The following is a 144,179-nucleotide window of genomic DNA, read 5'->3' as shown; positions in this document are numbered from 1 at the left end:
ATTGTTGGAAAAAAAAAAAAAGTTGAACCCTAATAATAAAATTTGTCCCACCAAATCACCTGATGCAAGTAACCCTCTAAACCATTTCAATATTATATATAGATGTTTATTTTGTTGAAAAATCTAAACCACTCTTCTGTAGGGCTAAACACAAGTATATACAGGTGGTAAGAATGTATTACAACACCTAATATTATTCCAAACTGCTTTCTGGATTACCGGGTTGTTTTTATCAAACACGACTAAAAAAAAAAAAAAGATGTATTTATTAAAAAATAAAAAAAGGAATGCAAGGCTTCTAATCACGAACATCCATCTGTAGACAAAAGGGCCTGAAGGGGGGGAGTTCAGTTATGAATCCATGTCTGTCTGTCAAAAAGCTCACTAATGACTTACTGGTCTGTCACAGAACCAGCTCTATTAGCTTCACCAAAGAATATTTCATACCCCTGGCCATGCTAATAGAATCTATGCAAAGTACTCACATTAACTATATCAAATAATAGATAACCCTACACCATCAAATCTGTTAACCTAACATGTAATTCTGTTTGTAATGTAAAGTGTTGCATACAATATAAAAGGTGTGCCATTGCAGTCATTCTCTCACACCAGCTTAAGGCTCATTCTAAATGAATGTGCTCTCAGTAGAGGTGTCACACTGCTATTGGTATTAGGTGCTAGGGAAATACATATTGTACTAATATACTGCCTTTCATTTTAAGAGGCATAGGGGATCCATTGCTAAATAAATGTGCTGTTACCATTGGCAGACTTGATAACGCTAAATAAAAACTAAGAATGAAGAAAAATGCTCCTGGAGACAATGGTCGCTCCCATCGAGAGGTATCGCGATCTGAGCGATTTCGGGGGGGGGGGGGGGGGGGGGGGGGGGGGGGGGGGGGGGGGGGGGGGGGGGGGGGGGGGGGGGAGCAATGCAATGGAGCATGGTTCTGTACTAAGGGGCAACAATATGAGAGGTAACATTTGCAGAGGTAACATAATAATTATTTCATCATTATTAGTAGTTTTTTTTTTTTTTTTTTTTTTTAATAGTATTGGTTTTTGTATTACTATCAATCAATCAATCAATCAATCAATCTTTATTTTATATAGCGCTTTTCACAGTGGACCACCATCACAAAGTGCTTTACAAGATACAGTAAAAAAACAATGCATAATACATTAAATACAGTCAAAAGTAATGCATAATACATTAAATACAAGGCTAGGATGTGAAAATTCTAAAACATTGTGGATACCTATGTCATATCAAATTATGAGTATTTGATACAGTAAAAAAAAAATGTTAGAAGTAACAAAGACACAACAGCTAATAACAGATATCAGGCTTAAAGAGCACAGAAAGCAAGAGAGAACAAGTGGGTCTTGAGAGTTGATTTAAAGCGCGCGACAGTGGGAGCATCACACACCAAAGCTGGGAGAGAGTTCCAGAGAGTTGGAGGCATGAAGCTAAATGAGAGCTCTCCAAGTGTGGTGCACTTTTGCTTGGGGATAACAAGCAGTCCAGAGGACCTCAGCTTGCAGGCAGGGACATAGTGGGTCAGCAGGTTGAAGAGGTACTCAGAACCTATGTAATGAAGGGCACTGGAGGTGAGCAGGAGAATTATGAAAGGAATCCAGAACTTTACAAGTAGCTAGTGCAGCTGGGTACCATTGATTGATTTACAGTATGACATTTACAATGGGATATAGAGTACAATACACACTGGTAATAAATTACAGTATTGATACCACTAAGGTTGTAATGTGTAGAATAAACTACAACACAAATGCATTAGGATAGGTCCTCTACTTTACAATATATCTATTATTCAGAAATGCAGGCTGCATGCGTGTTGTAGATAGTTTAGAGTTCAAATGCAGTTTGTATAATGGCAAGGGGTTTTCATTAAATAAAATCAGCAGATTCCTTTAAAAGAGGTTATAAACAAATAAACTACAGAAACTGCATGCTTGCAATCAAACTGTTTTCTAATAATTGTTAGAGATTAAGCACTTGTTATCTGCACTTCAAATGGTGAGCATCTTGCTCATGGTAAAGAGTGGGAAACTGCAATGCATTTCTGGACATTAGTTTGGCGAGGTGAATTGGCAGATAGCGGACAGCGAGTGTGGACATATAACGGGACAATGGCATTTAAACTGGCTCACATTGGTTTAGAAGCACAGTCTAGTGGATTGCGAGGGTGGCACTATGAGGACCAGTGGGGGTATAATTAGGGAGGACTGCAATGGGAGATTAAACAGGTACGCATTTATACATGATGAAAGTATAGATTGTACCCCTTTAAAGGTAAAACACTATAATGAATGGCTATTGAAATGGCAACATTATATTTTGTGGTACCACTGGATATAGTGTGTTCAGTTACTCTGCAGTTTGTCTTCGGGAGAAAATAAAGTGCACGTGGTAGAGTGGCATTGCAGGTGCTTAGAATGATTATTGTTCAGCTTTGTTTTCTAACTTATCGGAACTCTTTGATGAGATATGTTTTGCCTGCTTCAGTGATCTGGGCTCTCTGTGTGGGATTATGTTTCTTTTGAAGTGTTGAAATGCTTGAGCGTCTTCCAGCTCTAACAGCTAGAAAAACAAAAATCAAGGTAAATCAAAAACAAAATGAAAATAATCAACACCCAAATGGATTTACTGAACAAAGCCTACTGTACACACTCACATATTTATACACGCGAGTATTTGAGGGGATTTTTTTCTTCTTTTCTCTGGCTCATCAGATCACACAATGAGCTCTATTCACGTACTGAATACCATCATCAATGAAATCATCTATGAAACGTGACCCTTCCTGAGACTTAATTCCTGTTTTTACTGACAGAAATACACTAAATAGACAAATATGCACTGTTGGATGACCTTGAATTAATTATTTAAACAGTGGTTGTATTTACCGTATATCAGCCAACTTTTATATCAATTGAATAGTCCCTGGTATCACATGGGTATATTAATACAGTAGGCTCATTATCTCAAACCACACTATTATTATTATTATTATTATTATTATTATTATTATTATTATTATTATTATTATTATTATTCAGATGCCTTTATCTAAACAATGATAGACTGAGCCTGGATTAAACCCATTCTATTTATATACTTTTTCCCCAAAAAACTTTAACAAGTACATTTAAACTGTCCTTACCCATTAGTACAATAAATCTTAACAAGATTAAAATACAATTTATGGTTGGGAATGAGGCTGAAAACAGTCTTCAAAACACCGCTAAGAATACAAATTAATTTTGCTTTTCTTGAGTGGAACAAACTGTGTTAAACACTAAAATATATTTACATTCAGGAGGATCAAGGAAAGAAAGGCTATTTCAGCTGGCTATTTCCATGTTTATCAATAGTGTATTCTAAAATACCTAGTGGAACGAGGTGATCTAAGTATGGCAACACGCAATCAGGGGTGAAATTCTGCCGATACTCACTGGTACTGGGTATTTTACTGACTTATTTTGATGCCGGTACACAATGTTTACACCCGGCTGTGCATGAGTGCCTGCACTTGTTTGTTGAGAATTTCACCCCGGCATGTAATGAATATGAAGTGCACTAGCCCCCTCTGGTGGTAGAATGTCAGTATTACTGCTGTTTTAATTGATAATGTTAGTAATAAAAAAAAGTAATGTTTTCTTTTCTTACCTTAAGAGAACAAAAAAATAACAGGACACTGACTAAAATACAACTCTCACTTATCAGCATCAATTTTGAAAAATGTTGGGTTGCTCTTTCTTAAATTGAGAGCATGTTCCCACAATATACTTACAGTTTTGTATGTCCCAAACAGAACTACCTTTTTTACATTTTTAATCTTATCCTAGTTATTATTATTATTATTATTATTATTATTATTATTATTATTATTATTATTATTATTATTATTTTCAATATAAAATTGTTGAAGTGATGAGCAAAAATGCAGACTAACCTTTCCTTTTAAATGAATGTAATTATTAGGTTTTATTCAATACAGCTTCCTAACCTTTTAGATGGCATTATGGAGTAAATAAGTTTTAGAATTAAATAGCATGTTTTCAATCAGATAGTGTCTTTAAGCTTAAGGTTAAGTTAAGATTTGGGGCCAAAACTGAGGTTTAAGGGAAAGATTTGGTTTATGTGTACATGCCTGGAAGAGTAGATGACCCTGGCGCATTTGCCTCCCAGACCATGCCATAAAGGCACAGTAAAAATAACAAAGCAGTGACCATTTCAAAGGCTTTTTATTGTTTTAGTTATTTTTTTTCCAACAGAAAAAGTTTATTCATACTTGTCGTGCATTTCAACTTAAAAGCACCTAATACAAAAAAGAAGTAAACCCTATTCCAATAGGCTGAAATAATTGTGCCTAAGGAATGTTTAATTCTTAAGGGCAGTGCAGTAGTGTTCTGAAGAAAAGAGCAAGCAAGCAGATGAATCAGACCTCAAAGTCATATCAAAGTTACCGGCAAGCACTTAAACAACAATGCTGTAAATAAAAATAGCTGCAATGAGTTATCAACAGGGAATGGTAGGAATGAAAGATACCCAAAGCCATCAGGCTTGACAGGCTTTCTGGATATACTGCATATCAAAGCAAACAACCCCAAGAAATATAAAATAAGGTTGTGTATACAGTATATACACCTCAGAATGTGAATATAATACTGTTTGATGTAGTTTACTTGTAGACACAGACATGTTTGTATATGTACAGCTTGTGTTTCCTTTGTTATTGTTTGTTTGACTTTTCTGTGCCTGAAATGTGAGTTGTCGTGTTCGTTCTGGGGTTTCCACTATATTTACTCTTCTGGAGTTATGAGGCATCCAGCACAAGGGGAGTGTTTCATTTCAAAACCGTGACAAATATTTAAGTTATGCAAATCAAATTAACAAATTATGAACAGATATTTGCTTTTCAAGTCTAGTTTTCAAATAAGGTCACAAGAACAGTGCATTATACATAGGTTTTCTGAGTTTAATTGTGAAGGGATTAACATCAATAAAGCACGGCCAGTGTTTATAGAGATACCACTTGTTTGGTGTTCACTTGATTTTGATAAGATGCCTCAAAATATCAAAACTCCAGCAATATCACTGCTGGGCAACAACAGAAATATATGGTTAATTAACTTTTTAGCCTGTGTAAAAATACATGTTCCAATAAACACAAATGTTTGACTATCTACAAAAAGCCAGAAAATGGTTAAAATATTCAAAAGGAATAAACAGAAAAATAAACTCCTTAATTATGCAAAATTGAATAGTACAATCTAAATATAATATACATATATACAGTATAATGTATTCTCTAGAGTCAAGACAGAATGGGGAACTGCACAATTCAAATCTAGGATTTTACTTAGTTTGGCAATAGGTTAGTAACCAAATACATTTATGATGTCTCATTAATGACGATGGGAAAAAAAATAGAAATGTGTAATATTGAGATCACAAAATAAATCATCTTAGGGTCTTGATGTAAGCCACCGTATATATTAAAACCAGCAGCGTTTTAAATGGTAGTATATCTGGACTGCATTTTAAACGTACTGTAACCAGAGAGGTTGCTAGCTGTAGTTCTTCAGATCGTAAAAAGAGAATTGCAAGTAGCTATATGTTTACAAATAGTACATTGTATATAGTTTGTCTTTAAATGTTCAAACTATATTAGACTATACCAGAGAAATGTTCCTTATCGATATGGAAATAGAACTGTCTCCTACAAGTTGAGTCTGTCTCCAGTAAGTTTCCCAATGTGCCCTCTGATCCTGATCTCTGTTATGAGTACAGTAGTAAGTAGAATTAACTATAATGAACCTCCTTTAAGATTTGTGAAGTCAATGAAGTCTCCCATACCCGTCTGTGTTCCAGGCTAAATATGGTCAACTTCTCAAGCTGGTCTCAATACCTTAGCCCTGGAATTAGTCTAGTTGCTCTTCTCTGGACTCTGGAAGCTGCAATTCAATTTTTTTCAATGCAGAGACCAAAACTGGACACAATATTCCAGGTGCAGGCTCACCAGCGCATTGTACAACCTCAATGTGATTTGTACGTTACACACTTGACTATTCTGTTAGCCTTTTGAATTGCCATTGTTTGGTTCGTGCTTTCATCCTGGAATGTGTGGTGGTTATGTGATGTGGCTGTGTTAAGACCACCAAAGTAATGTTCAAACTCTACCCTCCAAAGTGAAGAAACACGCTGCACCACCTCTCCCCTTATTTCAACTCATGTGAAAGGTAGTTGACTTGGAAACTTGGGAGGACAGCGCAGCTCTAGGCAGCTTACAGGCAAGCCTGCAAGCCCCCGGCTAGACTACAGGGGTCGCTGGTGCGCAGTGAGTCGAGGATACCTTGGCAGGATCTAAGCCCTCCCCCTCTGGGTGGCACTTAGACAATTGTGCGCCTCCCCCTGGGAATTGCCATCCACGGTTGGCAGCGGAATAGCCTGGACTCGAACCAGCGATGTCCAGGCTACAGAGCTCATCCTGTAATCCACACTGAACGCCTTTACCAGAAGCACCATTTGGGAGCCCCAAAATGTGTTTTTCTATTATTTTTGTATTTTTTTATGTAATCTGTCTACTTTGATATATTCTTATTTCTCTCTGCAAAACAAACACAAAAACCTTACTGGCAAGAATACGGATTTGTCACACCCTTTTAAGCTAAGCTGAAAGCCTTTGATTCTCTAGTCTCTTTCCATTGCTCATGATTTTACCCATCTAAGGCATTATTCCAGTTCAGAGGGCAGAAGTGCACAAAGCCTTTGACTTACCTAACCATGCTTGGCAATGTCACACTGTGATCAGCCAGTAAGAGGGAAACCTTGGGCAATGAGCCGACATCCACTTTCAAGCATGAAGTGAGACCATACAGCCTTGTCTTAGAAAGATGACAAACCTCCTAACATTTATAGGAAGCAAGCAATGCCTAGAGCTGTAACCAACCAAGGATAAGAATCAAGTCCATGAGCTACGTAATGAAACAAAACAACTAAAGGGAAAAGGTTTTTAAACTAGAGGCGCAGTGGTCCAGCAGGATAATTCACTTGTCTTTGGCTGTGCATCTGGAGGTCTGGGTTTGAATCTGGCTCAAGTCACAGTTGAAATTAGTTGGTGTCAAATGAACCACATCATAAAGCCTAACCCGATATTCTAAATATTCCGATTTGGGTAAACTCTGTGGAAAGGACGCATCATTTCAATCCATAAAATAAAACACTACAGTTAGTGTAGTGGGCTGGATCAGCCCATTGTCACATTTGGGTATATTTTCAAAGCAATTACTCCAATTATTACATGACTTTTACAAAACTAGACCAAAGAAGTAATATAACTCAAGGTCTATTGAGCATTTTGCGTCTCATTTAGTACCATTAATGATTTTTTTTCAAGTAATATAAATTAATTAAAGACAGCCTTAAGAACACTACCCCTGCAGCTGGGCGTAGCCTCACCCTACTTCCCAAATGAATCCTACAAACACTCATGGTGACCATCACATGTACTCTTAACCCACTGCCCTTGAGCTGCCCCAAAGAGCCAGGGAGGCATTACTGCCTGTTATCTGGCTATGGACGCCCCCTTAGCCAGCACACTTTGGATAGTTGACCTGGTCCGTCCCCAGCTGGTTTAATGTAGGTATACTATCAAGGGATGGATTTGTAAGTATGGATGTGCAACAGTCTAATTAATTTGTCTTTTATGCCTTTCAGCTCAGGACATATTTTAATCTTTGATTTGTTTGAACGCATCTCAATTTGGCATATTTCACATTATCTGCTTGTTAACAATATAACAAAAATAATTCCGCACAGCTTACCAGAAACAGTCCTGCAGTGAATCACTATTGTATAGATTTACGAGTAAATGAAACTTGTTTGTTTTACAAAATCTGAACCTGTTCCAAAAAAAAACACACACACACAAAAAAAAAAACAAATCGGATTTTATCCAAATATGGTAATATTTGTTGCTAATCCCAATAAAAGATGGGTTTGGGCTGAGCCCTATAATTTAGCAAATAGACATCAAGGAGTTATAATTGAACATGTTGGTGGGACAGCTAAAAGCTTCTATCAAAAAACAGATCATTCACCAAGATGACATTTAACAACTTCAATCATCCTTAAATATGTGCATCAAACAGTAGCAGCCTCCATTATACTGTATGTTTAGAAATACCCATACACCAAGGTTAAACCACGGTGTCACTAGCCACCACTAAAATAAGATGAAATCAAATCCCAAGTGACAGATTAGCTGTGTAAAGCAGTGTTGCTGTGATATTACCAAAATGCTTTAATCAAAAAAACAGTAAAATGCATTCAGTATAAAGGTTCTGTTTAACAGGCTAATCCAGCTTTGCAATGCTCGCATCACCCACATGCTCCGATGAACTCTTTGTGTCCCTTCAGATAAAATTACATGGCTGTATAAACTCAATCACTGGCACAGAAGCTGGTAAAGAAAGTCCGCATTTTTGCGAGCGCAGCTCAATGCAGCGCTTACCCTGAGAGTCACAGTCCTATTACTGGAGAGCCGGGCGAGATGCATCTGGCCCTTTTGAACAGATGTCGTTTTATCTTTAGAGACCCACAGCAATTACAGAAGATGGAATGTCTGCTCAAATTGGTATGTGGTAGACATATAAACACACAGGAGGCTGGCAATGCTAATCCAGTCAGAAAACTCTTTAGAGATTTTTCAGGAGCTATGTACCTCAGTATCATACCACAACTGTTGGTTTAGTATAGTGGAGAAGCCCCAGGAGGATAGCCCCATATAGAATTATGTGACTGATTTTAGGGGTGAGTGTAAACAAACGAAAGCCACAGCGAAGATGTCAAACACTTCTTAATTTATTTCATTGGTATCCAGGGCAAGTGAATGTAGTTGGAAATATTCATTAATTGAAGCACATAATTAGTGCTTACCTGGACAGGCCATCCATAGTTCATGTTTCCTTCAGCTGAAACAACAGAATACTGGCCTTCCAGGTGTACCGTCTAAATAACCCCAAAGGTAAAAGTGAGGTGGGTGACTTTTTAAACCATGTAAATACTTAATTTACAAATAGACACCTTTAGATTGGCATGTACTTTACTGTAATAAATTTAGAATGAGGATTGTCCAGGCACTGACCAGTGTGTAGGAGAGAAACAAAAACAAACCAAAAAATGTCACGGTGGCCAAATTTGGCCAGGGTGTAATAAGGCACATAAGGAAATGCTTCACAAAGAAGCTAAACCACGTTACATTTCATATGATTAAACGTGTTGTACTGTATCTAGCATTGAGCAGATAGTTAAACCTGTTGGCTGTAAAAGGTAATCAAAGACTTGCATACCTTTAAAGGCCTGGGCAGACAAGCAACTTTTATTGATGGCCACAAGGTGGAGACTTCTGTTGTCTTATAGTGGTCATGCAAGAGACAAACCCATAGTCAACAAACTGGAAAGATTTTGGCTACAGAAGAATGAACAAATGTTAATAGAATGCCCAATTCAGTTCTGTAATACTTCTATTCAAAGGCAGAAATTAAATTAAATTACAGCTCCCCTATATCCCTAAATCCTGGATCCATTATTCTGATATGTAAGTGTCACAAAGACGGCCAAGTAGGCGGCGTCAGAACCAGAAAGGAATGAAATATACGAAGACGATGATGTGAAATGAAATGATGAAGACGCCTGTTGGCGCCGGTTTATTACAAAATAAAAGGTTTAAACAAACACGAAAACACAGGACACGGCACTCTACGCCAAAATAAATAGACAAACAAAAACAGACTAAACTTAACAAAACGGTGCACGGATTGCAATTGTATAATAAGCAACACAGACACACTGACAAACACGGTGAGTTTTAAATAAACAAGTATCGTGCTGGTCCCACCAGCACGCAATAGCAATTGATATATTTAAGTTTCTCCTTCTCTCGCTCCAGTTCTCCACTCCCGAACACCCACCGCAAGTATGTGACAACGAGCATCTATATATACTATTGTGCTGGGATTCAATTACCAATTAATTATTCACTTGAATCCCAGCACGTGAATTAATAAAGTGCAATTCCCCGTGCTCACATATTACTACATTTTACTTGCAAGTGAAGTGCTGTGCAATCCTCGTGCCTAAATACACATATACATTTTTAAACACTCGTGTTACACAGACCCGTTTATATCCCGTGTACCAATGTCTATACACCAACATTTAAACACACCACACGCAACACATAACAGATAATATACACAGGGGTGGGAACTTTGTCACAGTAAGGTATTAACTTAAATGTCTTAAACAACCCTTTAAGACCCTGGGTGTATTCGACTGATCTAAACGTAGTCTGATTTTAATTCTCACACCACTTAGATTATTTATTGTATTTCATTCTGTTACAACAAAAACAAAGCTTTAGGGAGCAGGTTTTGAATGGATTTGAACATCTAAAAATGTGATATTTAGATCATCACTATTTAGATCTGTTGAAAAGACAGCAAGGTGTGAGCAGTCAAAGGTGACAGGTGAATCACAGTGAAAGAAAAGGATTGTGACACCTGTAATATGCACAATAAAGCAGGAGCGTGGTCAAATTATTAGGAAAACATATTGTAGTACTGTATCAATTCTATTAATATCTGCAGTATTTGACTTGAATTATGTTTACTTGCTGCACTGAATATCCTTTAAAAAACCTATTTTTCTTTAATCAGAATCTATCTGGGAATTACATTCTGATTTTACCCTGGGGATAACACAAAACTGTGTACAAATTTGACTTTGAAAGAATTATTGTTGGTGGCTTAAGTATCCAAACACCTGTCAATGGTTATTGAACTGTTCGGATACTCTCCTCACACACAATCCAGTGCTTTGTTTAATAAACTAAGAAGGGGTGTAATCATCTAAAAGCATGCTCATGATGTCAGGTTTATTATGGACAATATCTTATTTTTACAGTGATGTACTCGGTGGAGCCTGTATGTTTAAGATTTATAACATAAGGACAGCAGCTCTTTTATCAAACATTATCTTTATACGTATGTGGCTTCTGAAAAATAACCTGTCCACCCACATGTTTTAAAATAAAGACATTGCATTTGTCCTTTCATATCTTATCACTGTTATATCATGATCTTTTATTGCAAGTCACGGGGAAATCAATAAAATATCAAATACGTCATGCAGCTGTATTGATATAGCAGGCACATGCGTGTATGTGAATATATATCATCTAGATAAAGACAGGTATAATAATGCGTTTATTTTGAAATTTTACAGACAGGCCTTTCAAAAAACAGGTCTGTGTGAGTTTCATCATGCCCTTTAAAAATAAAGATGTAAGCCTTGTGGCATTGAGAACATTGTCATAAATTCCATTTCTGTATTGTTTATGAAAAGTAGTTGTATGTATGCTGAAAAACAATGATGTTCCCCATCGCTGATATAATAATCTTTGTATAGCGCCTTTCATAGTGACCACCATCACAAAGCACTGTACAAGAACATAAGAACATAAGAAAGTTTACAAACGAGAGGAGGCCATTCGGCCCATCTTGCTCGTTTGGTTGTTAGTAGATTATTGATCCCAGAATCTCATCAAGCAGCTTCTTGAAGGATCCCAGGGTGTCAGCTTCAACAACATTACTGGGGAGTTGATTCCAGACCCTCACAATTCTCTATGTAAAAAAGTGCCTCCTATTTTCTATTCTGATTGCCCCTTTGTCTAATCTTCATTTGTGACTCCTGGTTCTTGTTTCTTTTTTCAGGCTGAAAAAGTCCCTTGGGTCGACACTGTCAATACCTTTTAGAATTTTGAATGCTTGAATTAGGTCGCCACGTAGTCTTCTTTGTTCAAGAATGAACAGATTCAATTCTTTTAGCCTGTCTGCATATGACATGCCTTTTAAGCCCGGAATAATTCTGGTCGCTCTTCTTTGCACTCTTTCTAGAGCAGCAATATCTTTTTTATAGCGAGGTGACCAGAACTGCACACAATATTCAAGATGAGGTCTTACTAGTGCATTGTACAGTTTTAACATTACTTCCCTTGAATTTAATTCAACACTTTTCACAATGTATCCGAGCATCTTGTTAGCCTTTTTTATAGCTTCCCCACATTGTCTAGATGAAGACATTTCTGAGTCAACAAAAACTCTTAGGTCTTTTTCATAGATTCCTTATCCGATTTCAGTATCTCCCATATGATATTTATAATGTACATTTTTATTTCCTGCGTGCAGTACCTTACACTTTTCTCTATTAAATGTAATTTGCCATGTGTCTGCCCAGTTCTGAATCTTGTCTAGATCATTTTGAATGACCTTTGCTGCTACAACAGTGTTTGCCACTCCTCCTACTTTTGTGTCGTCTGCAAATTTAACAAGTTTGCTTACTATACCAGAATCTAAATCATTAATGTAGATTAGGAATAGCAGAGGACCTAATACTGATCCCTGTGGTAAACCACTGGTTACCACACTCCATTCTGAGGTTTCTCCTCTAATCAGTACTTTCTGTTTTCTACATGTTAACCACTCCCTAATCCATGTACATGTGTTTCCTTGAATCCTAACTGCGTTCAGTTTGAGAATTAATCTTTTGTGTGGGACTTTGTCAAAAGCTTTGTGGAAATCTAAATAAACCATGTCATATGCTTTGCAGTTATCCATTATCGATGTTGCATCCTCAAAAAAATCAAGCAAGTTAGTTAGACATGATCTCCCTTTCCTAAAACCATGTTGACTGTCTCCCAGGACCCTGTTACCATATAGGTAAAAGATAGATACAAGACTAGGGTGCTTGAACTATGCATCAGCTGCAGAGTCACTTACAATAACATATCACCTGAGAAACAGAGCACAAAGAGATTAAGTGATCAGGATCACACAGTGAGTTAATGTTGGAGGTGGAATTTGAACCAGGGACCTCTTGGTTACAAGGTTGTTTCTTTAACCACTGGACCATACCTTGCTAATTGTTTAAGTTAGCTGCTTAGCCATCTTTAGTGGCATAGATGTATCAGTTCAGAATATAAAACGTAAAACACATTGACATATAGCAGTCATTGGTTGGTTGTTATAAGAATTTTGTTGTACCTCTGGCTCATTAACTCACTAGAACCATCCCTTACCATATGGGGAGAACTCCAAATGGGCTGTAACCATGCTGTATTGGACTGTTTGCAGCTGTAGTTCAGATGTGCAGTAGAACTGTAATGGTGGTATTGAGATTGAAGTTAATTTTCAGACAAAGGATGTTGCATATGGAAGCTGTCTGCATTTAGGTAAATCCTCTACAGTTCATTATTACAATATAACTGATGTGTGCTGGTTACAGGTGGTTTGCATTTGAAAATGTTTTTTACTGTTTCAAGTATTTTGTGGTTAACCCTTCAATGCCTGAGGAGAGGTCTCTGCCAACTACAGTAGCATGATCATATTTAAAAACTAGGCGTTGGGTCTAAAATCTGTTATTCATAATAGAATAAGTGTGGACTGCAGAAAATCCAAACAGTATTGCAGAGTACACCATGATTTCTCTGTGCGAAGCATCAGAAATCCTAAGATTTACACTCAACCATCCAATAAAAACAAGAGAACAGTAACTCTCTGTCTCACCGTTATTTCCATAAGCATAAAAGGAGTGATGAAGGCACTTGTCCACTTGACTTAGTTTCTTATAAGTTTCACCTCGTGAATAGACACAAAGCCAGCAACATCTGTCTTTTTCTTTCTTGCTCTTTTAGTCACCAGTGCATTCTAAGTGATGCGGTCAATTTAAACCTTTAAAACTAGCCTGTGTTTTGATCACAGGGCCCTGCAACCCCAGGCTGTAATGTCAAAGGCAGAACTAGGCACATAAACCACCTTTCTCTAAATTGAACACAATATTCTTTATTTATTTATGTATTTATTTGTTTATTAACGCTGGTGTTATAACTATGGTAGCACATTAAGGGCGGGAGAAAAATGTAATATAAATGTATTATGTCGAGATCACAAGATAAACGTTCTGAATATCTCTATATTTTAACCCTTGATTGTGAAATGTAAAACACAATTTTAAATGTCAAGATCCTAGGATAATTCATCTTCTGATCTTGAAATGACACTTTTTTATTTTTTATTATGTCCTCAGTAAGACACCATATAATACAGAGCTCAATACATGCTTTTTAAATTACAATTTATGATAAACTCTTGTCTTCATCTCTTTAATCTTATTGAAAAATTCACTGGGATCAAAGAGGCAAGATGAAATACTTTATTAACGTATTTATATGGTGCATGTGTGCACCATACACAAGAGGGCGCTGTGCTTCAACTGAAACACTAGCAAATGAGGTCCCATCTGCCCTGCACATTTGAAACATTCCATGGCCTTCCTGGAACAAGAGTAGGAGCAGTGACCCCTAATCCCAGGTCAAATTCCTCTCAGTCCACTCCCCACCTCTGGTCTGCATGTGCATAGGGCCCCTCTTGAAACTGAGCTTGTGTGCTCCAACGGTGGTCTTGTATAAACATCGACCAAATAAATAAATAAAACTGGGTAGGTCCGGGACACGTGGAATCAGTACTAATAGCTGGCCCTTGATAAACCGTTAAGGAGGACAGTATGGGTAATCCTCTATTTTGAGAAAGTTAGGTAACTTTTTATGGGCATAATTAAATACAGGAGGTTTTGAAATGCAGTATTGACTGCCTTTTCTCTCTGGATAAGAGGGCTGTCTGTTTAACTGTATTTTGCCTGGAACATGTATTTCCATTACAGAACATTTGAGTGTTTCCTAGCTACAAGGGAGCAATATTTCTTTTGTCCACAAGGTGGAGTAAGAAGATATCCTTAAGCCTTGCTTGCTACATCTTGAGGCGCTTCATCACTAAAATAAATGTGGGGTGACCCAAGCTATGCAAAACAAATGACAAATACTAATTATATTTTTTAATAAGGATCTATTCAGTAGACATGCAAAATGGTTGCATCATTAGACACACATAGCAATCTTGTGCTTATACAGTGTCAAGTATATTGGTAGCTTCCTGCTCTAACAAATATTTAAGTGATTTCTTAAGAAACATAACAACCCAAACCATAACATCACAACCCAATCATTTATATCAAAACACTGACTGTAAATAAAAAAAAAAGAAAGAAAAAAGTGTGGGCCATACAGCCAGCAGTAATTTAAAATAGAAACAATGAAATGCCAGTGACAGTATAAACAAGCACATCCTACTGGGTTTGGTGTCTAGTCTGTCATTTTTTAACAGGCCTGATGGGTTTGGTTTGGCTTGTTTTGCTGGGTGGGAGCAGGCACATGTGCACCCTCACCTACTCTCAATCAAAAGGCACCATGTTTACCTAGGACACACCTTAGTTGGCCAACTATTTGATATCATTGATTGGGAATTTCTGGTGAAAGTCTGCAGGGTTGTTTCTTTCCATTCTGTCAGCTGGAATGCCTCACAGACATGGGTTTGTTCTTCTTGTCACAGTATGTATTTATTTGGGAGTTGTTCTGTAATGGATTTAGTGTATTTCAAAATCCAACCAGAGTTTTAAACTCTAAAACAATTAATTCTAAGGTCAAACTTACAAAGGCTGTCTGAAGATGTTATTATAATTTAGATGTTTGTCCACCAGACTTACTCCTTTCTTTATTTAGCTAATTTGTTTTAAAGAGAAAAACACCTGGGAGTATATTTAGATGATGTAAATGGTAGCTATTTTAAACACAGTGATGTTGTTTAAATGTTAAATATGGTCCTTCTCTAAATACCATTAAATATAAAAATCCACTGCAGTGGATTCACATGAGCTGTTGGAGATGTTGTTCTTCATTGCCTAAATACACAAAGATCTGCATTTGAATTAATTCAATGGCAGCGATATTTAGTTCCACTGCATCAAATCAAAGAGGGGCTGAGATTTAACATTTCAGAGCATCTCTAGAGGTTTTCAATGCACTTAGAGTTTGTGAACCAGTTAGAATAATGCAGTATGTTACATCCATAACAAACTGTGATAAAACAATGAAAACATTGTAAAACATGGGAAAGCCTGTTAAAATGTACAGAATATGATTAACTCAAAAATGATAGTGAAAATATACCATCTCATACCATGCAGAAATGTTTGTATCATTGGAATACAGCATTACCAGAAGCAACTCTAAATGAAATATTGCACAGTGGTCATGATTTGGTTGCAGATTGATACAATATGGTACTATGGAACTGATTGGATTGCCTTATATATTGGCTGCTATATTGCCACTGTATACCACTCAACTAATGGCACATACCATAGCACCACAAGCCCTTAGATGCAGCCATTTCGTTGTTATTGTAGTGCCACTGCATTGCCACTGATGATCATTAGCTAAGTATGGTAACCTTTAAAAGTAAAAGCGATTCTCCACCCCCTGGCTAAACAAACGCTCCACCTTTAGCAGCATAGATCACTACCACATGTGTGCAATGTGAAAGAGTTAGTGTGCTACTGGTGCGTGCAGAATGCAAGTTTGAAGTAAAGGTGTTGGAGCCAAACCCTGAGCTGAGCCTTGGCTTTGAATAGCAGGGAACACCCACAGTCTCAGCAATATAAATCTTGAAAACGTCAAGAAGTATTTTGGGTTTGTGAACCATTTTACTGCAGTACATTTTCATATGGGGAAGGTTGGGGGAGAGGGGAGAACTTACACCCACTCCAGAAAGTGACAAATCTTTTAAAGGGTAAATAGCTTCAAACTTCTTGCATGTTTGCTTTATCTGTATCTTTACCTTATCCTTTTATAAATGTGGACAGTCCTACAGAGAGGTTCTGTTCTGCTTTATTTCAGCTTAAAAAATCCTACCTGGATATTATCTTTGTTTCCTGATTCCAGAAAACATGTGTGAGGCAATGACCTTTCTGCTCTAATGGACACGCCTGCTCTTTATGGTATAGTAAAGAAGGACATTAAATCTTGCTGAGTTGAAATCTGTTTCCATATACTTCAGCTACAGTACTCACTGCTTGTTGAGTTCTTAACTCTAATCTCCTTTCCTCTGCCTAAATCTTAAAGGCATGATATTTATATGTAGATATATTTGGAGTCGTGGATGTTCTTTTTCAGTAGATGAAACGATAACTTACTACACAAACACTAATACATAAACAACCCTAATGTATTGTAAGCGAACTTCAATAAATGGGTCATTGTATATAAATGAAATACCTATTTGTGAGTATATATATATATATATATATATATATATATATATATATATATATATATATATATATATATATATATATATATATATACACACACACACACACACACACACACAGTACATATTTTGAGTTTTGCTTGAAAAATACTGTGGGAACCATACCAAAAAAACCACAACTTCCTTGATGCAACTACCCTGAATGTTGAACCTTAATAAAACAGCAGTGTGAGAAGACCATGACATAATGTCTCTTTCAGTCTTATAACAACTACGGTTCTGAGTAAATACCTATTTTAAATATGAAAGAGGAAGTTTTGTTTTGCTTCTCTTGGCTTTGCAAGAGGCTAAAACAACAGGCCACGAAACCAGTCATTTCACGATACGCGTTCCACCCCTTTAAGACAAGGAAGGCGACGGTGTAATTGCTAGCTTCACTCTGTGTAAATTAGTATTTGTTTATTTGTTAAATCTGGAAAAAAAATAACTGCTGCAAGTTGAAAGACATTTGCGAAATGAAAAAAAAAAGTTTCAAAATGTTGCTACAGTAGCATGCATAACATCAGCTTAGAAACAGCTTGTGTGTGATGTGAACTGGATACCACTTTGCCGTTTGGATATTTATAGAATCCCTTTCAAAGTGTTAAAGTGGTTGTAGCTAATGAAATAATCCCATAAATGTTACTTCTCATGTGCTTCCATTTGCTATATAAAGTAGGTCTCAGGTGTGCAGTTATGAAAGAAACCCGTAAAGGCGGTCCTGTTTCACAAGGATCTTGATTTGATTTTCACAATAGAAAAGTTATATTTACATTATAGTTGTACAGTTATAATTTATAATATTGTGATGTTTTGTTAACTATTGTAGAATTGTGTGTGTGTGTGTATATATATATACACACACACACACACAAACAAAATAACTTACTTTTTCATTGAAAATGTGTATGATAGTTTAACTGGAAAATGACCATTTAAGGTTTTAACGTTGAATCTATTAAACACAGATTTACAGCCTTCTATTCAAGGATGGGACACAGATGCTACAGTACATCTTATAGTACAACCCAAGGGCAAAAATAGGATCCCTCCCTGCTCCTGTTAAACTGTACACTTACTGTTATGTTCAGAGCAGCAGTCATTTTAACCAGCCTCCAAATCTGTTGAGTGCTGAAGTAGTTTGAGTCAAGGTTCAGTGACTTTTGTAATCGGAAAGAGTAAAAAACTGCAAACTTAAATATTTGAAGAACAAGATTATTAGTGGTGGTCTCCAGTCATTTCTGTGCTTGTGTTTAAAACTTTTAAAATGCCATAGGCCTATACTTTACTTGTATCTGATTAATCTTCTTAACCCTGTATTTTTTTTTATTTTTTTTTTTTTTTTCAGAGCAGTGGAGGATTCAATGTTTAACCGATCTTACAATATATAGTTTTTACTAGGCTTTTCCAGCAAAGTCCATAATCCATAGCAACAAAACGAAATCCAGTCCCTGTTACAAGAAATGATTCATAATCAATTAAAACCTTAATGATTAAACTGTGTGCAGCAGGGTAACAGAGAATGGAAATAAAATTGTGGAGGGAGAAGGAAGTAGTCTATTTTTAACTGTGAAATTTCTAAACCTGAACTGTAGTGTTTTTTTTTTCCTTTTTCCCTTTTACTAAGTACATCATTATACTAAAACAAAATAGACACTTGACAAATCTACAAGAGACACAGGCACCATATTTTCAAAGCATTTCCTCCACTCTTTAATTAAATCCTCTTTTTTGAAAGGAGAAAGAAATCGTGTTAATCTTACGAAATGGATAGCTGAAACACGTTAAGAGTGCTTGTTTGGTTCTGGTTTTGTAAAATCAACAGGTGTTTACCTCTTTCAAAAAAATAGGAGTTAATTAAGGACCGGCGTAAAGCCTGAAAGTATGGCCCGTGTTGGTTTATTCAATTGATCTAAACAGCAGTCGATTTTAATACAGTCCACTTTTCAATCATTAACATATAAACTGGAGTGGCATAACCATGTGGTGTACAGGGTGAGTCACACAGTCGGGGGAGTGCAGGTTTGTATCCTGACTGAACCAAGTTGACTATCTTTGCTGGGGATTCCACAGGGGTTAAGGATGCAAAATCAACAGGGGCCGAGTAGTGCACCACACAATACAGGACCCTATTTGCCAGGAACCTGATGAGCTCAAACTGACATCAGGAAGGCTGACCTTGGTCCACTAGGGGCAGATAGCTCCCACTTTTGAGCTCCACTGTGTAAAGAGACAATTAACTTGGTGGTGGGATTGGGAAAAAAAAGAAAACTAACAGATTGAAGGTACAGGGTTAACCATCCAGGGTAGTGCAATTGTCACTCTCCCTTGATACCTAGTATGAAACCAGCCTATGGATGTAGGGCCCAATTTAACAAACTTTATAAGAAAGGGTTTTTTTTTTGGTGGGTGGGGTGTAAGCTCCTGCAATTAACAGAGCAAATGTGATGCCCTATTGCTTGGTTTAGTGCATGAATTAATAATTTATATCTACAAAGCTACTAAATTGGATTCTGATGGTCATAGTCAAGCTTCTGACTGGGTTGATATTAACACCCCTGTGATTCATGTAATTTGTAGAATTTGCCCCTGTTTACAGCTCAACGTGGGATGTTGGAGTGTGTAATAGCAGCCGTGTTTGCCTACTGCAGTTACTGTATCTTGTTTTGACATTTACCGATACTAAAAATGTTTTAATGTATTTCAGTGCATGAATCATTATATAACACACACACAGACACACAAACACACTCACACACATACACACACACACACACGCACACACACACACACACACACACACCTCCCTGTTTCAGAAAGCCTCTGTGACATGATGATTTCTCACTCTTAATGAATCAACAAATTAAAGGGTTTGTATGTGGGAGGAGACCTCTTCCACGGTCGATGCAATTTTAAAAGCAATGGCAGCACAAAAATAAGTGAAACAAGCCTACATCATGTTACTTTGTGTTGTTTTATCCCATGACGCATCATCCCTTGCCTTATAAGCCTGCATGTCTGATCAACAGGTTTTTGTCCTAAGTACCAGAAGTGCAACCAAGCCTTCAGCATATTCTCATTTCATATTTGAACAGGCTTGTATAATTTAAAAGAGGTATGCTTGATTTATACAGGAAACATATTTGAAGGGTTTACACTGTAGGTCTCTTTTGCTCCCATAGTAATAGCAGAAAAATATCAGATGTGCAATATAAAAATACAGATACTGTTCAAAAAGTGTTTTCGACAGTCACCTTAACAAAGAGGCCAACTGCTCTTATCAGCCAGTAATAGCAAGAACTGTTTATTTTCAATACAAGTGAATGACAGAGGCACTGTGAATAGCAGCCACCTGTTTTTTACAGCTACAAGTGTCCAGTGCCAAGAGTAGTTATTTTAGGTTTCACCAGGTCCAATATGATAAAGTCCAATTGTGTACTCTCATCACAGCAATCCCCACAACAGCTCAGGAGAACTGAAGGACTGTCCTTAGATCTCATGATCAAGCCAGGTGCCTCTTTACATCCAGGAGCTCCCACAGCAGAGTTACCGACCCCTGGAGGGCAAAGGTCAGCCCTGCTTGAACAAACTGTGTGCCTGGCTAGTAGGGTCTGCTGTAGTAAGGTGAGGAGAAACAGCGCCTGCTTATTTTGACTCCCCAACAAAGATTGGTGACTTCCCACGCAAATCTTGCTGCCCTGAAAGTATGACTCCTCTTGCTCCATTGTCTTACCAGGTAAGCACTTCAAGGACCCTGCCCAATTGTTTATAAAAGGATAAAAAGAAAATTATGTTAATATTACAACTTAAGTGCAGATATGAGCAGGGAAATAACATTTAGTATCGTAGGTAGTTGTAAATTTAAAGCGTAAATAGCACCAAGTCATTTTAAACAGGGATACTTAGTATCACCACTTCTTTGTAGATAATAACGCATTTCCTAATCTGTTTCTTCTGCTAGTCTGATTTTGGCTGCCCTTGTGGCAAGGGCTTGTCGGAAGTCAAAGCATGCGTACCTGAACCTTCCCTTTCCTTCCTTAATAAATGTAGTTCTGTCTTTAAAAAAAAAAAAAAAAAAAACATCCTTTGGCTTCTTACAGACTAGTGATGTTATTATCTACATTCCATAGGCTCCATTCATCAGCCAACTTGTTACCTTTAATTCTATTTCAAGCACATTCCTTACATTGTAAAATAGCTTTGCAAGGTTATTGCAGTGGTGTAGTCGAGGGTATACGCAGGTAAACTGCGTTTACCCACTTTTAATTTGGGCAATATAGCGGTTACCCACTTCTCATATAAGGGATACAGTTTAGTCATTTCTACTTTCCTGTGATATGCAAATCCTTGGTTAAAGACATTTTAATGGTGGGCATCTGTGTTGCATTGCTGATTGCAACACTGACATCTTACTCAGTCAGAACTGCAGTGCGAGCAGGGGGGCGTGGCCACTGGACTGTTCTGTTTGTGTGTGTGAGTGAGTGTTCTGTGATTGGTTGTTTATGTTCTGTTGTTAGGCACCTTCATCCTAGCTCACAGAACTGTTCACGTGAAGCTCATGGCAATTAGACTGGTTTGTTGCAACACTCCCATATTCTCCATAATGTTGTATGTGAGAGTTCCTTTTCTATTACTTGAAGTTCACAGACTAGTTTTTATCCATAATGTATCAGGTTTTGAATCTGTTGTTAAAAGGATATGTATATCTTCTCTGATCAAGCAAAGTCTTAAAAAACAAACAGTAACAGACATTTACACAAGGAAAAGAAGTCCAAAGGAAATGATTTTATGGACATGGTGTTCTGTACACCGTTTCACACATTACTCATATATCGCTAAAAATAGCTTCTCTGTTCAAACGGAATTCACATCTATAAAAACAACAGACACAAATATGTCTCTAAGCAATGGAAGCACTGTTCTGAGGAAGGATATAACACCAAACAATTAAGGGAAATTCAGTGACAGAGATGTGTGTATTACTGTAAGTCAAATAAATCCCCAAATCTTGCATTTAAATAATGTGTCAATGTGTCAGAGGATGGTTATAAGCAAGTATACCATGCCTGTTGCCTGCAAACTTAATATACCCATCTCTTAATATCCCTATAATATTTGGAGCAGTGTATTTTTATAGACTATATTTTGACATTTTCTTCCATTGATTTATGTAAAACATGCTGATCATTTTAATCCAACTGATACCAAAATCTGGTTTGTGGTCTAATCTTCATTACAGATGTATCCATGGCAATACTCCACACAACATCTTAGCCCTTACGACACAAAAATAGCATTGTGATAAAAGTATTCTTCCATATTGTGTACTGGAGGAATTTTGGCCTCTAAAATGGAATGTGTTGGAAATGTGTTCGTACAGCATTTGAAGTGCTATTTGTGTGAGTAGTCCATTGGTCTTGTTGGGACAGTTTGATAAGTCTCTCGATACCTCCATTGTGTGGATAACACAAGTTACAAGACACAGGATACAAGTTTCTTCGTTTCTTTCTTGGAAGCTCATTTTGATTCTCTCCTCATGCAGGCACAGTTGTATCTGCAGGGCCTGTAAAATGTAAAAAACTGCAGCCCCGAGAACAAAGACGCTATTCAGAGTGAAGAGCAGCTTCCCTTCTGCACCACTCCGCGACCACAAAACAGTCTGCTGGTACTTGCTATCTGACAGACTTGGGATTCGATAGTAGGGCAAGCCCCACAAAGGAATCAGTCTCATTATTTTATATAAGCTTGGCTGTAGCAAAGCAGCTGTTTTGGTTAGATATGTGTGTACATGTGCAAGTAGTGGATGCGTACTTAGGCCTCAGTGCCTTTGTCGTTTGAGTTGAGCTAAAGCCTATTAAAAATATAATTTGCTTGTTAGACCCCCTTCACTAATGTGTGGATGGTACATTCCAGTGTTGCCGAAGTTGTAAGAAGACATTGTTTCTAATCCCTCTTCGCAGGGGTCATTTCCTGACTTTTGTGTCCCTTTTCTCCAGTCTAGTAATTTCTCATCCTCAGTGACTTGCTATAGTGAGTTTGAACGGCAGTCCTTTCCTCGTGCAGTAAGTCAAAACATCTCAAAACAATCTTTGAACAATGGTCAAAAGCCAGAAGATTAAGCTCTGGTCGATTCTGAGGTTAAATAAGTGAATTACATTATTTTCTTAGTGTTTTAGATATGGGAACATGTTGCTGTTGGGTTGTTTTTTGACACCACGTGTTGAAACCTGCCACTTTTGTTAATAAAATCTGTCACAGATATTTGCATGATATGGAGGTACAGCTTAAGTTACTTCAGGTCAAAAGGAAATGTGTCCTATGGATTGGAGTGAAAAGACAGTTAAAATTAAAAATACATTATTTATATATATATATATATATATATTAGATATATAGATATATATCTGTGAGAATATAAATATGATATATATATATATATATATTAAAGTCTCAGACAAAACTACACTGAAGCGCGCACTTACATTTCAAATCAGTGGGGATAGAACCTTAATCATACCAAGTTTATTTATTTATTTATTTATTTTAACATATAGCAGCAAACTACTTATTGCAAATGCTATTATTTGAAGTTGGGACAAGAACATTACACAGCCAAGCAACAGCAACGTGAAGATCGGTTAGCATGGTTGTTTAAAACCTAAGAACATTTTTTGGTAGGCCATTTCCTTCTCTTTTTTTAATGACTAACTGGTTTTGAATTTGCTAAACTAATACTATGTATATACGCCTTGATTACTCTTGTGCCTCTTGGTTGAAGTCATGTTTAATAAACTATAATGTTACTAAACTGAAAGCAACTTTTGAGAGCTCTTAAGAAACCACAGATTATATTTGTTGTTTGGTGCTGGTTTTAAAAAGTACCAGGGTTTTTTTTTTTTTTTTTTTTTTTTTCCTTGTCTCAAAACATTAGTCATTTGGAGAAGGTAATTCCATATTGGGTGTTAACTTTATACCTGTTCTCCTTGAAGTCCCCTGATGAACATTTCTTTTAAAAACAGTCCCTAAGGTTAAATAGATCCCCCATCTCCATCATCCTGTTTGGAAGAATGAAACATCTGGTATGTTCTAAATGTAAATGACACCTCCATACCTTACTACTGATGCGTAACAGATTAGTAAGTGACCCATCCTTGTTAATTCAGAGTTTATATATATATATATATATATATATATATATATATATATATATATATATATATATATATATATATATATATATATATATATATATATATATATATTCTAGTATTTCTCTGTTTTTCACAAAGCCCAGATGGGGAGTTAATCTGTAACTTCCACCCCCCCTTGCTCTGTAGATACTTGTTCCTGCATCTTTCATGAACATCACAAGTCGTGTCTTTGTTACTAATGAAATACTGTGGTTTGCGGTTTCTTAGCTGCAGGGTTAAAATCAAGAAATATCATTAGATATTGACAGTTTATATTTTCCATAATTTTTTTTCGGTATTTTATTGAATGTTCCGTAAAGCTTTAACATAGCTGAAATCTTAATGAAAGCACTTCCCCATCTTGTTAGTATTATATGTGTTGGCACCACCTTGTTCTAAGTCAAATGCTGTGTTTCGTACGCAATATTGGCATGATATATAAAAACTGACTGCACAAATCGTTCAAATGAAGAAATTGTCAGAAAGCACATATGAGCATTGATACTTGCAGTGCCAGTATCAAATAGTTTCACAGGTGCACATGTTTAATGCATGTTTCTGTAATTAATAACAAATGAATTAAAGTATGGGGTAAATTATGATTTTTAGGTTATGGTGAGTGAACTTAACCGGTACTAAAAATAATGTTTCACAACACAGAGTGCCATTGCTTGCTAGACTTTGTAACTGCAGTTTCTTTTATCGGGATTGCATTAACTGTTTAATTATGAGCTGGATTTTGGAAACAAAACATTTTACTGTTTTACTGATTTTACTGTTATCTAGTTGTAGACGAAGCATTGCAGATCGTTTTGCACAGTATTCAGATGTCGTTTTATTTCACAAACATTTACATCTTTTGGGCAGAAACACAGATTGAAACAAATCTGATTCTGTTCAGTTGATTAATCATCTAAATTTAAGGACTCGTGTGTGCTGAATTTATTATAAAGGTCAAAACTTTTCAATTAAAGTACCTCAATTTAAAATTGATGCTATGTATCAGACTGTACGTCTTTAAAAATGATTCAACACAGCTTTGTTACATCCATTATCTGGGAATATTGGTCCTATTTCCACACTAAGAAACAGAAGTCTGGGGTACAAATGAGCAAGGCTATTATCACCGAGCAGTTCTGCCATGTGGTCAGCGCCAAAACCCAGACCTTGTATTGTTGATGTGGTTATAGGGAAAGTGAAAACCCACACATTAGTGGAAACAAGGTGTGAGCAGTATTCAAACAAGTTGAAAAAATGTGCATTTGCCAAAGTAGAAACTCAGTATTTGGGATTTATTATGAGAAATGGGTGGGTGAAACCCATTATCATCAAAGTCCACGCTTTGATGAACGCAGCAGTCCCCAAAATCAAGTCCCAGACGAGGTCTCTATTGGGGTTGGCGGGTTATTCCTGAAGATTAATCTCCGAGTATGCCACAGTGGTCAGTCCCTTAGTAAACCTCACTAGAAAGTGCACTCTAAATTTGATTAAGTTGTCAGGAGAATGTCAGGGGGCATTTGACACTATCAAGCAGAGTCTTTGCCAGGCCCCCACCCTCTAAACACAAAAGATTCATCCTCCACACCGACACTTCAGATATTGGTCTGGGGGCGGTCTTGTCCCAAAAGGTAGACAGAGTAGAACACACCATCATGTACCTCAGTAAAAAGTGAATTTACCTGCTGGGAAATTCATTCCATCTTTTTACAGACCACACCTCACTCAAGTGGTTAAGCACAGCAATGCCCAGATAACTTGTGGTATTTGGCATTGCAGGATTATTTTTCCTGAGAGTTGGGTGTAATGTAAAAAGTAGATTTAGCTGAGTGTTCCTTCAGCTCCACTCTGAGAGGTGGGATATGTGACAGAGAAAGAATTAATCTTGATTATAAATCTCCCTCCAGACCTGTGAGGACCTTGGGTAAAGGGAACAGTGTGCCCCGGATTGGATCGTCTGACAATTAATTCCCAGGAAAGGTGGAAGTCGGCCATCTAGAAGAGGGGGAATGCCACGATACACCAAGTCATTGACCCAGACGGGAAGTGATGTGGCAACCATGGATTGGAAGAAAAACAGTTGCACTCGCTAACCAAGGGGGCGTGACTCATGATTTAAAAGGGGACGTCACTAAGTGATCTGTTCCTTTGTTATGGTTGAGAGAGAACAGCTCAAGGAAAATAAAAAGTAACTGTGAGTGTTTAGTGTTTTCTCATTTCTAATTGTACTTGTTTGTTCTTATTAGATGGCTAACACATTACCAGGAGCTGTTGCTTAAGGCCAGCACCAACCCAGACAACACTTCACCACTGTGCACTAATAAATTGTATTTCACCACTTGCATGTTAGCACTCACTCTGGACTTGTGATCATGTTTGTGTCTTTGTGTGTGTTTATACTGTGTTTATTATTTCAGGACTGTAACCCGTGGTTTAAAACTGTGCAGAATATCATTACAGATTATTATTTCCAATTTCCCTTATTAAATTGTGTTGAACACCGGTACGTATTTAGGTTACAAAACAAATAATATGAAGTTAAAGTTATTTTGGAGTTTACTAAATAAAATAAGTCACGTCTTATCATCCCAGCAGAGTGGAAAATAGACCCAATGGCTGATACGCGGTGCACTTTTAAAAATGTTCACTTTTTTCATTTCAACCAACAGTAAACCAACAACAAAATGCTGCCTCTTGCAGAAGCATGTCATATTCTGATGAGCACACAGCATTCAATTGGGGAAGTGCTATAGCTAGGAAATAACAAATAAAGCATGTTGAAATGTACCATCAATCACAAGATTTTTTTTTATTATTATTCTTGTGTATTTTTACTGTAGTATATAGTATGCTAGAAACACACCAACAGAAACACTTGCAGCATTTGTTGAAAAGGAATTCACCTGTCTCCAATATTTCCCTTCAAACAACTTTTTTTTTTTTTTTTTTAAAGCCTGAGGTAATACAGCCACCTCTTTTATACGTAGCGTTGGATACTCATTAGGCAAATTCCTTGGTCATGGAGAGTTGGCAAAATCAATTTCCTTGCTCTCAATCTCATGCCAATGGAACTGGACTGATTTCAAGTCGAATTGTAATTAGAGGTATTTACAGTTTGCATGGTAGTTAAAAACCTAATAATTATTTTTTTCCTTTTCCTTTTTTTTTTTTTCAAAAGACTGACTGGTTTTGAAGTATTTACGCAGAAAATGCAAAAATATATGTTTTCTTGTAGTGTTTGCCTTGCAGATAAGAACATCATTATTATTTCAGGTATGAAATGTATTTTGTGGATACAGTAACTCAAAAGAAGAAAGCCATTGCCACAAACCTGATTCCTTTCATTGCATTTCCTTAGGCGAGGGTGAAGCTTGTTTAGCACGCATACGACAGGATGTTTAAATTAGGTTCTTCAGACCACATAGTTCTTAAATCGACATATTCTTGTCGTGAAGCTGAGAGTACTCTACTGGAATTCCACCTACAAACAACGATAATGAAGGTTTCGGAGGTTTTAGATGTTAACTGATAAACACTGATAAAAAACCCCCACAAAGCAAAGAAAAAAGAATCTTGTGTTTTTCATGTGCACATCAAAAGAACACCAGAGAATACTGCTTATGCTGTGTTCACTTTCTGCCATTCACAATGCAGTTTATTTAGTTTTGATTGCCATAGACATACAGCATACACTGTGATCCCATATTTGAGTTGCTTAAGTAATATAATGAATTCAAAGCTTGATTCTGAAACCAACCTTAAAAATGCAGTATATAGAAGTAGGATTTTGTATATCTAAGCTGAAATTTGATTGGCAAAGTTTGTGTTTTTGTTTTTTAGGATATCCTTAGCAGAAAAGTTGAACTAGCCACACTAGTATAATGACAATGTATAACCCTGAAGAAACTCTAGTTGAACTATCAACACACCACATAATACATATGAGAATATTGTTGTGCTGATATAGTAATGCAGAGGTGCTGATATGGTACTGTTAATTTATAAAACTATGCTATGTGCAAATGTTTTAATAAATTGTACATTTGGTACAACGCTGCCAAAGTCATACCATGTAGCAGTATCCTTGTGCTATCATTGGTCTTAAGTACAGCATTGTAGATCCTGACCATTGAAAATCATTTTCAGCCTGGCATGATATCAAAGTATATAACATTATTTCAACCAACCACTAAGGTTTTCAACAAGACAGAAGGGCTAGGGTTTTTGGGAGATTTCCTGTATACTGCGTGTAAAATCCATTAGCCCCATAAGGATTCTTCTTTTCAGCAACCCTCATAAAATACATTTCTCATAATAATCTATTACATTTAGAAGAATTTCTGTATACAGGAGCAAAGGAAGATTTTCTTAATTCTCAAGTGCAAATTTCCCAAAGATACCAAAGAAATATAAAACAGGAAGAAGGATTTACAGGCTGTGACTCAGACACGAAGGAAATGCATTATTCATACATCTGCTAAAGATATTATTATACAGCACAGCTAGGGGTGAAATTCTCAACAAACAAGTGCAGGACAGCTGGGTGTAAACATTCAAAAAATGGAGACAATTTGAGTGCCAATGAATAAAAACTTTAAAAATATACATATTGGTACACGATACATTTATGCATACAAAATAAGCCTTAACAGATCAACTGAAAGCATTTTGTCCTCTGCATGTATCATTCAGTCATCTACTGTAAAATAACACTTAAGTTAAAGCTTAAATGACATGCATTAAGAAATGTTATACTATGCAGTAACTGCTGTAGAGAGGGGGTTTTGTTTCAAGATATCATAAAAAAGGGATGATATTATAAAAAAACGGTATTGAAAAAAACAACTGCGCTATGATAAAATTATACAAAAGGTCTAAGTCAAAAAATGCACAATAGGTGCTAAAATAATATTACTTATCCTACAATAATATATTCTGTATGTTTCTCTGTTGTGTTTCTGCGTAGATTAATTACCATTACCTATTCCATAAAAAAAGGCAGACAGAATCAGTATAAAAATAGACTAAACAAATGTATCCCTGGTATTATGGTTTCTGCACAATAAACAAAGTGGCAAAAAAAAACACATTTTCATAAAGTAATATCATTACTGTGGTTTTCTTATGCCTTTTAAGATGTACATGCATGTGAAAACTCATGTTTTACTTTAATAAAGTCTTCAAAATGTTGTAGGAAAGGGGGCATTATACAAAGAAAAAGCACCACACCGTTTTGGTTTTCATTTATTACAGTCCTCATAACAGAAAATACTAGGATCACAACAAAACAAAATGTTGATCGCTATACTTAACATGTATCTTGCAAGTTGAGCCCGTGTTTGAAAGGTGTGAGCTAGTGGAATGTGTGAGTGGATGGAATGCATCAGCGTTGGATGAAAAGCAGATTAAATAAGCCCCGGTACCCAGTACCTGCATCTAAATAAGTCCCGGTACTGAGTACCAGTGAGTACTGGTAGAATTTCACTCCTGAGTATAGCACAGCAATATTGTACTTTTCATAGATCAGTTAAGAGCCAGAATAATGTCACAAGCAACCCTATTTACAGTTTACTTTTTTTTCACATGCACAGCTTTTCTTTAAATGTTCGGATTATACTTCCTTAAAATTATTCAAACTGAAATACATCGACCTTTTCTCCAGTAAAGAAACTTCCTTAAAAAGTTACATTTCATTTTAGAAATTGCACTTTAAGTATTATGCAACTACAAAGATAATAGTCATAATACTCATATATCTTCTATTTATGTGTTCTCTATATATAACAGGGATTTTACAGGATCCTTTTAAAAGTAACACCACCTTCAGTCATTATTGTAGGTTTATCCACAGATAAAGTTTTTGGTTTTTCTAAATATGTCTTCCGGGATCCAAATCTCAATGGGTTCTCATCCATGTTAAAAAAAGAAAGAAAATAATTGAAGGTCAAGCGCATACTAGTACAAAACTACAATATTAAATGTGACCCATATTCAAGGTGTTATTCATCAGTGAAAATATTACCAGCATCAAAGAAAGCATTGATGAAAATCTTAACAGATTAGAAATGCAGAGGATGAACACAGGCCAAATGCATATATCTTGGTATATTAAAAACAAAACAAACAAACAAAAAAAAAGCTTAAGAAATAAATCAATCTAATAATCAAAGAGTACTACCAATGGTCATTGAAAATATCAAATGTCGGTTTTTCATATTTGTTGTTTATTTTTGGAAATTTGGTTTTGGTATTATCAAGTAAATAATCTGATCACTCTCTTCCTTAGTTGTGGTCTCCTGTGAGTTCTTTAGATCCATATCTAGATGTGATTATCTTCTCTGATGCATGACATTCAAGATATATGACACAGAGGTCTGATTTCCTGGGACATACCATAACGAAGCACCCTTTCAGATGTCACTCTTTAAGAGTCACTTAACTGAATGCCTGTTTAAGTGAGCGATGACCCCAAAGGTTTTTTGGGAGCTGTAAAGTTGGCAGATAATTGGCATGAACCAAGAAAGTTGACCTGACCCTGAATACGTTTCTATTTTGCAAATAAAGGATTTAATTTTGAAACTGCTATATATTTATGAGAGGCTGTTTATTGAGCTGTCTGGACAGGCAAGGGCTGACCCCAGAAAACTCTTACAATACCCAGTATATGAATATTGTGGAGGTGTGCATATGTATGTTACTCTGCATATATCTTAAGAACTGTGCTTATTTAATTGAGATTAAACTTGTTCTAGAAACCTTGATAAAGAATTGGAAAGTCTTCAGATTTCAAAATCTGCCAAGTAGCCCACTAAATACAAATAAAGTTTGTTAGGCAGCTCTACAATGGATTTAATATCCAGGTCCCAAGAATTGGCAAGGAATACAGTAGCCAAATGGCTTGTCCTTGAGCTTTTTTCGGCGGGACTGGAGTTAAGTGTGATACAGCTATCATGTCTGGGAGGGGACAAGATAAGATCACAGAAATTCTAACATCAACTAGAAGAAAGATATTCTGTTTTGTTGTATAATCTCAGTCTCCTGCACAAGAAATTATATCTCCAGGATGAACAGAGGTATCTTATCAGGCTTGAAGTTCAGATAGCTTAATTGAGGAGCCCCATCATGATTCTACTAGTGGGCTACTGCCTTTTTAATTTATTTCTTAACAAATAGTAGGTGATTTATAATAAGAAAGAAGGTGGTAACTATTTACATATTTATTTAAATCCCACAAGGCATAACCATTAGAACAACCACTGGAGTGATTTTAGCCCTTTGGAGCAATTTCATGTACAGTGTCCCAGGAACCCTGCTCACAGAAGTCCAAGGCAAGTGTCAGTGAGAACATGAGTTTGAGACTAGGATGTCTTTCCTCTCAATTCTAACCACTACTTCCCCTACTGGCTGCTACATCTGATTCAGTTCAGATAGGCCTGCTGTAAACTAATTTGGTCGTTCTGGGATAGCCCAATGGAACAACAACCTCTGGAAACAGCCTCTTCGGAAACAAAACATGTGTAACTTCCCTTACCAACTCAATAAATACTTTGAACCACAAACAATTAATCAATTACCCATATCCACTAAAGTGAGAAACTATTTCCAATGTCATTCAGTTTTAAAATCCTTTGTTATTGTGCATACATCACCCATAAAATAATTACCTTTTTCCCCACTGTTTGTTACATTCTTCCTTATACTTGTTTATTACCTCAATATAATACATTTTTGTTTTTAAATTTTAATAAAAAATATGTGTTTTTAAAAAGGAAATAGAGATGATAGATGACCATGATAGAGAATGTATTAAAACTGGGAAAACTTCTTACCAAACACACTGCTATCACAATGACAACCAAAAAGAATCACTTCCTCTGATCTTTCAATTCTGCCTCCACTGACATGCAACACTTACGTAATACTGATCATTACTATAGATATCTAGAACATTCACATTTAATGTTTTAATGGGAAGGGGATAGTCATTGTGACTGTTTGAGCTGTCAGGTGACATGTTTTATTTTGTACAGTACTAAAAAGATGACTATGGTTTAATCGTCATATAATTCTTGAGAGTGAGCAATCTTTTTTCTTTATAACTCACGACAGTGTACACGTCCTGTTTACGGTTAATTTCAAGGCTGTTTTGATGTTAGCTGTGTTAAAAATATCGTTATGGGAGTGAGATGTAAGAATACGGGCAAAGTGATTTGCGAGTGCAAAACCCCCATAATGCTGCTGTAAATCATGTTTAGCAGCTGTAAAGTTTGATTTTACTGGTCGTTAAAAATGTGGTGTATGTAAAGAATGGTGTTCCCATGCCATTCTGCACCCACTATCAAATGTGCACTTTGCCATAATTAATCCATTAAAATGATATTGAAATGCATTCAAATAAAAGCATGGAATTGGATGGGCTCTGGATACTAAGCGGGTGCAAACATTATAATGTGATGTAAGGATTTTTCCTTGCACTTAGGCAATTGCTCACCCCCAAAAAACTTTACACCTTGTCTTACAAGGTTCAAACCATTATAGAAGCGAGTAACTAAGAGCTGTATAAAAGCACACACCTGCAGACCTGTCACTGGCTTCAGGATGACTGCTGTGGTACACTTCATGATGTGGTGACACTTGGCTCTTGTTGAGGAGAGAAAACGTTTGAAGGAAAAGGGCAAGATGAAGAAGACCCCGCATATTCAATCCTAGGGTCACTTTATTTGGGATGCCGGAGGATGCAGTGCTAAAGCATTATCGTCTCAGGTCATCCTTGACCTCATAGCTGAATTGAGGGAAGTGCTAGAACCCAGTGTCAATCTAGGGACCGGTTTGTATTTTCATGCTCCACAAATGTTATACAGTGACCACTGCTCTGTGTACTCCTAACTCTGCAAGTGCAGATGTTAAATAGACTGATGCACTCATTGAGACCCTTATTATCATAATTGAGGCTCATTATTTGTGCATGTTGAGCAATTTACATTGCTCTTAAGCTTACATAGGGCACAGTGCAAAATAATTGCATCCGCAGTGCAAAATAAAATAAATGCATCTGCAATTATTTGCATTGCGCCTATACTTACATCACCCCTATATGCCTTTACCAATATTGTAGCTGTGCAGTTTAAAATGGTTGGCATAGCAACAAATGCAGAGGCAACATATTTGAACTTCTTTTCATTTGAATCTAAGTGGTCTTTTTTTCTTTTTCTACTTGATTTTGCTTGGAAGTAATGTATAACTCTAGAGCAAAGATGTTCCAATCCTGACCTTCTGACTTACAATAATATGCAGACTAAATTTAACTGTGATTAGATTTATATCACTGTTAGAATGGGCCTTAACGGCAAAGCTGTTTTTGACTTCTTAAATAACAGTCTAGAAACTTTACATGAATATCACATTTTAAAAGGCTTTAAAAAAATACTCATAAGTCAAAACTTTGTGAACAGGGCCCAATAGTCACAAATGAAGACACTATAAAATGGTTAGTAAATGACTGAAAGTATTCAGCTAAAAACTGCGTGGAAATGTTTAGGTTACTAAGAGGTATGTAGGCTGCCACTCTGATGAAAACTATTATTAAATCACAAGCCACATGATCATGCGCATAATTAAAAGTATAATTTCAGTCAAGATTTCTGAATTAGTCACTCCAAAATGTGCAGCGATTAGCACGCACGCACGCACGCACGCACGCACACACACACACACACACACATATATATATATATATATATATATATATATATATATATATATATATATATATATATATATATATATATATATATATGTTCTATATATTTTATATAGTAGTAATAAAGAATATATATATATCATTATTATCATCTTCAGTCTTTTTCAGTCCACTGCTGGATGAAGGCCTCCCCAAGATTCTTCCACAAAAGCCTGTCTGCTGCGTCTGTCATCCATGTTGCTCCGGCATGTTTCCTAATTTCATCTTGCCATCTTCCTGGAGGTCTTCTTCTTGGTTGCTTTATATCTCTTGGGATCCAGTCTACTATCTCCCTGGTCCAGCGATTATAAGTTGTGGGAAATGCCTTACACGCATAAATCAGTGTTATATTAACTAGCTATAGTGACTCTATGTACAATTGTGTTACGTCACTTTTTATTTTTTGTCTATATCGTGTACATACTATTTAAAAAGAATGGAGATACCATTGTAATGTTTAACGCCATGCATTGAATTTATGGAATCTTGTAAACCATCTCTTTGAAAATGCCATCATTTAATTATTATGTTTTAAACTTAGAAACTGTTTACAATTGTTGATCAGATGTTATTCAAGGTGTTGTAAGTAAATAAACTAGCAAAACCCCAGGTTAAAATGTTTAATATCAATTAGTAATATTTATTAACAAAATGTGTTTTATTTTAAAGTGAAAGCATAGGAAGACTCCTATGTATCCTAATTTGCACGCACCTCTTGTTTTTCAATTTAAAGTTGTTTTTTTTTGTTTGTTTGTTTTTTTCCCCCGTTATCATCATTTCTGCTTATACTGCTATTTTAGGTGTGTGCAGTTCATGAGAACATTTAATTTGCTGCCCCTTTGGTTTGTACTGCAACAGGCTGATTGGTTTTGCTCTGGTTTTGCACGGTTCACTGCACTTGATTTTTCAGGCACCTGTAGTGATAGCAAAATATTGAGGGGACGTTTTACTTGGAAATATGGAGCGACTGTGTCAGAAATAATATTCTACATGTGTAAATATTCAGCCATCTGAATTTAAGAGTCTAAAATGTAGCTATTTTTTATTTGCGATGTATACAATGTTAAAAGGCATACATTGTATCTATTTTTTTTTTAAAAAACATACACTTAATTTGCTTTTCAACACACCTTTCATCTAGACATTTTTTTTTTTTTTTTTGTCTGCGAGGCTTTTATTTCAGATGTTTCTGAACATTTTTGGACCGCTGAACACGACTTAATTTATGGTACTTATAATGGACCAATTTCTTATATTAATCGACCGATTTATTTATTTATTTAGTTTGCACAACAATTATGTATACCCATTCAGTGTAAACGTGCCAATGTTGCTCCACAAAATGCGTATTAATTTAAAAATGATGCAGCAGCAGCCAAACTGTAACTGGGCTATGCAAATTATAATGCAATGCATTGCTACGCTGCGCACAACCTTTTACATCCAGCTAGCTAGGCTTTTGCGTTCTATCACACTCAGGCTCTTCCCTTTTCTACATAACTGCACGCCTGTATGTAAGAGGCAACTTCTTTTGGGAAGTGCTCGAACTACTTTATTTAAAACAAACCAAAAAAAAAAAAAAACTTAGAAAAAACACACAGGATTCACATAATATGCAGTATGCTTATCACATCGTTACACACAGTGGATTGTATTAGAAACTATTATGCAAAGGTACTGATACTCATAAATGCGTGTATTATTATGTTTTGCTAAACTGGCGCGGAAGGATCCAGACCGAGCGCTGAGGTCAACGCTTCCGCCCAGTTTTCCTCTGTAGTGTGTCGACTTGAAAATGGAGTTTGAGGAAGGCAGATGTGTTGCAAGTTCTCATTGAATTTTAATGGTGTTTTTGCATCAAACTTTTTCAACTCTGAAGATTGGACATTTATCCCCAGAGGACGATACTGTAACTTTTCACCATACCGTCAACCGAGGTTGCCTTAAGAATTGCTGCGTTTAATGTGCCAAATGTCGTGTGTTTGGTGGTTTTATTAAGCGCTGGAGTTTAGTTGATTGTTGCTGAGGGTGAGGGTGAGGGTGATGGTGATGGTGAGGATGTTGATGTTGTGGTGGTTGTTAGATTGTGATGCAGGAAAAGAAATAACGACCTCCAGATTGCGTTTCACGTTTTTAATTTAGATGCCATTCCCTGTTTTTAGAAAGAAAGTGGCGATGCATTTTTAAAGATTTTATATATTTTTTAGACTTTATATAAACCAGTTTTTTTTTTCTGGAATAAAATGGTGATATTTGCGGTTAATTTCCCCGCCGTGGCTCCCTCGTCGGTGTTACTGCTAGGATTTGGATCCCGGTGAGAAAAGATGAGCGAAGAATCGGGAAATCCAAACAACGAGTAAGTTTGCTTGTTTTTAATTATATTATTGCATATATAGAGTATATACTGTTTTAACAACATTACACAATATTATCATGGGGCTTGCTTAAAGAATTGGACCTCAGACAATTAAGTGTACGTGTAACAGTAACGTTGAGGAACATATACATATTATACAAAAATGTGTCTGCTTGTATATGCAAAGGCTAAGAAAGAACGTGTACCTCGGAATGCCACACGTCGGTACATTCGTATGACACTTAGGGAGTCATTTAATAGCCAGAGGTTACATGTCAAATAAGTGTGTGACTCTAATATTTCAGACACGAGTATGCAATCAGTTTAAAAACATAATAATAATAATAATAATAATAATAATAATAAATAATAATAATACACGTTTGCCCATCACGCTTAAAAAAAAAAAAGAAAAGCCATGTTGTGTCTAGTATTTCAGTTAATTTTATTTTCTGCGTCCTCTGTCAAATTGGCATTTCATTAAGATTATTATTTGATCTCAAAATACATATTTATATGCCATTTGTTTTACAAAAAAGACCATACCTCATTGGAACTAAGCGCATCGTTTACAACATGGCAGTTCAAAATTATTTAATTGTGTAAAATGTACACTGATGTCTTAAACAACTATCACTGTTTAATTAGATTGAATTTATATTATTGGATTTATATATTTTCATGATGAGTAACACAAGTGGGCGTTTTTATTTGCGGAAAGCCTTAAATTACCATTCATAACAATTGAACTCATTTTGTGATACTTTTTTAATCATTTATTTTTGTGACCAAATGACTTTATTACAGTAGAGAAACACGATTTTTATCCTTAAGTAATTTTTAATTTGAAAGTGGTTGACTGCTGCAATGTCAGCCAGTGACTCAAAGAGCTAAAAGAAAGACGCCATCTTTTCTTTTTTTTTTCAATCACGCTCATTTGCATACCACAGTCTTCATTCATAAAAAATGTAAAAAGAAACCCAACAGCACGAAAAAACCTAAGGGGCTTTTGTCCAAAAACACTGGCAGTCTACTTCTAAACATATGTTGATTTACCTTTTACATTATTGGCCTCTTTCGTATTGAAAAACTGGCGTGTATAAATGGGCTGATCTCTGCATGCGCTTGTTGACAGAGTCAATGAGAAATATCAGCTCAGGGAGGTGCTGACATCACATGATCTCCATTCATAAAGTACCTGGTTTCCCATTCACAGTACAGTGTCTCGACATTGCATCGGCAACCACACATTAGACCTGCATTGAGAAAGAAAAAGGGGCTTTTTCAGGAGCTGGGGGGAGGGATATGCGATCAAGAGACACTCCTTGCAAAGAAATATATTCCACAATATATTCTTGTGAAGCATTAATTTCCATTTGGTAATAGAAAATGTGTCTTATGGATGAGTGTGTGTGTGTGTGTGTATATATATATATATATATATATATATATATATATATATATATATAGATATATAATCATATTTTTATATTGTTTATGTGGTTTAATTGTATTGCAAGCATGTCTAAATTTCACCAAAGATTCAGATCTGAAAATATATTTGCATGGTTTCTTGTTTGTCATAATTGTACAGTGAGATGAAGTGTTTTATTTTGGGTGTAAAACTGTCAGTAGCATAGTGGTGTAGTTTTGACACCAGTTAAGGCCTACAGTATGTGAAAGCCTTTAATATATTTATCATTTATAATATACTTTTTAGATATACTTTTTGATTTAATGTACTTAGTTGTGGAAATTGATTGTGAATAAAAGCTGGATCATAAATGTTATCAATATGAGGGCTAGTGATTTTTTTCTATTCTAAATTAGAAAACAGAAAGCAATGACAAGATCAGTTTTATTAATATATAAATTCTGTTAAATAAGCAGAACATACCGGTGTGTTCTATATTATCACAAGTGCCACACATACATCTCTATTCATGTAGACAGATGGATGCATAACGAAGCTGAATGTATGAGTGGTGGTGTGGATGCCATTTTGATTTGAAATCAACATTAAGGTACTTTGAATTGATGGCTATTTTTAATCCGATTTAACACCAGTATGTTTTTTGATTTGTTGCATGCTGCTGCAAAAAAATACACCCATTTAAATGTGACCAACCCCCTTTTTTTGTGTGTGTGTAAAGAAACAATTACATCACCAAACTTAGTCTACAGCCTTTTTGTTTGCTTAAAATAAAATAATTACTGGCCAATCAGCAATGAGATCTGCAGACAGTTGTTTTTTTTTTTTTTTTTTTTTTTTTTTTGGAGTCTTGCACAAACAACTCTCGGTAGATACAAAGGTGTGGATTATTACTGCTCTGTTTAATCTTTATTTTATTTATTGCTTTATTTTTTGTACCTGTATTGTTAAGCCTGTGGATTTACGTTTTGGGTCAGCCATTTATGTGTTTGAGGGGAAACCTTTTTGCTCTGATCATTTTTTCTACATGTCGATCGCTCCACCCCAATCATATCTGCAAACTGTCATATCTAGCACTTCACTTTATTCACAAGGTTGGGTTAAAGTTATTTACATTTAAACAAACCTCTTCCCTGCTATGGCCAGTCTCACTTCCTCTGAGTATTTTTGGTGCCCACTGTAAAATGTATTTAAATGTTTACTATTGGAGAATCATTTTGTTAAAAGCAATTCAAGTACTTATTGTAATGTTTGATGCATAGCTTTTTAGATTAACTTTTACGCAAGGACGTTTTCAAATTAGATCTCAACTATTGGTTTCCATTATATAGAATTTGTGTTTGCTTAAACTTATGCAATGTTTTCTTTTTTTACCTTCAGTATAAGCTAACTAGGTTTATCGGAAATCCTTACAGTAAGGATTAATAGCTATCACATCAAATTGACAGAAAGAACCTTAATGCGATGTAATTCCTTGTGTGATGTGCTAAGTAATAAGGTTGATGTCTATCATGTTAATATATGCAGATGTCTACAAAGTGACCTTATGAGTAAGGCCTTTTGAAAATCGCAATTTTACGGGCTGCATGGAAATCGTGAAATTAGCCCAATACCGCGATTTTTACAATATTCTTAAGAAATAAAACAAATTTCATAATTTTGTATTTCATACAACAAAAAAATCACATTAGTGAAACTATACAGCTCTACTATGTGCCTGCGTGTAGTATTCGCCATGCTAACAGTGCTGTGCAGTGATTGTCATGTCGCTACAGTGGGTTGCGAAAGTATTGACCCCCCCTTGGCATTTTTCCTATTTTGTTGCCTTACAACCTGGAATTAAAATGGATTTTTGTTTGGATTTCATGTAATGGACATACACAAAATAGTCCAAATTGGTGAAGTGAAATGAAAAAAATAACTTGTTTCAAAAAATTCTAAAAAATAAATAACGGAAAAGTGGTGCGTGCATGTGTATTCACCCCCTTTGCTACTAAGCCTCTAAATAAGATCTGGTGCAACCAATTACCTTCAGAAGTCACATAATTAGTTAAATAAAGTCCACCTGTGTGCAATCTAAGTGTCACATGATCTGTCACATGATCTCAGTATATATACACCTGTTCTGAAAGGCCCCAGAGTCTGCAACACCACTAAGCAAGGGGCACCACCAAGCAAGCGGCACCATGAAGACCAAGGAGCTCTCCAAACAGGTCAGGGACAAAGTTGTGGAGAAGTACAGATCAGGGTTGGGTTATAAAAAAATATCCGAAACTTTGAACATCCCACGGAGCACCATTAAAGCCATTATTAAAAAATGGAAAGAATATGGCACCACAACAAACCTGGCAAGAGAGGGCCGCCCACCAAAACTCACGGACCAGGCAAGGAGGGCATTAATCAGAGAGGCAACAAAGAGACCAAAGATAACCCTGAAGGAGCAGCAAAGCTCCACAGCGGAGATTGTAGTATATGTCCTTAGGACCACTTTAAGCCTTACACTCCACAGAGCTGGGCTTTACGGAAGAGTGGCCAGAAAAAAATAAGCAAACATGTTTGGTGTTCGCCAAAAGGCATGTGGGAGACTCCCCAAACATATGGAAGAAGGTACTCTGGTCAGATGAGACTAAAATTGAGCTTTTTGGCCATCAAGGAAAACGCTATGTCTGGCGCAAACCCAACACCTCTCATCACCCCGAGAACACCATCACCACAGTGAAGCATGGTGGTGGCAGCATCATGCTGTGGGGATGTTTTTCATCGGCAGGGACTGGGAAACTGGTCAGAATTGAAGGAATGATGGATGGCGCTAAATACAGGGAAATTCTTGAGGGAAACCTGTTTCAGTCTTCCAGAGATTTGAGACTGGGACGGAGGTTCACCTTCCAGCAGGACAATGACCCTAAGCATACTGCTAAAGCAACACTCGGGTGGTTTAAGGGGAAACATTTAAATGTCTTGGAATGGCCTAGTCAAAGCCCAGACCTCAATCCAATTGAGAATCTGTGGTATGACTTAAAGATTGCTGTACACCAGCGGAACCCATCCAACTTGAAGGAGCTGGAGCAGTTTTGCCTTGAAGAATGGGCAAAAATCCCAGTGGCTAGGTGTGCCAAGCTTATAGATACATATCCCAAGAGACTTGCAGCTGTAATTGCTGCAAAAGGTGGCTTTGCAAAGTATTGACTTTGGGGGTGGTGGTGAATACTTATGCACGCTCAAGTTTTCTGTTTTTTTTGTCTTATTTCTTGTTTGTTTCACAATAAAAAATATTTTGCATCTTCAAAGTGGTAGGCATGTTGTGTAAATCAAATGATACAAACCCCCCAAAAATCAATTTTAATTCCAGCTTGTAAGGCAACAAAATAGGAAAAATGCCAAGGGGGGTCAATACTTTCGCAAGCCACTGTATGTGCAATCTAAGCGGGAAATTAAAATACTACCCACGGTAAACAGGAAAATGGATCTCTCTAAAAAGGCTGTGTGTCTGCAGCAGATCACGTAAAGCAGCATCCAGCAGTAGTTTGCACAACGATGGGGGTAAGCTCTTCTGTATGACCTGCAACGTTACTTTAGATCACTACGGAAACTCGTTTGTTGACAAACATTTGATTTAGATTCAAGTATTCACTGAAGGAGAAAGGCGGAAATCCAGAGCAGTACTGTGACTGCTTTCTTTCTTTACTTGCAAAGAAACAAAAATTGGTGACTACCATATTCCAAAAGTCTACTTATTAAATTCTGACCTGACAAGCAGGGTTTTTTTTTTTTTTTTTTTTTTTTTTTTTTTTGAGCAAATATCCCTTTTGAATAAATGGACGACCAAAAGTTCCGGAAGTTCCTTAAACAGTGTAGCAAATGGTGGAGTGATCAGCCCAGCTGAGACGTGAATACTTACCTAAAGTTGCAGAGTATCATAAGCAGGAGATTATGGAATTGGTAAAACACTGATGCACAAGATCAGTATGGCTTACACATTTTATTTGTTTTGCAAGACCTAAATGGTGAACGTGCACGTGATGTAGTAGAACTGAAATCTGTCCTGCAGATACCCTTTACCTACATGCTTGAATAATTTTGATGTCACTGCATTTATATGTGTATTTGCTGTTTTTAAAAATAATAATAATAATAATAATAATAATCTGTACACTTAATTTATAACATTTCCGTGCACATTCCGTGAAATAGGATACTTTACCCGTGACACTGCTGTGAATACATTTGGAATAGGAAACATACCTATTCTGAACTCTATACATCCACAATGAGTGAAAATTCATTAATTGTGTACCTATAACAATCTGGATGGCCATCAGGCCACTCCTTTTGTTCACTTGGCTAATCTGCTGGTTCATACTATCCTATCCACAATAACATTGATCATTGCTTATTTTTTATGATATGTACATTTTGATTTTTGTGTACTCGAATGTTCAACGAACTGTTGTTGACCTTCAGGTGTGAGATTTATGGTTCAGATATTTTCCACTACTTCCTTTCAGTGCAGTTTGTTTAGGGTTTAGAGAACTGAAACAGTACTGAAATGGCTTCCAGTTCTGCTGAAATAGATCCCACTTCTGCTGACATGACTTGTGCTTTTAATTCAGATTTGACTGTATACAATTCACCCTATTTCAAGGTTGTGTTTTTATTTTAATAAAAAAAGTTTAATGAATTCTTATTAGAATTGTCTTTTTGCAGTTTGCTCAATTGCTGTAAACGCACTGATTCCATCTTAGAGCTTAAATACATTTTTGTTTTTATATTGTACAATGTCTAGTTCTTTTATGAAATGAAGAAAAGAACATCTCCAAGAAAATGACTGAATTAAAAACATTGATTCCTATTTTTGCTGAACTACATTAGTGACTCACAGTCATGTTCAGTGTTACACCCGAACTATCAGCCATTTAATGCCAGTGCAGAATGTCTGGGTGCGATATTTTACTGCTCACATTTTACAGGAAATCCCTACAGAGAAACACAGGCTGAGAACTAGCATGTCTGTTTAGGTTTTTGCGCATCAGAGTGTGTTCTGATGATCATAAAAATTACTAGGAAAATGAGTGACGGTCAACTGGCTGAATAATATTTGCAGAGCTGCTAGGGCCCTTCATAAACTGATGTAAATAAACACTACACTACAGTTTATAAAATATAAAAACTGCAGGACACCGTTTTATACGGAGTTAGTTTGTGGTTAAAATGGAAATCCCATATTAAATAAATAAAATTAAAAGAAAAAAAAGCACTGAAGAGAAACTCTTCAGCAGATATTACAAGTGCAATTAGGCCTACTTAACATACATAAAATAACTACTGTGAAGGATTCCCAAAGTATTTTGTTGGTATTATGACTGCTTAGCTGCTCAACTGTAAATAATTAACTGTAGTTACAGTAGTACAAAGAAAAAGTGATTGTTATTTTACAGTCCACAAATGCAGTTTCATTTTGCATGTCACTGTATACTGGTACGGGAATATTCTACAAACAATTTGATAATAGTAATGACGGAACCCGTACCATACAAAGTAATAGATGCTTGTGATCTAAACAGTAAACAGCCTTCCCAGTACCACTGTGGCTGAGCTGTACTGTGAAAACGAGGTATGAGCGGAGCTCAGATAAATGATGCTTTTAAAAGTAAGAAATTAAGTATGATGACACTGCAGAATGGAAATACAGGAAACATTTGGCTCTGATGCTCTTACTTTTCCTAACTTCTCTGTCAGAAGTTTTGTTCAGTTTAAATCAAAACGTGTTCGTCATAAAGTTTGGTAATTAAGTCGAGTCTTTTTTTTTTTTTTTTTTTTTTTTACATCAAAGCAGGCTGAAACTACACTGCAGTCCAAATTTGCGGTCCCCTTTTTCTGTACTCGCAGCTCAAGTTTTTAATTTGCCAAATGCTTGTGGTTCAAATTAAGCTCAATTTTAATGTGTGGTGTGATTGTTTCAGAATAGTTTGCTTTTGATATACATATGGGATACTTCAATTTATATTTCAACTACAGCATAGAAGATGGGAACAACGTATTATCTGTAGTTTCCAGATTTTAAATAAATAAATAAATAAATAATGAAAACTTGGTGTAATGTTGTACGATCCGTTAAATCTGTTTTAATTGCTAATTGACTAGCAATTAAATATACCACAAAATCCTGTACATTTACATCATTCTGACTGTTTGGGTTTGTACAATGCTGCTCTTATTCAATCAAAACTTTTTGATAACACTATGTAACACAACTTTTGTTCCTGGGTAGTAAGTGTTATTTCTTAATTGCTTATGCCTCAAAAGTATAGAAAATAACAATTATTCCCCACAAACTTTGCTTTTGTGACCAGGACAGTGATATTTTGAAATTTACCTATTTCCAATGAGAAAACGGTCTTTTCGTTCACATAGTCAGAAAAAAACAACATATGAATCCAAATTAACATGTATTTGTACTAAAGTAATACAAAAATGACTACAAAAGATTTAGAAGTGAGTAGTTTTTCGGGATTTACGATTATACTGTAAATCACTTTCACGAATCAGCCCCCAGATGTAGTCTCCCATCATGTTCTCGTTATACTGTCCTTGGTAGCGGCATTCAAAGTCCAGTATATCCTGGTGGAAGCGCTTGCCTTGCTCCTCCGAGTACGCTCCCATGTTCTCCTTGAATTTATCAAGATGAGCATCAAGGATATGGCCGTAGTTCTTCACCAGAGAAGAAGCCCTGAACTACTGCGACAAAGCTGTTCCAAGCCGCTTTCTCCTTACTAGTGAGCTTCTTGGAATTCATTGCACTCCAGGATCTTCTTTATCTGTGGTCCGACGAAGACATTGGCTTTGACCTTTGCCTCAGACAGCTTAGGGAAGAAGTCTTGAAGGTACTTGAAGGCTGTCGACTCCTTATCTAGAGCTCTGACAAATTGTTTCATAAGGCCCAATTTGATGTGCAGTGGTGGCATCAGCACCTTCCGGGGTCCACCAATGGCTCCCACTTGACGTTGTTCCTCCCCACAGAGAACTCGGTCCGCTGTGGCCAGTCCCGCCTGTGGTAGTGCGCCTTGGTGTCCCTGCTGTCCCAAAGGCAAAGGTAGCAGGGAAACTTGGTAAAACCGCCTTGGAGACCCATCAGGAATGCCACCATTGCAGCCTCTTGATGCCATCTCAGGAAAATGCAGATATATATCCACTTAGACAGCTGGAACTAAACTGAACTGGTGGGCTTAAGGCCCCTGTATTTATACTACTATTTATATTACTGGAAAGTTCTAGAAGTTACTCCAAGTTTACTCAGCACTGAATCTATCTGGAATGTTCTGGAAAATAGGTAAATTTCAAAATATCACTGTCCTGGTCACAAAAGCAAAGTTTGTGGGGAATAATAGCCATTTTCTATACTTTTGAGGCATAAGCAATTAGGAAATAACACTTACTACCCAGGAACACAAAAAAAAAAAAAAAAATTGTTACACTGTGTAAGTTAGAGCTTTGTGAATATTGAATGGGGTCCAGTATCGTTGAGGTGAGTGGGTTTGTTTTTTGTTTTTTTTTTGCTTATCTTGGAGCTGAAGGAAGCAGGTGGCAGCTCATTAAGATACACTGTTCAAATAGTTTAAGTGATGCCTATCCATGTGATCTGCTGTACACGTTTGGCAGATGCTGCTTGTGATGCCTGCCTTTTTTAAAAATATATATTTAATATATAATCATGAATTTCAGTCATGGATTAATCTAATATCATTAATACAGTAGTTAGATAAAACTATTAGTCAAAGTTGCTAGAGCTAAGAACTTATAGCTACAAAACACTGTTCAATAAAAATATGGCTACTGTTCCTTTTTTTTGCATTTATATATTTCTTTCCCACCTTTTAGGAGATATTCATTTTAAGAATCTATTTTTTAAAAAATGTATATACATTAAGTTATCCTATTGTATCTCCAGAAGTAGAAAATAACACAAAAGCAGTAGCAATTTGGTCTGAATTGTTAAATTGTAAACCTTATATATTTTGTATCTCAAGTTCCCAAATGTTGAAGAAAATATTGCTGCCCTTATGAATTAAAATGGCAAAATTACTTGATTTCAGACCCATGGATTTATTTCCTAATGGTGCAAGAGTGTTGAATGTACTGGTAAAAGATAACAATGTACGGTAGTGGAAATGTATATTTACTTTTACAAAACATTGCTTGCACCTGCTAATGTGAAAATGTGCCTGTTCACAGTTTAACACAAAAATAAGAAGTTGCCAGCTTTAATTTAGATGTTATATGAACCATAGTTTAACTCAAATTCCTGCAGTGTACAGTACTTTTGAGAACTGTGTTGATGTATTTAAGGGGAGTGAATTTATCACTGGTAAATCAAATGGTATGTGACATGTTTACTGAACCTGAAAATATTTCTGTGCATTGATGGGTATTATTACTAAATTGGTATTCAGATTTCACACTGCACTTCAGAAACCTGCATCTTATGAACACACAAAATCTGCATTTTAAAGCTTAAAATCTGCTTTTTACAAATTGTACTTCAGTATTAATATTGCATTTCTGTTTAGCAAACATAACATATAATGTAATTGATTATGAAAAACTACTGGTAATACAAATCGACAAGGTTACATTGAAAATCTTTATTTTAAAATATTAAGTATGTAAATATTCTACAGTAGGACTGAGCTCAAAGAAATGGTAAATAATAATGTGCAGTAAACATACTTGCTTCGGTCACAAACAGGAAACACATAACTTGTTAACTATTCTCAATTTCTTCCCAGTCATTATGTAATTTTTTCTGAAAACTGACATTAATGTAAAAGCCTGTTGGAAAACTGTTATACTGCATTTCTGTAGACCTATTTTTTATGGGGGAGTTGATATACCTGTGTTGTGGTTTAAGTACATTTTGGTATTGGTATAGTTCCTATAATGCTACACTGCATGTATCGTAATTGACAAAATGAAGGAAAAGATCATTTTCATAGGAACGCCTTTTTATTCAACATCCTGTAGAAAACAAGTCTCGGTACTACTCTGCTTTCTCACCCGTCTTTGCACTGGAACATTCCATCCACTTCTACCATGCTGGCAATCCCGGTCATCACTGCTGTTATTCAGTTGCATTTTTCTACTGCAAGCATGGTTCTCAACCAATTGATGACACTTGCAGCCTTAGCATCGTGACTGAGGAAGATTTTTTTTTTTTGTGAACTTTTTTTTTTTTTTTTTTTTTTTTTTTATTTAGTGACCAAATATTTATTTTCCCCCAATTTGAAATGACCAATTATGTTTTTTTTTTTTCTTCACGACCACATTTCCCCACATAGCACAGACTTTCTGAGGGCGTATGAGCGTCCTCCAATCTCACAAGCCTAAAGCCAGAATCGCTTTTATGCCGAGCAATCCAGAGCAAAAGTGGGCAGGCTACCAATCCCGGAAGACAGAGATCAGCTGTGAGGTATTTTGCTTTATTACAGCAGCTTAGATTTACTTGTGTACCAGTTCTCTGGGCATGGAAACCATATTTTCACAAAAGTTCACTAGTAATATTCAAAAAACAACATAAGTACTTTACGCATAGCGAATTTACATATCAACCCCCACCTTTCCCATTCATTTGCATGACGTCGGGTGAAAAGCCTGGTTTGCACAAGTAAAATTTGAGCGAATGGAAACCCAAAAAAGTATTTTATATTAGACATTTCTCGTGTAAATGTCTTGTTTTTAAAAAAAAAAAAAAAAAACTTGGATGGAAAACCAATGAATGTGACTTGGTTTCCGGTTGATATTGGTTTTGTACTCTATTCAACGCTGTATTAACTGATTTTTCTAGATCATGGATGCCATTTTGAGGGGAGTTCTAATCTTGGCATTTTAAAAGAGAATTCAATTAAATTCACTAGTTAAGCATGATGTATTACTAAATAACATAATATATTAAAATTCACATTCACACAAGCTTTAAATGAAATTAGTAAAAGTTGGGCTGTGCTTGAAGGTTCGTTCCCTAGCCAGGAATTCAAAGGCAGTTTAACCCTTCGAAGGTTAGTCAGGCAGCATTCACACTTCTTTTTTTTTTTTTTTTTTTCTTTTCTCTAACAGAAACCGTTGGACAGAGTGTGACTACTATAAATCGCACATTAAATGTCACTTGCATGCAAAATTTGATCGTTTGATTTATATTATGCATGTTACTAAAACAAAACTTATATTAAAATCCATTACCAAATCCTCATAAGTAGCAACTCTGTGGTGCCGCTGCCATGCATTAGAACAGGGTACATTATGCCAAAGTACTAGGGGGCGTACCTATAGCGATTGTATTGCTTCCTTAAAATATGTACAGAATATCTAACAAGAGAAGTGCTATGGTAGTAGAAGTATGAAACGCTAATAATTTTAATTAAAACCGCACCGTCTCCATCTAACCCCCCCCCCAGAGGCAGAACTTAATTTCTTCATTCGCCATCACCACAGCAAAGCATTGTATAACGTAAACTGTATTGTGAAAAAAATGTCTGACACCTTCTGCTGTTTGGGATTTTTTTCTTAAATGTCCATACGACCACAAAAAGTTGAATGCAAACTGCAAGCAACTGTTGATGTATTGTAGCAGCACAACAAAATTACAAAAATGTATATATTTAAAAAAAAAAAAAAAAAAATGGTGAAATCTGTCACATGACCGGTTATACGTCCTAGCGTATGGTTGATCAATACTTTAAAGAGTTTAAAATGCCCATCCCTATTAGCTACGAGGTGTAAGGAATCTTATTAGATGTAGGCTAAGTATCAAAAACCAGTAGGGCATGATTTATTAATTCTGGTTTGTTGTACTACAGTTAAAAAAAAAAAAAAAAAAAAAAAAAAAAGAGATGTGAACTACAACACTGAGATGGGGACCTATTCTTCTTTTGGAATTTCAAGGTTTTTCTATATATTTTATTTCCTAATGAAGGCTGATAATTTGATAACCCTGAAACATGTTCCATCCATAGTGAACTGATTGTCTTGGCTCTGTGAACGGCTTTTGGGAACAATGGGCTAGAATTAGTCAGCACCACTTAATCGAGACACTGATAGTCGGGATGTCTGCTTAAATGGGACAGAACTCTGGGAGACGGTTCTTCCCAATGCTATTTGTGATTTAATTGGGATAGTATTTTCACATGATGAACGGAGATCACTTTTCAGAGTATGACCGGTTCACCTAATGCAGTGATTACGTGATTACACTATGACTTGCCTAAACCACTGTTTTATGCCTCGCTTGTCATTTGCTAGTTGTCATCATGTCTAAGAAGCGAAAACTAGTGGATTTGCCTCTGGCTCAGGCTGTTCAGGGTGCAAGAATAATATGACTTGTATTTCAAATGATGCATTTAACATTTATTCATAATGTGATTTCTTTCTTTTTCTTTAGAATTAAAATAAAAAAGTGTGACTAAGGTCCTTTCTCAATTGGGACAGCCGCTTATTCAGGATATTTTTACATTTACAGAGGCTCCCTAATAGTGTTGTCAACTGTACTAAGCATTTCATCTCCTGCAGTGCAAAGTTTTTTTTTTTTTTTTTTGAAATGCAACATTAAGAACTCCAACTTAAACAGAACTCTGTTTTTTCTATATGGCTGCAATATTGTTTACTGGTGTACCTAACAAAAACTACATCATGAAGACGAAGGAACATTCAAAGCAAATCCGTAATAAGGTTCTACAAAAGCACCAAAATCAGGGTAGGATATAAGAACATTTCCAAGGCATTGAATATCCCCCAGAGCACAGTAAAGTCCATTATTAAGAAATGGAAAAAATATGGCACAACTGTGAACCTGTCTAGAACAGGCCATCCTCAAAAACTGAGTATACTGTCGAGAAGGGCACTAGTCAGGGAGGCCACTGAGAGGCCTATGGCAACTCTAAAGGAGTTGGTCTTCCACGGCTGAGCTGGGAGACACTGTGCATACAGCAACAATAGCCCAGGTGCTTCACAAAACTGGCCTTTATGGGAGAGTGGCAAAAAGAAAGCCATTGTTGAAAAAAACTCACATCAAATCTCAGCTAGAGTTTGCCAGAAGGCATGTGGGAGACTCTGAGACCAAGTGGAAGAAGAGTGCTTTTTGGCCTCAACGCTAAGCGCTATGTTTGGCGCAAGCCTAACTCCGCACATCATCCTGAGAACACCATCCCTACCGTGATGCATGGTGGTGGCACATGGTGTGGAACGGTGTTCGCTATTCCAAATATAAATTTAGTGTTGAAAAATTTGGAATAGACAGTTTTGGGGAATTTCAATAGTCTCCAACTGAACTTGCTTTTGGCCCAGAACTGGTGATTTTTTTTCTTTTCTTCCTTTCTAATGCTAATGAAATAAGGACATTTCCAGTCTTAACTTGCAGAGCGTGCCTCTCCTGCAGCATGCTCCAGTGACTGTAATGTGTGAGCACAAAAACTGAAGGCCAGGATCTAATAACGTAAAAATTCAGTGGAGAAGCAACCATTGTGTGTAACAGAGCATGGGGGGAGAGAGGTGGGGTTGGCTTGCAGCCAGGGATCCAGCCACATCCCCAAAAGATGCAGTTCAGGTACTGCTGTAGTGTGAAGGCATTTCTGCTTTTGCTGCCGACCTGTCACGGGTCCTGGAAGTAACTGCCGTCATGTGCTGTGACACAATACAGTTTTGATGAGCAGACAATCAAAGCAAGCTTTCGTTAAAACAAAGTCTGATTATACTTCAAGTAAAGCTGTTGTCTCTCTTGCATTTCTAATAGTTATTGATACAGGCGTTCTTGCTTTTTGCCAACAGGAGAGTGATTCTTGCACAGAGATGAAAAAATGTGACACAATGAAATTAGTTATACATTTGTAAACTACATTTAAATTACTAAGGTGTGAATTGTAATACGCATTCATTAAAAAAAAAAAAAATAAATCAAACATTGTCTGTCAGAAAATCACATACTTTGAGCATAAAGATTCTTTAACTACTGGAAAAATGCAACTGCATCATTTACATTAAATGAACAACATTATTTTCTTGCTGTATAGTAATTGGCTTGTATTACAGTGCAGAAACTTAGAGCATACAATGTAGCCTGCGATTTATATTTGTTTGTTTTTTAATTACTAAATTAAAATAACAGGCTGTTCGTCTTCTAAACTACAGCATTAAAATAAATGTTTTGATCCGTGGCTACTGTTCTGACTTTGGAAGGGAAGTCAGCCATCCAGCAGACTAACTTGGAATAGTTTTAAGACCCATTCTCTCTCCGCTAGCAGCTGATCCATTCTGACCTTATGTTGCACCCAGCAAGGTGCCCAAGTTTGCCCATTGTGCTTTGCTTAATTTTGGGTGCAACAAATTGTGTTTCTGCCCACACTTGTGGTATCAAATCCATTTCCATTTCACTCAAAATACAGACATTTAAAATAACATCTACTACCTGGGGGAATGGTAAAATAATTATTTTTTGTAGCCTGTCAATCAGAAATATTCAATCCAGCTTCACTATAATAAACGCTTCTTTATAACGAACGCCCTTTTTTAAATGATCCAAGCAGCAAGAACTTTTTTTTTTTATTATTATTATTTTTTTCAATGGAAATTAGCTCTATTAAAACAATGACTTTTAGAAAATGTATCTGAATAAAGCGATTTCGGTAATGATTGAGACTGAACGTTCTCCAGTGTGAATGTGTGTGAATGTGTTAAAAAAACTAATATATATTATATTAATATATATATATATATATATATATATATATATATATATATATATATAATATATTATATATATAGTGTATATATATATATATTTTATATTGTATATAGATCATGTGTGACTGTTGCCATCTCCACACAAACTGCAACCATGGCAACAGGCGTGAGGAGCTAACAAGATTGAAACAGCATGCATTGAGAAAAGCATGAAAAATATGAAGTAATCTACGCTGGATATGTTTTTCAAGAGAAAGGGCATGTAATTACTGTGTTCAGTATGTAAGTGTTCTTTTTGCTTCAATTCTTTACTGTTTTCTTTTAAATATACAGTTTAAATGTTGATCAGCGTAAGGTTGTCTTGAAAGAACTACTGTATAAAGATGTTCAATTCAATTTGGGCGTTTCTTTATTATTCAGGTACAGCAAATTGCCAAACCCTGGTATAGTGAACAGCCTGATACAACAAACATATCTCCAGGTTACAGGAGGGTTCGTTATAATGAAGTTAGACTATTTTTATAGATCTCCCTGCACATTTATTTATTTAATTAATTTTTGGAGAATGGCTGTATTGTAAATAAGTCCTGTACTCCTCCTACAATTGTTTTTATTATATAACATGATTTTTGAAGTTTTTATTTTTTATTTTTAAATGTGTTTTGTGCTCATATGTTAGCACTGGAAGCAAGAGGCACTTATTTTTAGAACAACGCTTTTAAATGTGCATTGCATTTGTAGCTGTCTTCATATTAGCACCATCTTTTAAATGATCTTTATTTAGTGCAAACCAAATAAGAGCAGTTGTAATGTATTGTAGGAGATTAAGTTGGGATATTTTGCTTGCAGCAGAAACAGTTTAAGCTACAGTAAGTGCAGTAAAGACAAAGCAGTTGGTAGTTGTGATGGCTGAATCAGTACAGCACTCGGTCGGCTACAGTACAGTGTTAAAATCGCAAAGCTTTATCATTTACTCCATTTTCTTAATTTATTGTGCATGCCAAAAGTTCAGTGAATAAGTGGTCTGCCCCCTTTGTTCTCGAGTTCACTAAGGGACACATACTGACATGGAGAGGTCAGGTTCTGGTCAGCGCTCTAGGGGACAGCTGCTTGCCTTCTGGTCTTGTGGTGTGAGCGACATGGCTCCTGCTTTCTTGGCATTTCCTTCCTGTCAATAACAGTTAGACAGGGGGGGTTACAATTGATGCATGCTGCATTGCCCCAGGCTGTCATTGCAAGGAACAGCAAATGTTTACTTTGCTTGCTACTTAGGGGAGACAAAAAGTGGACAATAAAAGGAGCGGTTTTCACGAGGGTCCTTAGACTGTCTTGGTGGAATGGGCCACCCCAAATGCCTGAGGAATGTGTGTTCTCGCTGGACAGACCCCGTTGTACAGAATGTATGATAGAACCTGAAATCAAGTGTGGAAGCTCAAGTTTGCTGTACAATGTGTGAGTTGCAAGAAGTTATTTTTTGTATTGTTGTAGGACTTGATATAGTTGTCACATGATATATCCAAAACCTGATGTTCAGAGCAGCCTTAATATGTCGAACATTCAACTATTAGAAAAAAAATGTGTGTTGCTAGTCTACATCATAAATAATGTTAAATAGTTATATTTTACATTGAAACTTTCATAAAGTAAATTTAGGTTCAACAAGTAGGCAACTTGTGTACTTACCTTACCTGCTTGTGCAAGGCAAAAAAAAAAAAATCCCATTACTATGCTGTAAAGCATTAGATTTTTCAGGAAAAAAATAAATGGATCAATTTGTTTAGGCCTGCAATATTCTTTCATGTCTTGTAAAATTAACACTCTCTCAATATATTTTGCATTCCCAGAAAATAGCTTTGTGACACTGTAGCTGCAGCAACTGAAATAAAATGCATTTTACATTGAGATCTCAGTCAAATCTTAATTGTTTTGCAGTTAAACAAAGTGTGAAGTGTTTTACATTAGCGGTAGCTCCCCATTGTTAAAGTGCATTTACACTTTCTCCAGATGTACTGTATTTACTTCATGGAAAGGTTGCAGGCAAACTGCAGTGTGCTTCTTAAAACCATCATGTCATTATTCATCAATAGTACTTATTTCTAATGTTTCAGCTATAGTGTAGATGTTCAGCTAAGGACCTTCTCTGTAAAATAGTAAGTTAGAGAATATTTCTACCCACTGTATGTGCCACTTTTATCAGCCCAGACAGAATCCATTTGAACATGGTGAGTAGTAGTATAACAGACAGGCCCCCAGTTTGTTGCTTTGAATGGAAGTATTTGTCAATACACAATACATACCACAGTAGAAGAAACAAGACATATTGTGGAGTGGTGATCAACCCTTAATTATAAATATACTGCATATACACATACAGTATAAATAAATATACTGTATGTATTTATAAGATGATTTCTAACAAATTTGGAGAGGATCCTACAACAGAAGTATAGGCTACATGTTTTCTGATTGTGTTTTTAAAGAAAATGTGAGGTCACAGTGTCCACGGTAAAACAAGCTGTGATCTGTGCCAGAGAAGGCGTTTAGGCTTTTTTTTTCCCCTCTGGCAAAGTAAAAAGGCTTGAATCAAACCAAATGCAGATGGATTTGTACAGGAGAAACATGCTTATTTACCTGTGACTGTGTCACTGTGTGTGTGCATGCGTGCAGACAGACACTTTTAAAGGTGACCTCCATTTCTTGAAATTACACACCCTGAAACAAATTGATAAGTTTGAGGCTTGACAAGCATGTTCTATTAAAGTTCCAGATCTTCTTTAAACAATTTTATAAATAACAAGAGATTTAACAAAACTCCAGTGCATCTTCTATGTACATTCATCCATTGTTTGTATACATCGTAACACTGTGGCACAATGTGAAAGTGAAAAAAAAACAAAAAACACACATTTGTTTAATAGCAAGTACAATCAATGTTTTTGTGGTTTTTAATAACATTGTGTATAGGGGTCACTGTTATTGGAAGAGATATCGTTTTGTACGGATTGACCAGCTAGAACACACTGCCCAAACTGTGCAAGATGATACAGTACTGCTTACAATCTTGAGAGAGACCCTGCACAGAACTTTGTATTAAATGTCTTTTGAATCCTTTCAGAATATGCTTTATCTTTGTACATTTTCATACTTTGGTAAAATAATTTGAGTGTATGTCATTACACGTGTAACGTGATATGCAGTTTGTGGACTCTGGTTGACAGTGAACTAATGTTTCAATACAAATATATGTTTGCATGGAGCTTATAGGCTATTCATTTATGTTTATCTGCAGCTGCTGCTTCATCAGTTGCTCCTACATGATCACCTCATACATTATCAAGATTCCAACCACATATTTTTAGTGTTACAGAAACTACAGTTTAACTTTGGCCAATGATCTACTAAGGAAATCCTTATGTGATAGGTTTTGTACAAGTCTAACACCATTGCATTATCCATGCTTTATTTTCGGGTTATTTAAGGTAATATAATATAATATAATAATATAATAATTCATATTTGCAGTCATGTAAACACTGCATGCTAGATTTTCAGTAACCGTAACTAACACATTGAGGTGCTGTATTGAACGGCCACTTTGCATTGCGTTTGCATTGATTTAAGCTCTTAACATTTAATAGCAGAATCATTTGGTACAGATGTCCAATATTTAATTGTTTTGTGTCTGCATTTTGTTTATACTCCATTTCTATTTCATTAAAATTAACAAACAAAATTCTCTACTTGCCACTTTATAAATATTCACATTTTTCCAGATTTTTTTAAATTTGCTTCTGGTACATTGTGCTTCAAGAAGCCGTAATTTGAACATTTGAGTACCTGCAACTTCCCTCGTTCCCAAATTTAATTTTATAGCTGTTATTCCTGATGAAAGCCACAGAATCGGGAGGGCTCAGGAAATTGTCTGAAATGTCTGTTATTGTCCTGAAACCAACTGGGAACGATTTCATAGTGGAACCGTAAAAATAAACATTTTAATATTCAAATGTGTCAGAAGGCTGAAGGAATGCAGTAGACGGACACCAACTTAAACAATATAGCAGCTAATTGACAACTTTTTAATTTAAAATATTAACTTTTATTCATACTTCTCTGAAACGTGAAGATGGTGGACTGTAGATATTTTTAAGATGGCTTGGGTTTCTTTTAAAATGCATTAAGCTGCCATTTATTATCATTATTCATTTTTTGTATTCATTTTGCGTTTCAGTGATAGTTATGCACGCGTGCGAGCAGTGGTGATGACCCGAGATGACTCAAGTGGTGGATGGCTGCCGTGGGGAGGGGGTGGACTCAGCTGTGTTACGGTCTACAAAGTCAGTCGCCAGGAAGAAAATGGCTGCACTGATTTTCTTATCCATGGAGAGAGACTAAAGGACAAAACAGTAAGACTTCAGTTCTCAAATACAATTTGTATATTGCAAGCCAAATTATCATTTGGAGATCTCAAATTAATTTAATTTATAAATGTCTCTAAATATTTGAAGAGATCTATAAATCATTTCCAGATCTCCTAAATATTTGATATCTAAAATACATTGAGATATCTCAGTGATTTCCAGGTAACTTTTAAATGGGGCTTTAAATGAGAGATTTAAAATGCATTTTGATTAAGATATCTTGAAATGACTTCTTTTTCATTTTGAGATATCTCTAAATGATTGAGATATCTCTAAGTGAACAAGAAGTTATTTACAGATTTTTTTTTTTTAATGGTTTAGCGATATCTCTAAATGAAGAGGAAGTTGTTTCAAGATATCTCTAAATGATAGTTTGGCTTACCATACTAGCAAAACCATTATGTATAGATATCTGTAAATCAATTTGAGATGCCTATCTTATTTTTAGATATCTTCAGAACTGATTATTTACAGAGATCTCTAAATAAATATTTTAAATGCAGTTTGAGATGTGTCGATCATTTGGCTGCCATATTTATATAATATACTTTCATTGCCAGGTTACAACTGGGCTCAACACCTGTAATTGGCATTTTCAATTAGAACAGGAAGAAACTTGATTTGTTACATACATATTTATTATAGATCGAGTTGGAAGGAAATTGTAGCAACACTATGTGATGTGCTTCCTAACAGTGTTGCATATGTGTAGTTTCATGCAAGATTAAATGCATGAAACTACACATATAAATACAACAATACAATGCAAGCTTTGTATGCAAGCATCGTTCCCTCCTAAGGCTAAAATATGTAAATTTTTCATAACTGGCAACAGCCTTCGCACTCGGTTTACTAACTTTCGCAAGTCATTACATGAATATCAAATTTAACCGAGACTCCAAGATCTCGAGGTAAACCTGTAATTTTGAGAGCATTCATGCGAAGCGTTAACATAAGCATATTTGTGTTTGTCTTGCAGCTGATTCTCTAATTTCCCTCTGTAAAAATACACGTCGCATTCCTGTACATGGTGGGCAAGGCAGACACTTGCCTCTAGAGTGCTACTCATGAACTTTGCTTGTCGTATAATTGAATACTAATTGGTGAAGCAAAATCTTTCTGAATTATTTAGAAGTTTTATTTCCCTTTTTTTTTAAAAAAAACGACCACTTCAGAAATATCATCATCTCAAGCATTTTGAAACGCAGTAAAGAATTGTGGTAAAAATGTAATCAAAATATTAATTTAGAGTCAAATGCACATTTAAATGTAGCATATAGTAATTGAAGATGGCATACCAGGTGCAGTTTCTTTTTTTTTTTTTTTTTTGCAAGTTGAGTTTTATTCATCATGTGACTTCAGTCATGTGTCTCTGCTAAAACTCATCATGGCAGCTGCACCACGAAGAAAAAAATGCAATGTTTCAGTAAAAGACAGGGCTAAAAGAAAATTCTGATTTATCTGTTATTCCATTGATCATGTAGGAGTCAATACCATTAAAAGATCATATTGCCAACAGATTTATAAGGCATTGAATCGCAAAAGGACACTCGGTACTGTATTTCCAGCTGAGCCCCACCCCTTGTTCGCTGTATTTTTCACATACCTATAGATGTGCATACTGATTATTAATTACTACATTAATTATGCGTTTACGTTAAAGGGGCGCTATTTAAGTCACAATCGTAACTTTTTTTTTTTTAAATCAGTGTTTCATATTTTATCCTGGTTGTTGTAAAGCCAGTAAAACTTAATTTGTGCAGTACTGTACATAGGATTGCTCTCACATGACATTGCTGGACTGTTATTAAACTATCATATTTTTATTGTTATTGCAATGTCAGCAATAAGAAATAGGTAGTTGTAAAAATACCTTCATTTGTAAACTGAACTACAGTGTCAGTGGAAAACTGCAAATATGATTCTCACAACAGTGCTGACCAGTTGTAATATAATTCCTAGGTTTTCCTGCTTATTTTAATGCCAGCAATGAGCCACGTGATGTCTATAAACATTCACAGGTCTGAAGTGTCTTCAGGTGCTTTTCCTTACAGCAGCAACAGTCTTATTGAAAATCCCGGCTTTAATAAACATAAATAATTGTGGTAATATTTATTAATTTACTTATTTTAACTAGCAACATTTATATTTATGTTCGGATGCCATGTTTTAATGAATACGTTGATAAAACGTGTTGGGCAGAAACAACTGGCCATTTTTTTTTAAAACAGAACGTACTATTCCCAAAAAATGGAAAATTAGTAGCCCTAAAGATGGTTACAATTAAAGGGAGTGCAGATGCCAGTGTTTTTTTTTTTTTTATATAGTAGGATAAAGCAATTATGTGCACGCTACCAGTTAAGCATGCAGTCTATATCCATGATAACAACTGACAGGGCTGCATTTATGATAAGATCTCACAGGCTTCATAAAGGTAAATATACACTTCACATATAGAGAAATATATAGATAAATCGGTAGGTGATTCAGAATTCGAGGCAGAGCCACAATAACTGTCTTGTTTAAATTGAAAGCAAATTGTTTAATTGTTGAGATACTTGTTTGGAATATTGATTCAAAATTGTGTAATGCAACAACAATAATATATCAAAAGGGTTAATGCATGGTCGAAGGCTTTTCACTGATAATTTACTCTCTCAGTCAAAATGGCAAGTTTCTATCTAAAAAGCTTAGAGGGAACGTCGTATGCAAGACATGGAAAAGTAATTTTAAAAGGTGATTAGTATTTTAATATTTTACATCACTAGTAAGTTAAATGCGTCTGCTCTGGAACTTGCCTGTATTACTTTCATATTTTTTAAATTAAATAATTTCAAAAGGGATTCCTGCTGTGACTTTGGCTCTGATAAACATGGTTGTGACTCATGCTGTTGTAATCAGACTTCGCCTTGGAGACCAAACCTAATTGGCAGTTTGGCTTAAATACTTTCTGGATTTTAATTTAAACCTCATTTCCTATACTTTTTCTACATTGAAAGCTTTGTTCCCTTTTCATTGTTTTAAGTTACAGATGTAGCTTTTTATCTTTATTTAAAAAAAAAAAAAAGATTAAGCCACTTAGATTCAGTAAAGATACTTTTACAGTACATTGGCTCCATGAAGTATCTCAGATGCTGTAGCGTATAAAACCAATCCAGATTTAACAAAGGATAATGTCCAATTAGTCAACAGATAGCATATTTCAGTCAGCAATTGCTTTTTATTTTATGAAAAAAAAAAGCTCAAGACATTCTCAATGGAATTTGTTTTTCTTCTAGTTACATAAGAATTTTATTATGTCTTGTTTTAGACCACTATATCCAAGTGGTCAACAAGGTAGAGACAAAGTATTCCTTGTTTTATAGAAAAGGCTGTTATTTGTGAATGGCCAAGGAGGAAATGTGTAAGATATATATATATAGATAGATAGATAGATAGATGGAGAGGGAGAGGGAGAGGGAGAGAGGGAGAGGGAGAGGGAGGAAGTCTTCTAGTCTGTGGAGATTTCCAAAGTGATCTGCATCAAAGGACTGGGGTCATTTCGGAAGGAGCGTAAAACCACCTCTTTCCTGATATAGCCTTAGGACAGGAAGCACATCTTGAAGATTCATTGTATTCCTACAGGACCAGCTGTGAGATGGACATTAGGAATATAAAATAACAAGTCCTTACACACACAGGCTGATTTTAATAAAGGTACTGCAACTCAAATCTGGTTAGATCCACTGGTGCATGGAATTTCAAACCTGGCCATATAAATGTGTTACAGTATGTAAAGAAGTTTTTGTTTTGAAACTAAATTTCCTGAAAGATATATAGAATTGCCCTGTTTAGCCTTTATGTTAGAGCAAATACTATAACCCATTAAATGTCCCTAACCTTTTAGGGCCCAGAAAAGAAGTTCAAATATTCAGTTGCTGTGTCTAGCTGTCTGTCACAAGCCTGTTCTTTTAGCAAACCGTTGTGCTTTAGGTGGCGAAGTAAAATGAGCGCCCCTTCTGTGCTATAAATGTCTAGACTTCATTAAAGATTCAGACGGGGGGAACAAAGCACTGTGACACTTTACTGAAGCCCAATCATAGTGTCACTCAGTTATTTCAACCGCTGTAGAGTATGTGCCTGTAGTTTGACATTATCGATCACGACTAACCACTCGCTCGTCTCCAGACCCACATTGCTTTTGCCCAAACAGTCCTTGCGTGGTTCACGTCTGCTTAGGCATTTTGTACTGTGACTCTGATTCTGAATGCTGTTCTTTCTGTCTTCACTTTGACAAAACAATGCTTCATGTTTTCGATCATTGTATGATGTGCAGTACTTATGGTACTAGAGTATGCAGAACTACAGTATATGCTTAAGTAAATTACTTTAATCCAAAAATAATTTCTGACTATTCATCGTACCGGTATTTTGCATTTATTTTCTATTACTATTTTACTGTGCAATTTATTGTAAGATATGTAAAGTACATTAGTGCATGGATTTCAGTTGGATGTACCACACGTTATCAGTATTGTTGTTTTTTTTTTGTATTATTATTTTAAGCACCTCCCGGTTACATGCTGTTCAGTGCTGTTGTCTTTTGAAAATGTTATTGCTGTTCCCATGTGTTTATTCAGAATGTATTTTCGACTGATTGCATGGCTTTTTTTTATGTTTTATTCTGTTTGGTACTGTATACTGTTATTGTGAATCCAATCCAAAGTGGTATCCGCCACACCAGAATTCTGTATTTTCATACTGTAATATAATTTAACTATTGAGTGCAGCTCTCAAATGTGTGCTTTCTGTTTCTCAAAGAAAATCAGACCTTTATCACCATTTTTTTGGAGTGGGGTGGCTGCATTCCAGCATGCCTTTAGTACTGGTTAATCTTGTTTACCTGCAGGTTGCATTTTATTTTAGCTACAGTAAAGACCAAGTATCAGTTACTGCATATGCTCTACCGTACCTAATTACCAGTAGTCATCTTTTTCTTTTTTCTCACTGTGTGTTGTTGCTCTTGTACTGAATTTGGTGTAAATTCAATTTGTTTTTTTGGGTCCATAAATAAATTCTCTCCAACAGTGGTTCAAGGCTAAAGAAACAATAAAACTCCTGAATGTCCAAATAAAAAAAAAAAAAACAAACAATGTAACCATTTTACTTGTTCAGCATTTTAAATGCTTTTAAAACCTGAAACAAATCTCAACCAAGAAACTACCACAGTGAAAATAAATGTTGAGTGTATATTTGAATGTGTGTTCCTACAGATTTTGTGTCTTGCATTTTTTCTTTACCAAATATGGAATGATATGTGGAAATGATTATTTTTTTTGTTTTGTCTCTTATTTAAAATTTAAAAACAATAATAATCTTTGAGTATCTGATGAAGAGTGTCCTTTTAGTTTGAAGCGGAATTTTTTTCTTTTTTTTTTTTTTGCATCTATTTTGGCATGCAATGTAGACTCATTCTTCCTTGAAATGCTTACTTCCTCTTATTGCACTCTCCTTACTAGCATTGGCACCAGCCAGTCTAGCCGCAACAATAACTCTGTGCTCCAGCCTACTGTGGCAACTGGATTGTGTAAACAAAATGTTATGTTGTCTAGTGGTGGATGTGTAATGTATAGTAGGACTGTTATGGAAATTTATCGCTAAGGATTAATGAAGATTTTAGGCGATTTCCTATGAACAGTCAGGCGAGACTTAAAAGTAAAACAATAATAAAAAGGAATAACTTGTTTGTTTAGTTCAAAATTCGTTATGCTTACTTTAGGCTCATTTCTCAGTATCATTCTGTCCTACACTGACTTACTGTACACTGATACATTGAACTGAACACAGACTGAACTTCCTCGAAACTGCAGTCGCGCTCAGCTCCCTCACTACTGGCACGATGCTTTATATAAACTTGGTAGTCCAAAAGATTACATCACAATGTTACTAAATAAGAGTGCATACAATGTGAAAGTAGTGTGATTCCCACCACCACTACGTTGCTTTCCTTCTACACTTGCGCTACTTTCATGCTGGTCTCCTGCAAATTCTCTAAGGCTGCCTTCACACATCATTCTTATTGTGGACAAGGAAGCCAACTGCAGCAGTACAGTACTTTTATGACAACACATATAACCCTTAGTGGGCCTTAAATGTAAAACAAATGATGTAAAAATGACAGTTAACTTACAAAAAACCCTGAATTGAAAATACAGTAGTCTCTGCTTATAGGAAGGAAGACTTCAGCTTAGTTAACAACCTTATAATGAAACTGAATTTTCCCATTGTAAATGATCTGCTTAAAATAACTTTCTCCGTTAATTTCATATGTTGATGCACGTGTGTCATGACAAGTAATAAATACATTGTTTTTTTATTCATATTGTGATGGCGTGTTGTATCCTGTGGTCAACTCTTGGAGAACACTGCTTGCTTCCCAAGGGGTGTTCTCTTAGCCAGGCTACTGATACAGAACCCAGGGAAATCTTTCAGCGTATTGTTTTATCATGGATATAAGTAAGCATGTAAATGCTTTCCTATTAAACTTGTCCTATTTGGGGGTAGAGTTGTTTAACACAGTACATCAATGTTAATAATCCGGTCATTTTAGTTTAATTGTGTAATGTAGGCTGTTTTTTTCTTTCTTTCCACAGGGTACTTTACCTGTGCAGCTGCTTTCTCTTCAGTATTACCATTCCTAATGGTTATTTTCAATTTAAAACACTATCATGCTTCTTTTTTCTGGGTTTGGCAATTTTAAAATATGTATGACATCCTGTAGTCCCATTAGTTATTTAAAAAAGCTTCAGTTTTCTTTTATGACAACACATATATATATTTTTTTCTTAAACAGCAACCGCTGGCATTCATGGATCTTAAATGTAAATGAATAGCGGTATATTTAAAAAAATCTAAGCTACGGATTAAATGCGATCTTCACAGATATACAAGTGGTTAATCAAAAGCAAAGAAACGCCCTACAGAACGTTCCTTCCCTATACCACATGACAGACAGCATCAATAACAAATATATTTGATGGATTGTTTTGATTTATTTGAGTTCACCAGTGATGGTGCTTTAAAAAGAAGTATGATGTATTTATAAATGCAAGTCTATTCACAAAGGCATGTTACCAGCATAGAATTTGTGTTCTCTCTAATTCCCCATGCAATTGACTGTTTCTAACCTTTGATTCATCCAAGCATTTAAGCTTCCAGTTAAATTGTGTACAATTACAAAGTTCTAAAAACACAGTAGTTGCCCAAAGTAAATGCTGGGGCATTTCACCTTTGCCAGTTTATAATACATTGTAAAGTCCAATTGTAAAATGTCACCTTTTCTGGCATTACTTTAATTATGGCTTCCTGACACTTAAAACTTACTTTAATATCATAGGAAAATTCTCAAAAAAGCCGGTGAATTATAGTAGTTCAACTCTAGCGACTGGTCTGACAATACATTTTTTTTTTTTTTTTTTTTTTGTGCAGTAATACTAAACATCATCAAATATAATGATAACACTGTTTGTAGTTTAAAACTAACGTTTTCTACTCCTTCAAAAAACAAAACCAACATTGAATTTTGTGTGCCCTACTTTAGGCTGTACTCTTGGTGTACTTGCTTTACAATAACTACATTATAAGAATGAAGATTAGACAGGCTTTAGACACATTCGAGCAATGTGTAAAACCCATTGTGCTGTAGGGAGGGGTGGGGGCGTTAAAGCTGTTCTCAACTAAAATATTTACCCAATCAAGAATTGATAATGAAACATGTGTACTACAATAAATGTATATTAGAAATATGCAAAATAGTTTAACATTTCTATCTCTTTCGTATATAATCTCCTTTCTTTTAGCTTTTTAAAAAAACATTTGTAATATTCAGTGGAGTTTGGAGCAATATGTATTATAAAGGAGTAATGGTAGACTACAGTTACATTACAACATAAGTTGATTTTATAAAGTGATTTAAAAAAATAAAAAATAAAATCTTATTACAACTTTACTGGTTGAATTGGTCCAGTAGGAAGTAGGTTACAGTTTATGGCAGGCAATCCTTCAGTAAAATGAAGAACCCTTCTCTCTCTAGACAATCTCTGTGTGTAAGGATGTATACTGTAGCTGCACATCTGTTTTATATTTACATATGTAAAGGTTAACTGAATATAATGTTAGTACAGTTACTGATTTTTTAAATCTTTTTGACACTACATCTCTTTGTACAGCATAGCTTTTACAGTAATTGTATGTATTGCTGATTTAAGGAACAAATGCATCGTGGAGAGAGATCTACTAAACAATTTAAAACATGTGGACAACCCTTTTTTAATCTGAAGAAAAAAATTAATTCATGGTTTTGTAATGTGCATTTTTACGCTAAAGCCTTCCAAGATGCATTGTTTTCTGTGATATTAAACGTAAATCAACTTTATTTTGAACTGGAGCATGTATGTGCAAGTATGCAATGTTTCTAAAAAAGATAAAAATGGAAGAAAAAAAAAACCCGGACTGCTGAAGAGACGCTGTAAAGACTAAAGGATTTTGTTTGCTGCGCCAGCACCACAGCGCCCCTCTCAATGCCCTCCCACGCTCAACCTTAATGTATCCTTCACTCAAGCTTCACGCTACAAACACCCGCCATTCCTGCAATCTTCACGCAACGCTCGCCCTATATTAACAGAGGACTACTGTGCACTGATACCGGGACAAAATGCTTGCCAGTTCTGGAAGCTTTCTAGTACTGAACAATAATACAATGTGGGTATTGCATTTCAATTCATGATGAGAACGTGTTCCAAACCATTTGGTTGTACTGATGTGTCTACGTTGTTTGGAATCTTTTTTAGCGAATTGGAGCACTTTTTTTACCCAAGCCATTTTATAATACAGAATAAATGAAAATAATACCTTATTCACTACAGGTAAAATAAGGAAAGAAAAAACAATGTAATAAAATTACACGTGTTGTGACTTGTTGTAATGCTAAGTTTTTTTTGTACTCTAGCTTAATACATTTATTTATTTATTTATTTATTATTTATCTGGCTTGTCATAATCTTGTAAGATGACTCTGTTTTATTTCTGAATTGATACATTAGAACTGTTTTTATTAATCTGTTGCAATATACAACCCAACTGGAAGACTAGCTTCGCCCCAGAGCATACCATTGTACTTGTTGGCGCTTGTTTGTTATTTGATATAAAAGCCTGCCTTATTTTTATTAGTGCAGAGAGACAAAAGGGACTTCCAGTTGCTTCACAAATAGCACAAAGCCCTTAATGCCCGTCTCCCATTTCATTTAATCTACTAGGAAGCTGTGCTGGAGTTAACTCGGAGGACTGATTTAATAATGAGCTTTGTGAAACTGTTACTGTACAATATAATGCTCTTCGTTTCAAGTTCAGCACCAGAGACTGATAACGTGAAAATATTTGAAGAACGCTTAATGTTTTAGGCTATGTTGGGTAAATGAGTGTGAGACTGTAGGTTACAGTAACACTGCTTTTTAGCTATACAGTAAATTTGGTTTGTGTGTTTTTTAATGTGCTTACTTTTTGTATAAAGTTATATTGTTGGTTTTAATTTTGATTAGTAGATATTGAGCAAGTTCTTTTTAGATTTTCAAATTTGACTATTAAAATGACAGACCACTTTATTTACACAACCAAGCATACAGATGTAATATACTATGAATTGTTTCAGGAAGGTATTGTGTTAACTTGTGTTTTGTAACTTTTTTTTTTTTTTTTGGCAAACTCCTTTTCTTTATTGGAAGGTGAGAAATCCTGCAAACTATCAAACTTAATACAGTTTTAATTTTTTTGTAATTAGCCATCTGCTAAAACCTGTTCAAGACTAAAGGCTTTTTGATATTCTTTTGAGCCAAGTACTGTATCTGAAGTTTACAGCTTTACTGTAACTGAATTGATGTATTTACATTTTTGAAAAGACACTTGTAATCGCTGCAACAGTTTTTGGGATTAAATGTGAAAAAAGCACATCCTCTGAAATTTATAGAGGAAGCTTCAGGAGAATTTTACATTTTAGCTTGCAATATACAGCTTATTTTGTCAATTGCATCAAAGAAATGCTGTATTCCACATGTTTCCTAAACCCTGATTATGAAACAAAATTACGAGACCTTTCTGAGAAAGGCTGAACTTTTTCTGACCTGATTATGTTCCATACAGTACTCTGGGTTCTTGCCAGGAATTTCACAGCGTTGTGGTGGGAGGAGCAGGGTGCGGCGGCAGTGACAGAAATGGAGATACTCATGCACGCTCTTACTGTTTGTGGAAGTAGTTATCAGCATATATAATATTCTATGTCTGTGTCAGTAGGTAGATGCAGAGTCTGCGTCCATAGGATGATGTACTCCCTAGCAATGCATGGACACCATTCCATGGAGGGGAAACTAGATTTGCAATAGTGTTATCGTTTTTGTCGGACTGAGAAACCTTTCAAAACATTAAGAATGGCCAACTGTTAAGTAGATATAATTAGTGCTGTTTTTATTCTTCTATGAAATAATAGGTTTTCTAAACCTTTTTTTTAAATTCACAACTATTTTTTTTTTCAATTGTAGCCTACTGCATAGTACAGAAGTAGTTTCTGCATGTGAGTTGTATTGTTATTTGTAGTTAAAAATAATATAGGCTACTTAATGATTACTAAAAAAAGCTATACTGATAATGTGCCTCATCTCACATTTTAAATATTCTAATAAACTTTACTTTGTTCATGTGATTGAAGTTTTGCTCTTGTTGTCGTTGTTCCGATATATGTGGTTGTTGCACCATTAAAAGCCGTAACTTACACTTGATCACACATGTGCTTGCAAGAGTAAGTGAAATACCCGTTTGTCACTGTTGTTCCTTCGTTAAGGAATATTCAAAAAATGTTTTTTCCACTTATCGCAAGTAAAACTGGACATGTACTGTGTCTCACATTTTATATTTTAAAACCTACATACTGTATGAGAATCTATCTATGGGAAACTGAAGTCATACAAAAGGATTATTGTAAAATTGTGGAACTTTTATGTGTGTGTTTTTTTTTTTTTTTTTTCTAAAGACCTTGAAATAAAAAGATTGAATATCTCAAGTGTTTGGAATACACATTACTGTTCTTCGTAGGAACACATTATTTATTTAACCCAGCTTGTTAAGGTTTAAATAAAGATGTGCAACGGTGTTGGTTGTTGAATTTGCTAATAAAGTTCAGTGGAGTTTAATCTCGTCTCTGTGTCGGATACATTACACGCACCAAACTAAAGAACATGCTGTCACAACCAATCCATTGAACAGTATTGAGAACAGTGCTGAAACAAGTATTTTAAGTAAACCAATTTCTCATAAATAAAATCAGCAATGTTTCACAGGATTAATATTATTATTTTGGCCTGATTTTAGAGCGTCATTTTTCCAGGTAACAACGGCCCGTTTACACTTAACAGCGCTGGCGAGAGCCCTGGTACTGTATCCAAATAACTTTAATTAACGTATCAAGTTTTTAAATGTTTAGAAAGCCCTTGACCATGACTAGAGTACCAGTTTCAGGGCATCAGGTTCACCAGAAAAAAATGTATGAAACGCAGTTTTGAAGTAACTAATTTCCCAGATCTCAGTGTTGTACATGCAGTTTATCCATGCAGTGCCTTTTTGTATAGTCACATTTCTTTCAAATGTTAAATGAATAGGTTTAGTAATGACACTTCATCAATATAGTTTGTACTAACAATAGCTTTCAGTCCTATTTTGTTTTAAATATTTACTTTCTGGAATAACTACTTTTCTGTTGATCACTGTACACTAGTTCTCTGGCCTACTGGACAGCTGCTCTTTTGGAGACAAGAATAACCTCAAAGAAATGCAGCAGAGATTTGTTGTACTATATGCTCTAGTGTACTAATGTTTGATAGTTTTCATAATGATTACATCTTGTTTTATTTTATTTTTAAATGTTTCCCTTTATTGTTTACAGGTGGTTTTGGAGTGTATATTGAAAAAGGACCTAGTATACAACAAGGTGACTCCAATATTTCACCACTGGAGGATCAGTGACAAAAAGTTTGGACTCACTTTTCAGAGTCCTGCTGATGCAAGAGCGTTCGACAGAGGCATTCGCAGAGCCATCGAGGATATCCACCAAGGTACATTACTCTCCAGATTACTTGGGATATGTGGAGATATTCGAGATTCAGGAAGGTTCTCTTTATTTGATGCAAGACAGCCAGCACTTATTAGCTTAAAGTGATTAGCAAGCCGAGTAATTCCTGAAGTTTCACTTCTGTTCATTATATAGGTATCAAATATCCAATTTTTAAAAGATACACAGTATAGTATGCATGATATATGGTACTGCGCTTGGCTTAAACGAATCTCTGTTTGCAAGTGATGCTTTCATGTAGTGTTGCACTTGCCTGGTCATTTTACCTGGTCCCTACCATGTCAAGGTCTTATTTATTTTCATCAGCCAGCTGTTTCCAGGGTTCGACATTAACCATGGCCCAGTGGCCCGGGGATGGTAGAGAGCACAGTTTGGCCGGTAGTTATGACGCACCACAGGACTGACTGGACCGGTTACATTTAACTAGTGTGTGTGTGTGTGTCTATATATATATATATATATATATATATATATATATATATATATATATATATATATATATATATATATATATAGTATATATGGCTTCAGTTTCATGAATCCAGGAAAACAGGCCAGTGTGTCAAAAAGCTGAAAATTAATTTACAAACCATTTTTTAGAAACATAACTACAAACTAATCCTAACCTTCCCGCCATGCATCATATTTGTTGTACAGTCAGAAACTGATACTGCGTACCGGAGTGCTGTGTTGGTACTCGTTTCCGCGGGAAATCGTTTACAAATCGGATTTTCTACAGCTAAGCAACCAATAAGCCGAAAGGAAAGCGCTGAAATCAATAAATCCTAAAGAATGTAATTATGGAAAAAAAAATGAAGACAAACACTTAGAGTGGAGGCTTCATTATGACAGAACAAAAAGTAACGTTTTGCCTTGCTTGGCGTCAGTTTCCCAAACTTACAGATAAAACTGCAGCTTTATTTGTTGTGAATTCAACATTTACTTTACATCATATCCAGTCGCATAGTAAGGTGTCCCGATGGAAATCCAGATACACAATCGAAATGATTGCCGCTGACTTGGGAGAGGCTACACAAGTGACAACGCTCTAAGTAGGATTGTTATTATCTTGTATTATGAATATTGTTTTAATAGTATTTTTATTATTATAGGGTTGGAAATTTCGAATAGTTTCCTATTTGAATACACAGGGTGCAACATTTGTGTATTCGATTACCCGAACTCTGGTGCCTTACGCTACCAAGAGTAAAAGGTAAATGCATGTGCACAAGCAGACAGCATAACAGTGTAAGCCGGTAAAGTTAAGCCAGGTTCACAAAGTGTTCAAACAATGTCCAAGACAAGATTTTTTCACTCTGTACACTATTTCCTTAGGCACAAGTTTTTTCTTTTGTTTACTGAATTAAAATACACAGAACTCAATGAGCAGCAGCAACGTCACAGCACGTATCTCTTCCAATTAAAGCAACGGTAGCATAATATTGTCAAACCACCAAATAATAATTTTTGCTGTAGTGTATACAAAATATAATAACACATTATATAGCAACCTACATATTCTACAACTGTTTAATTCTAACAAATAATATTTATAACAATCTTAGGGTAAATATTGTAACCTGGCCAAAATAGAAAGTACATTCCAACATTATAATAGTTTATCATTACTAATTTACAACTAGCCATCAAGTACTGACATCAGATGAATCAAAGTCAAGTTACTTTGTTTATTCAGTAACCTGTAAATAATTCAAAGCAAGGAACACTTGGAATATACATGTTAAGTGGCTGAAGTAACATATATTGAAAGGCTTCTTTTAGCCACTTTCTTTTGAGACGTGTGCTCTCTTTTCGTTACCATACACAGTTAGAAACATACTGAAAATAAAAACCATCATGAAAAAATATATAAATATATTGGGCCAGATAAAATTGCATCCAGGCCAGTAAAAACACTAGCTCCATGGCCCGAGGGGCCTGTAGTTAAAAATCTAAAGGTAGAGCCCTGGTTTCCCCTATTGAAAAGCTCTCTGCCATTTAACATGCTTTGACCCAGAAGACACTGCTGAATTGAAATGACCCAGATAGTGCACATGTAACAGATATCTTGAGACATGCAACGAAGACATTTCTTTAACCTAAAGTAATACACAATATCACGCTTTAAAATTAAAATACGTATTTACTGTAACGTGTTTCTTTTAAAACTGTACGTTTTTGTTTATTTTTTTGTTTATGTACCTTTAAACAAAGTTAATGTGATTCTGTAATTAAGTATTTTATAACATTTAGTATAGAAAGCAGCTGTAAGCAAGGTATTTGTATTTAAAGAAAGAAAAAACATCTATAGATAGATATTTTTATATAAAATTTAGAGAAAGCAGCTGAAAACCAAAAAGGTTTGTATCTACCCTGCTAATCTTTTCCTAAGGGTCTTCTGCACCTCTCTGTTTGATCGAGACTAGAAATAGTCAAGATGCATTTGCCGAACCTTAAACGGAAGGTCCACCCCCTTGACTCGGCTAAAACAAATGATTTCTGTTGAACTGCCCAGTTATGTTTTGACCCACACTGACTTTAATCTTGAAAGGAAACCACCAAACTAATTTTATTTGTGGATGAAGCCAGTTTGTTAGAAGACAGACAAATATATGTCCGTATATCTTTTTCAATCCTCTAAATAAATGGTACACCAGGTAAACCGGTCGTTGAATGTAATTCAGATATTTTATAAACTGAGCATTGGTCCTGAATTGGTATGTAAAATACCATGTGTTGACTTCATGCCAGAGCAATGCCAATATGCTTGAGACACTGAGTGTTGTAACAAAGGTGGAGATTGTTTACATAAGATAGGTGCAACTAAATAGAGCAGTATAATGCTTTTAAACGCATTTTCAAATTGTGTCATAATATTTAGTCGTCATCTGCTTTATTGGCTGTATGAAACCCTAATAAATCCTCTGCATGTGTTGTAAAAGTTGGTGTTATTTCTAGGTAAAATCAAACTCCATGTATGAGAGTTAAACATGGACCTGTAAGAACGATGTTATCCACAGTTGATAAAGTGAAATGTTTTCTTTATTAACAGGTGTTGGCATGAAAATTGTTCAGGGGATTGTGCACATTTTATTTTACTTAATTTGTTTGTCTTGTGGCAGCACTGTGTCAATGGGTAATTGAGTTTGCAGCTAAAACTCCCTTTTGTAAACCAATGTAAACAATGCTTGTCTTGTAATAAAGGTTCTACTACAAGAGTGTAATCAGGACTTGCAGTCACATTTAACAGAAGCATTTGTCATAATTTAAAAGTTCTTATAGGTTTAGTTTTTATTATTTTATTAATTTTTTTTCTCTATTCACCACTTTAGACTTTAGACTTTACTCTCCATTCTGTCTACTTGGTAGATCTCCTGGGCTTGTAATTATATGGAAGATGTATAAGGGCAAAGACCATTTTTTAGTCCTAAAAATTCTTACAAATTACAGCCTATCCTTCTGTGTCTTGTATATTTGAATCCGTTTGCAATAGCAACTGATGTTAACAATCATGACCTTTTTTTCCCCAAAAACCTTAATTTTTAAGGAAATGTACTCCTTTTTTTTTTTTTTTTTTTTTTTTTTCTAATTGTTAAACTATAAGACATTCTTTATTACCACTGGCATTCCACTGCAATGTTTCACTGTGTGCTGACCTGTACCAGCCCTTTTTCTTTATCTTATCACTAAGCATGAATGAGATAGTGTTACTTCCTGTGAAGCTACCATTAAAGCACAGTAAAACAGTTTGACGCAGCAGTTTTGAAGATTCAATCACATGTTTTCTTGAACTAAATAAAATAGCAAAGGTTACATCTACATCAGGCAATTGCAAATGGCCTGTAAATGCACATAATTAAACAATAAAGCTTTCATAAACCATAATGTCAATTCTGTTTTTAAAAGTAAGGAGAATATATATAATTCCTCTTATTTTGTTCATGTTCAGAATCTTCGGTTTTAGAAGCCCAAATATATAGGTAACTATATATATATATATATATACATATATATATATATATATATATATATACATATATATATATACATATATATATATATACATATATATATATATATATATATATATATATATATATATATATATATACATATATATATATATATATATATATATATATATAATGTGTGTGTATGTATGTATGTATATATATATATATATATATATATATATATATATATATATATATATATATATATATATATATATATATATATACACACACACATAACACTATAAAAAATAATAATTATAGTGCTTGTTATACAAATGTATCACAAAGCACTGTACAATACATAGCAGGAAAAAAAAGAACAGAGCATTCCATAATTTTAGGAGCTCTACAAGAAAAGCCCTACCTCCTGCATTGCTTTTGTTGACCCTCATTTCTCATTATTTAGAATTTTAGATTGCAATTGTTTCCTTGAAAAACGAAACAAACTGGCTGCTGTAACAAAACCAAATGACTTGGCATCTGATTGTATATACCCGGCCCAATCACGATCCTTGCCAAATCTGGAAAATTGACCTTTGTACATTTTAGGATATCAAACCCGATTTCTGAATTTGGTAATGAACATCCAAGCAGATGAGGTTTGATTTTGACACATAGATAATGATTTGAAACATAAATAAGGAAAAACCTTACAAAGAGGAAAAACTTGACAATCCTAAAACTTTTGCTCCAAATTGAACCCCAGTTCAGTAACGTACAGTTGATCTAATAGTGATCTCTTTTTTCATATTCCTATACACTGCTGTATGACTGCAGAATGTACACTTAATGTCACCAGTAACCATGACGACTCATCACTATCATTCTTCCACCTCTGCAATTACAATTACAATGCAAATTTGTGCATCAGAATAGATTGTGGAAACTAAAAGAACTGTAACAGTTGACCAAAAAAAAAAAAAAACACAAAACACAGAATCTGGGCAGTATAACCACTCCAGAAAAATTTTACATTGTGCTTGCTACTGAATATACTGTCCCTGAGATACCAGTGTGCATGATAGTGAGCAGCACAAAAATACAATGAAACCAGTTCAATATACATTTTATAATGTCGCCCTGTGCTTATTATCAAACTGAAATCTCCTTGTAATGTCATGCAAATTATCTCTAATGTGCTTAGTTGTGAAGTTGTATTCAGATTGTATTTGTCCTGAATTCTGTTCCTCTGGTTAACTGCTATTTTTTCTTGCTTTATATATAGCATATGCCATATCCAGGTTCACTGTCAATAATTAGGGCTGCTTGCTTCTGCTTCCCAGAATCTTACTGGTTGATGACGTCACCTCTTAACACATGCATAGTACATGCATAACCCCAAACTGAGACCTACAACGGGTGGCATTTGAGAGAGAAGTGCTAAACTAAATGAAACTCATTGGTTTGAGCTTCATGTTAGCACCCCTGCAGCTGTTAGCTTGGAAAAAATAACATCTTGCCCCATAGGATATAATTGCCCATTTGAGAAGCAATAGATCTCCACGTAGTTACAATGATAAAAATCTGATTCATGGCTCATCGCAAGCTAAAAAAAGATCAAACTAGTTGGTTGATCACAAAGAGAAAATATTTGCTTGCTTTACTATGAAAGCATCCTAATTTCTTGTGCATCATGAGAGGTCAAGGGCACTAACTCCTTTTTTTTTTTTTTTTTTTTTTTTTTTTGGTTACATTAAAATACAAATACTGTTCCATGTTATAAAAATCCTGCACCAAAGAAACCAACAAAAAGAATCCTGCTGTTTTGGGATACTTTCAGTTCGGCTTGTGTTTTAATGTGTTCTTAAGATGAGTTTTATTAGTGAACTGTGCTGATACATAACTTCTAAATCCGATTACTAAACAATGTATACATTTTATAGGTTGCCCAACATCATACAGTGAACCAGAAATTGATGAAGATGGCTTGCAAGTAAGTACATTTATATTGTTAGTGTGTGTGTCTCTGTGTGTTTTGTTTCTTCCCAAAATACGCAAAATGACAAACGCCATTACAAAAACCAGAAGGGCGCATCCCAGCATAATTTTGAAGATGAGCCTCACCCAGCCAAACACGAGTGTGCCTAGACTTTGTGTGGTCTTTGTTTGTATGCATAACTAAGGCTTTCTCAGTATATTTGTCCACTTTGTGTTAGTTTAAATAGAAATGTTTTTATATGTGTATGGCATTAATAAAATTATATTCAAGTTAAATGCTGTTTTGAAGTTATATTATTGAGATTAGCATAAAGCTTTAATGTGAAAATCTGCAGAAAAATGTGATTTTAATATCACAACATGATCAGCAATTTGCCATATAAGATTTACCATTACGTGGCATTTTAAAAATGCACTTCCAATAACCCAGCGTTTTGTGTGTAATAGCCATACAAGCACCTTAAGTCTGGATCCTTAATTGGAAGATGTTGCTTCACAAGCCTGTGTTAGGGAATTAAATTTGTGCAGCATTTACAATTTGTATTTTAAAAAAAGAGAGAGAAAAGTGACATGTGCACATCAAAGTGTAATCTCTCTGGAGAATTTAAAATAAATTCATCCAATAAAATCTTTAGACACATTTTATTAATGAGTGTTTTCAATCCGACACTGTTCATTAAAAGCTAACTGTGTTATTAAAGCAGACATCCCTTACCTGTGGTTTACGATTAATGTGTTCAAAGTGAACACCAGGTTCATACTTTACAAGGCTTGACAGGTAAAAAGTAATTTCCAGGCAGGTGTATTGGCATGATTAGCCAGCCACAAAACCATCTTTTATTGACAGGTTGTGAGGAACATCTGCCCTTACTGGCCTGAGGCAAAGGAAAGATGAGTAATACACTTGACAAGAAAAAACAAAAGATGTCAGTTCTCTTCAGTGGCTTCGGGCATGTGCTTGACTGTTCTTTGGGACCAGGCAGTCCAGCTTTATGCCAAACTGATTAGAAAAAAAAGGAACTGTCATTTACACACATTGTCTGAAGTGGTTTTGCTTTAGGCAGGCAGGATATGGATTTTTTTTTTAATGCTGCATAGCAGAGGTAACTTCTGACAGGAGATGATTTTGCTTTTACATTGGTAAATACATTTTATAGGGTTTGATACACAATTTACCAGAGGGGCCAAGTGGTACATCTTGCTTTTATGAACGCCTAATTTTTATTACATGTGTCAGGATGATTTGCACCTGTTTATTCCATTTTAAAGGTAAACAAACATAACAAACAATGACATGCCTTCTATTGTCTTCTTTGTGGTTCCACACTATTCATTTACAGTATTCTAATAATAGATGGCATTCAACACATTTAACACAGTGTGCTGTAAACCATTAGTGAGACATGAAATATTCATACACCATGAATTTGGTACTGTAGATTAGGTATCTTTGCATACTGTGGCTGATAACCTACTTCTAGAGTTTGTAATTAAGGTCTCTTGAAGACATCTAGACAGTGTGTTTTTTTTTTTTTTTTTTTTTTTTTAATTTTCAGGGTTCTTGAAAAATCACAGTAATTGGATATAAAACGGAATTCTTCACCAGGATATTTGATAAAAATTATACTATACTTTTGACACTTTGGAGGCCAGGATGTTTGCACATCTTTACACCCTTTTTCCACAGTTCCTCTTTGTCAGCAAACACCTATTTAATGCAACGTATCTCCTTAACGGAAATCATTTTTTTATTCATGTTTTTTTATTGTGCATCTCCCCAAAAAATCAAGTATGTTTACAAAAAAAAAAAAAATATCTTAATTAGATCAAATATGGCATCTAAAAATGGTATGTATTATGATTTTACCCCTGGCTTCTCCTTTAAACCACATTCCATTTTTTAAAAGCTAAATGGAGGCTTTGCTGTGTTGCTTCAAAACAGTTGTATGAGCCCTGTATTTATTTTTGTTTTATTTTTAAGTACAATATTATATGCCTTTTCCTGATCCAATACCTTAAGACAAGGGATTCAGTAATTCAGTGTATTGGTAGTACTGAAATTGCCTTTATTCAAACTGTCTTCTCAAATACCGGTAACACACTTTAACCTATCCCCCCCTCCTTGACCACTAGCCCCCAGCATCTACTTTCCACCCATTCAATGTACCTAACCACCTAGACAACTCATTCGTATCGCATCATACCCTGTTCAAATTAGAAACTTTTCTTAAACCCTTCACAGTAGTACTGCTGGTGCTGTGTGCAGGGTCCAAGCAGCAGTGATTTGCTTAGAATTGTGCTTAAATGGGGAACATTTCGTCACTGTACAAATCTTTTTAGAACAGGTGTATTACCGTAATAAACATTGTCTAAGTCGCACCAGTGTATAAGTAGTCATCGTCATCCCGTGTCCCCCCCCCCCCCAATTTCAGGGAAAAACCTATAGGTCACACTGGTGTATAAGCTGCTTCCCTCATTTTTAGGACCCCCTAAAATAGGCTATCAGATCATGTAGTCAGCTTCCAGACTAAGAACTAGAAATACAGATTATGGAGGGAATTCTAAATTTGAAAGAGGGAATTGCTGATATGCACTGGAGCCTGCAGTTCTATAGTTAATTGCACTAGTGTTGGTGTGGAGAATCCCAAGCAGCAACTTAAGGTCTTGTGGGAATTAAAGTGCCATGAGGGAAAGCGCTTATGGGAAGTGTAGTCTTTTAAATCCATGCTTCTGTTTATGCAGCCATTTTAGCTGGAACTGAGCTGAAGAGGATCGTTTTTATACCTCACTAAATCCTGAGTTGGTGACAGGACTCGATGAGAAACTACTTACAAATATTTTGTTTTGTAGACTAACTTTAATCATCCATAAGATTCATGGAAACTTTATTATAATATGGAAAATAAACCTTTTTTGCATTTCGTACATGGAGGGGAAAACTCCCTAACAACTAGAAACAGATGAAGGTGAACTAGAATTATGTAATAGCAAAGCAACAGCTGCTTATACAATAAACAACTATGCTAAATGAGAAAGATTCTACCACTTAAATTACTGGATTCTGCGATAAAAGGGTGATTTTATGGGGGGGGGCGGCATACAAATCCTTCCCTGGGGCCCGTGATGGCTCTCAGTGGCTGTGTGTGTGTGTACTGTATATCTCCTGTGCTGAGAGAGGGAGATGGAGACTTTGAAGAAGAGGGAAGCTCGTCTGGATCCCATTTTCCCTGCAGCTGTCATCTGGCTTTAAGTTCTGCTGGATTTCTACAGCTGGAGTTGTTTTATTACTTTACCCATCATCCTGTATTGGCTGAGCATACAGAACTGTGTTAGTAGTCTTGAGAGAGACGCACAAAAATAAATAAATAAATAATAAGTCAAAGGAAGCATCTCTTAGCAACCATAAGACAGTAATTACTATACCAGCAGCTGGGAGCAAACCAGATTTCCGTTGTGCATTAAAAAGCTGGCGTGGGTTACTTTACAAACGACACAGACTAAACGGAGCCAGCACTGTACTTCACAGACTGGTTGGAGGAGATTGAACATAGGCGGTGTGTGTGTGTGTGTGTATGTGTGTGTGTTTGCTAGCATATGCATTTTAATATTCACACAGGATTTTGTACCAATGAGTAACTTTATTATTTCTACAATTTGGGTTAAGTCAATGGGCGGGTGCAAAAAAAAAATCATTGCACCTTATTTTTTTTATATGTTGACCTTTGCTGTGTTTATGGGGAAAAACTCTTACGAGTTGCTGGTGGAGTGAAGTGTTGATGCTTCTAAACTCCCATTCACAGTTTTGACAATTGAGCAGTTGTCCAAATTACATAGAAGCAAAATTCTGTAAACTTCCCAGTGGTTGATCATTTTTACCATGTACCAATAAAAGAATATTTTGTTGCTCTTTCCTTGAATTGACATTCATTTTCAGTTCCTTACGGTATCACTAACCACACTGCTACAGTGTATAACTGAAAGTGTGGAATGACCCGTTATACCAACAAAAGTGTTTCTTATCATTAAATTAAAATCTTATACACATACATTAGTCATTATCTAGAAGTCTTTTCTGAATGCTAGTGCGCATTTTGTTCTCAATCAATTTTGTAAAATTATACAATATAAGGCAACATCCAAATTGTTTATAAAATCTATATAATAAAGGAATACCTGAATATATGGCTTCCTTTACAGTAAAAAAAATAAATTTAATTGAATTCCCTTGGTAATACTGTATTGTACATTGTAAGAACATGACTCAGCCTTGTGTGGGTGTGCTTTTGATGATTGTTTAGAAATGCTGTGAAGGCTGTAGTGTACCCTCTGGTGGACAAAGTATGAATTAATCAGCATGTTCATTTTTGTTTCTTTGCACATAGAAATAACAAATATCTTTCTGATATTTTTATTTTATTTTTTTAAAGCCAAATCAAGAATATACTTCTAACAATACCCCAACAAAAGAGCCATTCTCTCGACACAACAGTGTAGTGACCAGTGAGCCCTGTAGAAGCTGCTATGTCAGAGCTCAGCCATTTGAGGAGTTTAATGCTTCCCGGAGACTTTATTTTCCTCCCCATAAAAACCAGGTAATTTAGTTTTATTGATGTATTTTAAATTTTGCTGTTATCTCCTTTTGTAATTATGTATGTGTTGCCACTGTATGTTTGTTAGTTTCTATATGGTAAAATAGTTTAATATGACCTTAATCTATTGCTTATGTAATCAATGAAGTTAAAGTACAAACAGTATCCATTAATAACTGTTTATTGCTAGCGAGTTTGTATACAATCTGAATTTTTTTAAAGTTTGTTTTAAGTGTGTCTAATTTTATAAAGGATGACTGACTGACATACATAAAAAAATAAATAAATAAAATATTAAATCTTTGCAGACCACCTCTGTTCATTCCTTTCATTTTGTACCCTTGCAGGTCTCATTCAAGTCGACGCGACACGTTAGCTTTCAAGATGAAGATGAAATAGTTCGAATAAACCCTAGAAAGGACGTTTTAATTCGAGGCTACGAGGATTATCGTCATCCTATTATGTGGAAAAATGACTTGGAAAGGGAGGACACAGATTCCAGTGTTCCGTTTTCCAAACCAGACTCCAAAAATTCTGAATACCTTTATCCCTGCAGTGATGGAACTGAATCCAACCCAGTCAAAGACTCCAAGAGTTCGGTGGTGTTTAAAACCCAACCTTCTCCGCTACTGAAACCGAAGAAGTCAAGACGGAGGAAGGAGGACGGGGAGCGCTCACGCTGTATATACTGCAGAGAAATGTTTAACCATGAGGATAACTGGAGAGGACAGTGCCAGGATGCCCCAGATCCCATAAAGAGATGCATTTATAAAGTGAGCTGCATGCTTTGTGCGGAGAGCATGCTCTACCACTGCATGTCAGATTCGGAGGGCGATTTCTCAGACCCTTGCTCTTGCGACACTAGTGACGACAAATTCTGCCTGCGATGGCTAGCTCTTCTAGCCTTGTCTTTTATTGCACCCTGTATGTGCTGCTACCTTCCCCTAAGGGTATGTCACCACTGCGGTGAGGCATGTAGGTGCTGTGGAGGGAAGCACAAAGCAGCTGGATGAAAGAAAAGCCTGCATAAAAGGAAGCAGAGCTTAGCATCTCTATCTCCAGGAAGCATCTCTCTTGGATCTTTTGGAGATTTGTTTTGGCCAGCAGAAACGGATTACCGTCTGCGCAAGGAGCCGTGTTATAAAGCTAGATCAGAGGAAGCAGTTGAGATTTCAGACGTGAAGATTACTAAACAAGGCAACCATGCCTAACTTCGTTCAAACACATAGTGTAACTTGTGAAGGAGGTTTTGGTTTTTTTTTTTTTGTGAAGAAAGCAATTTCTTGCTTTCTCAGCTACGTGCAGAGAGTATACAGTATGGTTTATGCTAAAAGGGATCGTTCTTGCATATTTTTTTTGTACATTTGCAATTGGGTAACAAGGGTCTTAATGTAATTATTAGACTAAAAATACATTTGATGGTCATGTAATTTTCAAGATCAATTAACAGTGGTGAGTGCAACTTAATCCCTTGCTTTGCAGTAAGATGTCCTATGGTGGACTTTTTTTTTTCTGTGTCAAAAGAACAATGCCATATAATTTAACAAAAATCAAAGATTGATTTTGATAGTGATATTGTTTTTCCATCTATCCCACATGTAGAATAAAACATTATGGTATGTGTTGCTTTCCATTTTTGGTGAAAATATACATACATGAAGTATTGTTATAGTTATATTCTAAAAAGGTGATGACCAATGTTTTCTTCACACACATGCAGACTAAATCATCTCCCTTTTTTCTGTTAAGAAAAACTGTATTAATATTTAAGATATTCATCAGTTTTGACAAACTGACGTTTTGCTCAACCAGCAAGTTTTTTTTGAAGTCCAACACAACACATGTACAACTGCTGAACACTTTAGATATAGATAGATGTATCCCTCTCAAGAGTCATGATTAGAATCCCTTATTTAAGTATTCAATGCCAAGCTTTGATTACATAATGGTGACCAAATGTAGGTACCATGAATATTCCTTATTTCAAAATTGGATGGTGTACAGTGTATCTGACAACCTCATTCATATATAAATTTTTAGTAGACAGACATTTTATTTTTTAATGATGGGGAAGTGTCCCAAGCATTTTTTTCTATTGCTTACTTTAATAGTAATTAATATTATCATTATTATAATTTATATACTGCGTAAGTAGAAATTAAATTAAGAAGACCAGGTGGTAAACCCTTTAAAACTACAGTAGTATTTCATTTTTTTTTAACCAGTATTCACAATTTTTTAATGTAATGCATACATTTTAAAGTTCGCACCAGGAAAAAAGAGCCAATTTTGTGACTATCTTGAAAATATACTTTTTTTTTTTTTTTGGTAAGATTCGTAAAACATAAATCATTAATGCTATAGAACTGGTGGCAAGTACCATTTTATGGTTAGTATGGATTAGGAATTCTACATGTTGGAATATAAATTAATAAATCTTGGTCAGGAAACCTGCACAGACTATTTATTTACTGTCATTGTGGTATGTGTTGGGAATTTCAGTGGGCCTACAGTGAGCTCTTGCTTTAGGGTTACATACATAACCTAGTAATTCATACATAAAAACACATGACCGCTAGCATCCAGGGGCTTTATGCTTCTAAACCTAATTCTACATAGGTGGTGACACTAAGCATTTCTTTCCCTTTTCTATGCAACTTTTAACTTGGGGAAATACTAAACTTCTATCTGTCTAATTTAATTAAAAGATTTGACACTTTTTAATATTTGTAGATGTTAACCCAGGTACAAAACGTTAAACAATTGTAAATAAATGTCACTATTTAAAGAAAAAAATAATTATTAGGGTCATAGTGGTTTAAAATATTATATATATAGTATATATATATATATATATATATATATATATATATATATATATATATATAGATATATATATATAATAGCTGTATGTGAGTGTCGCATATGTGAGTGTATAGCTTGAACTAACAGCATTATGTACATAAGTCATCTTTTGAGTATTATTTCACATTGAAAAGCAGAGGGGTTGAATAACAAAAATGACTACAGAGGTTTTAATGAAGAGTTTTGTTCTAGTTTTGTATTGAAGAAAAAATGCTTAAAGAAAAGTAGTGCGGTACAGTAATGACAGTCCACTTATTACTATATAGGTTTGATATCTAAGCTGCTAAAAACAATCACTAATTTCATTGTGTAAAATTTCAGCTTTTTGATTACAAAAGACTGTTAACACATATCTAATTCTCAGATGGTTTAAACCAAGGAATAGAGAGATGTATTATTATTATTATTATTATTATTATTATTATTATTATTATTATTTATTATTATAATATATTTCATTTCTATTTTTAGTGTCAGGAATTTAATTGCTTGGCATATTGTGAGCTAAACCAAGGTTTGAATAACCTAATAAAACTTGCTGGCTGTATAGCAAAATCTTTTACGATTTGTATATATTTTGGGGACAGATTCAGACTAACAAGGTACTCTCTGTAAGGCATTAACCAGCACAGTGCAACTCCTGGTTATGGACTGTATTTTATATGCAATGTGAGTATATATATATATATATATATATATATATATATATTTATATATATTATATATATATATATATATATTTATTTTTTTTTTTTTTTTTTTTTTTTTAAACCAGTCTAACTTCTGTATGTTTAATTTCAGATTGTAACCACTTTGCTGTTAGTATTTTCTTTTCATTACAAAAGCCAGTACACATTTTGGGGTATATAAAGGTATACAGTCTTGATATTGTCAAGGTTAAGAAAATGCCTGAGTTCTATTGTAATTTGATAGGTACTTTTATCCAGCAGCCAAGTGGTTATACAAATTCCCTTTATGCTTTGTTGCACTGATTTATATATGCAAGTTTTTTTTTTTTTTTTTTTTTTTTTTTTTTTTTTATTAAAGGCTTTTGATGATGTAACCTTTTCGTGATAAGTTTTGAGAGTGCTAAAGCATTAAATAGTGGGAAAACATTTGTGTTTGAAGCTGCAGTATAATTGGTACTCGGATTCATTTTTTCTCTTGTAAACACTGCTTTTTTTTTTTTTGCTTCGTGCCATTCTCGTCACACCCTGACAACCTCAAAAAAAGTGCCTCACGTATATATTATAGTTTCCATTAAAACCTTAACAGCTGCTGTTCTGGTTATTTGTTTTATATACGTTTTTAGGTATTTTTATTGTGTTTAAAAAATACCCAGTATATGATGTACAATTTTTAGTTGAATAACTCATGTCGTAGTTGTATTTTCTTTATACATATACAGATGTAGCTTGTTACTTTTCATAAGTATATAATGTAATATGCTATATATATATATATATATATATATATATATATATATATATATATATATATATATATAAGTTTGTAACTGTTTTTATGTTACATCATACACTTGTAATTTGACATATCAAATAACATTATCATAATAAAACAGTGAGTTAATCTCTTGTGTCTGTGTTGGGAGTGCTGGTTTGCAACAATTTTACAAAACGTGGAGACCATGAACTCAGCAACATGCCAATTTTGGAATTAAGTGTGTATCACGATTTAGTATTGTGGGGCCACCAGAGCACTGTTAAAAGGTGGGGTGGGGGGGGTACACTTTCCACTTATCTATTTTGAATTTCATCCTACTCATTGGAGGTCTTTTTTTTTTAAATGCATAAAAGCCAATAGACAGACGGGGATCCCACAAGCTGATTTTTGAAGCTGCTGTATCTCGGGTAATAAAGCTCAACAATTTATTTTAAGGCTAGTTTTGGATCAGAACAGACACATGCAACATACATTAACACCTTAAACTGTAGCCTGTATGTTAAGTTGTTGAACGGTAACACTTTCATGACTACTAACCAGCATTCACACACATCAAAAACGCAGTGTGCATATTTCAAATATTTATTCTCTTATGATTTTTTGTTTGGTCTTTTATTATTCAAATAACGTGACACAATCACTTGATTTTTTAGATAATAAAAGTAAATAAATCAAGTAATAAAGAAAATGTGTACATGATTCATAGTCATGACAACTTTCACCAAAGTGAAGATAAAATCTTGGAAATCTACAGTAAAAATAAGGGACTTGCTGAAAGGTGGTGCTTTTTTTTTTTTTTTCTAAACCCTTGTTTAATACTACTTTCACATCTAATATAAAATAAACTGTTTGATCTTTGTAAAGTAATGCATTAAAAACTACCCAAGAACTTGTCCTGATGGATTTCTGTTCTGTTCTCCTGTACTGCATTTGTTTGCTTTTGTTCCATTTCAATAAGATTTTTTTGTACTGCCCATTATTCTCGGACTCCATTGAAATGGTTTGGGGTATTTTTCTCTGAGTGTTTTCTAGTAGGGTAACCTTATGGGTCCCAAACCCCAAAATGGTCAGTGTAGGAGAAAAGAAAATCACTATGGGAGTGTCCTCGTTAAAAAAAACTTCAATCTTCAGCATTGAGATGTGATGAATTAATAAGATTATTGTTTAAAGGTTTGTTACCTTTGTCCTTTCACATACAGCCACGCATTTGATCCAAAACTACCCATGTGCATGACTGCTGTATAGTTCTGCTTTAAGAAGCAGCTTGATGTCATAGAAATATTCAGACTTAATTTTCATCTTTATTTCTTGGGGGGGGCATACAATTGAATTGGTGGTTTCAGCTCTATTCCTGGTGGCAGTATTGCTGCCTTCATGCAAAACTACATAGGTTGTAAACTTTGGTAATACAGGTAGGTCCTGAATTTCATGACACTTGAATTTCCTTATTTTAAGTGATAGAGAAACATAGTTTTTTGTATTGAAGTAACATGTAAAGTACATTTTGGGATTCATTTTAAACAGCAACATGATCTAAATGCAATGTTTTAAGAAAACCCCAGAAACTCATCCTAACTCTGGCATACAAACAGTCATTTTTTGATTATTTAAACAACTGTGGGGTAGGTCATAGCTCTACTGCTGTTTGTATGAGTTAACTAAACTTTGTTGTCTTCTGCCGTGCAATATTGTGTACACAAGACTATCTAAAACCCACAAAGCCAGCTACAACAACAAAATGTTCTTGGCGATAAAAGCTGAACTTTTAGGTTATGGTGATTATGGGTGTGGGTTGTTTTTGAGTACTGTAAGGGCTGTATTATAGTACATATTTACAGTGTTATCTGAACTTTTTGTGTTCTGCTGTCCTTAATAAATACCATTGCTCTGGAGGGAACAATCCTAATGGCATAAAGGCACAGTTCAATGGCCATAGTCATCCAAAGGTTCCCATGCATTGCAAATACAGTAGTATGGTGTTTTTGAATGATGTGTATACCAGGGATGCCTAGCTTATCTGAAGAGCATAATGATAAAGTGAGACCCATTCAGTGTGCTATTAAGTATACGATGTCTTAGCAGCACATTTCACCTGTATACAAGATGATTTATGATTTCACCTCTGATTCCTCTTAAATCTAAAGAAAACGTTGAATATGCAAACTGTATACGTTAGCTTTAACAGTGATGTTCATTTTACACTATAATATAATACTGGTGTCTGTTCACAACATTTTTCCATAGTTAAGCTTTTGACCAGCAGTGCGTTTTAGAAATCAGACCTAATTTGTACAGTGCTTAATTTTAGCCCTAGGGGTTTGATGCAGCGTGTGGGCCATATAGTAAAATTAATTCTGCTTAACATTTTTAAAAATGCATGTACTGCCTTGTACATAATACACCACCAAATACTTGAGATTCAGGTTTCCTGCTTCTTTACTGTCGACAGTCAGTCAGTGGAACTGATGCATCACTTCTCAAGAGAACCTTCTTTGTTTCGGAACTGCTCTTCCTGTGCGTAAAAATGTCATTCCGAGTCATTTCTGTTGTAACACCATGGCGTTTTACCGCACGCTGTTACTTTAAATTAAAAAGTGTATACATGCATATGGAGATGTCAACTTGAAAACAAAAGGTTAATTTGCACGAGAAAAAAAAAAAAAAAACAGCAAATAACAATGGAATACGATATTCTGGATGCTTATGCTATAAGACCTATGTGTAAGTCCTGTTAGAACCCATTCATACATTAACAGCTTTTTTTGGAAAACACTACATTAAAACCTTACAACGTAACATAAGAGATTAGTAAGAAATATACAACATGCAGTAATCATATACATTAATCCGTACAGTTCTGTTCGTATAGTTTAAAGTGAGTTACCTTGACAATACTATTATATTAACTTTATATATCTATATATATATATATAATTTATATATATATATATATATATATATATATATATATATATATATATATATATATATATATATATATATATATATAAATTCTGATAAAGTCATTGAAATTGTTCAGAAAGTGTGAGTTTTTCATACCATGGCATTAGATGTAATTTGCTATGTTATATCGTAAGCGTAATAACCACCCCCGCACTCCTCTCAAGAATAATGTTTCGCTCTGCAGTGTATTTACATGTACACAGGACCTCTGCTGACAGAAGATGCAATTGCAAAAGCTGCAGAACATGGTTTGTTTTCTCGCGAGTACATGACTGTGGTTAACGTCACAGCTGAAACACGTGACTGTTGGAAGAGAGCGTCAGTGCCTCTTCAGACTTGTCTTCAGTGTCTTGGCGAAAGAAATTAGTTATGTTTTATGTTTGTTTGTTTTTGTAACAGGTTTGCTTTTTACTTTTTATATTGTATTTTTAGTGGCTTATGATTTTGTTTCTTTGCACACACACACACACACACACACATTATATATATATATATATATAGTATAGATATATATAAAATATATATTACTATATATATTATATAGATATAATATCTAATGTCAGTAGATTACAGTGGATGAGTTGACTATTCCTTTTATTTGTTACTTCAGGCTGTTATTCCAGACTTGGGGGGCTATTCAAGTTTATGTATAAGCACCACAGCTATTTTAATCATTGTGTTATTGGACCATCCCTCACATTTCACACAGACCAAAAAAAACACTTGAGGTATAATAAAAATCAAACCCATTGATCTAGCCAACCAGAACTGCACTGAAGAAAGTATAATTTGAAGTTACTCACTCTCTTTAAATGTGCTGTTTGTCTGTCTCTGATATGCCATGCCTGTGTTAATGCATAGATGATCCAGAGAGCTTCCAGCTGGAGGTCAGTGGCCTCCTCAAAGAGGTGGCCTGTCCATATCCAACACTAATCTCTGGAGATATAAAGGACAGACTGAAGAAAAAAGAAGACTGTCTGAAACCGAGTTGTAAGTTTGACTTTTGTAAAAATGAGCTAAATGAAGTAAATATCAGTGATTTACTTCTAATGTAAACTATTGTGTATATTCATATTGTTGTTATTTTGGCAGTATATTTAAGGTCAGATTATTACATGTTGTTTTCTAATTGCTTTATGCATAGGCTGCTGCTTGGTTTTAGCTATGTATAAACCAGGTTGTTTTTGTTAACAGTACAGGCACAGACCGACAACACGGCGAAAGCATATCAGCCCAATAGACATGCACTGTCAATCCAGTCCCTCATCAGTGTTGCACATCTGCTGGCTGCACAAGAAGACTTTTCCAATATCATAAAGACAAGTAGTGGATCTACTCGAGAAAGGACAGCATGTCCTATTAGCAAGGTATCCTCTTTTAGCACTTTAATGCTTTCACGGTTCCGATACACACTTTATGAGATAGTAATGAAACCGAGGAAGAGGGAAATACACTTCCTGGCCACTTTATTAAGACCTGTACCTAATATCATGTTTGGCCAAAGTTTGCCTGATCACAGCCTTTATGTGACATGGCATAGAGACACAAGGTGCTTGAAGGTATTTTGAGGGGGAGGTGGAAGGGGGACATGAAAATTGCTTGAAGTCTTGCTATTAACAATTCGCACATTACTAGTCTAGTGGATGGTGAATTATCATCTTGAAAGTAGCCATTAATTTCATCAAGTACAGTATTGTTGGGTGGACTTGATCAGCAGCAATGCCTAAGTTAACTACAGCTGCATTATATTCCTGCAGGGGATCACATGTCTCATCACATGATAAACATATAATTGAGGGTGTTGCCAAATACGATTGGGTAGACCGTGTATGTTACAGTCTGGATTTAAGCATCCCAAGGATTGAATAGGCATTTCTGTGTCTTCATTATAGGATAGTATAACATATGTTCATACGATGGCTGTGAGATCATCTGAGAAGTCATTCTTGTGTTTGGTGTTCTGTTTCACCTTTTAAGGCTTAATTGTTTACTGTTGATTGTAATATATTTTTATGCAGTAGGGAATATAAACAAATGCAAGTTCCTGTTTTTTCTTCTGCTGATTCTTATGGACAAAGTCCCTGATCGAGGAGGGCAACCATCTGAGATTGATGTCCCTCCTCCAGAAATGGCCCCATGGCAGAAGAGGCAAGATGGGGGAGGCAGAGGGAGAGGGGGGCCAAGGGTGGGGTGGAGAACGAGTTGGAGGATTTAGAGGGAGAGGGGGCCAAGGTGAGGGTTATAGAGGAAGAAGGCAAGGGTATAGTCGTCACTGGGTACATACATGCTACATAAGGTGAAATGATACTGTAAATGGTACAAAACAAGCAAAAAACAACTTTGATTATTTATACCTTTGATTTATTACCATATATATATAGATATATATATATATATATATATATATATATATATATATATATTCGATATTGGATATATATTATAATGGTATATATATATATATATATATATATATATATATATTTATATAATTATATATATATATATTATATATATATATATATTACCAAAACATGATGCAGCTTCGACATGTAAAGCGAGCTTACATTTTGGTGTAAAGACTGTGGTCGTTTAACTGTGAAGTCTCCAATCTATATTAAATAGCTGATGCAAGTAAGGCATTTTGTAACACTGGTGTAACTTCCATTTAATCCAAACTGATTTAAATTATATATTTGAATATCTAATTCTCGTCTGTGACCAGCAGGGGGCATGCAATATAGTTTTTTTTTTTTTTATGTAATTGTATGAAAACCTTCATCCATGCCTGTTTAATAGCTAGACAATGTTCTGTTCAGTCACTCTCTTGTTATACTTTTCAGTCCCAAGTAATTTCCTAACCTAGGGGCATTCACATGAGAGACTAGCATACAGATCTCCCGTATATATATATAAAAAAAAAAAGTATTTTTGCCTAAAACGATGTCTTTGTTCTGCTAATGTATTGTAAAAGCCTGTGGCTTTGTTTGGGCCACTTGGACAGAGAAACTAGTTCCGATTATTTTTTTCGTTGCCTACGTGCCAAACCTCAATGCAGTTTTATTGTTTGAAACAATCTGGTATGCCCTGTTTTCTCCTCATTTAATATACAGGCTATTTAAGCATGGTATGACATGCAAGATGTACCCAAGCTACAGTGCAGGGCACCAGCTGGAAAACCAGAAATACCACATGGAATTGTGTTATCTGTTAGTGTCAAGTGAACGGTGAGTATGACGTTTTGAGATAGGCATCGTATTAACTTGTATCATGTAATATGTACAATATTCTGTATACATGCATACATTAAAATATGGTAACTTTACTAGAAACCAAAAAAGTACAAATCTGAACACTATTGTTTACTGTGACAAGTTGCCTCATGCAAAGAGCAGTGTTCTGTAATAACAGTAGTAATCACTGTATCAATCTGTTCAAGGTAAGCATGGATGTGCCTTTCTTGATGTGGACAGTGTTGCCATCAACCAAAATTAAGTTGGAGCCGACTGCACTAATATAAGCTCTCACAATTGTATGCAGGATCTCATCTGCATGCCTAACAACAGTGAGGGGACATTCTGGGAGACCTGCAGGTCTGTGCTTCCCTCTATGTTGATTCCAGTTCTAACTTGTGGTCATTTGTCAATTGGGTAGCGTTTGTGAAAGGTCACCATGTGACTCTTTTTAGGACTTCTTCCCGTGGGATTGTGCTTCTTGTGCATTCCCCACCATGCCTGATAAAACAATGTTTGGTGGGTGTGGCACTTTCTCTTGTTATCAGGGTCTAATAAATGACTTCATGAACCACCTGCTGTTATTCCTCATTTTCCACCTGTAAATGGTATCAAATCAGCCAGTAAATAAATTAATAGCACAGTATGGAACTCCTCTGTTGAAAATCCTAAGCAAACCTTTAGTATATGTATTTTTTATGACAAAATATCTCATAATATTTATCAGCTAACCTTGTATCAAATAATGTTATGCTCTTTACAATTTGCAAAGATAAAGTTGGTTGTGCTTTTTGTTATTTGTGTTCATTTGAAGTGTATTGCAACTTGCATTTTAATTTAGGGTTAACCTGAACTGCACAGCTTGAATCACTTTTGATCGAAAACCTATTGCAAAACAAATGAGTAGAAAATGATAAATGAATGCTGTTTCCTCATAGTTTTTCTTTATGGAATGATGTCCTTTTTGAAAAATACAGACATATGTGTATTGTTAAGCTTATATCTCCTGATTTGTCTTTTTTTTTCTCTAAATACTACTGTGAAATATTCTTTGCATCTATTTTGTTTTCATTTTCAATAAATATAGGCGATCAAAACCTCAGCTGAGTTTCCTGTTTATGGTTATTTCCAGCACACATAGTACTGGCAGGAAATCAAGAATAAATCACAAAGCACCTACACGATAGGCTGTGAAGAAATTGTCCAGCAGATGACTAGCTGTTTTGCACCTTTTGCTATTGCAGTACTTTGCTGTTCTGTAATAATACACAGCAGGTATAGACAATGGACACTTTTACATTGGCAACGATTGTCAGATTAAAACTTCGTAAATAGAAAGTGTGTTTTAAAAACATAGCCTCACCTTAGTTTAATGCAATGGAAGACAGTTCTTTCTTTGCTTTACTGTAGACAGCAAACTGAGGATGCAGCTAAACCAGTAGACAACAGTTGACCTAATCAGGGATTCTGCAATACTGATGTAATAGGAGAAATTTTACATTACAATCTGTAACTCTGTTGGCAATCTCTGTTTTTGTGCCATTTGTTAAATACACCCCTGAACCTATTGGCCAAAAAAATTAGGATCACTAAGCTATACCAACAGGTGTTTTTAAATAGTTTAATTGTTGAATATTTAGCACAGTAAAAACACTGTATTCTACAACGTTACAGACAGGCAGTATATAAACCGAGGTCAGTAATACAATACATTAAAACAAATGTACAATATATTTATATATTTACATATTTACATATTTTTCTAAATCCACAACAAATACTGGTAATAAAAGTCAGACTTTGTTCCATTTAAATTAATAGGATCCTGGAGGATCCAGGTAAAAATGTTACATTAACTTCACTTTTTACAAATACACATCTATGGGAGTACAGTGTCCTTGGTAGGATTATTTAGAATATTTTACATTTTATACAGATATTAATACATGATTAAAATGGTCTGATATGTTTGAAGTTTTCACAAGACTACAAAATTGAGGCATGTAAGGATTTAATTAGATTTTAAACTGTTATTCATCAAAATACTGAAACTTAAAGTCAAACTGCTATTAGTCAAGTTTACCCTGAAATTTGACTTGCTACAAATATTTAATTCTGTGAAAGGTACTTAGTAATTTGTGCTACAGTTGTAAGTACAAAGCCTGTTGTACTCTGTATTTGGTATCAAATAACTGCAATGTCTGTGTTCTTGTAGAGATATGTTTAATAGAACTATAGCTCTAATACAATGGTATTTTCACGATATCCAGGACAAGAAATGCATATTAATAAAAACATTCTTCACCTGAATTATTATACTTCTGATACCAATAATAGTAATTTCAGTTACTGACCATGAAAAAGCATAAGTAAATTGCAGATAATTAATAATTTACCTGATACCAAACGTGACATTATTAATATATAAAAAAAAAAAAAAAAAACACAGCTTATTGTATCTGTGATGGTTGTGACATTTGTAAATATACAGAAGCCAAGTAAACAACACCATTGGCTTGTTACAAAAGCAGCGAGTCCTACAAACAGCATTTTGAATGTCCATTTAGTTGGTTGACTTTTGAAAAGGTTTTGTCTGTGCCTGAGCAAGCTCACTAGCGTCACTGTGAGACGGCAGCAGCTTGTCAGGATCTTGCTGAAACTTCTCTGCATCACGAGGAATCTTCTGGGTCCAGGGGGTGGAGGGTGTGTCTTTTGAGAAGGGTTTGCAGCACCTCAACATCTCGTTCTAATGCCTTTAACTTCCGCCACAGGGTCTCGTTGGACTTCTGAAGAGTCTGTTTTTCCTAAGCAATTGTTAACAAGATACACATTAGTGTGTTTATTTTTCACTTCCTTCAGCTCACCATGTAGCAAGGCTTTAGAGACGGAGGAAGACGTAGTTACGTTTTTCGAGATTTACGATTATACTGTATTTACAGTACAATCGTAAGTCTCAAAAAACTACTCACTTCTAAATCTTTTGTAGTCATTTTTGTATTACTTTAGTATAAATACATGTTAATTTGGATTCATATGTTGTTTTTTTCTGACTTTATGTGAATAAAAAGACACACATTTGCCCGTTTTCCCATTGGAAATAGTGATATTTTGAAATATCACTGTCCTGGTCACAAAAGCAAAGTTTGTGGGGAATAATAGCCATTTTCTATACTTTTGAGGCATAAGCAATTAGGAAATAACACTTACTACCCAGGAACAAAAATTGTGTTACATAGTGTTATTTTATCTGTATGCAGTAAAAGAAGTGACCACAGTTTTTCTAGATGTACTTTAGACCGGGCTGTCTGACAGGTGGCTCTGAGATTCACAATATGGCTCTTTTCAAGTATCCCATTTAGTAGTTTTAATTGGTCGTCTTTGGTAGAAGCAAATACAGTGAAATCGTATAATGAGAGAGAAAGTGCTGAAGCTGTGTCTTAGAGCAGTTGCTACAACCTACAGCTGTGGCCAAAAGTTTTGTATCACCCTACAGAATAACTAATTTTTGCTACATAAAGTCGAATGAATCCTGAATAATGTTACGTTAACATATTGAATTACTATGGCATTGTAGTTTTCCCTATACTTCACGAAAAACTGACAATTTGAAAAATTTGACATTTCGATATATCTAACATGAAAAGTACTGTACTACTATTATGGCTTTTGCAATATCATATTGTAGATTCTTTGACTAAATTATGTTAAATAAAATATTTAAATTATGTTCATATATATTTAATTGTCTCAATCCTAAAACTATAGGTGGTGCTGAACTTTTGGCCATAGTTGTAGACAGATTGTTAGTGGTAATAATTATGGTCTAACAAAATCAACAATAGAGAATGATAAAGAACACAGTAGTAGTGTATGAAACACGTAAGAAATGAAATCTTGTTAACGCTGTAACATACATGATGCAAAGGGTCTGTTTAAGATTGCATTTACATTAAAAGAGAACAAAATTACCATTTGCAGCTGCTCATAGGTTGGCTTCACAGTCGAGGCTCTGTTCTCCCACTTTGCGTAGGCTCTTTTGCGGACTGGCACAGGGCTTGGGCAGGGAGTAAGAGATGATGGGCAGAGTGGAGCAGGCAGTAAAAACACAGATTCTGGGGACTGGGGCCATTCAGTCTGGGTGCTTTTGTTCACTGCCCATGCTTTCAGTTCTCCTGAGTGTGACTGTTCTGATATGCTTGCAAGAGTTGGCTCCCATTCCTTGCTTTTGTCTGAATGCTCGGCTCCTTCACCGTTAGGGTATGTGAACTGGCCATCCTCAGAACCTGCAAGCAATAATAGAACCATTGAGGTTACACAGCTTTTACCAATTGTATTTTAAGGCAAACCAAAGCATGTATATACCACGATTCCCATGAAATTCAGAAGAAAACACCACTGCTGTCTATGACATAGATTATTTTATTACAGGGTTTAAGTCTATTTTTCTTGTTTTTGGTGAAAGGTGGAAAAGTGAAAAGGTAAGATTGTGTTGCTCATCAGTACCTTTCTAGTTAATAAATGTCACACAATACACTGTATGTGTAGAGTCTCTTATAATTAGTCAGCTCATACAGTTTCAGGGAGAGGACTGGAAGAGACACCCTAGACACCACAAATTAATACACACACACACACACACACACTTTAGAATGGTCAGCTGTTCTATGCATGGGTATCTCTAAACCTGAGAAGATATACTGGAAGTGACTGGTTCAGCTCCTCATATGTGATTTATAACCAAGCATACACTGTATATGGTAATGTAGTCTGTAATAGAATGTGCATTTTTCAGTGACTGAAATAGTTTGCTAGTTCCAGTGAAGATCTAGTAAAATATTTATCTGGGCTTTTAACATCAGTGATTTTTGTGACCTTTACTGCACTCCTACACTGGGAAATAACCAAGTGAGCCTTTCAATTATGAATGATCAGTTACAGTAACTTTGAGGCAAAGTTAGTTTTTTTTCTGGTAGGTGTTTACAACTGAATTATATATATATATAATTTGTAGCAGTCTTCACCCAGTACGTAAGCCAAATCATATCTTGAATTTGCTTCTTTGAACTGTCCAACATATTTTCTTTGTCAAATTTTGTATCTGAAATCCTAGCATTGGCCACCTGTTTTAAACTAAACAAAGTTTACTTTGTGCATGTTACTTGGTAAGAGAGGGGAATATCTTTGTTCACCTGTAAAGTTACACATACCATGCCCGTAACCTCTGACCCCTAGAGTACAGAGTGCCATTGGAGTGGAGCTTGACGTGGGACTGTTGTCTGCTGCTGTGCTCTTTGCATTCTTTTTGCATTCAAACGCCACCAGGTCTTTGCATTGCTTGTGGCAGTTCATTCCACAGTCTGTAAACAGGTTATCAAAAGAAGATAAGGACGCATCACTGTGGTTTCATCGTGCTGTCTGAAACGCAAGCTCTCAAAATGATTTGCACTTTGAAAACCTCTTTCATGCGCGTTGCAGAGCTCAGCTTGCAGTCTACTACAAAAACCACAGGCTGTGAATCTTTCACTGTGCTTACCTTTGTAACATTAAGTATAAAGGTACACAACAGATAGGTTTATAAGTCATTTCAGAATTTTGCAAGGTAAAATTAATCTTGGAATCACATTAATTGTTTATTTGTATTTTATTTATTTTTCAATAAGCAGGGCATTACTGAGAAAGTTAAGACAGACACATGCACAAATCTAATGCACTTCAGACAACAGGACCTAGCTAATTTTCAGCCAGGTTATGAAAAGGATCCACATGTAAAACAATGAAAGTTGAGTGTTATTTTCATTTCTGCATTTATTTAATCCATATCAAGTAACAAATACATAAAAGTTACCTCTGCATCTGTATCCTTGCTTGATAAGACCCCAGAGCTAGATGAGAAGAGAGACCGGAAGCTAATTAGAACAAAATACACTTTTTTTGTTTGTTTTAAACAAAAAGTTTGATAAACCTGTAAAATATTTTAAGGTTCATTTTTGCCACAAACTTTATATGTTTAACTGTTTTTAGAAGATTGGATCACATGGCATATCCAGGTAATGGATATTAAATCACACATGTTTTATGTTTAGGTCATGCGGTTAAGTAAGGACATTGGTGCTTTCAGTTAGCCTTTAAGTTCATTCCAAAACAGCACGCTCTGCAACTAAAGCTACAAACCAGCAGAGTGAGTTCAGCTCTGTATATATACTCATGCATTTTTGCTAGTTGTAACTACATTTAAAAAATATTTTTAAGTACAGTATGTTAATGAAAACAAGCAAGGGAAGGTTTTAAGCACAGATTTAGAGATGCACATGGTCATTGGTGGCAGATAAGTAACACAAGCGTTTACTGAAGCAATCGAAGAATGTCTATCCGAGGGATTGTGCACTTACAAATCCAGCACAGTTGTCACAGAACGTGGGTTTCATGTAGGTGGTCTCCTGGAAGTTGTGGATAAACCCCAAGCCCAGTTTGGAACAGATCACACTGGCCCTCATGAAGTAGGCAGTGATTTCTTCCCTACTGATCAGTCCTTCCCTTCACAACAGGAGAACGTGGTGAGAAATACTTAAGATGACAAGATGCTTTGACAAGCTGTATGTGCAGGTGTGTCAGAACACAAATTACAAACAAGTATGCATCAAAAAGACTTTATTCTGTATTTAATGGTCCTGTCTTAGGCAAATGGCTGTTCACAGAGTGTCGATCGATGGCTTCAGAATGTGGTAAGACGTTAGGTGGCTGAAGGTACAGTTCAGATACCAAAAACATTTTGACTTTCATGGACCGGACTACGAACTAGCTTTAACTTAACTAGCCTGTTTGTAATTAAACTTGTCCTGACAACAATTATGATTATAAGAAATGGGATCCATGTGAAATATTTCAGACTAGTACGTAACCAACAAATAATTATTCAATTTTTTATTTTACCTATCCAATCAGTAACGTGTATGCTGTCCTGTAAAAAAGTCTATGGGAACTGAAGCTGATATTTAGCTTCACATTTGTGACTGCATCTACATTTTAAAGCAGGCTTAGATACATAAAACATGGAACAAAATAACCGCTGATTTTAAGCTATAAAAAAAAAAAATGTATGCAAAATATATATATATATATATATATATATATATATATATATATATATATATATATATATATATATATATATATATATGGGATTCTAAATTAACAAAAAAAACTCAATGAAACTTTCTTTATGGAAATTGCTATGAAGAGAACAAGAAAGAAATTTATTTGGTTTCACCTTGCAGAGGTGAAACGGGCAAAATGCATTTGAAAATTCCACTTCCTCTGAATTTTTTTTTTATTTTTTTATTCACTGATCGTTAACAAATTGCATAGATTTTGGTTCAATGTGCTCGGCAGTGTTATGGAAATAAATATTGCACAAAAAGTTTTTGGTATTCCTTACTTTTCTTTGTCCATTACACAGAAGGAAAATGGAAAGCTAGCAGCAATCTTCTCAAAGTCCTCTTGAGAAATGTAGCCATTCTGGTCGTGGTCATAATTTTTAAACACTGACTGCAAAATAATAAAGAATAGAGAGCTATAAAAAGTTCCAATTCCCTCATAAGGAAGCCCTTTATACTGCTGAACCAGTTCTACAGTAGTACGGTCAGAGCTCCTGTTTGCCCCATTATGGATTTCAACTAGCATCTTGCATTCAAAATATTGCATGGCTTCAAAATAGGTTTCTTTTCCTAATTTTTTTAAGTATAACTATGGCTCCCAACCACAGCGTTATAAGAGGGAGCACTGTATATTTTATTTACATGTCTGTAGCGTTAATATAAGGTGGTTCTGAAGAACAGTAATACATTTCATATTAAGGTGTACAGTATTGGAAAAAACCTGAAACTGTATATTACCTTGATAAATTATGTAATTTCCTAGATGTTAAATTTTTTTTTTTTTTTTTTTTTTTAATCATTTTGTTTTTTGAAAATGGATGCACAACAGAAAGCAGGTGCTATTTAATGGAAACACAGTATAATGTAATGTATAAAGTAAAGAAAGTGAAAAACATACATCCACCATCCTCTGGACATGTTTACTGATGGTCTTTGGATCCGGTTTGGGTGTCACCCCAGGGGCCCAGTCTGACACTACTGGGGGCCTGGCTGGAGTCCCTGGCTGTAGAAAACATTTACAAAATGTATTTTGCTCAGTAAGTCTGGAAAAGGGGCTTGTTTAGGCCCTAACACCAGATGGCCTTTTAAGAGAGTAAGACTTAAATGCAAACAATAAACTGCTTGTCATGGTTTTAACATAGTAAGGATGTTTTTATTATTATTCTGGATTAGCAGAGCAATAACAAAATAAAATAAAATAAATAACAATAATTAAACACATCCAGCTCAGTTGTTTTCAATGGGAAGTACATTAGTAAGACAACACGCTGATAAAAGCTATAAAATTACACGCACCTTATTCTTTTTGGATTATATCTATATATTGGTGTACACAGTTTTAGGAATGCAGAAATCACACAGTCTTTACGCTGTTGTTTCTCTACACCAGAAATTGATTACTTGGGAGAATTACTTAGAATGGATTAACAAGCAGTAAATGGCTTGAATATTCATGTTTGATATTTAAACAGCTCAATGCCTGTCTTGGTGGATTAGATGTACTACATATGCTTGAAGATCTTGAAAAGAAAATTTGTGCTTAAATTATCCTCTTTAACAGAATAATTCAAATAATTTGCTAAAACCAACAGTCGTACAGTATTCAAGTACGTCCTAAAAGATGCATTCTGAATTTTAAACACTTAAGATAAATTTGTTAAAAAGTGTGTGTATTTGTATGTACTGTTTGTTAGGTTTATTTTTAGACATGCTTTTCGCTGCTAACGTGCAAGTCATTTAAAGTGTTACTCATTCTAAGATTACTCACGCAGACTGCTTTAAATTGGTCCGAAACCACTTTTTCCTAGCAATTCAATAATCAACAGCGGTTATGTACAGTGTTAACTGGTTTGCTTTGTCGTTTATTATTTAGCTAAGCAAAAGCACGTTCTCGTCTTTTAAATATCCATTAAAGCACATTGAGTACCATGTCTGTTACTTGTAAACCGTTTTACTAGAACATTAAAAAACAGATTAGCTAGATAATTCGCTAAAGTGAATGCTTAAAACACTTGCATGTATCCTGTGGAGGACTGATGAAAACTTATACCTTAAAGTTCCCCACCTCAGTACCCTCGAGCTAAAATTCAAGCTGTAAAGACTGATAACGGCAATAGTCTGAAAAAAGCATACGATAGAATCAAAAGAATGTCTGGGTAACTAAAAATAAAAACACATCTGCATAACTTTTTTTTTTTTCTGCGTGTGAGTTATAGGGCCAATTGAATTGGTTTAATCTGACATGTTGAAACAGCAAAGTGACGGTTTTGATAACCTTGAGTTCAGCTGTTTCGTGGTGGTGTTTCTAAGCAGTAATGACCCCCCCCCCCCCCCCCCCCCCCCCCCCCCAGTGCACAGGTGAGAAATGTCTTCCACTCAGCAAAATCAAAGAGACTATTTTAACATACACAATATATACAGGTAAAACATATCTAAGTAACATTTTCAATACAATTAAAAAATTAATGAACTACTGGATCGGATATTTTTTTCTTAATGTATGTAAAGATTTTAAAAAAGAGTCATAAACCACTAGATTGCCCATCAATGTATGTGTGTGTGTTTGTGGCTCTGAGAACAGGCGGAGATGAACTCTCACCGGTGCTTTGCTGTTTCTGGGCTCACGCCCGTAGGACAGTTCGTATATCTCATCTTCGCTGTAGTAAAGGTCCAGTGACAGCTACAGGTAAAAATAAAATGAAATAACACATGCATGTTTGAATTCGGTAAACTTAACACATAAACAAGGAACTGAGTAACGAAATATGAAATGTGAAATCTGTGCACAGCAGTGCTCAGGTTTAAGGTACACAAGTGGCATCCTATATTAGCGCATAATATTGACTGGTCTGTTTTTCTATAAAAGTCAGGATACCGGTGGTTTTGATGGGATATAAGTTACCAGTTCTTATCAGTTATTAATAATTACTTATTAAACCACACACCGCAGCTGCAATTTTTAGTCAGTCTGCAATTTTTAGTTTACTCTGTGGGGTAGCAGCTGACTGCAACATTGGCGGGTTACTGTCTGTTCTGATGCCTGCTTTTAGACACAGACTACATACAATACTATACATGAGTTGAGTTTTATTTATGCATCTGACTTAGGTAGTAGTGTTTTTATTTTTATTTTTTTCCTCAACAACCAATAGTCACATTTTATTTGTTGCAAAATGACCCGCAATGTGGTGAACATGCCCAATCAAGCAAAATAAATAAAATAAATAGGTCACCAGATTAGAATCTCATAACAAATGCTCATGCATAGTTTCATATCCAAATGGTAGCCAAGATATACAGTACAGATAAAAGTAAGTCTCTGGCATTCTATGTAAGTGGAATGATTTCTTGTAACAAATGTTCGTAGTACAGCCAAGTTCTATCACAATTACTCTAAATGAGCTATACATGTGTGCAGCAAACTATTGTATATGTTAGTAGATCCACTATTTCCATGCTAGTGACTTTATCTACATTAGCGCTATAACCTCTCTAGTGCATTGAAAACCAACACTGATTTTTTACTGTCACTGCATTGCCAGTTGAACAGGGATGCATAAATCAAGGCCACATGAGCCACAAATCTGCCTAAAAACTCAGCTAGAAATTATTATTTTGTTTGTCTTTTGCAAAATGATACCCTGCGCTTTTTTTAACGCTGGGGTTTGAATGTTAGTTTCCAAAGAGAAACTTCTTAACATGTTTTATTGTGTCTATTTATGGTTTACTGGAGTTAGTTCTTACATAAGACATGGTATAAAATAGTCCCCCCAACACACACAAATAAAGTTTTAAATGTATCCCTCTGTTTATTACCACATATTGAATAAAATACAGTGAGAACAAACTGTGCTGTTTATATATGCCTGTCATTATTATTATTATTATTATTATTATTATTATTATTATTAGTAGTAGTAGTAGTAGTAGTATTAGTAGTATTATTATTAGTATATTCTTGATCACCTGGTGACACAGGGCCACCACTACATGTTGTACTATTGGGTTTCTTTCAATGGAAACAGACAGCATCTTTCACAAAGGCAACAAGCCACAAAGCTTCTGTGTTGGTAATTTTCCCACTCACCGTTAGTAAATGGACAAGGTCCTTGTTAGCATCCAGGCGAGGGGCCAGCTGCTGCAGCACTATCAGTTCATGGATATGGTTATAAAGTGTCTGAAGTTTCTGTACATTAATCTTCTTGTCTTCCACATAATCTGGCATCGCCTCGTGCACTGAGATTAGGTCTTTCAGGTGAACCCCCAGGATGGGGATCTTAAAGCCTGTGCATTCACTGAACACACGCCTGTAGTTGTCATAGTTTCTACAGGAGGAGAGCAGCTCTGTCATCTCATTCAGTACCTGTGGGAGACCAAGCACAACAAAAAAAACTGTTTTCTACATATATATTTATTTCAGTATGACTCAATTTTTCAGCCAGTGCCTTACATGCTCAGAGGGCTACCTGGATACATTCGATACATTTTACAGACACGAGATGGATTACTAAAGTTGAAAACCTGTTTTATGTTACCTTGTTGACCTCATTTGGTACATGTGAACTGGTTTCCTTGAGTCTGGAGATTGAGCTGTGGCATAAACCCCCGACCACCGCCATTAGTGTGTTAAAATTCTGGACTTCATGGAGTTTCTGTACAAAGAGAATGGAAAACATACAAGATGAGACATTAAGAGCACAGCTGTATTTCAGGGATGGTTACTGTACTGGGACTGCGACGTATTCTCCCGAACAAGTCAACAACAACAACGTGACTAAATATAAAAGCATGTGGTGCTGGTGGTGCTCTCAATCAGCTCAACTCCGCAACAGCATGATTCTGAAGTTAAGCTAGACTGGAAGCTCTTCCAGTATTCTGGATAGCTAACAATTGGAGACTCATCATCATGATACAACAAAAGTAATACGCAAATAATTATTTAATATGCCTACTACTACTATGACTACTAATACCACTACTACCACTACGACTAATAATAATATTAACAACAGTAACAGTATATTTTTAATTACCTTTGACAGCACAGTTAACTATTGCGAGCACCACTGTCAAAAACATAGTTGATAACATAATCTGACTGATCCTAAAGACCACTTTGCTAAATGGTCAGCTGGTATAGGAGTACAAATAGCATCCAGGTCTCTTACCTGAGCTACATTAATGAACTTGGTGAAGACTTCTGCCCGCAGCTGTGCTGTGGGTCTGCTCAGTACCATCAGCTGAACCCACTGGGAGATGCCATTGCACAGCGCTATGGAGCGTTCCATTGCTGGGTTTTCCTTCACACACCCATTGACAATATAACTCTGGTAGTCTGCAAACTGATTGAATGAAAGTGTAAGTACACCATCTCTAGGCAACAAACAAACAAACAAACAAACAAAAAAGATTTCATCTCTGGTTTTTATTTACAGAGCATATCTAAGCTTAGGAATTTTGATTAAAAAAAAAAAAAAAAAAAAAGACCAGACTAATAGACCACACTGTTCTGTGGTTTTATCATATGGAGCTGAGGTTTAAATTAGACTCTCGTTATAATATCTACTCTAGCGTATGTGGGCCTTATCAACAGTGTATCATCTGCAATATTTAATGATTAAAATTCAATTAGGTTGAGGTTAAATATCTGGAGCAGTTATCACACCATGATAAGATACCACCCATTTTTTATTACTATTATTTATTTATTTTTAAACAAAATTATGTTAAAATGTTCCTAATATATAACTCTGAAGGTTAAGAGCTCCTACCTTTACATTAGTCATTTCTTGCTAGTTCTGGAAAATCAACAGTTAGTTTTTCATTTTTACAAAAAATGGTACAAACTGAACATGGTGGTAAATGTTTTTTGTGACTATTGGCCCTGGACAGTTTTTGGTCAACCAGTAGTTTTCTGTGGACTTACTGTTATCCTACGGAAGGACTTGAACTCCAGATAGGTGAGGTGCTCTGCCAACTCCTCGGGCTCCAGGTGATCAAACAGCAGGGAAACTTTTCTCTTCTTACTGCTGTTAGCTTTTATTCTCTGGGTGATCTTTCGGGACCATTCTCTGGCATTTCTAAAAACAAGCAACCCAACACAGGTGTGCAAGACGCACATTAAACCATTTGGTTGATTTAGCTTACTGTACATGAAATGTTTTTGGATTAGCGTGCAGTAACACCCAGTGGTCAAAAATGGACTGTACAACATAAAAAAATGTTCTTTTTAAGTTACTTCTGGGCTGTTCTGGTGCTTGAAAAAACTTTATAATGCAAGTTAAATGCTCAGTTTCACATGCAGAAGTGCAGTATTTTTCAGCAACTAGACCTTGAAACACTGTTAAGGCAAATATAATACGTAAGAAAAAAAAATGTTGATGACTCACAGTGATGGCTATTCACAACCTATCTAATTACTGCCTCTGATTACTCTAACTAATGCATCTGACAAACATGCTAATAGAGTAAAACAAAAGAAATGCCCTCTATTAGCAGATGTCTGTCTGGAACCCTAAAATGCACCGTGATTTCCATGGAATGGAAGACTCCCCGCCTCCAAATCGGAGGCGTACATTTTCAATTTCTCCATGACTCATTCCAAGTGGTACATTGTTAAAAGTGCAGTTACAAATCCCCAAATGTTCCTTTATGTACAAAGTTGAACAATTTAGTTATGATACAGCAGATGAAACCAGTGTTGAGTCTCAGGCAATGCCTAGTAATCAGGATTCTAGACAACACTGCATTAAAACTACAGACTAGTAAAACTATTACAAACTAAAACTACTGCAAGCACTATAGGTAAGAGAATGTTATTTAGGAAGTAACATCCTGATTAGAGGGCATTGCTGTCTGGTATTTGACCATACAGACAAGGTAATTTGCCAAGGTAATAACCAGGGTTTTATTGTGTTTAGAAACTGGTAAACAGTGCCTTTATTGTTATTTTAAACATATTCAGTCTTTCATTTACTGACTTATTTTCTTTCCTTCAGTTTTTTTTTTGTTTCCAAAGCTAGACACTCCTTCATCATACTCTATATTTACTTTGTGTCATGCCCTGCAATGGAGCTTGCTAATTGAAAAACCTTGTCAATCTGTTCCCTAAACCTTTTTCTACTAAATGAGCAAAAATAAAACTATGACCTCAAATGATTTCAAATACATCATCACATCACATATCCCTGGAGAAGTGGGCATATCAAGGCAATTTGTTATTCTATATTACTGTACACAGGGGAGTGAAATTTGTATTCAGCTCAATGAGTCACTTCATGACAACCAAGTGAACAAAGTCTTGAAACTGAGATACTTACATCTGCGTTGTATCAATCAAGCGGCAGTGTCTTTCCTCCCGGTTTTCTCTGACCAGTTCTTGAAACTGCTCCATCGTGTCAGTTAGGCTGGAATCCAATTGAAACATTATCCAAAACTCGGTGATCCAATACCTAAACCAAATTTAAAATAAACAAAAAATAAACCCTTTCTTCTTGTGCTTTTAACTGTGTTTTCAACAAACCATTGTCAAGAAAAATATTAGCTTACCTGATCACATAGCAGATTTTCAGACAATCTGTGGGGCTCTGACTTCCAAAAGCATTTTTATAAGTAGAACGCTGTTAAGAAAAACCCTTTGATTGGCAAACCAGGCTCCAACAAAATACAAGTGGCTGAGATGTTAATTAGCTGATGTTTCTTCGAGAGTTTTGATAGAGATTTTTCTTTATCAACATCATTATAGCTCATTATTATTCCTGTTTTTCCATTTCTATGTCTCCTAAAAGTTAGTTCACAAATTAGACACATCTTAATATAATTCTACAATTTTGTTCCACATCTCTAAAGGCTGCATTCATAAATGCCACAGATACACATGGTGATAAAAGGCTGACACTAAAGATTCTACAGATAGTCATACAACTAATTATGGGGGCAGTGCACTGTTAGTTTTGCTGTGCATCAAGACCCACCACAAATGATTTATTGTCACCACTTGTCTTGCTCACATATACTGTAATACTGTATGTTTTTTGCTTCACATTTTTAGATTTTGGTCACATTTGACTATTTAGAATAAGGGGCTAGATTCTCAAAGCTATTAATTCTAAATTGTTATAAACACAGTTGTTTCGGGTATGGCAACTTTATTGTGCTGGTTTTTCGCTTCTGATAATATTGTTACAATTCTGTGTAGTCTGAAACCGCTCTGAGGCTATACAGAGGCAACTGTAGGGAAGAAGAGGATTTAAAATCTGGGACCAGGACGATACAGCGGCAGTACCCACCTCTGAAAAGTTTCCTCGGAAGAAAAAATGTATAAAGGGGGATTTCCAGAAAGAAAAAAGAAAAACAAATAGCAGTAGGATGCACATAAAGTCTTGGGAGGAAACAGACAAAAATAAACTATGCAGATAAAAATCGCTATCTGTTTATCAGTCGTGTGTGTCATTATAGATATTCACCAAACATTTTTTGGAAAAACTTTGGTATGTTAGTACGTTGCAAACAACACTGCTGATATGTACTGCTATAATTAAAATAGTTTTACTGGGTGTTGCTTGAACATATTTTATTTATTTTGTACAGTACACATATGACGTGATCCACTACTTGTAGTTACAAGTACTTTGTTTTTGTAAATATCAGGGTTTATTCATTTCTAAGCTATTAATAGCACACAGCCTGCCACTATAGTATAAAACATGTAGAATGGAATATATTTCCAGCAGCTAACAGAGAACTTGAAAGGGACATGTTTTGAGTTTGTCCACATTAGGAGTAGTTCATTATACAAATGCAAATTCGATCAGTCTTTTCTTAAATATAACTCCACTCTTTCTATTCTCAATAAAGACATGCTGCTAAATAAAGTTGCCCACAGACAGAAGAAGGGCGTCATATAGGCTGAAGTGGCTCCAGCCCACAGAACCCTGGGGAACCTGGTATTAATAAGTGCAAGGTATTAATGAATATGCTGTTTTGTTGACCATATTTTACAGTATTTGATGTGCCACTTAATTTATAAGCAAGATTCAAAATAGTCAAAAGAGACTAAAATAAGAAGTGTGTATCTAGTGTGCTGTGTAACTTGCAAACCTAGTGAATGCCTCATTAGCACACAGCATATATTAATTAAAACCGAAGATATTTTTTACAGCTGAGGATAAATAACACCTTGAATATAGTTTTTCCTGAAAGGAATACACATACATGGATGCTGATTATTTGGATTACGTTGGTGAACTGTTAAACTATTTGTTTCCACATACAGAGAAGGGTACCACTTGCATATAAAACATTCTGCACCGGCAGTACTGCATATACCCAGATTTGGCAAACACCGTCATTGGGAATGATTCTGTAATGTCAATGTCAGCTCCACTCTTTAGATGCAAACAGTTAAAGGATATAGAGTGACAAGTTTCTCCAGCAGGTCAGATGATGACATGATCAGCCGGTGCATTGTCAGTGTTATCTGCAGCAGATGACCACTTCGACACAAGCTTCCGTCTGCATCTGAAATGAAACAGCAAAGCTTTAGGGCAAATATATAACAAGCATTTCCTTTTAAATATAACATAGTAGTTGCAATACAATACTATTGACACTAGTGGTGCAGGTGCTAGCATCCCATGCTGCTACTAAAGGAAAACCGAAGCCCTGCATGTCTTTAATTGTGAGTCTTCTTAAACCCACCAAGCAAGAATTCCATATAAGATATTTTAATGATCAAAAAGGGATTGGAATTCGTACACTTCTTACCACTCAAAGTTTGTATTGCACTTGGTGACATTAGCAATGAGGTCAATATATCAAGCCTGGAAAACAACTGAGGGTACTGAGATAAATTCTGGGACCTCATAGTGCTTATTTATATATGCTGGTTTCCTTATCAAAATTAGACGGTGACAGTGAAGAATCATGTTACACATAGTGTGTAAACTTTGTAACAAAACCTTGTAGCATCCTTTCAGTACAGTGCACATCACCCTGAATCTAGACTGTATGACCTCTGTTCAAAAATCTCTTGTTATGACCCTGGTCTTGGTGACTGATGCTGTTTCTGTGCAAAGGGGTTAATTAGAATGCAACCAGTTACTGCAGTTCATCCCATGATTAGATTATGAGCCTTTTATAACAGTATTATATCACTGCTGTTTCTTCTGACACATTTGAAAAATAGGAATTTTGATCTAAAAAATCTCTTCATACAAAACCTCAAACACATAATTGTTACAACAGACTTGGTTTTGTCTAAGCACACATAAAACAGTGCTAGTTTGTTAACAGGGTCAAACTGGCACTGCTAAGTTATTGCATGTAACATAACAATCCATTTACTGTCCTACTATCTGCATACAACATATCATCATTGCTTTGTGGCCTACTTTATCTATGCATCTCAGAACTTAATCTCTTAAAAATCAAACTGCACCAACTTAAACAACAGAACAAGGTTCAGCTTCCTGCTTCCTCAAAAGTGTTTTGCGTAATGTCTTGTGTGGTATTTGTCTAGGTATTCTTGGTATGTGATGTGACATATTGTCCTCGGTATATATATTTTTTTATTGAATAAGGTTATTAAGTTGTAGGGGTAGTGCTGATTTACTATAGAATAGCTAAAACTGGCTCTTATGGCAGCCTATATATATATATATATATATATATATATATATATATATATATATATATATATATATATATATATATATGCAACATGTCTAAGACTTTTGCACAGCAGTACAGTATTTACAGGGCATGCCCTGCACAAGTGAAATGTGTGTTTTGTGGCTGGCAGTCATCCTGGGCTGAGGTGTAGCGGGATAGCCTGGGGTCAAGATAAGTTGCTTTATTAGTTAATTGGAAAATTGAGGAATGTGGTCAGGTGATAATTTAATTATTGAAGTCAATTACCCCTGACCACACCCTTTAAGCAAACAAAGGAAATGTTTGTTTAGGGAGGTGGTTCAGTGAAGGCAGTAAGCCCAGCCAGCATGGTAGAGTGTGTAGAAGAGGTGTTAGGGTGTAATGGAGTAGACCAGTGGTGCACAACTCATGGAGAGCCGGTGTCCCGTCTGGTTTTTGTTCTAACCATACCCTAAATTAGTTAATTGGACCAATTAAGCTTCTAATAAGGTCCAATAAAGTATTTTAGGGTGCAGTTGGAATAAAAACCTGCAGGGACACCGGTCCTCCAGGACCAAGTTGTGCACCACTGGAGTAGACACTACCAGGAAAAGGATGTGGGGTTTGAAGAACAGAAACTTAAAGACAAAACAAAGGTATTTGCAAGATATGGGTTTGGTTTTACAGAGTAAAAGGAGCTAACCTTCCCTTCTTATGTTTTTTTAAAAGAAAAACTGTGTTAGTTAATGCTCCAAGGGATCCAGGGCCAGCGTCGAGGGGGAGGGGGGCGCAAGGGATGCGACTGCACCCGGGCCCAGCCTCTGCTGGGGCCCATACCAAAGACATTCAATATCTTTGCCCATACCAACCCTTTATTTTTTTTCTTAAAAAAAAAAAAAAAACTGTTCTCCAGGTGGTTCAAAAATAAACTATGGCAAAGTTGTACTGTCAGTCAAAACACACATTATCAAATCAGAGCTACGTAGGCGGGACTCAGCGTGAAACTTTATAAAAGGTCACTGTCTATTTAAAAACAACTGACTGTTCCATTTATTGTTATAAACTTAATCTAGATTTTATAGATTAAGATTATAACAAACAGTTTACTAACAAGGTATATAATCACAAATACTTCTGAAAAAAATAAACACATAGGTCTATCAATCAAATTTAATTCACTGTGCTAACTTCTATATCACACCCCAATTTTCCATAATAGACTTGCCTGGTAAATAAATAAATAAATGTGCTTGGTGGAAGTAAGCTAACTTTTCCACAGTTGTGGTAATAAGTACATAATGTACAGTATGTCAGATATGCCATCAAAACAGTCGGGTTGTTCAAAGCGAAAAGAGCAGAAAAGACAGCTAGAAATTTCCCAAAAAGTAGAAAATGCTAAAAAATAAACAAGCGTACAGTAAATTACTTAAAAGTGGGCTGACAACAGCAGATGGAAGTATTGTGCGGCAGCAGAACTGCCAACCTCCTCCTCGCACGAAAAATAAACAACAGTCGAGCCAGAGGAAAGATGTGAATCAGAGACATCGGGTTGGAAATGTAAAACAGCAGCACATACAAGGTACTGAATCATGTATTGTGAACCCGGTACCCAGTCAGTCACTGTTATGTGAATTTTATGATCAGCAACTTGGCCTGACTTTTGTACCAATGAGCTAAGAGTTGAAATCATGAAACATAAACCTGGGCAGCTAAAGAAACTGACGCTGAATTCCCCAAAAATCGCACATGATTTGTACTAGTTTTTGGAAAAAAAACTTTTTTTTGATTTATTTTAGCTTGTTTTTATTTTTTTTTATTTTATTTTTTTTATTTATTTTTTGGGGGTGTCTACATGCTAAAATATGTACACTGACTCTGTGCATCCACACAAAAGAGGTCATACAGTCCTGGGCCACCCTGAGCCTCTCGCTATATATGTAGTTATGATATTTGTACAACCTGGACAGTGGCACTGGAATGATTTTTAAAGTGGGGGTGCTGAAAGCCATTTTACAAAACTGTAACCCCTGTATATGATGGAAGCCATGCAAAGCCAAAGGGTGCTGCCGCACCTCCAGCACCCCTAGTTCCAGCGCCCTTTGAACCTGGATGGAATGGATTTGTGCACTCCAGATCTCAGGACTTAGAAACCAATACAGGCTCCCCTCAAGTGAAGCTTAAACAAACAGAGAAAATGGAAAACGTACAAGCTGGGATTCAACTACTTTTATTTATGGGATTTTTTTTAATTTCTGTCAATTAAGATGACTGCACTAATGAGGCTAACAACACCAGAGTGAAGTTTCAAATTCACATTTACAATCCAGTACTTGAGTCTGCCAGCCTACCATGCACACTGTAACCTAGGATACTTCACGATCACATAAACAGGTACCATGTAGAGCATTTCATACTATGTGGAATTCTCCCACTGCTCAGCTAGTTTCAGTGATGCTTCAGTTTTCTTTTAGCGGGCACTTGAAAAGGGGATCGACCTTAGAATGTACTCTTTTTCAAGACTGTATGAGTAACATCATCGCAACAATACTCTTAAAATACATATATAAAATCTGTTATGACCAGATATTGTTGCCAAGGCTCCCGTCATTGATGGGAGATCTTCAGAGCAAATCTGTTCTTATAGTGGGTAGACGGTTAATAGGAGGTGGCGACCACGTTTAACTGGATATGACGGATTTATAGCAGATAGTAGCGCACACTGATTTGGCTTATCTAAAAGGTCAAGGGTTTCTGAATAAAACCAAATGTTTATCAGTCAAATCAAGCTGTGCATCCTCTCTTGTGGTTTTAGTGATGACTTGCTAAACAGTTCTGCTTTACACTTGAAAGTGGGAAGTTGTTTTGACCTTGTTGTTTAGGTCACATACATTTTTTTCTTTAAAACTGCCCCCCTACATTATCCAAGTGCCAATCCATTACCATCTGCTTCACAGCACTGGCTCTAACCACTCCACTAACCTTGTTGCTGCGTCTTGCCACCACAGAGGAATAGGACTAATATCAAATGCAGATAAATGTACATAATGGATGCTATTTACTCATGCTATATATTCACATTTTCTAGTAGCCACTACCATACAGTTTATCACACATCATCTGTCCTTAATGAGCAGGTAACATTATACTTCAAAACAAAGGAAGGAATTAAAATCCACGTCAACCATTAATCACACATCATTTCCAATAAGATGAGCTAAGCCAATTTTGAAAATAGATTTCCGGCTTTTTCAAAGCAGAAGCTTAAACTCAGTTCTGAAAAGACAGGTAATAAACCAATGTTGATCCCATGTCTACTTTGAAAAACACTTTGTAGTAACACCAGACATTCTTGTGACAGGATGACAGAGGGCTGAGGCTCAGAGACAATGCATAGTCAAAAATAAAGTTCTTTATTAAATAAAATAATCAAATAAACAGGCACAAGGGCCAACAAAAAGAAGTTCAAACAAAAATAAGTGAACTTACGAAAGTAAATGGTTAGGTTCCAAGGCTTTTAAAACAAGACACACTTCTTCTCAACCCAAACACAAAAACTCTCCAACACAGAGCAATCACCTCAAACAGAAAACACCCTCCAGCCAGGCCCTCTCCCCTGGCTTTTATCCCCTGTGGCTGGAGCCCAATTAATCAATAATTACTAATCATTCAATTAGAGCTCCAGCCACATTCTCACATTTTTTCCTGGCAGGGAGGAATTTAAACCCCTCCCTGCCAGTTCCAAACACATTCATATAGACAGGGCAGTTCCCTGTCACAATTCTTCATAAAGAGGATGCATATTGTGGGAGTTTAAACATTAACAAAGGTGTATCCTGACCTGACCTGCACTGTTAATGGTTGGGGAAAATTGCAAACTCATATTTCCTAACATCTTACAATTTGAAATCTCCTTTAAAGATTTTACGGAACTTACTTCAAAAGGTCTCACAATATGACAAGTCATTTTTTTTTTTGCTCTCTGCAAACTGTAAAATAAAAAAGACTTAATCAAATTAATGTTGACTCACAGAGCAAATTCAAATCCGTTTTCTTACCGCCTCTAAAAGTATCAAATGTGAATAGGTCTGGGTCCCATTACTATTTGTGGTGAAACAACCTGCTTTATTCTTCACACACCTGCAATGTGTCTCCCTAGACAATGTTACCAGTTACAGTAATATACAAACCACATAAAAAGTTCCTCTTGTGTGCAGCTTACTGTAAGTAAATCTGTCCAAAGCTATAATCAGGTTGGGATTTAATCAGACTTAGATGCAAGGCTGTAAATAAGAGTTATCTTTATTTTAAATACAAGACATAGAACAAGCTGAGTGAAATGATCTGTCTTTTTTTTTTTTAAATAAAATAAAATGAGTTTGGAGTCTGGAATTGTCCATACTGCAGGTTGTGAATGCTGGGGTTCAATATAAACAATAATAAAATATGATAATAAGTGTGCATTATAAAATACATTAAATTCCCTCAAAACTAACCAATATTGCTGTCGTGAGCACTTTGAGAGTACAAGAAGCACTTGATGAGCAGCTTGGTATGGGTGGGAAATATGTTATCTTAAGGCTTATGAATCCAGACCATTGTTGGTTACGCATTGCTGTTCCAGACACATACTTGAGTTACGATAGGTGCTTTATCTGATTGTGTCTATATATTTTGCATATTTCCTTATCATTGTGGTATTTTGAATTGCTGCTTTTTGCTGTCATCGTTGCACCTTCCTGGGAAGTCCCTGTAATGTTGCTTCATAAACACACCTGGCTTCCTAGAAGAAAAGTGAATGTGGGGTGCTATAAAATGTTGCTTGTATTTCAGTGAAAAAGGTTTAACCCTTTCAGTCCTGGAAAGAGCTCAAGGTCCTGCACTATCTTAGCGCTGTTTAGAGTTCTTACTGTACTGACAAGACTTTAAAGTTCCATTTACCAAAATATAATATAACTTTTTTTTTTTCCTGCTCTCTGTATTCTTAATAAAGACGTTCATTTTTTTTTAATTGTAAAACTTAATTTTGCATTCTTCAGCTGGATACAAATATTTGGGAGAGAAAGGGTTAAAAGCCCCATCGGCTTTTTGCACCCCTATAAAAATTCTAACTATTGTGACAAAAACTGAGCCATGAAGTTATTTTAGAAATGTTGTGGTGTTTTGAAATCATTATACACATCACCTGATATAATCATTATATGATGCATCACCAAACATATTTTCAAACAGTGTATGAACGTGTTGGTCTGCAAAGAGCTTTAAAGAGACTGGAGAACAGTAGAATATATAGGCAGGTATCTGTTTCTGCCTGGCACATTAAGAACACAACCTTTTTGCTCAGTGACACAGACTTATGTGTTCCCGGTATTATAGAGGTAGGTTAGTGTATGTCCTTTAATTTTATGCACTATTCCTTGTGTGTGAAAAGTAAATATGTTTTGAAATGTTATTATATATATATATATATATATATATATATATATATATATATATATATATATATATATATATATATATATATATATATATATATATATATATATATATCCTGTAAACCACCTTTTATTCATGCACAATTACTTTAGGTAGTTCCACTTTACGGGGCAGCTAATAGCAGACATTGAAAACAAAAGCCTGGGGATTCACAGTATAAAATACTTTCAGGTTTGTGTTTGCTTCTCTGGTGCTCCAATCTGTGCTAAACTGTAAAATCTGAAACTGTAAAATCTATATTGATTGGTACACCAGGGGCAACTGACAGATTAATAGAAAATGATAAATGAACAGACAATCTAGAATGAAATGTAGTGGAGCAGTGCATTCAACTGTTATTTCCCTAGTTTGACAGTGTCTATGTGTTAGTAATGTGGGGGACAGACCATCCTGTACACTAAAGTCTCTGTTACAAACATATAGTAAGGCGTGGCCCACCGAGAGCTGTTTTTCAAATGAATTTAGCTAGAACACGCCCTTCCCGTTTTCACATGAGATGTATAAATATACCACGTGTGATCATCTGTACAAAATTGGTTCAGCTATTTTGAACATAATGCAGTGCAAAGGGAGACAGCAATAAAAAATAAATAAAACAATGTATCATTTTTTGCAGCAAATTATATCTAGTCATATGATGTAAAATAGTGAGCTGAAAAACAAACAAACAAAAAAAAAGTTATAACGTTGAAAATATTTGGGTAATAATTTAGAATCAGCCAAAGTACGGTATGAGCTTGAACTTGGCTTTGGTATCACGATTGCTTCCAGGTGTTTACACCGAATTAAAATAGTTAAAAAATAGAACTTGAACAAGTGCAATTAAAAATGAAATAATGCTTTGCCATCATGTTTGCCACTTACGTCACAAATAAGTATCTATAATGGGAGCTTTGATAATGTACAGTCATTTATGACTGTTTTTTGTGACTTTGGCAACAGTCTTTGGTTTAGCCAGCTGTGCTCATAATGATTCAGTTTCTGTCAGTCCATCTGTTTTCTCATAGCACAAGTCCCGGCAGTATTTCACATGCTTAGTTACACCAGATAAACTATAATCAGTGCCATCTCATTGCCAACAGAAAGCATCGCAGCCTGGGCTCTGGGCACCCAGCTTCCAAATAATACTCCCATAAAACTATGGCTGACTCGTCATCCTTGACCAAAGTAAAATGTGAAACACAACAACCCCTGCCACTCCAAAAAAAGTTGAAACATTTGTCATTGAATTTTAGTTTCCTTTAGGATTTCTAAATACAGTGTGTTTAAATTCAGTGATAAATAGAAAATGCTACAAAATTAGATACATTTTCTTATTCAATGCAAAATGTGCACAATTCTCTGAAAATTCAAGTTATCGAACTTGGCAGCATTACTGCTGTCATTCTTAGCTGTTATCATAAATGTAATCACTTGCTAGTTATTGTTCTACTTTCAAATTAGAGGCACCCATTTCAAACTCTGGAGTATATGATTTTTCTGTAACTAAATATAGTACACGTGTTGCCTTGAAGTCATCTTCATCCCTCCACCTGGTATGCACCACATTCTCTGCAAAGTAAAAACCACCATCCTACTTAGAATAAAAAAACATGTGCATGTGTGGTTTAAATGTGATCTCTCGTTCTCTCTCCTAAACAAACTTTAACATTCTCTGTACAACACGCTGAGAAACCATCTTTTTACCAAGGATGTTTTTTCATCTTATAACTTGAGTTACAAATATAATTCCTATGATAAAATAGTTCCTTAAACTAAAGGAGAAGACTTTGTATGTACCACTGAATGTTGAAATAGCAGATAGGTATTACCTCTAATTGGTAAATGTTGGGACTTGCAATTATATGGAATTTATATTACTTGGCACTGTAAGAAGCATCTGCTTATCCAAGTCCAGTAAAAGTAAAGCATTTTTATATTGGAATTCTCATGAACAAGAAGATATCACATTTTTTAAAAGAAATTACGCTGACAGGTAAGCCAATGTTATAGCCAAGGTGGGAAAGATCAGAACAGCAGCAATGATGGCTTGTGATGTCATACTATATTGATCCACACCTCAGAGAATTTCACATTTCAAAGAGGAGCAATCTACTTAGATACCTCATTTGGAGACGTGACATTTTAGCTCTGCATGTCTCGAACTAAGCACTGAATAATCCTTCAAATAGACTATGCGCACATTTTAACATTTAAAAGCAACAAAACCACAGGACCTCTGTGGTACATCTCTGGTGTACTGGATAGAAGCTGGAGCGCTCTCCCTTTGCAGTTGTTTCATTGCTCAGGTTCACTGACTGGGGTTTCATAATACCATCTTGTAATGGTACCTGTACTTTATGACTTCATCACTGAAGCTGGTCATAAGGGACCAAAATCATTAGACTCAGGCAAGACAGTCAGTAAAAAATAATAAAGGTAATTTCACCTTTATGCATGGGACCCATTTCACCAATATTCTGTAAAATGGTACAAAGCATACTGTAATGGCTTAAATATGCAATAAAATATGCATTTCATCCTTGTCAAATCCAAGGATAGATAATCAAATCAATTCTACTTATATTGGTATGTACACACTTAAAAATATTGCAATGCATTATTAATTGATCTCACCCTCTACATTTTATACATCAGCACTCAGATAAGTCATTGCAAATAATACCATAAGAGATACCTTTTAAGTTGAACGGGGAAAAAGCAATGATGTGAGCTAATTATCTTTCAAGAAGTGCAAGACTGCTAAACTCTCCTATCTCTTTCCCATCTGAATAGACCGCCATTAACTGTATATTGTCCACTATAAATAAGGGTAATTATAAAAGATTATTGTAAATTCACAGTGCATTAAACCTGTTTCTTTTGTGTTCTTTTTCATCTGTCTTTGCTCCATTTCTGTCTCTTAGCAACGCAAAACTTAATGCATCTCTTTTAAAAGACTAATCACCCTAAGTTTCAGAGAATTTTTAACACTTCAGAAGATACATAATAGGCCCTTAAATAATACATTTGTCATTTGTCTACTTTTTTTATTCATGCGCCAAAACAACACAGCTTTTTAGGCCCTGTTTTAGAGCCCTAAAATTCAGTTTATCTGTTTGGGGGGGGGGGACCAAACCTGTTAACAGAAACATGCAAACACATAGATGTTTCCTGCAGTAAACTTGTAAAATGTATATGTCACTCACATTTATATGTGCATAGATCAATTAAAGCAACAGTCTATTAAATAACAATGAGGTGACAACCGTCTTATAACTGTGCATCATATAACAGAACAAACATCCTCAGGAGCCATCTACACTGGTTGCTTCCAGAACTGACAAGAGTTATTATAGACTGAATTCCAGGGGTTTTTAAAACACCTCTAACATGTAGTCTCTATGGGCCTCCGGGCCTGTTGGTCTTGCTTACAATATCTTTAAACGAGCAGAACCGTTCATTGCAAATTTAACAAGCAAATGTGTATCTTCACGACATCACAGCATTTCTAAATCCTATAAGGCAAGGCAGAGTATAGTCACATCAACTGTTGAAGCCTTTCCTACATTAACACAGGTGCAGTTTAAGACAGACCCTTTGTAGTACCAGGGTGTATTAAGCCTGCATTTTACTACACATGAAGTGCTAGGTTTGATTTCCCTTCATTATTCAAACGGAAATCAGCAGATATGTACAACCATATGAAAACTGCAAACTAGTCTTATCAACTTAAAAATGGAACCGTATGTGGAACAGGGAGTACTTTCAATAGCATTCGAATGAATAATGTACATACTTTAATATTTGCACAACTTAAAATATTGTGACTTCCTACTGCTCTATACTAGACTGTAACAACAACACTTTCTTACTACAGGAAATTTGTAGGTGTTTTTGTTGTTTTTCCTTTAGAGTGGTAAAATTAGACTGAAAACATAATTTAGGTTGTTACCAATTTATAATAGACATCTAACATATAAAATGGCTAGAATTGTACAGAATATTACTTGCATAAGAGCAGCATTTCCAAGCACCACAAATTATAACATTTTGTCGTACACAGTAAATGCACTGTAAATGTTAGTCATTTTTCTAACAATGTATATAGACTAACTTAAATGTCACAAAATGTACTTGAGTAAATACTTCTCTTCAGTGGCCAAAAACGGAGAAAAAAAAATCAACAGATAAATATAAATGTGTGCAGTACCTTAACGGTAGTGTTACAAAATAAGCAAGCTGAACCTTACAAAGTTCAATTTTGACATTGCAATGCTTCATACCATGTACTATATTTCTATGCAATAGAAAGCTGACTTACCAAATGACTGAATGCAAGCCTCAATGAGCTCATCCAAACTGGCCCCCTTGGCTAAATTTCCAAGAGACGTCATTACTTTCACCTGAGTGATCTGGGCAAGGCTCGGTCTATTGATCCGGTGTCGGTTTGGCCTCAGATTAGGTGAAAATCGAGGGATAGCTGGGCATCCTTGCGAGAGCCTCCTGAAAGAGTAGCAGAAGGCAAGTCAGGGGACAGAGAGCACTTCTTCACCTAAATCTCACACCAGTGCATCAGTGGGTCAGCATGAGAGGGGGAGAGAGAGATGAAAGACCGCAGGGCTGTGAGAGCTGGACTTGTGGGAGCCATCACCCTCCCACTACCAAATGAACCAAACAAGACCGTCTCTGATGGAAGGACATTTCATATGCAAATTCAAACAGCAGGGGAAGTTCACAACCCCTATAAAGGGTAAAGGGAGTGAGCTATGTGACCTCAAGGTGCATTATCGTCACATACACGCACACATAGTGGTTACTGGAATCATATTTAACACTTTGGTGTTGCCTGTAAATGTTAATATAGCACTACTACTATACAATATATACTGTCAGCAGCCGCTCAAGACCCTGAAGACTGTTACCAATCAGTTACCCATATGCCAAAAATACTATAGCTAAGCATGTATACATTGTGAAGTTTCTTATACTTTTTTCATATGGGACAGAAAATATGTTATCTGGGCAATTGTTGTCTTCAATTTAAATAAACAGGCGTCAGCATTTGCAATCTGTCTATTTGAGTGAATTAAAACTATATTTACTATCCGAAAGAGTTAATGTTTATTTTAAGTCTAATGATGAAACCCTGTTATGACTTCTCACACCAATTTGTGCAGCGGGAATTAGCTAAAATACACCTGTACTATAAACTGAACCACATGAGGCCATTTTCAAGGGCTTCCAAGAAAACATTTGAATTTAATGCTGAGACCAGAGTGGACCCTGCTTATTAATTTCTACTTTACTCAGGAGCTGTCTGAATGCATCCATCAAGGGGAAGAGACATGGTACATTACCTGTAGATCAGCACATCTGTGTCACAACAACTTCGGTTTAGCTCTTTACCAGTTTTGGATCCCCTTACTGATATGGTGTTTCAACTGAATGTTTTGGTCGTTTTTATTTTACTGACGTATGTTACATTGGCAATGCAGGGCTGTTCCAGCTACGCCAAATATCAACAAGCTCCTTTTGTATCCATTGTTCCAAAGCACACAGAAACATTTTTGAGATAGAGAATTAAGAATGGGTATATTAATACATTTATTAAATTAACATGTACACATTGACTGAAACTTGCCAAAATGCAGTGTGTAATGTGATCCATGCATTAATATGTGCTTCCTTCAATCCAGCCACAAGTATACATTTTACTGCATTAAACTTACAGCAGCCTTTTTTCTATTATTAGTATAAGTCCTGTCAGTATAATCCTCTTTTTTTGGCATAAACTATTCTCTGAAATACGATTGAAATTATATTTGAAATGATTTATTGTATACGCGAAAAAGTGAAACAGCCACTGAACGTCAAAAATATTAATATGCTTTCATAGTTGAACATTATTTTTTTCCACAATGTAATTACAATAATTGGAGTAAAGTCATAGAAAGGAGGGAAATAATCTTTCCTTCAAAAGGTATTTCACTACTAACTGTTGTGTTGCTGTTGTTGTTGGTTCAGTAGTATTGAATGTTGATACAGCATTTAGTTTTATAGTACTAAAAGCTCAGTTTAAAACTGCTGGCCAGGTTTTGTCATCTCACCTTGCACTTTCAGCATTAACTTGCACCCATTGGAAAAAGTCTCACTCTTTGAGATCATCCAACCTTTGCATCCTGCAATTCCCATAATTTTTAGATAGACGTTTGTCTAAATAGTTTACTTGGATTAATATTTTCCTTTTCACATTATTGCCAAGTTCCATTAGGTCACAACAAAGTCTGATTACTAATGGGACCAACTTCCTTGACCTTTTCGTGTACGCACGAGACATGTCCCCTGTTTATCAAAGCTGTTAACAACAGACAGCACTGTGTTGCATCTGAAAAGAAACTGACTTTCACTTGTTTCTACATTATATGAAACCTTAAATTCTATTATATTGCATTATAACTACCCAGTACATTCTGCTTTGAAACTGTGCAGTGTAACTCCACCAATATCATCTACCACCTTGTTTGTCTTTTTTTTTTTTTCTCTCCAATGTATTTTGACAAACTTAAAAATCTCCTGTCTGATTAGGAGGACACTGCCTCATTGTCACATTAAGCATGTCCATACATCCATTACACTAAACTGCACCTAACATCTACAGTACAAATCCAGCTATCTAAATCTGTATGATAACATTGTTACATGTCTTGTCCTGACAGTATTAGTTTGGCAGGTTTACAACCACCTACTGATGTACTACAGAAAACAAGACATACATATTATAAGGTAATAAAAACATGTTAATTGATGCCTGTCAAACAGCCAATAAGTAAATGGCCTGTCTAGAAATATTCCTTACACCTGTATCTTTGTTTTTGTCCTAGGTCAGCATTTTGAACGAACTTGTGATACTGAACTATATTAGGCTTATTTTTTTAAGTAGCTACATCATGTAAAAGGTTTTCACACACGTTTTCAGTGCAACTGAATGACACACGCACATACAACTGATGCGCTCACGTTTGCTACAGTGTTCATGGCACCTTGTCTGATGGCAATACAAATATTTAGCAGCTATAAGATAAACTTGGAACATCAACTATGTATGTATTACTCACCCTTTTAATCATTACAACTGGAGTATACATACTGTACCTGGTGTATTGCCAACTTCAAACAGAAACTCAGAAAAACTGCAGGTTTTAAAAGCTTTTTTTTTTTTTTTTTTTTTTCTGGTTCCTTATTTATTTTTGTATTTATTTGTAATATAATATTAATGTATGGGCTCATTCTAATTGTTAACTGAACTAAAAAAAAAATCTAAATACATAAAATAAAGACAAAAACACATTTGAAATGAAAACCAAGTTATCAACATGCACATACATGTTTCCAGGGATCTTTCAAACAGTGTCTTTGGGACTGTAGCCCACTGCTTTGGACCAGTTTGACAGAAGGGACTATGTCGTTCACTTGTTGTTCTATGCGGTTTATACTAGTGTTAAAACAGTGCTGATGTCCAAAAAGAAAATCATAACGAATATGCATAGTAAATAATAACAAGACATGTTTATTTTATTTAATATGTAAAACATAAACAAATAAAACAACATGAACCCTACTTTGGCACAACATGAGCGAATATTACTAAAATACCGCATTATTTAGTTATTTTAAAAGTCTACGAGCTACACTACTAATTCAGTTATTGTCCTGTGCTTATATTTCCTCACAATACACATTTGATTGACAGACGTTACAACAAACCAAACTTTTTTTTTTTTTTTTTTTTTTTTTTTTTTCTGTGTGTGTGTGTGTGCTGAAGTACTGTAAAACTAACTGAACAAAAGCAAAATGTGAACTTACGTATTTTCTTTTTCTTTTCCAACTGTTCCCATGTTGCTAACGTTAAACTGGCTTGTCCCTTTTGGCTTGTATCCCATAGTGAAATACTCAGTTCCAAGTGGCCCTGTTCATGCCTGACCCTTTCCCTAGTGGCACATCACAGCGTACCCTGGTACTCGTATGCTGCCCGTGCAATATTCTTTGTTGACTGCGGGTGAGATCATTGCTGAGACTTCAGAGGGCAGAAGCGAGACACATTAAGAGCTGCATTGCGCTGTAACAAGGAAGTGGGTGGATCTTATCATGAAGGCATTTCTTTTTATAATCACTACTTAATGAATCTGAAACTGAAATGTTGCAGGTAGAGGTTGTCGCCATGTGTTGTATTCAGGAGTTGAAAACACAGTCCTGTTAAAATGCATGCAATTGGAAAAATAAATAAATAAATAAATAAAAACGGTCTTAGTATTCAAACGGTTAAACTTGAATCTAGTTTATTTAGTTCCTTATTGTATCTATGTATTTTTGTATAAGGCTGTTTTTTTGGCTACATTAAAATAAACATTGAGACACATACAACTGAATACAAACTAGTGTGTTGTCATAAAGTCCACGCATTCAGTTGGAAATCTAGATTATTCCAGAAAACAATATACAAAAAAATAAATAAATAAATAACTTGTTTGGTTAGAGGATGTTTGAAAAGGTATGATAACAAACAAAAACAATAAGCAAATTAAAATGAACAGTCAGCTGAATTTTCACATTTAGGACCAAAATGTAAAATATATTCTTCTGTTGAAAGTCCTAATGTATCGCTAGTAAGAGAAGGGCAGTTTGCCTACGTACTTATGACTAATGAGGAGGACGTGCAAACCTCTCCAGGGCTTTCTTCTCAACCTATTATGCTAATGCAGAATGTACGGTATAAAAGCATAACAATGAGCCTATCAAAATGCCACTGTTTGATGTCTGCACTTCAGTTTAAAAATGCAGGAAAGTAAAATATATATTTTAATTGAAGGTACCAGTAATTGAAATGCTGCACATTTCAGAAATTAAACTGCCTATAATGTGTCTCGTAGCATTTTGTAAATCTGCCTCTAGTAGCAGCTCTGCCTACTATCTTTGACATGCAGCATGTTAGACCAGCGGGTGTGGACCCGTTCCAGGCAGTTATTATCAGCCCTATCATCGCCAGCCATTCACTTTGCTTAGACTTCAGGTCAGGAAAGGTGGAGTTTTTCCCCTTACAATCACAATTCCAGAACATTGTCATACAAGCCTACAAGATACTGGTGTCTCTTTTGTGCAGACAGGACGTGTTCCAACATGAGGGCCTTAGTATGCAGCATCTTATAATGACAGGTCTTGAAACCTTAGGGTAAATGTGCATGATAATGGAACAATGTTGTATACTTCTCTGCCCCCTCCCACCCCCCTCCCCAAACAAAGAAATGACTCACTGTGTTTGGCTACTGTAGCCTTTCACCACTATTATCAAGGACTATATTCCCAGCATCAGTCTTACTTTTTCCTATTTGCTGGCAAGTTTTAGGAAGGGAAGATCTTTGATCAATGAACATGTTTTTCACATGAGAAGGATAACCGTCTTTATGGTCTGAACTGGGCAAAGCGTCTCAGTTTGTAGAGCTTATGTCTATTCATTACAAAATGTTATTTTATAGCAAATAAATTGGACTTCTATGGCACCATATTAGCAGTGATATGGGACTTTCACAGCAAAAGGCCCTACATGGATTAATAAAAATATGATGGCAGTACAGTATTTGTGAAATGTATATCTTTAATTTGTAAGACACATTTTATATGGCACTTGTCCCAATAAATGACACAAGGAATCATTCTAGTTTCTTAATGCTAGTGCTTAAAAACATTTCCTGTCCTTCCTTACTGTGTATGTGTATTTCATGGACGGTACTCTGTATAAACCGTAATGAATGGTATTCAAAATGACCTCTTCTAACATGGTGGCCAATAACTTCTCACTGAACCACTGCCATGTGATTTTCAGGACTGGAACATCATTCTTGTGTTGCACAGACAAACTACACTTTGAGACTTATTTTTAGTCAGATGTCTTATGTGCCAGCTCTTTAAAAACATAACCGATTAAGTGATACTTTTAAGGTTTCAAATAATCCACATAATTTATTGATCGTTAGCATGGCATAGCAGCCATACAGTACCATATCACACAAGGCTGACAAAGACTGTACAAGGAGCTACGAATACACATGCTGGGAGTCTCTGTTCTGACCTTAGAATTGTGTTCTGCCCACTGGAACAGTTGGGCGAAGAAATACTGCAGCACTATTGCAAGCATGTTGGACACATTTAAGCAAAATTACAAGGCTTAATGCATACTGTACCACTTCCATTGCATTAATATTCTTGGTACAATCTAAGGGAGAAAAGTGGTGATCACTTAAAGCATAGCAAAGTGAGTCTCTTTTCTTTAATGGATTAGGAAAGAAACAAGAGTTTTGAGAGACTGTTGAAACTATGCATAATTAAGTATTTTTCCAGGAAATAAGGCAATGCAGAATTGCTTCTGTTATAGGTGTCTGAGTCGTTTGTTTAATACCTTTTTAGTCCTGTTTACTCTTGCAGTGCTACAGACCTGTGCACAGGTCTGGGAAACATAACCGCAGAATGCTTTTGCAGTATATGAAACATAACCTTACTCAAAACAGCAGAACATTAAACTAATCAGGTGTTTGATTGTTTCGTTCAGTTAAACCCCATACAATTTGAGTAAATAAACAGTACTTACAAATGAAGAAGGTTCCTACCTTGTTAGACCTTCAACATTGTAGTTTGCTTCCTGACCTCAAAGCAGTCGTGTAAATGGTTTCAAAAGTGGGGGGACAGTTTCTGCAGCTGGGGCATGCATGAAGATTATTCTATGTAAAATAATAAAATATGTTACAAACAAGTATAACAAAGGATTGCATCCCTTCTATGTATAATTAAAAGATCCAAAGACATTCCTGTGGCAATCATTCAAAACAATACATTGCTGGCACAATGTTGTCATGAGTGATGAGTGTGGCAAATAGCTATATTATTCAGTTGCTTCTGACTCATGGAATTATGAAGCCATGGCTTTTTTTTCTTTGAAGAGCACTGTGGCTCTGGTCAGATTGGAGCCTGGATCATCCTAGTCTTGTATTACAAGATAGGAGACTAGGATGGGTAAACTATGCATCAGTTGCAGAGTCACTTACAACACTGTCTCACCTGAAAGGCAGAGCACAAGGAGGTTTTGAACATGGGACCTCCTGGTTATAAGCCTGTTTCTTTAACCACTGGACCACGCAGCCTCCTACATATCTCTTGAAACATTGAGGTTTCTCCACAATTGAAATACTTTACATAAATACAGTTTTGCTACTAAAATGATGCTAGTACTGCATTAGCATAAAAAATGTTTTACATATGATAACACGGTGTAACAATTTTTTTTTTTTCTTTTTTTGTTCCTGTGTAGTAATTGTTATTTCCTAATTGCTTATGCCTCAAAAGTATAGAAAATGGCTATTATTCCCCACAAGCAGTATAATCGTAAATCTCGAAAAACTACTCACTTCTAAATCTTTTGTAGTCATTTTTGTATTACTTTTAAATACATACATGTTAATTTGGATTCATATGTTGTTTTTTTCTGACTTTATGTGAACGAAAAGACACAAAAGCACCTGTTTTCTCATTGGAAATAGTGATATTTTGTAATTTACCTGTCCTGGTCACAAAAGCTTGTGGGGAATAATAGCCATTTTCTATACTTTTGAGGCATAAGCAATTAGGAAATAACACTTACTACCCAGGAACAAAAATTGTGTTACATAGTGTAATTGTTGTTATGGTGATTGTTTATTTATTAGTTTAACAATGTTTAGTAAAATATGACCAAGAGTGAGTTTTTGGAACATCTATAAATATAAGTGCTAGAGTCTGTGTGATGTATTTAAACACGCAGAATAGTTTAGAATCAGTAGTAGATCGTCATGATTAATATGGTATAATAATTGTGTAAAAAGTCTTAATGTATTTAGCTTTTATTGATGTCTATATTTATTTTCTCAAGACACATCATTTTGCTGTAAGTAGACTTTAGTAAACCTCAGTGTGATCATATTAGTAAATAACACAAGCTATGGTGAATTACAAACAAACCATTTTCCTGTGTTTTGGATACAGCAACGTAGTGCATCCTCTTCTATGTTTGTCCATCTCTTTGCAATTTTTTGCAATGTGAGGAGGACATTCCCTGTCTTTGAAAAAGTGAGGGGGGCATGACTCCTGCGTAAATTACAACTATGCCATAAGCAGGAGTCTTCATCCCTGGTCCTGGAGAGCTACTGTGGGTGCTGGTTTTCATTTCAACCAATCTCTGTTACTTAATTGAACCAATTATTGGCTTAATTAGTCAAGATTAACAGGTGTTCCAGATCTTTAGCCACTGATGATGTAAAGACACCTATAAAACCTGCTGTATAGGGGCTCTCCGGGACCAGGGTTGGAGACCCCTGCGGCTCAAAGTCTAACAGAGCTTGAAGCTGCATGCAATTGTAAAAGGACTGAGCCTCTTTAAAGGGAAAGGAAGTTTCTATAGTACAAATAGTCTTTGAAGAATACAATATAGTAAACATGCCATTGTGTTTTGTACAAAATAGAACATGGTTGTGGGAGATGCATGGTGCTAAGGTAAGTGTACCGCTAACACCTATAAAATCTTAATGTGTCCCATAATTTGGATACATCTCATTTAAAGAGTTTCTGGCCCTGTTAGTGATTGAGCTTTGATGCATTGGCTTTCACAGCAGATACCCAATCAAACCGTTTGATGACGTAGAGATTGCTTTTGATATGATTGTCTAAAGACAAAGACCAACCCACATAATATAACTGGGGTGAGATTATTATTCAGTTGTAACTAAAGTTCTTTATTTTCAGGATGATTGAGGTGGGTATGTTCTGCTCATAGGAAGTTAGATGCATGTAGGCTCCATAATAAAAGACAGCGGGCAAGGACAATAACTAAGATACAGTAATTGAGCAAAGAAATGAAATGAAGCAGAACAAGGACAAAATAACCTGTGCATTCCCATTTAGCCCTTGACTGCAAGTTGCCAAGAGACCTTGGGAGGTGGGTGTTAATAACATACTTTAAAGTGTAAGCTTGTAAGACCTTGGTGGCTAGTCAATATTACTGTAGCAGGTTTTGCTTTACAAGGATACAAAAATCTGCAATCACCTATTGGGACTGCAGCAGACCTAAATACAAGCAATATTAAAATAGAAACAGACCTGGGATTTTATGTACTTTAAAAGTCTAAAATACACTAAAAAGATTTGAACATAACGTTGGAGATATTGTTTTTTCTGACAAAGTCCAATTCTATTAAAGGGACATTGGTATTCAGATCCCCCACCACTTATGAGAAAGCGTGGAGTCCGATGGACACAGATCTGCAGTAAGTAGAGTTTGAGATAATACAGTTTATTGATTGGTGTGTGTGGTCTAATTAAACCACCTCCTAATGCTAGTTAAATGTCTTAGCTGAGCATCACTCAAGACCTATACATGTGTTGGAGAGAGCACCTTTTGTGGTTCAGACACAAAACCTCATAATAAAAGCATTAACCTTGTCCTTTTCACTAGCCATCAAATGTGGAACATTTTAATGACCTTTTAAGCCACAGGTAATGGAAAAAAGAAGGTTCTTCTTAAATATGCAAAGCAGATGAACACGTTTTGATAACTGTAGGACACCATAGAGCCAAGCAGCAAGGCTTCAAATAACAAAATGTTTCCACTTTCCATTGTATTGGTCTGCTCTTCGTTATGTGAACCGTGGGGAGTTTCCATGTATCACATTTTTAAAAAAATGTTTTGCCATGTCTATGCAAATTATAACTTTGTCTAAACAAAATAACATACTGTCAAAAACAAGTTTAACTGCAGGTTTTTGGGGGTTTTTTTTGTTATTTTTTACACAGATAATGCTGTACTTATAATTAGAGATACAGAAGACTCAAATTAAGAATGTGTGTGTTGTAGGAATTTTAAGCATCTAGTAACACCGTCATACAAGAACTACATCCAGGGCCTAGCTGGAATTGCACAGCCTACTGCTGAATTATACGTATGTAAACATCACATCCCTGCGTCACTTGAATACAAATAATACTACATTATGTACTATGTAAGATCAAACTAAGGTACATCAAACATGTCGTTTTTATAGTTGTAATTCTAATGCACAGACCTGGTGGGAATACATCATTATAATAAACAGGTTGTTATAGGAATTGTGATGAATGAGATTTAAATCTGAAAATAATAATTTACCTTGCAATCAAAATTATATTGACAATAAAATTAATACTGTGGATTACTCGGCATAACAGGATTCTATGAAAGCATCTGGTTTGTGTTTATACACATGAGATGCACAGCAATTAGGGTCAATTTATTTGATTTTACAAATCCCTGGTTGAACAACCACAATATACATATACGGCAGTATATTTTACCTAAATATTGCCCTCTTCTGGTGAAAATGTATACTACAGTAAATATTAGATTGTAATTGTAAATCTTGCATACATCATAAAATGACTGTGATTTTCAACTTATCAAGATAAATGATGTGAAAATCAATGCAATATTGTCCTAAAATAGTACTTTTTTTGGTTAACTACTATGCAGATTTATGTTTTTGTTTACAGTTTCAAAGCTGAAATCTTTATAGCCTTAGTTAAAACAACAAAACAGCAGATATATGACACTCAATATCACTATTCAAATACTGTATTCCATTTAAACATTCAAGTTCTTTATTTGTTCACCAAGCATTGACTTAAAGTTTCAGTGCACCTTAACTCCTACATCATAGTTAATTAATGTTGACCCTCACTTAAGCAGACTGAAGTGACTGAGATACTTACCATTGCCTTGAGAAGTAAATAAAAGCCCTTTCTCCACTGTCCATGCAATATCATTTTTCAGTTATGTGCCCGTATACAAGTTTACCATTATAAAAACTTAGCAAATACAGAATACTGAAAGCATGGTCAAGCATAGTTAAACCTATAGAATAACAAGGTACAGTAAAGCATATTATTAAACATGGAAAACCAGGGTAAACTATGGTAAATGCATAGTATAGTCATGGGAAAACTGCAAAACTACTGTGCAAAAATCCAGTGGTAAATGTTTATAATAGGTGGAGTTATGTATAGCAATATCTCATTAATTCAAACAAGAAGAAATACACCTGTTCTGAGGTCTATGCAATTTCATCAGTAGCAAAAACCATATGTGCCTGAACAAAAAGAGCTTGGAAGAGTTTGCACGAATTATAAATATCTAGCACCTGCCCTATTGGACTAAACACAGACTTTTCCAGGATCAGCCAGAGGCAGTGGTCATATCCACAGAAGAGTACCAAAAGTAGAGAACAGTTGCCAATGCACTCTTACACAGGATACCAATAAAGTTTGTAGCAAACATAAAACTGTTTAGTAAATTCTGGAATTTTGGTGTTTCTCTGTACACAAGCATTCATCAACACCAGCAACACCCAGTAGCCCCAGATGCATTGACAGCAGAAAAGATGATTGTTTAATCCTTAGTGGGAAATCATCAACTTAGTCCTATAGTTTAAAACAACAAAATTAACTTTTCATAGATTTGATGTTCTTTATATATTATACTGTATAACTACTGTCATGACATATAAAGAAAACACGTCTACCACATCTTATTGCATCGTACCAGTATTTTGCTAAGTTATATAGCAAGCAAACTTACTTTATTTAAAATAAGTACTTTCATTAATGGATTCAGGTGAAGTCTGTTGGCTGTTTGTGATACTGATGGCTGTAGGGAAGACGTTAGACAAGGAAATGAACCCACAAGACAGGCAATTGCGGGGGGCAGCACATAGGAATCTCCACTAGAAAATGTCCTGAGGGCACCAGATGATTTTTAGTTGTTAGGTTTTGGGTTCCCCTCGGCCATAGTCTGCACAAGTTTACTAAGTATGGGTGACTGTCAGCTAATTCAATAATTACTAGCCGACAGATTTTCATGAGAGGTGCTTAATCATACAAACCAGTAACACATATAATAATAATAATAAACAAATATAAAATAACACAAACACACAGGGGTGGGGTGTACCTTGTCACACTGTTGCTTTTATTTTATTACACTTTAATGCATTTTAAAGCCTTTATAAAAAAAAAATGTAAAACTCTGCTCCTTAAACTCACCTGTAACTTATAAAAGCAGGTACATTAAAATACACATATTTAGTATGAACTTGTAACTCAGACTCTAACCCTGCACTTTCCCCAAAAGTTTAATTGTGTAGTAAAAAAAAAAAAAAACAATTTTGTGGTACTACTGCTAGTGTGAGACAGACTGCTGAACAGATTATTTAGTAAGCATTAATAAATATGTATGGAATTCTGTAAATGCCTTAATCCTGAGATTTAAATATATGGAATAAGCTGTTGCACTCATCAGCAACACAGAAAGCACTGGAGACAGAATGGACCTCCATCCATCCTTCTAAAAGATCTCTAAATAAAAGCTTCATTAGCTTACCAAAATGCCTATTAAATAATTCATGAGGCAACTCTTTTGCAACGCAGTCCAGTTGTTATCATAACAGAACTATATATGCACTGTCACTTCTTGTATTGTTCTGGGATTGCCCACATGGAAACAGCTAACACACTATCCACAGGAAATGGCCATTTCATGCACTTTCAAACATTTATTCTGAAGGTTATAGTTTCAGTATTCATCTCATGGTGCCACCAAATCATACTAGCACACAAACACAATCAAACACTGGCAAGACCTGCAGAAGGCCCCGTGGAGGTGTCAGTAAAATGATATTACAAACAGTGATATAATCAGCTGGTGGGCACTGAGTACCTGATGCTCCAAGCATTGATATCAGAGTTATATTGGCACACATAAACTACACACAAACTGGTAATATTACAGAACTGGGGCACACTAGATTGATTCTTTGCTGGAGATCCTGACATTCATTCCATGATATAACTACAAATGCAACAATCAGTAACATTAAAAAGTAGATCAACATGTCCTAGAACCACTGTATCCACATGCATTCATGTACGTATGACATACAATCAGCCAGACTGATGCATCCATATGGATCCCCTCAATATCTTGTGCTAAATATTGTCTGTACCAAGTTTTGAATAAGTGCTTCTCTACATGTACTAAAACAGAAAGCAATGTACTCAACAGCCTTAACATAAGGCTGTATACTCAATAAGAATAATGTATCACAACTAAGTGGTTCTATAGTTATATGTAATTGTAAGTGTGACATACAGACAGAAGATTGCAGCCGACCAGTTACAAATACTCACTGCTTGCTGAAGACTTAAAAACAATACACAGACCTACTGTATTTAGAATAACAACAACCTGTGACATTGATGATGTATATAACAGTTACTAAATAAACATGTTAAATCTTCCTAAAATAGATACATTTGGAATGACAAAATTTAATGCATCGGTATTTGATCTATCTCAAGGCGATAGATGGCCATTTCACAACAAATCCATTTTGCAAACGTACACATTGCATTTGAAATAGACAAGGAAGTTCAACATAAAGAACGGTGTAGGGTTCTCTTTAAATCAACGACAACAAAGAGAATTTCAATATGATAAGAGAGGAACTGGAAAGATTTATAGTAACCCATTTATATCACTAAAGCCAGTACTGGTGGTAAAGCTGTAAAAGTCTTACCTTTATGATCATTTAGCTTTCTTTCTGTTGGATATAATTGCACACACAATACTTTCACAGTTGAGTGAACCTGATGCTTGTGGTTAAGAATAGTTCAGTGTGGTGGTTGTAGACTTGTGGCTCTCAGACTGCTGTACTGAAACTGAACAGTTCCCCAGTGCAGGTTCCCCTAGCCTGTCCGGCTCTATACAGTAAGCATAAAAGTATTCTTTAACAACCAAAGCTGATTGGTGCTCTACTTCATAAACCCATGCTCAGGGATAGCGTATGTTGTTAAAAGTGCTGCAGAGATAGCAACTTGCCCTCCTGATCTAAATAAAAATCTGTGCGCATATACAGGAGCTGGAATGATAAGTACACTGAGAAACAGTCACAGCATTACAAAACAATGCTACAGTTTAAAAAGATACTATATACGATTTGTAACAGTGTAGGGTAAGAAGTTAGATAGTATGGCATGAATATACCACGCATTGACCCCTGGTCTATAGGGAATAAAGATCAACTACTAAGTGATCTTAATAGAGGGATACCACTGTACATGACCACTAGTCCCTGTTACTTACAGCAATTTGGTTAGCACAGTACCTTCATTACAGAATATTGCTATGAACATAGCAACAAGACTCATAATTTATTACAATCCACAAAACAAAGCAGCTGAAATTAGGAAATGCAGTCATCAGCTGGCAAGAATTACTACAGGTATGCTTGGTTAATTCCATGCAGCTGAGCAGCTGCAACCATTTCCTGTAAAATGTTTTTATATCTGGGGGATTTTAAACCTAAGTTATTATTTGCATACAAGGATATGTTAATGTAAAAGAATGTGGTGTTGAGCAAAGGTGCATTGTCCTTTAGGGTCAGAGACTAACATTGCAAGTAAATGTATAACTAAATAACTGTTGAAGGGTGGGCTATCTTTTGAAGATATTTTATAAATGTTTTATTTATAAATGTTTTTCAGCTTGCCTATGATTGAATTGGAGCACCATGAGGATCTTTTATAAAAGTATGCAAGTAGCATTCTATTTATAGTGGCATGTTTAAATATATGTTTTCATGTTAAGTTGTTGGTTCCCACAGGCAGTGGTTCCATAAACATCTCCTTACAAAATGTCAATCTTGCAATTCCCATAGCCTACTTCCAATAACATTAGAGTATGCTGTGAAGAAGGGTGACCCAGCTTAGTATGATATGATATTGTGGTTAGTGCTGGACTGTGGAGCTGGAGCTTGTGGATTGGAGTGACTGGGTGACCAACACTGCCACAAACTGACAAGGTATATACTGTAGCAGCAATTAGTTCATTGGACAGAGTGGAGAAATGGTAACTGGAGTACAATGGGAGTTCAACTGCTACATTTACTATTCAAAAATTGCTTTTTGAGGACAAGGGGGTTTTGTTTGGGTGGAAGAATGACATCCTGCATCTAAAATTTGTTTTGGGGAGACAGTTACCATCAGACCATTGTTATGATACTAATAATTATAAGGGAACCTTATGTCTTATGTGAATAAAACATCTCTAGCTTGATCAGAGAAAGAGACAAGAATTTAAATGTGAAGAACAAACAATCAAGACTGTAGCATTGACATTTTTGAGAAGGCGGTTCAGAATATTTTGAGATTCTGCCAAGTGCATCTAACTTTGAATTCCAACACATTTTCCCCACCCTACCTGGAACCCAACATGCCAATCCTTCCCCAATCATAGTAGTGCAGAGCGCTAAGCTGAAAAGCTGGTTTGACTCATAAAGCTGAAGTACTCAGGAAACTGAATATGAGGAGGTCTCTACTGGCTTACCACAACTAACAAAAAGCCTTTGTAATTCTAATGGGTCTAAAAATGCACACATGTACTGCACACAAACCTGCATGACCTTTGTTTCGTTATTTAGCTCCTGCAGAGCTCTTAGTGTCAGTAAGACTGTAGCATAAGCACAAACGGTTTTAACATTATGTTGCACTACTAAATTGAATTATAAGTTTAAGAGATAGTGTTAAATATTTTGCTCATGTTTAAATTATGTAGCATTTAAAAGAAAAGGCTGTGGTTTACATAAAAAAGGCCATCATCATTTGGCTTTGACTAGAACAACCAAACTGATAACATTTGTGAAGTACCCTAAGTACCAGGTTCAACGGGTGCAGAAACATCGGCTAGTTAGAGAGGTGGGGTGTTAATCCATCAGCATAACCCTTTGCAGGATAAATTGGGTACATTAGCCTTGATGGCACTTTGTATTAAGATTTTTTATCATACGATATTGGGAGCATCCGATTGTGGAGATAAATGGAGGTGTCTCTGTCTGTACATCAGTCTTTCTGAATGTCACACTTACACGTATCTTCTTGGGAACAGAAAAGGTTATTCCACATACTGTAAATCTGTGATTTTAATATACTTTTTACTAGCACCTGATTTGTTTGCCTAATTACTTCTTAAATCTCATTTACTACTTACCACTTAAATACCACAATCCCATATTCATTAAGCTATTATTTGCCGTTATTTATGCTGTACTATTCAGTACATACTAATAGTCAACATACAGCTGTAGCAGGTGGTATACATTACTGATATGTTTCATATGTTTACTGTAAATAAGGACATAAGAAAATCTATGAATGAGAGGATGCAAATAATACTCAGCCGGATCTTAATGGCTCATCGTTTCCAGACCCCTGTGCAGATGGCTGTAGAAGGATACCAACCCATTCACCCCTCTGTGTAAAAAAGGCCCTCTGTCTCTACATTTAAGCATGTCCTCTGGTCCTTGTTTAAATGAATGACTGGGTTGACTTTTATATGTATATTTTAAAAAACTGTCTAACAGGCAATCCCAGATATTAGGCTGTGTTTGTAATGTATGCCGTGTGTATCGAGTTATATACTGTCCTGTATAATTTATGAATGATGAATGAGTTTCATCACCTTTGTTTCCCATCCTCGTTACTATTTGGGAGGGTCTTGCCAAGGTGGTTATTACAAAGACACCTCTGAACACAAAATAAATCATGTGGCTCCTCACTGAAATAAAGAGCTTAAATCAGACAGGAAGCCGTTTTATGTTTCTTTAGATAAAATGGTTATTCTAACTGAAATTAACAGAAATAAATATACAGAACCCTGAAACACATCCAGATAGTTACCCTAAGTTTTATATATTATTATACCACCTTAGATTTTTTTTCTTTCAATTAAACAAGTACAATGTACACAGATTCAAATACCCTTAAACTAATGCTTTTCCTGTGGAATAAACCCTGTGGAAAGATTTTAATTAGTTCAAAGAGGACAACAAACACAAGCCATTTTTGGCCTTAAAAAAGTCCCTTGCTTTTGTAATAACATGTTCTCAATTTGCACAATTTAAACTTAGAGAAGTTCAGCATTCTTACATTCTGCTTACAAAACTCTGAAATCACCACTGGTGCAACTTACTTCTCCTTATTCATTATGTTTCCCAGATTATCAGATCTTCTTTGGGGGTGATTTAACCATTAAAATATTTCAGAATACATCTACGTGTATAGATATTTACTGAAGTACATTTTAAAGTTTCAAAATAAGTTGCCAAAGCCTGGGGTGAAAAGGGATCCATTCTAATGGCTTGTGAATTAAAGTATTTCACACAACAAGAGAATTCTAGTATTGTATAGCTCTATTCAATGCTTTTTGGTTAATAGCAAAAGTTATCCAAGAACGTGGTGTTCTCTTTTTAAAGACGTCAGTGAGTTAGAACCAGGTTTACTTGGAACAAAGAGCTTGACCGTGGGACAACGTTGCCCACCTGTTATGTAGCCAAACCGTACACATTAAAATAAGTGTACTTTACATAGTTTAAAATACAGCACAGCTCCTTTCACACTGGCATGCTCTACCCAGGTCAGAACCTACCTGGGTGAGGACATGGTGTCATGTGGGTCGGGTATGTGATTTCACACTGCTTTTGATAAAGCAGGGTTGACCGGGGTGACAGATGCAAGTTCACAATGCGTATATCAATGCCTCAGAAGCAGCTTGTTACACATGCTTCCATTCAAGCTTCTCTGGATTGTTCTACATCCCTGCTGCAATCTGACTGATGCTGTGTCTCAATCAGCAAAAATATAGCTAAACAGAATAACCAGAAATGATCCTTGCGGAAGTGAAACCTTCATGCAGGCATGGCTGTTTGTTATTGTGTCAGCTCACGAACGACCGTCTCACTCAGGATCAAAGCAAGTCAACCCACATCCCTAAGGTGGGTCGCTGGGACCTGGGTCAACCCCTGTACAACTCAGATATGTGGCTTCAATCTATGCAGGATTGTGACCTGGATAGCCAGACCCAGGCAGGGGTGCCAATGTGAAAGGAGCTTATTTGAACCATTCGCATGAACCTTTGGTCACTTTGATAGCTGTTTATTAAAGCTATCTTGTCATGACTTCCCTCCACTCTCTGACCTCCCGTATCTGCTCCTTCTCTTCCCTAGCCCCTCTGTGGTAGAACCAGCCACCAAGGAAACTCAAGACTGCTTCATCTCTCACTACTTGCACAGCCTCCTGAAGACCCACCTGTTTAGACTGTACTTGTAGATCGCTTGACCTACCCCTCCTACCATGTACTGGACTTGCTTGATCTAAGCACCATATTCCAGACCCTAAACTAATGCACTATCTTTGCATTACTATAATGTCATTGTAGATATAACTTCTTGTAATCCTAACTTCTTGCTTCCTATTTCATTATTGTATTTTAGTCATACTATTGCACTTACTGTAAACTACACTGTATTTAAATATTAAGCTTGCATTGTAACCCGGTACTCCCCTGTAACACCTGGAAGTTGCCTTGGATAAAGGTGTCTGTCAAATAAATAAAAAATAAATAGATAAAAATAAGTGTTAAAGATGTAATTTTACAAAATAAAAAAAACGACACCCTGTGGTACCATACTGTAACTACAGTGTATCGGTGCTATTTCAACATGACAGGAAAGAGAAAAGCACACAATTATTCTGTCTGTGCGTGGTGAAGTGTTCATGATCTCTACAATGAAATGATTTATCACCAATGAGATAAGCACATATACTTTGAACACATACATATTTAAATAGCTATTCAAGCTATTTATTACAATTGTACATAATACAACTGATGACCTAAAACAGTTTCCTTATTGTAATGAAGCAATTCAGTTTCCTTTCCCCTGTGTGGAGGAGTCTCTCCACCTACAGAGGACAGTTTCATTATTGTAGCCTTGAGATCTGGGGTGTTTCCCAGAATTTCAAAATATGTATATCAGCAAGGGAAGTATATGAATCTATAATGTTCAAATACATTATTATAATAATAATAATAATAATAATAATAATAATAATAATAATAATAATAATAATAATAATAAAGGTTTTCATTTTATTGGTTCTTAAATATATTTTCTATAAAGCTATAGATATACTTTTTATAATTTTTATTGGTTCTAATAAATATATTTTCTATAAAGCTATAGATATACTTTTTATAATTGCAAGATCTTTCAAAATCTATATGACACTAATGAATGAGGGAGGATACTATCTCTCTCTTTGGCTGGACAACAGTTTGGGGAATGTAAATATAAAGATCTTAAGTGTGAGGATTGAGCATGTTGCCCTTTGTATTGCAAATTCACCTTCAGTTAGCATTCAGTGTTTGCATCTGTGAAAAAATACGTATTTGTTTAGGTTTTGCTGCTTTTACAAAGCGGAATCATTTGCATCTTCACACATCATGCATTCTCTTAAAAATCAAAGTGGTAGAGGGCAGGGCATCAAACAAGCAACAGAAACACCTTGTTATATAGTAGATGTATAGAAATTCTTGATATACAGTACATCTAAATCCTACTGAAGTTGATGCTAAAAAGGAAGATTTTTTTTGCCACGATGGGTTTCATTGAAATAACTGCAACATTAACAGCTAATGGATCTATTACCTGTTTGGTTCTTATTGAGGCCATCTTCATCATCGTCAGTAACATGCACCTTAGACAGAATGGAAGGAGTCTTCAGACCAATGACATCATTGTGAGCAGCATTGCTACTTTAAGCCTGATTTTGGATATATCTGTGTCTTTGTATTTGTGCTTCAACATTCTGGATTATTTTTGCAACCTTCCTATATATGCCTTTAAAACCATCACTTTTCTGATTGTGACTTTAACTGCCACAGACTTCTGGTTCACAGCTTGGCTGTGTGTTTTTTACTGCTTGAAAATTGTCAACATGGACTCAAGGCTTTTCATCTGGCTTAAGCAAAAGATGCCTGATCGCATTCTTCTCTGCCTCATCATTTCTATGGTGCTTTGCATTTTGAGTGGTTGGCCACTGTTTCTGTTTACTTATACGCATGACGAACAATCATTTACTGCCAACTACACTGCCAGGTGTGAGGTAATAAATGAACTACCCATGGAGACAATGACTTGGTTGGTTGTGTTTATGCTTTCCTTCTTGTTTTGCGTGCCGATGATTCTGCTGCTGTCTGCCTGCCTGGTGACTGTGTTTTACCTGCGGAAACACTTGCGTCAGATGAAAGGGAATAAGAGTGGGTTTAGTCCTGGTCCCAATCTGAAGAATCAGATCCTTGTCTGCAGGATGATCACGTCTCTAGCGGTTCTGTACACACTCTGCTCCACGCTGTTGTTTATTACCACTATTATCTATTTTGAGCAACGTAATTTTAGTTTACTTATTGCTTCTTGCTTAACTTTTCATATATTCTGCCTTGGGACCTCTCTTATACTCATATTTAGTAATGTCCACCTCAGACAGAAGCTAATGTCTTTGTGTAGAAGAACTGGGTCCAGTACTTAGGTCAGTACCTACTGCCTGTGAGTGTGTGTCCATACATATTCCAGTCTGTTTGACAGGTGATCTGCCTATCTTACTGTACTTTATACCAGGGGTTCCCAAACCTTTTTTTTCTTCATTAGTATTATGTTGTTGCTTTCCTTACTATACATTTATGAAATACATAGACTGCCGTTGCTGCAACGCCCACGCCGGACTGCGTTGCAGCTCACCTTTGTGCTGTGGCATAGTTTGGGAACCCCTGCTTTATACCAACATACATCCTATCTGTTAGTGAATTGCACTAAGTGATCCTGCACTCACTGAAAACCCAAATACACTGGTCCATATTGGTTCCATGCATCATTATTGCTGCCTGAATCCTAGTTACAATCTGTCACATTATAGATATATCTGTCATATAGTGGTGTCAGACAACAGCTTGCAGCTTCCCTGGTTTGCGTGAATCCCCTTCCTAATTCACAGAGCAACAGAATCCATGTTTCCATAGGGTCCTTATTAGTACGTTATTTTAACATGACCTTACTTTTCTGATACAATTATACTATAAATGAAGACTTAAAGGTTCTCTGTTTTAGAATGTTAATTTTCTTTTTGTAAGATTAGAACATGTATTGTTCAAATAATTTCTATCAACAAATCAAGTAATGCAAAGTTATAGTTTGCACTGCTTATTAAAGTCTTGACTCAGCTGCATTTTCATTATGGCTAAAATAATATGTAACAGTTGTATTCAATTATACTCAATATATAATTATGCTGAATGTAGTGGACAATAAATAAATTAATTAACACAACGGAAGTGTGATGAGTTTTACTGCGTTGTATTTTGTGAAACTATTAGAAAAAAAGACGTCTGGCACTTAGAAGTGCTGATATCTATTGAGAAGCCTGAAGAAATTGCCAGCAAATTTAGCATCTGACCTGGGTGTTGAAATAGCCACAACATATCCCCCCAAAACGGTTTGATTTTAAAATGCAGACCCATAGATTAGTTATTTGTTGGGAGTTGGGCCTACTGATCATTACCTGTATCACTAAAAAATACAGTGACTAGGAGTCCTTGTTTTTCATTTTTAAATACATATGTTCCATTAAAACTCAGTATCCCTTGGATTACAAATATACAGGTGTTACTTAAATATTTTACACATTCATCACATAATTATATACAGCTGCTGAACATTTGGTTATTTGCATCTAAAATACATGTTTAATTTGAAACACACAGTTTAAAAACAAAACATATCAATAATTTATCACTTTGAGGCTGAGTTTTGAAAACATAAATAAAACTAATTCAAAAACTTGTGTCTCACTTTAGTTTACCCGGGCTCGAGTCACTCATGAAACTTATATGCGCGTGGATGTCTCAAAACGTGAAGAAGGTGACTGACTACTATTATATATTCATATATATATATATATATATATAATATATACCCTATATATGGGATATGTGGATAGTTTATTTTCTGTTAAGTAGTACGGTACAAACTATAGTTAAATTAATCGAGTCGACTGTTTTTTGTTTGCGTAAAACAAACGTTTAAGTGTGAGAAAGATGTAGGGTTAAGTAAGTGGTGTCTCATTTGGGGAAGCCGGCTTTATTATTTTTGTTAGGCAATGCTTAAGTTACAGGGGCCTAAATCCAATGACAATGTAGTACAGACTCACTCGAGAGTTATCTCATGGTCCCACCATTGTCTCTTAAATTAATACTTCATTCTGTCCACAGTTGTAGATGCTGAATCTGGAAGGAACCAACAAGGAGTTAAACTTTTTTTTGGACGTGAAATCCAAAATGGTATGTTTTTAATTTCCCATGAAAGTTTTCTACACCTCTCAAACAGCAGATAAGGACAAGGTTTAGTGGTATAGTATAATTGGTCAGGTGATTTCATCTGTTAATGATCAGTTTAAAAAAAAATAACTTATATAATAACTTATATATATATATATATATATATATATATATATATATATATATATATATATATATATATATATATAGATAACAAAATAAATGTCCATTGTAAATGAAATGCACAACATCACATGATCTCTCAAGCGTCATGAATCAGAATACTTTCATTAAATTTCAATTTCACAAGTGTCTGCATGACTTTTGGTAGTTCTTGTATTTGCAGTGGAGTTCCTTTTTAACAAGGACCACCGTTATTAAAGCTTCAGAGTCCTGTAGATGGAGGCACAATTACTCTTGTCATCTCTCAGGCATCGGTTCTACAAGACAATGGAGGGGCCACACAATCGTGGTAGCCTAGTATTTGAAAGACATATTTTTGCAACTTGCAGAATAAAATCATATTTTTTCATAAATGTCCAGTCTTCAAATATGAAAAATGTGTGACAGGACTGACACATTCAGATTCATAAATAAGTAAATGTGTATATGCCCTGTTTATTCTGCAGAGGCTCAGAGGTGCCCTACAGAATCAAGGAGGGGCAGCAGACCTTAGCCTAGTTTCAGCCCTACAGAAAGAGTGTGGGTGCGTTCACGGAGATCATTCTGTGCAGATGCTGTGCAGAATCTGACCAATTTAACAAACGGGTGCATTCACAGAGATCATTCTTAGAGGATCTGTCCGGTTCTGCACAGAATCTGCAGAATGATCTCCGTGAATGCACCCTATTTGTGAGTCTAATTTTTAAATGGCAACTAGAATACAGGGCAAGGTCTTTTGTTACATTCTTCTATTAAGGGGACAGTGTTACAAATGTACATTAACTTTCCCTGTTCTTATGTGCCCACATTGCTCGGTTCTATAGAGATACGGAATCTATGGAATGAAAATGTACTCCAGTACAGTTGTGATTTATGGTTCTTTCAATAAATTGGTAATAATACCAGTGTAACTGTTATTCCCCTATAAAATCATGTGCTTAATTCTATGATTGCAGGCCTACTACTGACATCAATACTATCCTGCAATCACTATCATGACGACAGATTGCGCCTGATATTTCTCATTACAGAAGCGATCTGACATCAGTGGAATAAGAATTTTCAGTCTTTTTAAAAATATCTGCCGGTTTCAAAGTGTTTTGACGGTTTCAAGTAGGCAATGCAGTGAAAGCTTTGTTAAAATATCGATTTACCGTTCTGTCAGAGGTTGAAGACTTGATATGTGATTTTTATTAAAGAAAAAAGTAGTTTAATTTTATTTGTGTGTTTCTTTTTTAATGCTGGTATTATATTCAATAAAATACAAGCTACTGTACATAATTCAGATTGTAAAAAGCCACCTTAGAGTTCCGTGACATCACAGAGGACTCTGCCTGCAACCTTCTTTTGTGATGTCACGGAAGTCCTTGGTGGCTTTTTACATTCTAATTATGTACAGTAGCTTGTATTTTATTATCTATTTAGCAAAATAACACGGACTGGGATTGAATTTGAATTACAGAGTAGTTGTACTTTCAACAGTTAAAAAAAACAAATACTAAAACTGTGATTACTGCACAATTATTTTATGCTAACACTTCAGTTATCTTTAGTCATTTTTTAAATTTTCTTTTTTTTAATTAAATATTCCATAATTCCAGTTTAATCTTAGTGTGAAATAGTTTCTCTCTTTTTCAGATGACGAAGAAGAAAATGTCAACTTTGTGGTTATAGATCAATTTCAAGAGAAATTTGGACCTCTCGTGAGTACTGCTTGTTTTGCCAATAAAATAACAAATCAAAACAAAATTATATTTGTATATAAAACATTATTTCTATCCTTTTAGATAGGTCTGAAAACAAGTGAATTTTTGCTTTTTTTGTTCAAATTTTTTGTAATTTATATATATATATATATATTATATATTATATATATATATATATATATTATATTATTATTATTAGTTAAAAAAAAGTAATCAAATTCTTATAAAATAAATGTTGATATTTATGAAACAGTTTCATAAGGATTGCAGTGAGGTGCCAAAACAATTCATTGGTTAATTTATAAACAGTATGATTAATTTATTTTCAAGTTGGTTCATTTATAAACAGTATGATTAATTTATTTTCAAGATGAATCATTTATAAACAATATGGTTAATTCATTTTTAAAATAGTTAATTTATTTTTAAGATGATTAATTTAGAAACAGTAAGGTTAGGACATTAAGTGCATAGTCTTATTGGATGCTCATCCTTTTCCAAGAAAATGACTACTTTAATATCACGTATTTGCCATCTGAGTATTAGCACACTCCAATGATGAAAGTAGGCATAAACTTTCCATGAAAAGGTTAAAATGATGAGGCATTTATTTTAAAACTGCATAGCGTTTTACAGATTTGAAGGATAAGAAAGCTAATCGCTGTGCTTAACACCAATAATAATAATAATAATAATATTAATAATAATCTAAAGCACGTCTAATACTTTAATTATTTTTGCTCATATACTCTAAAACAGCCCCCAATCCATTACAAGCCGGTCTGTTTTAACATACTGGAACACAAGCCTCCCTATACTTATACTGCTCTTATATGTATAATTATAAAGTAGCTTGAAATCATTTTGAAGGGCTTGCTTCAAACTTGATAGCATATCCTGATGTGAAACAGGCAATATCAGATGCATTGGACAACACTTGTAAACTAAATGAACCATACTGTTTATAAATGAATCATCCGGTTTATAAATGAACCATACTGTTTGTAAATTAACCGTACGGTTTATAAAATGACCATACTGTTTGTAAATGAACCATCTTACAAATAAATTACCATAGTGTTCGTAAATTAATAGGTTCATTATTTCCTGAACGACACCGCATAGATTTCACTCCTTTAATATTCTGCAGTCATCTTTTGGGAACATATCAAGATATGTTTTGTGTGGACATCAAGCTTTATTAATATGTCTAATATGTGATTGGAGTTGGGGTTGGCATCTCTCATCATGAAAGGGTCTGCTGGATGCAGGTACTGTAAGTCAAAAGGATAGTTAAGCCATTCATTCTATCAAGGAACATAGGCCATCGACAACACATCTCCACCTCACTGGACTTTTGGCATGCACCGTCAGTTGCTTCCACGTGTAGGCTGCTGCCTCCATCTCTAATACTGTGTCTCTCCGCCAGGTGATTCCTGGTCTCCCTCTTTCCCTGGGGTGCCACTGGAGAGCCTGCTTTGTGATGTTAATTGCTGGATTCCTCAATGTGTGTCTGATCCATCCCCACTTTGTTTTTCTGATCTGCTGTTTCATTGTTTTTTCTGCCATAGTTATTCCTTTATCTTTTCTGGCCACCATATTCTGAGTATTCTTCACAGGCATCTATTTACAAATGTTTGGATCTTGTTGAGCATGGCCTTAGCTGTTCACCAGGTCTCTGCACAATATAACCGTACCGCTTTTCCAGATATTGTTTAGCATGATGAAGGCTGCCCCAGCTTTGCCGAGTCTTGCTTTGACATTTGTATCTGTACCACCTGGTGTCAACAATACCCTGTATTGTCACTGTTTTTTTTTTTTGGTACTGTGAATTTTAACTCCTGTTTGTGCAGATGTTTCTAGAAGCGTATTTTTTTCCTGCATTTGCTGTTTGTTATGTGACAGTAAATCAATGCTGTCGGCTAAATCCAGATCATCTAGTTGGTCAAATAATGTCCACTGGATTCCATTTCTTTTTCCTGCTGTTGAATTTCACATTTTTCAGTCAATTGCTAGTAGAAATATGAATGGCGAAAGCAAGCAGCCCTGTCTCACTTCGGTCTTCACCTCAAAATCTTCTGATAGATGTCCTTCGTGTGGAGTTTTGCAAGACATGCCGGTATACATGCTTTTGATGATGGTGATGAATTTCTCTGGAATGCCATAATGTCTCATCAGATGCCACATAATCTCCTGGACTAAACTGTCAAATGCTTTTTCAAAGTCGATGAAGTTGACGTAAAGTGGAGAGTTCCATTCTATTGATTGCTCGATTTATTATTCTGAGTGTTGCTGTTTGGTCTACACATGATCTTTGTTGTCTGAAACCTGCTTGATGGTCTCGTAGTTTCTTGTATACAGTGGTCTTCATTCTTTCTAAGATGACTATTGAGAACTTTACCGGGAACTGAGAGTAGCATAATGCCTCTGTAGTTCTTACATTCTGAGGTCCCCCTTTGGTAGTTTCTTTATATAGCCTTCTCTCCATTCCTTTGGTACTTGTTGTTCTTCCCAGATCTTTCCAAGTAGTTCATTTGTCATATCCGTTGATGTGTTTCTGTCGGCTTTCAGTGCTTCTGCTGGTACGTTGTCTGGGCCGGCCGCTTTGTTGTTCTTAAGCATTTTGATGGCTTTCTTTATCTCACCTTTGGATGGTCTATTGCAATTGAATGGAAGTGATGATTCTGCTGGTGGGATCTCAGTCAAAAGGATCTAGATGTAAAGGAATGCTACGAGGATATACAAAAAATCCCCACTATTGCTGAGATGTTTGCGTTGTTTAGACAGTACTTCGTTGTGGTGTCCGTGAAAGCTGAAGTCAATGGCCCTGAGAACAATTAGTCACAATAGGAACTGGTGCCACACCTCTTCAAGAACACTTGACTTGAGCACCCTTGATAAGCAGTCAAGGACCTCTCTCAAACAAAACGTGTGGTCCACTGTTTTATATTATTGACATACAATGATTTTGCCATGAAGCTAACCCTTTGTACACCTTCTAAATACAAAACAAATCAGATGCAAATATCAACAGGCATGAACAAAATCAATTAGCCAATACTTGCTTGCCAGTTTGTAAATGTTGTCCAATTCCAGCCACTGATCTCTCATTTGCTGTAGGTCTAATTTGTGCTTGACCACCACTGTATTAGCAAATAGATAGTAGTTGTCACTTGCTGTAGCTACTTCCTATGGGTTTCTTCTAGCACCGCAAAGTCTACCTCCTGAATCTGGTACTGCTACTGTTGTTTCTTTATTTGTTATTAATGTAGTTTAATATGGAAGCAGCCAGAGCAGCAATGCATTAGTGGAAGCACACTTTTCAGAAGTTTTCAATATACATTGTGTTTGTGTTTTA

The 144,179-nt window shown here is 35.6% G+C and overlaps 2 protein-coding genes and 1 long non-coding RNA gene across 3 annotated transcripts; 2 read left to right on the top strand and 1 right to left on the bottom strand.

The window, feature by feature from the left end:
• Positions 1-35,987: 35,987 nt before the first annotated feature.
• On the top strand, positions 35,988-81,635 carry LOC121330066 (sprouty-related, EVH1 domain-containing protein 1-like). The gene is made up of 6 exons (XM_041276330.1): positions 35,988-36,574; positions 55,957-56,131; positions 68,112-68,280; positions 74,197-74,246; positions 78,679-78,843; positions 79,188-81,635. The coding sequence occupies exons 1-6, from the start codon at positions 36,543-36,545 to the stop codon at positions 79,851-79,853; spliced, it is 1,257 nt and encodes a 418-aa protein (XP_041132264.1). The 5' UTR covers positions 35,988-36,542; the 3' UTR covers positions 79,854-81,635.
• Positions 81,636-86,719: 5,084 nt separating this feature from the next.
• Positions 86,720-90,458, top strand: LOC121329769. The gene is made up of 3 exons (XR_005951808.1): positions 86,720-87,123; positions 87,328-87,500; positions 89,247-90,458. It is a non-coding gene; the product is annotated as an uncharacterized LOC121329769 (long non-coding RNA).
• Positions 90,459-90,955: 497 nt separating this feature from the next.
• LOC121330319 (RAS guanyl-releasing protein 1-like) lies at positions 90,956-120,962 on the bottom strand. The gene is made up of 17 exons (XM_041276758.1): positions 120,488-120,962; positions 116,946-117,127; positions 105,934-106,039; positions 104,069-104,131; positions 103,840-103,971; positions 102,447-102,600; positions 101,689-101,862; positions 101,056-101,172; positions 100,608-100,883; positions 99,120-99,200; positions 97,419-97,523; positions 96,802-96,911; positions 95,756-95,900; positions 95,212-95,248; positions 94,574-94,723; positions 93,336-93,649; positions 90,956-92,170 (listed from the first exon to the last, which is right to left on the bottom strand). Exons 1-17 carry the CDS (start codon positions 120,562-120,564, stop codon positions 92,036-92,038), a joined length of 2,358 nt encoding a protein of 785 aa, XP_041132692.1. The 5' UTR covers positions 120,565-120,962; the 3' UTR covers positions 90,956-92,035.
• Positions 120,963-144,179: the final 23,217 nt, after the last annotated feature.

This window comes from Polyodon spathula, chromosome 17, assembly GCF_017654505.1.
Source record: "Polyodon spathula isolate WHYD16114869_AA chromosome 17, ASM1765450v1, whole genome shotgun sequence".
NCBI lineage: Eukaryota > Metazoa > Chordata > Actinopteri > Acipenseriformes > Polyodontidae > Polyodon > Polyodon spathula.
The sequence above is the reverse complement of the archived record's forward strand: the minus strand, read 5'-3'. Positions and strand labels throughout refer to the sequence as shown.

Bases quoted from the DNA above. Each gene is read 5' to 3' on its own strand.
- LOC121330319 (XM_041276758.1), bottom strand. From the start codon at position 120,564: ATGGGATACAAGCCAAAAGGGACAAGCCAGTTTAACGTTAGCAACATG. The intron at 106,040-116,945 runs GTAAGTCAGCTT...GTTTCATTTCAG, and splicing joins GGCTTGCATTCAGTCATTTG to ATGCAGACGGAAGCTTGTGT. The intron at 97,524-99,119 runs GTGAGAGTTCAT...TGTTTTCTACAG, and splicing joins CCAGAAACAGCAAAGCACCG to CCAGGGACTCCAGCCAGGCC.
- LOC121330066 (XM_041276330.1), top strand. From the start codon at position 36,543: ATGAGCGAAGAATCGGGAAATCCAAACAACGA. The intron at 56,132-68,111 runs GTAAGACTTCAG...TATTGTTTACAG, and splicing joins AGAGACTAAAGGACAAAACA to GTGGTTTTGGAGTGTATATT. The intron at 68,281-74,196 runs GTACATTACTCT...TACATTTTATAG, and splicing joins CATCGAGGATATCCACCAAG to GTTGCCCAACATCATACAGT.